This window comes from Trichosurus vulpecula, chromosome 3 (assembly GCF_011100635.1).
Source record: "Trichosurus vulpecula isolate mTriVul1 chromosome 3, mTriVul1.pri, whole genome shotgun sequence".
NCBI classification, from domain to species: domain Eukaryota; kingdom Metazoa; phylum Chordata; class Mammalia; order Diprotodontia; family Phalangeridae; genus Trichosurus; species Trichosurus vulpecula.
Window position 1 is genome coordinate 2,852,162 of NC_050575.1, and position 137,562 is coordinate 2,989,723.

Genomic DNA, 137,562 nt, shown 5'->3' on the forward strand with positions numbered 1-137,562 from the left:
ACTCCTCCTCTGTGAACGTCGCTGAACTCCCAAGCCACTCATTTGGGCGATCGATCTCCCTCGCTTCTCAAGCCTGCAACACTTACATCATAATAACACCTTTTAGATTTTAATGTTCTCATTCGCAATTGTCCACACCATGTTGTTGATCCTCCCTTTTCTGTCCTCGTCTCTGGCTCGTGGATTGGTGGGTTTCTAACATTTCCAAGAAGCAAAAGAAGCATTATGTGTTTTTAAAAGGGAATAAGAAAGTCCCCCTTTGTTGGGTCTTATAGTAATATAATTTAGTGTTACTGCTTGTTAGCAAACACCTGGTAGGTGGATCGCAGCCCTCCAAGTGTTGGGGGCAGGGGGTGGGGCGGGCACAGAATGGGCAGGCGTGAGAACTGGCTGTCTATGCTAGGCTTTTGATTATCTTTCTAGTGGGGAAGAAAGGATTTGTTTTTCTGCTCAGCCTCTACTGCTTTTTCTCATATGCTGAAGAATGAAACTATGGGAAGTCACACAACCAGAGTGATTGTATCCATTACAAATTTTATACTATCAAATCTCAGCACGGAAATCCTTTTACTCCCTTCCACTTCTTCTATCCTACCTCCCACAGCTGCTGTTCCAAATCTCCTCTTTTCTCCTCAAACCTCCTATACAACCACTTCCACTTTACCTTTTCAGCTGAGGGTCTCACCTTAGACTTTCCTTCAGAATTGCAAAATCTAGTCCAACCCATTCTTCAAAGAAAACGCCTCTGTAGCATACTCAACAAGAGGTCATCCAGTCTTGGCTCGAAGATCTCCAATGAAGGGGAACCCATTACGCCTCAAGGAAACCTGTTTTACTTTTGGATATCTCTAAGGGTTAGGGACTTTTTCCTGTCATCAATATGTCTAAATGTGCCTCTTTCTAACTTTTATCTAGTTCTTCCCAATCAGTGTGACAGGCCTTCATATCTTTAAAGTTAGCTAAGATATCCCTCCCTGATCTTTTCTTCTCCAGACTAAACATTCCCAGATCTTTAAACCAATCCTCCTGTGACATGGACTCAAGGCTCTCCACTTTGTTATCCTTCTTTGGATCTTATCAATGTCCTTTCTGAACTGTGACACCCAGAACAAGCACAATAATCTAAATGTAGCCTCATTAGGGTGGAGTACAGAAGGACTTCCATCTCTTTATCCCTGGAAGCTCTGCCTTTTTAAAATGTGCCCCATATGGCATTAGTCTTCTTCCGCTGCCTTATCACTCTGCTAACTTCTTGAGTTTACAACCCACTAACACCCCCAGATCTTTTTGAGATGCACAGATGTCTCACTATGCCTCCTCTATCTTGTACTTGTGAAGTTGATATTTTGAACCCAAGTATGAAACTTTATATTTATCCCTGTTGAATATCGTTTTATTAGAACCAGTCTAGCCCTGAAACTGTTACTTTTGGATCCTGAAACTGTTATTAACATAGTAAGCTAGCCTTCTGTGTTTTGTGTCATCTGGAAATTTGGCAAGCATGCAATCTGTGCCTTTATCCAAGTAATTAATAAAAATGTTAAACAGCACAGGGCCAAGCACAGGCACCTGGGATGTTCCTCTAGAGACCTCTTTCCAAGCTTACATTGAACCATTAAAGACTACTCCTGGGTCTATCCAATCAAGCGGTTCTGCATGCGTCATTCAACAAATATTTGTAATTCTTAAGTGCAAGCATGCCATGCCAGTATTTCTTTCACCAATTGTTTCATGTTTATAATGCTTGTCTTTCCAACTAGATTGTTTCTTGCGGGCTTAGGCGGAGGTCATTGCTCTGCTCTGCCTCATAGAAGATGCTCTATCAAAGATCCAAAGGCTGTCAGAGTGGGAAGGAACCTTCAAAACCACTTGACCCACCTGTCTTGAATGAGTAACCTGAATGGATGGTACTCTGAATGCACTTATCATGTGTTACTGTATACTGCAGTTAACTAGGTTGTATTCATGTCTTGTCTCTCTACTAGATGGTAAGACCCATGAGGACTATGCTTTATATAAACAGTTTATTATCTCTGTTCCCCTTCCCACTGACTGGGTACTGTCTGTGCAGTGAACAATGGTATCTGTTGTTAAGCACTTACCTGTCTCGCAGAATTGTTTGTATCAAATGAGGTAATGGCAGTTAAAATGCTTTTAAAAGCATGAAGCCCCACAGAAACATAAAGGGTTATTGTTACTGGGGCAGCTGGGGGGCGCAGGGAGTAGAGCCCCGGCCCTGGAGTCAGGAGGACCTGAGTTCAAATCCGACCTCAGACACTTGACACATGTACTAGCGGTGTGACCTTGGGCAAGTCACTTAACCTCAATTGCCCTGCCTTCCCTCCTCCAAAAAAAAAAAAAAAGAATTATTGTTACCAACTTTCAACTAGAGAGGCAGAAGTTGAGGGAGAGGTCAGAAGGACAAGTAATCAGTCCCAAGACTCACAGCTAAGAGTGTTCAGGGAAAAGAGCTCAGGAGTACTGCTGCCCATTCCTTAGCTCAGACTACAAATTCATCCCTATACTACATGACCACAGAGATTAAAACACCAGCGCATGTTTCTGGGCACCTAATCCTCCTCTTATCATGGTACTACCACACTTTAGGCCTTCCTGACCAGATATTTCTTCTCCCCTCCTAACACTTCCTTCCCCACCTCCAAGTCATCTGGATGCCCCCTACAATGAACGGTTGGACTCTGGACGAAGTGTCCTGCAGCTCTGATCACTAATGTCTCCATTCCCCCTTCCCAATAACGGCTAAAAAGAGAGGTCTGTCCTAGAAAATGTCCCACTGACTCCTTCCTATTCCCTAGGCTCACACCCTCAGTAACAGCTCATCTGTGATGGGTTAATCAGTCATAGGGAGTGCTAAGGGAAAAGGCACATGGCGGGAAAGGCAATCACATCTTTTTATAAGAAGATTCTCTGATGAAATCAGCTCCATGCTCAAGGGTGATGGGCCAGAGGGATGACAGCCAGGGCAAATGTGTCAGACTGAGGTTATGAAATGGAACCCAGTTAGAGATCTTGAAGATAAGATTTAGCAAGATTCTTTGCAGCTAAACTTTTAACTTTCCCTCCCTCCCTCCTTTCCTTCCTTTCTTCCTTCTTTCCATCCTTCCTTCCTTCCTTCCTTCCTTCTTTCTCTCCTTTCCTTCTTCCTATTGTTGTCCTGGCAGGATGGTGCAATGGAAAGATATTGTTTCGGAAGTTGTCCAGAGTTCAGATACCACCTGTGTGATCTTGGGGAAAACCACTTAATCTCCTTAGACCTCAGTTTCTTCATCTGCAGAAACAAGAGTGAACTACATTGTCTTTGAACAGTTGTCATTGTCTTCCAGCTCTAGGTCTATGATCCCATGATCTGCCTTTCCCCTCTTTCTCATCACAAACAGGGGTTGCTCTCAACGTCAGAAGGACTTGTGTTTCTGTTTTGCTACTTAACTTTGAATTTGACCCCACATGTTTACTTGAGAACCTGCCGTGGGCCCACTCCTCTTGACTCCCATGCTCCTCTGGCCATCACCAGTCATCCTGCCCTATTCTTACCATTGGACTCCGATGAGTCTGGAGGAGAGAGCGAGGCTGGTGACTTTGCACAGCTCTGCCCCACTTAAATCCAATTTACTCGTAAGTCAAGACGTCACCCTCCTGATGTCATCGGTCCTCTTTGAGAATGAAGGACGAACACCAAGAACAATGCTTCCACACACTATGATACTCCTACCTTTATTACTTGTATTTTAAGTGTGGCATTGATGTGAGCTGCTTGTGCGCTTCGTGGGTGTCCCAGGTCACATTTCAAGCGCTACAGCAGCGATTGCAGCCCATTTTCTGCCAGAAAAGCAAGCTGTCACCTTATTAATTAATCAGCAAAAGAGTATAGTAAATAATTTGGCCACCAAGTAGCATTAAGCAAGCGACCATGGGTGACAACTGTTTTCCCCAGAGGGTATATACACGGTGTGCCTGTTGGGAACTGTCACAAAGGCTGAAATATTCCCATTGTCATCAGAGGATGATCAGTCTACATACTGTCTAGACTAATTCCCTTCCACGGTCCAAAATCTGCAGTATCTTAGGAAGGACTGGGAAGATTGGGCAGGGGGTCAGGCTTTAATTCAATATCGACTTGGAGGCATGAAAACAAAATGGAAAGCATTCTGAAATATGAAAAATTATGCAACCTCAATATGGCTCCAGCCTCCACCCTTCCTTTTCTGGGAAGTCTCCTTTTGTCAACCAACATCATTTATAATATTCAGACAACTGACTTTTTAGTGGCACACATCTTATTAAAATGTAGTAAAGTAAAACTTTAATGGGCTCATCAAGCCCGACTGTTTGTTGCATACTTTCATCCAGATCATGGGAAAGACTTAGAGAGAAGGAATTACATATACTCTGTCAAGATCAGTGTGGCAAGAAACAGAGAAATAGGAAAAATTATAGTGATTGGGAATCAGTCTCCTGGCCTGCTTCCACCATCTTCTGAGATCTCATAGCAGCTGATGGTCCAGTCCTGCTCTGTCTCTGTCTCTGTCTCTAACATCTGGGCCTTGTGTCCTCAGGGTTTCCCTATCAGTGAAGCTCCCTAAGACCTGTACCAGGATCTGCAAAGGTCTGCCTTTGCCACGCAGACGTCCAGCAGCCACAAACTACAAGCAATTATTTGTCACTCTGATAGCTTTTGAATTCCATTTTCTGCTCCCAGACATACAAAAAGACTGACAGAAAGGTGTACTAACATTCTTTCCAATAGCAAAAACCACCAGAAAAAGAGGAGGAAGGAGTGAATCAAATCTTATCCTGTCTTCCAAGCTGTCTTGTAGTTTTATCCCTGTCCAGAGCCCCAAGGAGCAATCCTGCTTTTGATTTTCTGCAAACTCAGTTTCCCCTGTGGCATCTTTCAAAATGCATTTGGTTCCTACAGAGATGAAATATTGAAGACTCTGGCACAATTGTTCATTGATGCCTTTTGCTTTTTTACATCAAGGTCATTCTCATGGTCATTTCCCACACTCCTCTATTCAATTTTTGCTTTATAACAAAAGAGAAAAAACAAAGCAGTTAAATAAGACTGAATGACACAAAGATCCTATCTGACAACACATAGAGCATTCCACACCTGTAGCCTCCCACCTGTCCACTGAAAGGAAGGAAGTGGATTTCATCATCTATTGTCCAGGACCAGCTTTGGTCCTGGACAATAGATGACAGCGAATAATCCATGGCAGTTCATCTAAGTTCAGCTGCCTTCTTGTATCGTTTTTATCCATAGTATTGCGGTCATTGGGCGTATTGTTCTCCTGGTTCTGTTTTCTTTGTTCTACATCAGTTCATACAAGTCTTCCTATATTTATCTGAGCCTTACACTCATATACCGTATATGTCATTTCCCAAATAATGGACACTTTGTTTAGTTTTTTTTTTAATTGCTGCTTTGTTTATAACCTCCTTGGGCTATATGCCCCAGTAGTAAGATTGCCAAGTCAAAGAATGTGAGTGAGTAGTTTAGTGACTTTTCTTACAAAGAACTCAACTTGTTTTTCAGAAAGGGAAAAAGGAATAATTAGCTGGCCACTGCTCCAGACCCACAAAGCCATCACTAGTGATATGAACCCACGGACGGAGAACACCAAAGAAACAGAAGATGGAAGGTGGAGGAGACACAGCCCTTACCTTATGAAAGCAGTCAAGAAAATTTTTTTTAAAATTACTGATAAATAAAGGAATAATATTTCTTAACTAATTAGTATCCATCAGTTAATTACCATTCAGTTAATTAAAGTATCCTAATAAATAATAATCAATTCCATTAAATAATACCCTATATTAGTACCTGTCATAACCTGAGGCCTAGAACCGATTTTATGTTTGTCATAGACTGGGTTCAATATTAGGGGTTTCCCACAAATCACTCTTTAGTCTGTGTTGCCCCCTAGGTTTTCTCCCCAAGAACATCAGACTATAGATCACATCTAGTTCTCTACAGAAAAGATAAAAGGACCGTTAGCTCTCATGCAAACATCCAGGATAACAAATAAAACAGGCTTTATTTAACTTGAGAGAAAAACACAAAAGACTTACATCCCAGCCCCTGAATAGACAAAACAACTTTTATTCTCTCTCCAATGAGCTTCCATTTTCTCGAGGGCCTACACAGGGTTGAGGTTTCCCAGAAAGTGAAAGCATTTAGATCTCATCACATCACAAACACCAGGTTCTCAGTGACTACTCCAGGGGACCTCAAGCTCTGGCTGGCCATAGCAAGATTAAAGGCCTTGAAGTACCTGCCAGGGGTGGCAGGAAAGGGGGATAGATTTGGTATGTGTTGAGGTGATCTCAATTAAAGAATTCAGAAAGGCTCATTACCAGAGGGTTGGCCATCGGGTTGTTTTGGGTTATAATCTGCCTTGGTACCTGCAATGATGAAATAGATCTTTTGAAGTGCTGAAGAATAATTCCATAGTAGAATTAAGAGATTAAGCATCTGTATGAACACAGTGCTGACTATGGAGTGAGGAAATGAACAGAGGAGGAGGCATGGGAAGGCTGTTCTTTCCCATCCTCCCTTTAAGGGGATCCAGCTAATGGGGGACAGAGGATGTCAGGCTTCCTGGTTTCCCCAGAATTAATGAGGTCAGGACAGACCATGACAGTGTCTTTCTAATATTGGACCGATCCTGGTTACTCTGCAGGCCAACAGGTCCAGCAGGGGAGGGGAAAGAGAGTTTCTCCTTCCTGACCCCAAACCACACCTTCCTCCTTTCTCTTTACATTATAGCTTGTGGTTTATGTATTAATTAGGAACCACTCCTAGCTCCCCACTAACCTTAGGGTAACTTTTATCCTCTAATTTATAAAGCCTAAATCATTATACAAATGTGAGTCATCGCCATTGTTTTCCTCCAGTGGCAGGAACTGAAATACTCTGAACTATCTTACATATTATCTTACTGTTCTTAAAGTGAATTCCCACGAAGTAGACGAGAGCAGATTGGTGTCATGTACCACTGATCTCCGGTCAAGTCACTAAGGTCATGAATTCTGGGCTTGGAATTAGGGGAGTATGTTTGAATCCCACCTCAGATACTTAAAAGACACATAAATCTGGACAGGTTAATTAATCTGTCTGAGCCTCATCTATAAACGGGTCTGATGATGCTGACGTCATATAGCTTAAACGACAGTTGTGAGGAAAGCCTTTTGCAAACCTTAAATCCCTAAACAAATGCGAGTGATTCTGACTGTCTTGGGAGGGTGATTATAAATACACGTGTATACAAAAGTATGCTTATATACACGAGCCACTTTTATATCCATTATCTTATTTAAGCTTATTTAAGTGACCCTGCACATTAGTACAGAGAATATTATCCCCATTTTGAGGGCTATCCCTAGGTCAGAACAAGCCAAATGATTTACTCAGTCCTGTAACTAGTAAGCATGTCTGTCAGATGGGCTAACGCGACTTCCAGGTATGAATTAGAGTAGGGGAAGATGCTGCAACACTCACCAGTATCAGGTCAAAGGAGGCTTTTTAATTGAGTAAAGGATCCATGTAGGAATGTATTACATCTGTTGTAGTCCATATTTCAGGATTTCCAGCCTCTGGGGCTACGTAGAGACACAACTGTCATAGAACCACCCACTAACTAGGAGCCAACAGCCCGCTCTAGACCCCGCTCTCCAAGTGACCTCGAGTGGATACAGGTATTGGCTTTTCTACAATAAGCACCAGGAGTGGGCATAAATATGTCCATCAGTTCCCAGCACTAAGGAGTGATTTAAGGGAGTTCAAGTCCTCAAGGGTCACCAATCAGAGGGAAATTTGGACTCTCAACCATTCAGATAATTTAAATTAGTGCAGAGTGCAATGTTTGAGTTAGCCGCCAGGTGGCACTCTATGTAAACTATTTGTCGGTGTTTGCTGTTCACCACCCCTAGCTAGTCACCTTCTACTGAAGAAGGCTTAATCCCACCCGGTGTCTGTCTCCACTCTCAAAGCGGCCACTTTCGTGCACTTGGCTTAGAAGTGACTTTTTAAAACTCCCTGTTGGCTGGGCTCCAGTTGAGTCTGGGAGATGAAATGAAATATTTTTATTGTTGGCGTTCGGTCACTTCGGTCATCTCTAACTCTTCTTGACCCCATTTGGGGGTTCTTGGCAAAGATACTGGAGTGGTTTTCCAGCTCATTTTACAGATAAGGAAACTGAGGCAAACAGGGCTAAGTGACTTGCCCAGCTAGTAATTGTCTGAGGCTGAATTTGAACTCAGGTCTTCCTGACTACCGGGTGCCAAGCTCTATTCACTGTGCCACCTACTTGCCCAGTGAAATATTAAAATATAAAATCTACTATTTATAGCTTACTTATAGTCTCTCATCCCTTAGAGGGTTATTATTTTCCTCGTTCTATTCTCCTAAGTCACTTGCCACGGTACTCATAAGTAACACATAAGTAACATTGGATTTGTGTGTTCTAGCGTATTGTTGTCAGCGGTCTAAATATGCTCGGTTCTTAAGTCTGCTGGAAGACACAACATCACTGCATGAATTACCTAATTTTAGAGAATAATGTCTCTGTCACCCACGAAATAGAGCTCTACTTGAATAAACAGATCTGTGGTTCTGCCAGTTTCTTTCTGGCTCCTGTGAGAGAGGCAGCATTGGCCCTTATGGCTAGTAGAGAGCGTTCAGACCTCAGAAATCTAAGCGGCTCCTGAATCGCCATGGCCACAGCTTTAGTGTTGGAGCTGAGCAGTTTGGTTCAAGCTCTTTTGGCCAGTTCTAAAATTAACCTAGACGATGAAATAGAAGATCACTCAAAATATAAAATCCATGGTCATGATCTTAATACCAACCATAAAAACCATCTAGGTTCATCTATCTAGTCATGAACCTCTACCCCATTCACGTACTGAAGTACTTAATACGCTTATGCCCATGTGGTTTATTGAACATAGCGTACAGTGAAAGGATAGAGGTTTTCTTCGTCTTGTTCTCCAATCCCTCCATCCCTCAGTGCTTTCCCAGGATATCACCTGCAGAGAGAAGGCCCGAAATATAGAGAGGCCCCACATGTGGCAAGGGCTGTCTCCCACACCTATAGCATGGGGGTGTTGCTATGTAGCTCAGAGGGAGACTGTATAGACATCTCTAGCCTCTTCTCTCCTCCAAGGGATACTTTAATTCCTGCCAGAAGGGGAAGCAGGAATTTGAGGCCAGAGGCTACCATTTTGCTGTCTTCAGAGAGAGGGGATACTGGGCTAGAATTATAGCTATCTGCTCCCTTAGATATTGTTAGTATAGGGCAGGGGTGGGGAACCTGTAGCCTCAAGGTCACATGTGACTCTCTAGGTGCTCAAGTGCAGCCTTTTGACTGAATCCAAACTTCACAGAACATATCCCCTTAATAAAAGGATTTGTTCTGTAAAACTTGGACTCAGTTAAAAGGCTGTACCCAAGGATCTAGAAGGTCACATGTGGCCTCAAGGCCATAGGTTCCCCACCCCTGGTCTAGGGGATATGATTGGAGTTAATCTAACTTCTGATCACTGTGGCATTATTGGGGGAGAAGGAGAATCCCAAGCTTTATATCCAAGGTTTGATCCTTTCCCACCAAATACCAGTTCTATAATGAATATACATAGAAATGAAAGAAAAGAGATCCATTTACCCAAATCATAGAAAACAGAAATCAGAGAAGGGATATATAGGGGAATGTATACCGGACAAAACAGGGTGAAGAAGCTCTCCCATTGGGAGCACGATACTTCTCTCCTGAACCACAACCTCCTATCACTAACTGCTTTGTACTTCTTGAATTATATGACACACTGGCAACTTAAATGCAAGAAGTGTAGAACAGAATTCATCTTCCTCCCTCCCTGCCTGCAAATCTTCCCTTCTTCTGAACTGCCCGATTACTGTCCAGACCACCACTATACGCACAGCCATGCAGCTGAAGGCCTTGGGGTCTTCCTCAATTTCCCTCTTGCCCTCACTCCACATATCAGATAGCCTGCCCAGTCTTGTCATGTATATCGTCCCAACATCTCTCTCCGCTCACACAGACCCTAGTCTGGTATAAGCTCTCATCGCCTTGTGCCTGAACCATCCAAATGGTGCCCCTGGCTCAAGTCTCTCTCCCATATTCTCCACTCAGCCGCCAAAGTAACGTTCCTGCAGTGCAAGTCTGATCACACCGCCCCCACTTCAGTAAAGTCCAGTCACTCCCTATCACCTTCAGGATCCAATAGAAAATTCTCTCTTTGCCATTTAAAACCCTTCACTGCCTGGTTCCTTCCTACTTCTCTAGGCTTCTTACACCGTAATTCCCTCCACATACTTCCCGATCTGGTAACACCTGCCTTCTTGGTGTTCCTCATACATGACACTTCATCTCTCAAGTCAGCATCTTTTCTCCAGCAGTCCCCTGTGATTGCGATGCTCTCCCTCCTTATCTCTGCTCCATCGCTTCCTTAAAGGCTCAGAGGCAATCTCACCTGGTGCCAGAAGCCTTACCTGGTTCTCTTCCCCCCAGTACCTTCCCACGGAGGTCACCTTACGTTTCCTTTATAGACATACTGTCTTAGAGGTACCTCTCCCATTAGGAGTCGCTCTTCTTTGTGTTGCCAGTTCTCGGCACCTGTACCTTGTACATAGTAAGCACTTTAAAAACATTATTTTTGACTGATCAAGGACTGCCGTATACCCCGACTTCCCAATTATAATTTATATCCTATTGCTTGCCCTCTCAATGAGTGGGAGGAGGGGGATGGAAAGAATTTAGACCTCAACATTTTCAAAAATGAATGTTAAAAATTTTTACCCGTCATTGGGAAATAGTTAACAAAACCAGCATATTTACAAAAAGAAAATGATTTTACTTCCCCCTTCCTCTCGCAGCTCCCTCCCAAACCCCCTTCTCCTTTGCCATTCCAGTTCTGTCGGGGTGGCCGGGAGAAATTCCTGGCACATGTAGCTTCTGGAAAAGCCTAAGCAGAGGAGAGGCGCGCGTGCCCTCTCTGGATCACAGGCTAGAAACGAGGAAAAGCCGAGGAAGTGGCTCAACATCTAGCGGTCTCATCAGCTCAGGATCTTTTTTCTCCTTAATTGAGGCGCCTGCCTTTCATTTCTACCCCAGGATTAGTCTCTCCCTCAGCGCTGGTTTTTACTTATCTAACTTGTTGGCTCCCACTATCTCCGGCTATAACAGCAGCAGCCGCCGTAGCCACAGACCTCGAAGCTCGCAAGCCTGAACTGCATCGAAGAGAGGGCGGGCTGTGCAAAGGCGCCAGCCTCACCTTCTCCTCCGGAGCCATCTGGGTCCAGCCGCAAGGCAGAGATCGGGACAGCTGAAGATGGCCCCCGGGAGGCGCTTAATGTTTTTGATTGAATTGAGTGGTGGTCATCCTCTTTGGAGAACATGTTATAGCCATAACTACGAATGCGGTCTGACATAAGCACAAGAAGCGAGAATTTTCCTCTTCAGAGTCAGGAGGGTTAGCAGGTGGGGGCCGCACACCCTACTCAGTTAAATTGGCAGGATTGTAGCTCCGCCACTAATTCTGACCACGCCCCTCGTCGCCATAGCAATAGACCAAGCCTCCAGGGTCCCACCCAGCTCTACACAAGCTCCGCCCACTGGCCTCGCCCAGCGTCCAATCATCGTCTCCGGCTCGCATCTACCATCACTCCTATTTGGGAGGGGCCGGCCTCTCTCCTCCTTTTCCCCCCCGCCCAGGTGTCCGGGCTCTTTTGACTTTTTAGTTCTGACTTTCCCGCCTCAACGACACCCAGCCAATCAGAGGTCCCAACCTCTGTGCCTACCTAGACCACTCTGGACCGGATGAAAAGCCCTAGTTCCGATTGGTCTTTCGGCCGCAGGAGGTGGCCTATAGCCACGGGGCTCCTTGCTAGGTGATCGCCAGCCAGTATCGCCTCCCGTGATTGGCCAGGGTGGGGGGACGGAGCCAGGAAGATGGCTGCTCTGGTCTCCGTTGCTGCGGCATCTCTGCCTTCCGCGGTGGCTCCGGGGACCTGCAGCGACTTCTCAGATCTGCGGGAAATCAAGAAGCAGCTCCTCCGGATCGCGGGGCTGAGCCGGGAACGGGGTTTGCAGCACAGCGGGAAATGGTAGGGCCTCGGGGTGTGCGGCGGGGAGCCGGGCCTGGGCCCTCCGCCTCCGCCGCCCCTCTCCCTCACCGGCTCGGCCTTTCTGTGTTTCAGGGCTTCGGAGCTGGCCTTCTCCCTGGCCCCCCTGCCCCTGTCTGAGCTGCCGCCGCCCCCACCCATCACCGAGGTAATGACCTTTCCCATCCCCTCTCCGGGCCCGGGAATTTACACGGCATTCCCCCGACTCTTTGCGTGCGGCGCTCCGCCGGCTCGTCACGTGTTCTTGTTAAGAAAAAAGGGATCTACAAAGGAGTAAACGGAGTTAGCAGCGCGGGGCGTGCGGGTGCAAGGGCCTTGGGGAGCGAGGCCGCGCCGCCGGTGAGCGCTGGAGCCCTCGGCTCATTCCGCCCGGGCCCCGGGCTCACCGTCCGCCGCGGCGGGCCAGACTTCCGCTTGACACGGGGGCCGGTCAGCAGCGCGGTTGCCTTTGGGACACTTACGGTCTTTGCCTTGCCCTCGGCCCTCGGCGGAGTAAATCTAGTCCTAGCCTTGAGTCAGTCAGCAAACACCGATGAAGTGCCTCGCACGTGGCATTTGGGGTAGTTGGGCGGCGGGGCCGGAGTCAGATGTGACCGTGGGCGAGTCGCCCACACTGGAGAAGGACTCGTACCAAGAAGGCCCCGTGGGCGAGAGTGCGGACGCGACTGAACACGAGTACGGCGTGCCCGCTGCTGCGCGGTGTGGACACACAGGAAGAAACTTCCTACTGTGTGCGCGGGTGTGCACCAAGTGGGTCCAGGAGCCTTAGTAGCTTGGGGGAGTCTGGGAGAAGACGAGGGAGGTGGGGGTGACGGGCCTTGCCAGGGCTGCTGCCGGGCATCGGAGAGGGGGCAGTGTGTGGCTGTGGAGGGAGACCCAGGAGGACCCTGGCGGCACGCCCCCGTGGAGGTGAGGAGGGCGGCTCTGGGCATGCGTGAGAGTTGCCCAGACTCCTCTGGGGGCATGAGAAGGGAGGATGAGGGTCTTCGTGGTACTGTCAGCGTAGACACCTCCAAGGGTGACGGGGCCTTTCGTAGAAGTAGACGAGACGTGTCGAGTTTAAATGTCCATAAAACATTCATTTGGAAATGTCAACTAGGACCTGTCCACGCAGCTGTCACACTGGTGTGTTAAAGCATTACGGTACAAAGGCTTGTTTTTTGATAAGTGTCTGTTCCCCTTAGCAGTTTCGGATGCGGAGGCCCCTCCTAGATGAAATGTCTGAATTTTAACTGTCACTCCCCATGACACACCCACACTCACCCACAACTCCTTAATAAATGTTGATTAATTGATTCCCCATAGCACCCTGGAAAGGGAGATGCGCTTAATTACCTTCTCATGAAATGGAAGGGGATGGTTGGTTTAGACTCCAATTAGGAATTTGGATTAGAAATCTGAAAAGGGGAGTTTTGTTGAATTAGGTCTGAAGTAGGTATCCTATATTAAATCTAGGCAGTCTACGCGGAAACCTGAAAAGAGAACGTCCAAACGTTAAAATTAAGGAAGTCTAGGTTCTGGAATCTAGCCTAAAGCCAGAATTGGAGAAATTAGAGATTTTCGGTATATAATGAGCTATTTGTAAATTGATTCTTCTTTCCTAAAATAAAGCCTTAATTTTAAGTGCTTTCCCCCTACTTCTGGTCACCTGACCACCAAGTTGTGGCAAGTGATATTGTTCAGCTAATATTTGTTAGGTATGGAGCCAGCATTACGTGTTTTACTGTGCTGATACAGCTTCAGTCTCCCAGGAGGTATATTAATCTAGGGTGTTCTTTGAAACACCATGTTGTATCTGTTTTTCCAAGATAGTTCTATATTTGCTTTCTGAAAACTTCTTATGATTAAAATAACTCATATGGTGATTTCAGGTTTACAAATGTTCCTCATGACTATGAGGTAGGCTGTGAAGATATTTATATTGTCACATTACAGAGAAGGAAACCGAGGCCCTTGGAGGGACTTGCCCATGGTGACCCAATTAGCCAGTGTGTGACGTGGGTCTGGGCTGAGGAGCCTATGCTCTTAACTCCAGTACTCAGCACCATTCGATGGAATGTTTCCTTAACTTCTTTTTAAGACTGAAAACTACTCTTTCTTTGATCTTGTGAATTTAAACCAGTGAGTCTTAAAACTTTACCGTTATTTCTCCAGCTCTTGATAGTTTTTGCTTAGGCTTTTCAGATGCATTATTGGGAATAGAGACAAAAAAACCCTTTTGTGGGAAATTTGGTTTAAAAAAATTATAAACTTAACCATCTGCCGGCGTATTCAAATATGAAAGAAAAGGTTGCATATGAAACCGTAAACTTCCAATCATTTTTTTGAGGGTATATTAGTTTTACCAAAGTAGAAATAAAATCCTCCTCATTGTGTCTGTCCCCTTCTGTGTGTTTTTGGTTAGTTATTCATTGCCTTCCAAATGGCTCCTTATCGCCCTTCTGATCAGATACAGACTCTTCTGTTTGGCATTGATAGCCTTCACAGTCTTGGTGCAGCCTCTCTTTCCAGGCCTGTTAAGATCATTTCCCTTCACCCACTTTATATCCCAGACAAACTGGTCTCCTTACTGTTGCTGGCACGCAGTGTTCCATCTCCTTTCCTCCTGTATCTGTGCCTTGGCTCAGATCTCCCCACAGCCCACGTTGCCCTGTACCTCTGCCTTTTAGAATTTCTTCCTTCCTTCCAAGCTGAGCTAAAGTACCATTTTCCTGTATTAGGCTTCTTCTGATCCTTGGCCAACTATGGCTTCCCCTGCCTGGTTGTAGTCAGTGCCTCTGTTTGTTTACCTCTTCTGTCATCTCTACATCATTTCTTATATCTTTCCATATTTATTGGTATTGTTTATACTTGTCATTTCTTATGACACAGTAGCGATTCTCGATGATCATATATCAGAATTTGTTTGACCATTCTTCAGTTGTTGTGCACATGGTTTCCCCCCCTCCATTTTTGTGCTCTTTTTGTAGAGGCAGACCTTTTCTTGCCCTTGTAAATAATGTCTTCAAGGTGTAGTCTTTATAGTGGAATCCTTTACTTATACTTATTCTCTTAATTGCTTAGTTAACATTTCTGAAACTCTTCTGTGTAGTACTATTAAAAGTGGAAATTACCTTTGTGGGAAAGGTCATTACCTACATTTAGATGGTGCTAGCTTTTAATTTAAAAATTTTAAGATCATATTAAGGTGGAAATGTTTTCTGTGACTGTGTATGTATAAGCTATATCAAATTGCTTGCCTACTCAAAGAGGGGGTGAATATTAAAAATTGTTCTCACATGTAAGTGGAAAAATAAAATAAGTAACCGTCAAAAAATCACATTAAGGATAATTTCATTCTTGTATTTCTTGTTGGAAGAGCATTGAAACATTGTGCCTTAATTGTAAAGTTAAACAATGACTCTCTCAGAGGTTGATAGTTGGAAGGGAAAACTTAGACATCTTCTAGGATCTTATCCGGTCCAGTTCTCTCATTTTACAGATGAGGGACTGAGGTCCAGAAAAGTTAAGCAACTTGCCCGTGGTCACAAACGTTTATTGACTAATGGTGACTTAAATGACTAAGGATTTGAACCCAAGTCCTTGGACTGCAAATACAGCATATTTTCTACTATAAACTATATACACCACTGGTGGTTGTTTTTTGTTTCTTTATTTTTCTTTTCGCTGGGGGTGGGGAGGAAGAGTGAAAGTTTGCTTTTTGTATTTTCGTTTTCTAATTTTTTAAAACTGTAAACGACTCATTAGTTCTCTTTTTTTTTTCTTGTAGATAAAAACATTCAGGGATATAAATTTGCCTTTGAGTATGGCTTTGACTGAATCCCAAAAATTTGAATAGGGTTAGTCGATTAACAAGCATTTAGTATATTCCTACTATACACTAGGCACTAGAAATACAAATATAAAATCGGAGCAGATCCTGCCCCTCACATAGCTTGTATTCTGTTGGGGGGACATAATATATTCAGAGATAAGTAAATTTAGAGTGTATCTAGATAAATACAAAGAGATTTGAGGGAAGTCAGGAAATGCCTCTTCAGGATTGGGTATGGAATTCGAAGACGCCGAGGTGCAGAAGGAAATATTGTAGGCGTGGATAATAAAAAGTGCAGAGACACGGAGATGGAAGGTCTAATGTCATGTATAATAAGTACTTATGTTGTATTTATAATACCATCTGTAATGTGTTTATCATCTTTGTAATTTGATCTTTAACTCAGACATTAGTCAACAAGTTTTTTTTTTTAGTTTCCATCTATGTAGGCCTTCATATTTTTGTTATCTTCTGGGTTAGTTACTGTTTTTATTGTAATACATAGAGGGATTAGATCTGTGATTTCAGTGACATGGAGAACTCTTGGATGAGGTAACTAACTCCTCTGCCAGTGCAGGTCAGCCTTGTCTGCAACTTAAAATCTTAGATAGTTGCCCAGAGCACTGAGAGATAAAGGAGCTAGCTCAGGGTTACACGTCCATTATGTGTCATATTGCAGTATTTCTAAATGTAGTGTTTATAATTTCTAACTTTTTCTTTGAGTTCTAGAACATTCTGTTTTTGTTGATGTTTCTGTCATTTGCGAAAAAGAGCCATATTCCCTACGTTAGCTATTCAGTGTTCTCTATATGTGTTAAATTCAGTTTCTTTATCATGCAATAAATGTTAGTTTTTCTTCTTTGTTTTGTTTGTAATACTCTGTTAGTGGGGCACTTTGAAATCCCTAGCTAGCAGCTGTTTTTCTCTAATTATCTTAGTAATCTAGCTAAGTTTTCCTTTATAATTTTCCTATGCCATTAGGTATGTAGATGTTTAATTTTTCTGTTCTCTGATTGTCAGTGATATGTTGTAAGCATAATTTTCTTGTTTATTTCTTAAGATTTCTAATATGAAATCAACTTTTTTCCACTAGCAATACTACAATTTTAGATTTTTAGAGTAAATTCAAGCATAGTGGATTTTAGTCCATCCATTTGTCTTAAATTTTTGTGTGTCTCACCACATTAGGTTTGTTTCCTGTGGTCATATATTGTTAAATGATGTTTTTAATTTCTATTTTTATTTTTTTTATTTCTGTAATGGAATTCATTGAAGGTTATAATTTTTTAATTTAATTTGTTCTCCTTGAGACTTTATTTTATTCATTTTTATCAGAAAGGAATACCATCTTTCTTGTTTTACTTGTAACAATCCTCAGAATTTTAATACACACTTGCACAATACTAAATACAATTACGATACCTATTAATTTTATAACTCTTTAAACTAATTCCACTTTTGTATCCCCTCCTCTGTGATGGAAGTTTGGCTCTAGGATTGTCTTCCTTGTTTTTCCTTTCTCTCTCTCTCCTTTATTAGTAAATGTGATACCCATAATCATCTTATTCTTCTCTTTGCCTTTTTTCTCCTTAAACCCATTTGCCAATCAAAACAACTATCCTTTTGATTATCCTTACATAATTTCTCATTGTTTACATAGTTTTTAAAAATTATTGCTATTTTTCATTTTTACATACCTACCTAATTATCCTTTCCCTTCCCCTTCCCACTGTAACATTCCTAGTAAGAAGAGGAAAATAGCAATTCATCAAAACTAAGCAATGTATTGAAAAAAGTCAAACATGTTTTTGCAATGTTGCACACCCATAGTCCACTTGGGGAGCAGTTTTTATTGGTGCAGAGTTTTTCTTTACATCAAGGTTAGTTTCGCCTCCATGAAGCTTTTTATTTGTCGTGCCCAGTTTTTTCCTCTGAGCCTAATAGAACTTGTTTCATCCTATTTCCTTCAAATACTTGAAGATATCTATCATAGAACCCAGTTCTCTTTTCTCTAGGTTAAACATTTCTTCCTTCGGGTAGTAAGAAGAGTTATGAATATATTTATAATCAATTAGTAGAAAGAGTGATGACTTGGACTCAGGAGAACAGAATTTGAATATCAGCTCTAATCTTAGCTGGGTGTTCCAGGGTCTTTTTAATGGGGATTAAATAGTACTGTACTTACACCACCTATGTTGTAGAAGTATGGTGAAGAAAGTGCTTTGTAAGCCTTAAAATGCTTATAGAAATGTCAAGTATTAATATTTTTAGATTATTTGCTTATACTTGGATAGCCTTTGCAGTCTACTAAGAATAAACCAAGTATCTTCACATTGATGTGTTTGCTATTCCCGAGAGTTGTGATTTTTGAATTTCTCTTCAGATTTTATTTTTTTGTTTTGGTTTTGTTGACTATTTATCAGCATCAACCGGTTCCCTTACATTAAAAATATATAGTTGATATGGGAAGGGAGAAACAAAGAATCATGAGAAGAGTGAGGTAGGAGCAGAAATTATACGTCAGTGAACACTTTTAACGGACAAAACCTTGAAGTTTATATAGATGAATTGGGTGGCAGAAATTTTCCCCCTTCTACCCACCTTTGAGGAATGTTCTTTATGAGTATGCACTTTCAGCTTATATGCCTCAGTTTCCTTCATTAAAAATGGAAATATCATGCTTGTACCCTGGACTTTCAGCAGTACCACTGTATTCTGAAACTATCTTGAAATAGTGTAAATATAATACATTGTTAGTGGAACTTTGAACTGATCCAGCCATTTTGGAGAGCGGTCTGGAATTATGCGCTAAGACTTGTAGAACTGTGTATACCCTTTGACCCAGCAAGACCACTGTTAGGTCTGCTTCCCAAGGTGATGAGGGAAAAAGGAAAAGAACTTACACGCTCTAAAATATTTATAGCCACTCCCTTTGTGGTGGCCCGCAACTGGAAATTGAGAGGATGCCCATCGGTCGGGGAATGGCTAAACAAGTTGTGGTTTGTGATTGTGCTGGAATACGGCTGTGCTGTAAGAAATGATGAGGTGGTTGATTTTAGAAAAACATGGAAAGACTTCATGAAATAGCGAAGAGTGAAATGAGCAGGGTCAAGAGAATGTTGTGCTTAGTAACAGCAACATTGTTTGGGGAACAACTGTGAACAACTAAGTTATTTTGAGTATTGTAAATACTCAGATCAGCAGCAAAGGACCTGTGAAGAAATATGCTATCTACCTCCAGAGAAAGAATTGATAAATAGAAGTATGTGTAGTATTTTTTTACATACATACATATCTGTGTCTAAGGGTTACTTTCTCTAGTGCACGGTGGGGAGGGAGGGAGAAAAAAAACGTACAGCAGAGAACAAAAGAAAACTCCACAAAAAAGCAGGATGGCTTTGAAAATAATGTGTAGTATTTATTACATAGTTTTTCAAAAAAAAATAAACAGTGGGAAATGGAAATTCATGGTTTCGTGTTGAATCTTCTTTTTATGTTGTATTGTGTACATGGAAGGTTTTTTTTTGTATTTAGATTAAAATGAATTAATTTTTAAAAAAAGATAGTATAAATAAAAATAATTAGCAATTATTTTGCATTTATATGGGACTTTAATTTCAAATATTATATAAGATGTATCATATCCTTAAATATATAATATCCTTCATGAGGTAGTATAGATTCTTGTACTTATTTTTTTAAAGTATAAGTTGTTTTATTCATAAAATGTTGGGAGACTTTCTCTTTTTTAAAGTGGGTCTGAGAATTTTTAAAACAGGTGAACTGTTATCTAATATTATGGTTCCTGGTTTCTCTTAGTAGCCCTTGGAACTCTCTGGTTGCCTTTCATCTTTCAGAATTATTCTTTCCCACATCTTTATGAGAGGCAAGTTTAGGGAATTGGGTTATAATAGTATTGGATGAAGTTAGAAATGTCTTATTTGAAACTTGGTTGCTGTTTTAAAAGTGAATCTTTCTCTGTATGTTAATTTCCTCATTTGAAAATACAAAAATAAATTAATATGTGCCTCCTTCAGTAATTAATTCCTGCCTTAGCTGTTTATTAATAGCTAGATGAAAATCGACAACTTCAGTCATTGGGATATTGCCAAATACCTGTGTGTTTGTGATTGGATAAATACAGCCTTATGTTTTAACCTTCCATCATATTGTTATTCCTGAATTAATATAATTTAACCATGAACAGTGACTTTTGGGGTGATTGTTTTAACACTCTTTCTTTATTAAACAACTATGGATAATTAAATAGTTTTTCTAAGACCTTCATATCAGTCAGCAGCAGAGCCAAGATCTGGGAGTTCAATGAGATATTGCCTGTATTCAAATTTTCAGTCTTTTCTAGGTGCATATTTCTGAATTTATGTCAGCATAAATGATGACTATGACATTAAATTATATAGGAGATTTTTCAGGAATTTTATTGTTCTCTTATTGTAAATTTTCATCATGAATAAAGAAGTGTGGTAGGTGGAAGATTCATGATCAGTGTTGGTAATAGGAAAAAAAATCAACAAGAAGGAAAATAGGTATTTCTCCAGTTTTGAAATTCATGAATGCGTTTCCTAGAGTCTCATTGCTTGCTCCCTACTGCCTGTGTTTTTCTTCTCCCTCCTTTTTCTTTTTCCCCTTAGGAAAAAAAAAATCTCTCCAAATTTTCTTTTCTAGGAGGATGCACAAGATTTGGATGCTTACACTTTGGCCAAGGCCTATTTTGATGTGAAAGAATATGATCGGGCAGCTCATTTCCTTCGGGGCTGCAAGAGCCAGAAAGCCTACTTCCTGTATATGTATTCCAGATACCTGGTGAGAACCATTTCCAGATATGAATGAAGCATTTATTAATTGCTTACTATGTGCAAAGCTGTAAGTGCGGGGGATATGAACAGAAAAGCAAGACAGTCCATACTCTCAAGGATCTCACGTTCTAATTGAGTAAATAACACATAGGAAAGATTTCACTTGCAAGTCAGATGGAAGAGTACCATGATCCTTAGGGTGCAGCAGTAAAACAGATATCATTGCCTCTTCTTTAATGACAGTTCTGCCACAAAAAATCATATCAGCTTCTTCTGCTGACTCATTTGACATTGCCAAGGACTTTGGTAGCAAGAACTTTTCTGGATCTTTAGTAGCTATGGCTGTAGCACCTGTAGGAGCAGATAAAACTTCCAAGACCTTAATGCAGCTTTCTTATTGGGCACCAAAAAGAAAAGTGTTTTCCTTTGCTTATGTAGCAGGATCTGGGGTGAGTTATATTCACTTGTAGGTCAATTCATCCTGCTAATGATTCATTCCCATATTTAATTTTATCATCTTGAACTTTAAAGTAACCCAGAGATATGTTTGGATATTTTCTTGCTAATAAAATTACAACATATTTCTCATTAATTTATCAGTTAACTCAAGCCCCTATCCCAATTCACTAAATGTTATTTATTTAATAAACTGGAGGAATCTCCTTTCCCAATAGTAGTTACTTATAGCTCTTTATACTACATCCTTTAATTTCTTAGGATTGAATGAATATGAAAGTAAATATGAAAGGGAATATATAATTTATTAATGGTAAAATCTCTAATAAAACGGACAATTATTTACAATATTTTAGTTGTGAGCACAGCCAGAATAATCTTCACTTAGTTTGATGGCAAATGATTTGTTTTCCCTTCTGGGAACACAATTCTACTGTTTGATTGACTCAAGATACTAATTAATGTCTCTCAAGAATTCTCTTCATATTTCTTCTCAAGATAATAGTTAAATTCAGTCTCTCAGGAAAAAGTTACTTTAGTTCTTTTTAGTTGTTTTCAGCCATCATAGGTAACAGTCTGCAGAATGCACTATAATCTCTTGAGTTCCTTACAGACTGTCCACAAAACTATTTTTTACAGTGCCTTTTCATAAATTAACAGTTAATTCAGTTCTAATAAGAAAGAAATTGCTCTTTGCTTTCTTTTTGTATTTCTCCTCCAGAACTCCTTATAGGTCAAAATTGAAACCAAACTGTCCTTTACTCCATATGGAGAAACACCTCATAGAATAACAGTTATGATACAACTGTAACTTCAAACTGCCCTTTCCTCAACATCCCATTTGGCTCTTAAAGATATAGTAACAATATAGTCTTTATGGGAGAGTCTAGGAAACTAGGTGTTACTCTTAAATTGTGGTATCAATAGATATTGCAAAGGGCACCTTATTGGACTAGCTTCCTAAATACCCCAGTAGAGTGTTGAAAGAAACTTAGAAATATTTCTATTGGGGTACAGCTTCTGTGTCATATATTTCAAGTTGTGGAAGATGCTTAATGCTCAAGAGTTGGCTGGCCTATCTTGATCTAAAATCTCAGTTGGTGCATTTTGTTTCAAAGCTGTTAAAATTGGTTAAGGGCACTTTGCCCATGTTTCTTGGATGTCTGGAGCTGTAGTGGGACCCTATCAGTGCTCAGTTTAATGTTTTTCCTGTGATACAATGTGCCCTCAGAACTACCTGATGTGTATCAATAAAGATGTGAGCCGTGAAAGAGTATCTTTTGGCCAGCTCGCCAAAATTGTGAGCTTTTAGTATTATTAAAAAACAAATTTCAAAAATTACACTTCACTTATAGACTTTATAGTTTTCTTTCTAGATAGTGTTTTAGACAAGCAGCTATATAAAGAGAAGCAACATTTGCTGAAATATGGAAGACGTAGTCTTTGGAGGGCAAATAACATCAAAATTTTAGAGAGTGATAAAGTGAGACAAATATATGTATTGACCAGTTGTAGATACTGTTTTGTGTGGACTAAGGTTCTTAGGAAAAGTTTTAAAAGTATAGACTATTTTTTGTATTGTTATAAACAGATTTTAGAATGAATAATGAAAAACCTACTTTTTGATTTTCCTTTACAGTCTGGAGAAAAGAAGAAGGATGATGAAACAGTTGACAGTTTGGGTATGAAGTTCTTTGTCTTACCTTTGGAAAAAAATAGCTAGCAAACTGGTGTGTGTTTGTGAGGTGTGATTGATGGGCTGCGTTGGAGTGGAATGACTAACAGCCTCTTTTTTCAACCAAATTAAGATAACTCGAAGGTTGACTGGCTCCTTGTAGCCATCGTGTCTTAGAAGTACTAAGCAAGTGTGAGTTCTTCGCTTCATGCCATAGGGAGTAGTTAGTTAAACCTAAGAGAATAAAGCAAAACTAGTTTGATCCTCAGAGATTTTATTTTGTTCATAGGCCCCTTGGAGAAAGGACAGGTGAAGAATGAAGCCCTTAGAGAGCTAAGAGTTGAACTCAGCAAAAAGCACCAGGCACGAGAGCTTGATGGATTTGGCCTTTATCTGTAAGTCTGGATAGTCATTGGAGGTTTTTGTTTTTTTCCTGAGGTGAAGAGGCACACTGTAGCAAGGCACCAGAGCACGGCAGAAAGAACATTGGGCCAGAAACCGGAAGACTTGGGGTTGAGTCCGTGTTCTTTCTCTCGTCGGCTAGGTGATATTTAGCAAGTAATTTAATTTCCAGCAGCCTCAGTTTCTACATCTGTCTAATGCATTGGTGATCGTGAGTGAAAGCTCTTTGTAAAACGTGAAGAGCTGCCTGATCGTTGCTGGTGCTTGTGTCGTACTCTAAGATTTGCACAGCACTGTACCAGTATTATCTCATTTTTTATCCTCACAACAACTTTAGGAAGTAGATGCTATTAATTATCCCCATTTTACAGACGAGGTGAAGTGCCCTGCCCAGAGTCGCAGCTGGGGTGTGTCCGAGGCTGGATTTGAACTAGCATCTTTCTGACTCTGGCTCCTACACTCTCTCCCTTGAGGATAGTTGTTGTATGAGGTCTCGATTTCTGCCTTGTGCTCCCTGATGATTTTCTCAACATCCTAGGTATGGGGTGGTGCTTCGGAAGCTTGACTTGGTGAAAGAGGCCATTGACGTTTTTGTGGAAGCCACCCACATTTTACCTTTACACTGGGGAGCCTGGCTGGAACTGTGTAACCTGATCACAGACAAAGAGATGGTAAGTTGAGGAAGGGCGTTTTGCTGGTTCGTGTAGCTGGCTCTTACATATTTTTTGAGTTGTTTTGCTAACATGGAAATTTGATCTTGAAGTTGAAGCTGGTTGCTGGTTAGAGGTTAGTTAGTGATTGATCCTTTGTGGCTACTCTTGTTTCATGGTTAATATTGGCTTGGTATCAAAATTTGATTGGAAAATTCTTTCTTCACATGGAGTTTTACTGCATCTAAACTTTGTCACTTTCCAGTAGCACTGTCTAGTTTTCAACATAATCTAGTAGTTCCATTGCTGCCCCTATAAATTTAGGAATATTTTTTTCCGACCTTAAGAATTGAATTAAATTAGTATAGTTGTTTCTCCAGGGTTTCTTTTGTCAGTTCTGTGAAAATTTGACAGTTTCTGGGATGTTGATATCTTTAGCGCTTTGGGGCTGGATTGTCTTTAGAGTTTGTTTTTATTTTTTCAGGTATTATTAATATCCATTAAAGGATATTAAAAACAAATGTCTCCTTTTTGGCATATTTAAAGAGCCAAGAGTTGTCTTGTCTTCTTTCCTCCTCTGGTCTCTCCTTCCGCATTCCCCCAATGAAGATGCTCACTGATAACTTCTAAGTCTGCATCTTTTCTTCTGTCCTCTCACTCAAGATTCACCTGGCTCTGTCTGCTGAGCATTTCCATGTAGATATTTTGTGGTTATCTCAAACTCAACATTTCCAAAACTAAACTTCCTCTTTACTGGCAAATAATCTTCCCCTTCCAACTTCCCTTTGTCTGGCAGTGGTACCATCATACTTTGACCTCTCTTTCTCCTCTTTTCCCTTTTTTAAGAAAATTCTAAATGTTTCTGCAGAGCTTGTGGAGTACCTCCCTCTCCCTCCCTCCCTCTCCCCACACACACTATGTATCCATATATATGTGTGCTATGTACACAGAGACTTATTTCTCCCTCTTCCGTGCATGAACCCTCTAGTCCATTCAGCTTCATTTCTTCACTCTCCTCTTCACACTCTAGATTCATTTTCTCATCTCTGTTTTTTTACTTGTGATAACCTTTTCTTCTCTCTTCTCTTCTCTTGATGCTAGCCATTCTTCAAAGCCCTTCTCAAGTTCTACCTCCTTCTTGAAGCCTTCCCTAACTTGCTCTTCTCTGAATTCCTTACTGTAAAACTTCTAGTCTAAATGTTACAATGTAGCACTTAATTATGCTGTCTTGTGTTGATCTTTATTGTTCTCTGTTTTGATTTTGTTTCTTAGAGTTTAAAAATATTGAAGTCAGGGATCTTGTCTTTTATTTTGCTTAGTACAAAGCTGAGCCCTCAGTAGATACCAAGTAAACTGCTGCTTAGTTGGTTGATGTTTGGGACATAAATTAGCCAATGTGTAAATATATCCTTTCTTTGGATCTTAATCGCTGCCAGCTGAAGTTCCTGTCCTTGCCAGACACCTGGATGAAGGAGTTTTTTTTGGCTCATATATATACAGAGTTGCAGCTGATAGAGGAGGCCCTACAGAAGTATCAGTCCCTCATTGATGCAGGCTTTTCCAAGAGCACCTACATCATTTCCCAAATTGCAGTGGCCTATCACAACATCAGAGGTGAGTGAGCCAGGGTGTCGAAATGCTCTCGAGTCACCAAAGAAGTATCTGTAATACTTACTGAACTCTCTTTATTGTGCAGATATTGACAAAGCCCTCTCTATTTTCAATGAATTAAGGAAGCAAGACCCCTACAGGATTGAAAACATGGACACATTCTCCAATTTACTCTATGTTAGGGTGAGCCGTTTTTCCTTTTTGCCTTGACGTTATTAAATAGCACTGATTCATTCATCTGTTAGGTGTGGGTATCATCCGGCCGAATTAATCATTTTTCTTCCAGTTAACTTTTTTTTTTGCATGATGTGATTTATTTTTTCTCTTCCTTCAGAGCATGAAACCTGAACTGAGCTATCTGGCTCACAATCTATGTGAAATTGACAAATACCGGGTGGAAACCTGCTGTGTAATAGGTAAGACTCGTTTTGAGGAAAAGTGTTAAAGAAGGCAGTCCATGGGTCGAGATGTTAAAGCAGAAAGTTAGTGCACAGGATGGGTCGGATTGCTGTCTCTTTTTTCCTGGCTGGCAACACTATTAACATCCGTATGAATGGGTGTTCTTCTTAAAGCCTAGATTTCACAATGGTAAGAGAACCTCCTATTCCTTTGAGACCATTCTTAAAAGTATGAAATTCATTTCTGAATCTCTTAGCATCAGGACAGTATAAATAGACTGAAGAGCATTCACAAAATGGAGTAGTCCTAGGAATAAGGGTAGGGCTTATAAAGTAATGTGGGGGTGGGGCACAACTTTGACCAGATTCCTAAGAGGAATGGTCACAAGAGAATGGACCTGAGATATCTTTGTTCCTTTTTCTTAACCTTTGGAAAAATTAGATGTGAAGCTTACAGTTAAATTGTTTTTTTTTTTTTTTGTTAAGAGAGAAACATTTAAAACATACAAGGTGAAGTTGAGAGAGCTGGCTTCATTCAGGTCAGAAAGACCTGAGTTCAAGTCCCATATCTAACAACTGCCAGCTGTGTAGCCTACTGAAAGTTACTTACTAACCTCTTAGTGCCCCAGGCAATTCTTCAGGGCAACCCCTGCTGATCTGCACTGGTTGAAAATGTTTTCTCACGTGAAATTCCCTATACCAATGAAATCATGGGTGGTGACCAGAATACAAATATGGTCTTCAACTTAGCCATTTAAACAATTCAGCACAGGCAGAAAAAACTTTTTCAATAAATATAACATAAGAAAAATATTTTATTTTTCTAATATAACTAGATAACGGAAAGAGTGTGATAGGGAGACAGGGAAAAAAGGGGCTGAGATTCTAAAGAGAAAAGAGATGAAGAGAGACTTGGGGAGAGAGAAACTGACCTCCATTTGCCTGACCCCACTTCCCACAGCACTCCCTTCCCTGCTGGCATCTGTTTCCCAGGGCAGCCTTAGCTTTCTGCTGCCACTCTCTGGCTCTCCAGCTTGGCTTACCCACAGTTGCTATTCCCACTATCCATTTTCTCCCCTGACCAGACATCTGGGGCTCTGTCGCTAGTCCTTCCTATGTCACCACCAGAGCCCCTACATCTTTAAATACCGTCTCAGGATATTTTTCTCATAGGACACCAGACCCTGTGTCTCGCTATAGGAACTCCTAGATTTGCGTAAAATTGTTCTTGTTGATATTAACTTCATAACATAGAGGTAGTTTGGCAGATACTTAATTTTAGGAAACTTGCCCTGAGCCAGATGAAACAGACAGAGTGCTGGTTTTGTCTCTAACTAGACTCTTTCTACCCCAGGGAATTTCTTTTGTGACTGTCTAGTTTTTCCTGTCTTCTTGTTCTCAGGTAATTATTATAGCTTACGTTCCCAGCATGAGAAAGCAGCCCTTTATTTCCAGAGAGCCCTAAAATTAAATCCCCGATATCTTGGGGCCTGGACCCTCATGGGACATGAATACATGGAAATGAAGAATACATCTGCAGCTATCCAAGCTTACAGGTGTGTATGTGTGCTGGGGTGAGGCCCGGTTGCATTGGGCAAACGAGTATTTTGTGGATATCGACATTGTGTTGGCCTACCCTCACATGCATAACAATACATTTCCATTCCTCAGACATGCTATTGAGGTAAACAAGAGAGACTACAGAGCCTGGTATGGCCTTGGACAGACCTATGAAATTCTTAAGATGCCATTTTACTGCCTTTATTACTACCGACGGGCCCACCAGCTGCGGTAAGTCTGACCACTTTGGTGTGGGACAACTTGATGCTAATCGGGGCTGATCAGTGTCCGCTGATTAGTTGTTCAAGGAATCAGAATGAATAGACTTGGTAAAATCTTTGAAACTGCTTTGGAGTCATTTAGAGTTTTCCCTTTGGGGGACTCCCTTAATAAGTTTAGTAGTGTAATTGTATAGGACATTGAAGAGCAGTGGGATAGTCCATAACATTGATTTGGGATGGTGGCGGTGGTTGGACAGAAGAAGTTACAAATATCTGCTGACAGCGGCTCCTTTATCTCATAGGCCCAACGATTCCCGTATGCTGGTGGCCCTAGGAGAATGTTACGAGAAACTCAATCAGCTCGTGGAAGCCAAAAAGGTGCCTGGGGTTGGGTGCTGGGGCATTGCATGACATTTTTGCCATTTAATAAAGGTTGGTCGATCTGTTTCTGACTTCATTTGGTGTTGATCTAATGCATACGCTAGTCTCAAGCAGGGTGTGTGCTGGGCTATGTACCTTGTCTGCTCATGTGCAGTTCCCTGTATGGTGTCTATCAGGCAAGGCAGGGCCAGAAGCCGCACTCTATGGAAGGCTGTCTGTGGCCAGGTATCTGGCATCTGAGCTTTGTTGGCACAAGCAAGTGTTCTTCTGTACTCTGAGCACCAGCCTGAGCTCCTGCAGGGTTTGCTGAAGCCTGAGCCTCGAGGTAATTGTCTGCTTGTTGGTAGGCGTGGGGTGGCTCCAGTAACCACTTTATCCCTTTGGCAGTGTTACTGGAGAGCTTACGCTGTGGGAGATGTGGAGAAAATGGCTCTCGTGAAACTAGCAAAGTGAGTAAAAAAAAGACCAAACATTCTTAAGTGTTTCAGCCCATACGCTCTGGGAGTGTCTGGGAACAATCCTTAAAGGGAATTAAAGATGTAGGACTTGCAAGAAGTCAAGAAATGTGATTTTCCCTTAGGTAAATTAGGGCACCTCAGTGAATCCTGAAGAAATTCTCCACTAGGTGAGGCGCTAAGAATGAACTAAAGGAAATTTACGAGCAGTGCGTTGGCGCGGTGGAAGGAGGAAATCAATCACATACCCAGCAAGGCAAAGACAGGAAAGCTCTAGTCCCACACTGGGTCATTTTTGTTCTTGGCCATGGCCAGGACAACTCAGAAACCCACATAAGTTGTGACCAGTTGATGATGTGATTCCTGGACTCCTGGAAAAAATAAAAGTTGTTTAATTTCCTCCAGAACTGACCCTCCCAGCAAAGGAATGATACTTTTAATGGCGGTGACCAGTTAAATAGAGAGGTCACTGCTAATACCATGGGTTGTTTATTTTTAATTTTTTACTTTCACGTAGTCCAGTTTTAGACTCTGGGCCTGTATTGATTGTATGTTGCCTTGGTTCAGAGGTCTGTTTATGCTTACAGTCCATTTCTTTCAGACTCCATGAACAGTTGACTGAATCAGAACAAGCAGCTCAGTGCTACATCAAATACATCCAGGATATCTATTCATGTGGGGTATGTGTCAGAGGCAAGGGAGTTAAGTCAGTGCATATGTCACTGTCACTTCGGTCATTTCTGTTCTTTTCCTTTTTAGGAAATCGTGGAACACTTGGAGGTGAGCACTGCTTTCCGATATCTGGCTCAGTACTACTTTAAGTGCAAGCTCTGGGATGAAGCCTCAGCCTGTGCACAGAAATGTTGTTCGTTCAATGATGTGAGTGTCAGTATTCAGTCAAGATTTCTAATTTGAACATAAAATATCTTTCAAGGGAGGGGGTTGCCAGGCTGAGGAATATCTTTGCCTAACATTTTTGTAACTTGGGCTACATTATTTGTTTCAGACTCGAGAGGAAGGCAAAGCCCTTCTTCGACAGATCTTACAGCTTCGGAATCAAGGAGAGACTTCTACCACTGAGATATCTGCTCCCTTTTTTCTGCCTGCATCACTGTCTGCTAACAACACTCCTACACGCAGGGTGTCTCCACTCAACCTCTCTTCTGTCACACCATAGACTACCGCTTTCCATGCTGCATTGTCAGTCCCCAATTAAGTCCTGACTCATAGACAGAAGCTGGATCTGTTCTTCGGGGACCTCATCTCTTTGTTTCTGCATTTGGAGACCACTGATTGAGTCCTGTCTGAAGAAGACATTCTCTGTTTGCTACAGTTAGAGCAGCTGGACTCTAGGAAGCACTTTTCTCTCCCTCCTGTCTCAGAGGCTAGCTGCAGTTTTTAGTCTTTTCCCAACCAAAATCTTTTTAAGAACAACCCCTTTATGGCTCTTTAGCAGGTGATGCTGTAAGAGCCTTGTTTCTTTGCTGCTTGGTGGGATCATCCTTCTGAAGCTGAGGAAGGCAGGCAGCTCTCCTAGTAAGAGCTCTGCTTTCTGCACCTATGGGATGCTGTTGGAATGAGCCAAGTTTTTGCAGCTAAATACTCAGAAGCAAAATTGCTAGTAGCTTGCTGAAACTGCTTTCAGGCTAGGAGAGCAAAGAGCAAGCTCTGTTGATGCTGTGTAAAGGGAGATGAAGCCTGGACAGGCCCTTGGTTTCCGCTCTGAGGCGTGGGGAAGAAAGATCAAGCTGTCTTACTCAACGAACAGTATTCATTATGTTCCTGTCTAGAACAGTTGTAACTCACAAGTGGCTCTCTAACTTGTCATGGAGGAGAGGGAGAGCCTGGGCAGAAGACTCGTATCTTAAGAGCCAGTCTGTTTTAATAAAAATATTTTTTTAATCCAATTTCCTGCATTTATTTTCCCAAAATTGGATCAGGGTCATGGGACCTTCCCTGTGAACAAGTATTTCAGTACATTTTATATTAACCACAGCTTTCCCATCCCCATTGAAGAAACCTTGCCATGGTGACCTAATATAAGGCTGCTTAAGAGTATTTGTTTGCTACGGCTAAGCATATTTATTATAATGTACATACATACATACATGTTGAGTGCATAGGAACCATTAAAAGTGAAAACAGATAACAAACATAATTATTACATATGAGGAAAAAAGCAGCCACTGTAGTAAACCATCTTAGGTAAAGCCCTTGGTGTACATTAAAGCTTATAAAGAGCATCGCAACTTCATGCATACAGCAACTCGCCCCACTTTAGCTCAAGTGCTAGTTTTATAATTATGTTCTCTCAGTACTTCTTCCCAAAAGGCCCAGATTTGAGTAAAGGAGAGCGCCGGGAACGCAGAATGCGGCTGTAGGGACTGTTCTCTGCTGGGCCTTGGCAAGTGGGGGTTCGAGGAAGCAAGTTTCGAAGGAAGGGTTTCTTTCCTGGGGGTTGCTGGGTGGGCTGCTGGTTCTCCTGGTTGGGACCTTGCCGCTTTTTTAAGGAAACAGAGGAGGAAGGGCCCTGCAGCTTCATGACTGTATGATACTGCTCAGCGATGCAGGCAGCTTTCTTCCGAAGATCCAGTTTTACCAGCATCATGTTATTTTGTAGCTCAGTGAGGGTCTGGTCCTATGTTGAAAGTAGAGAGATGTTTAAGCCAACAGAAGAGCTAAATCTCAGAATTCATCTCTTAAGTCCTATTCCACCCCACTCCTCAGCACTGTCCCAAAGAGCAAGGAAAGGGAGGAGGATCATGTACACAGTACTAAGTGCTGTGGGTTGAGAAACTAATCATGGAAATAAAACCACTGGGATGAGATCACTAGATTATTTACTGTTGTTCCCCTACATTAAAGGAGGCATTCCTTTCTCTATAATGAGATCTATAAATAAGGAACTCAGATCTTTGCTAAATTCACCCGATCCTGTTGGTTTGTCTTTGTGGGTAAATGTTTCTCGAAGCCAAAGCTCAGTTGATTGCAGGGGATTACCCAGTCATTAGGTAGCAGCCAAAAGAACTCACTTCCTACCGTGTAATATATATCCTCATGACTGCCTTTGTTTTATGCAACTCTAGGTTCTGCTTATCTCATAATAGCATTAGTTGTTGATCTCTATTTCAGAGTGTTATGAAGAAAGTGCTTTTACAAAGCACTACAGAAAATGTCAGTTACTTAGCAGCCAGTCTTTTCATTATAAAGATCAATAATAAATCTAAAAAACAGTCTAGAGTAGTGTCAGGTGTCAACAGAAAAGTTTCACCCCAGATTTTGGCTTTCTCCCTCACCATCCTCTGCTTCCTACGGTAGGGGCAGTCTGGGGCCAGGCAAGGACCGGTAGGCCAGACTACCTGTTTGATCAGGATGTCATCACAGACGGTCAGGGCCTGGCGGAGTTTTCCTGCTCCAGTGCTATGACAACAGGCCCTCTCGGCTGATTGGAGGGACTCCCCAAGTTTCTGTAGTTCAGTCTTCAGTAGCCTGACGTTCTGAAAGAAGGAACTGTCACTGTACTGTGGCCACAACTAGCTGAAAGATGAAATGTCAGTGGCTCACCAACCCCAAAGGATACAGTTCAGTCTTCACATGGATCTGGGGCAGTGCAGAATGGTTACTAATGGAGAGAGTTGTGGTAGCAAAGAGACAAGTAGTGAGGCTGAAAAAGATGCATAACACAAAGTGATTTCTGATGAGATATACCCTCTCCTCCCTTCTGTTCATTCTGATTACCTTTTGCCCCTCCTCTAACTTCTTGTCCACATCTACAGTGAATGGTTTGGCTGAAGGAGGTGGATCTAACATTCTCTGATATTTCTGCAGTTCTGAGAAAAGAAAGGAGCCAGCCTGGTCAATGGACATTCCTGTCTGGGTCTCCTCTCCAGAGCATTTTGGAGTTGGAATCAGATAGACTAGGACTTGACATCCTCCCCTTTCCCTCCAGTTTAGATCCTCCCTCCCTCTTCCTTGCCTTCAGTGGTAGAAGCCAGCTCTGCCTTGCACTGTTCCAGTTTGGCTTTGGTCTCCTGAAGCTGTTTGTTAGAAATAGAGGAAGCCACCCGCTCAGATCTACGCAAGGACTGCTCAGGATCCAGGCCTATCTGGAGGGGTGCAGACTGCTTCTTAGCCTCTTGCAGGGCTTCCTCCAACTCCTTAATCTTTTCATCCCGCTCCTGAAGGAAGAGCAGAATGCTATGTGATAACCTGATTTTCCCAATGCCTGTTTGGTGACAGCCCACCGAGACTAAGGCCACAGTGAATCCCATTCCATTTCCTAGAGGCCTCGGTCTTAGAGGAGCTTGGTGATAGGCACCCTAGCATCTGACTGGGGAGACAAGGCAGGGTGGTCCCGTTGACTTTCTCTACTATTTACCTGCAGCTCTTCCTGGTAGTAACTCTGCAGGGACTCCTTCAGGATCTTTAGTTTATCCTCGTACATTTCCTCCAACAACTCTTTCTGAGTGTCTAAGTGTTCACTGTGACGCAAAAGACAAAAGAAAATGGAGCAAATTTTCTTTGGGGCTAAGTCAGGTATGTGGAAGAAAAGAGACTCAGGCAGAGTTCCATTCCGTGCCCAAAGGCCTGATTCTCTAGGAGAATCGTCTACCTGCACCACTGCTCCCGCTGCTGCATCTGCTCTATCATTTCAGTACAGATCTCGTCACGGAGCTGCACCTCCAATTTCAACTTCTCCTGCCGCTCTTGGAGCAGAAGCTCTTTCATGGCTTCCACCACTTGTAGTATCTCCTAGGAAAGTCAGGGAAGCCAGATAATTCCTATGTCCTGAATTGCAGTCAGTATCTTAGTATCCCATCTCACCTAAGAAATTCTATTACTCAGAAATAACAGGCCATTTGCTTCCTCACCTCTTTGTCATACATGGAGATGTCAACTTCATCACCACTGTTTTCGTCAGGCCCTGCTTCCTGCTTAGCCCCTGTCTCCAGAGTGGGAGAGGCTCGGAGACTGTGCTCTTTAATGAATGATTGTAGGGATGGAAGCCCTAGTTTCACAGGTGGGGCGTGAACAAGCTAGAGAGAAAAAGAAACCTCTTAAGTTTGTGCCCATGTGGATTTATTTCAAACAGGTATGAACGCAAGATGAACCCAGACATTATACCTGCTAAGTTACAAGGACTCACCTGACTAGCAATGGCTGAAAACTTGGCCACGTGAAGGGTTTCATCATAGGTAGAGGCACAAGGATTCACGTTGACAATCATGCAGGAGCGGCCACGACCCGTGAAGAAGCCCTGGAACACCCGGGTCAGCTTGCTGTCACGGAAAGGGACTAGGTTTTGCTTGAGCCTGGCAAGGGAGGAGAGAAAAGTAAGTTTTGGGAAGGACCCTAACCATTATGAGATCTCAAAGTACCACTCTCAAGAGTGATCAGTATCAGTAACAGGCCTTTCCATCTGGCCACAAGCAAAATTCAGAGTCCCCACTGTCCTTCCTGTGGTTGGCTGGGTACTTAACCGTTGCTGGTTCTGCCGTATGGCAGTGATACAGCGGCCCAGGGTATGAAGGGAGGTGTTGATGTTTCCTGCCTCCTTCATCCGCTCACTCATCTTCTGTTCCTTGCAGCGCTCTGAGCCAGCCAGATCACACAGGGACAACCTGGATGGAGGAGTTGAGTCTGAACCTTTATCCCCTCCTACCATCCCAACCCTCATGCATCTCCTAGGAGAGAACTTCATTCTAATGCTTCAACAATTCCCTGGGATGTCCGGCACCCAAAGAGAACTGCCCAGGGCCAGAGTCAGATTCCTGCAACATAAAACTCACTCGCTGATCTTAGACACCATGTTGCCTTCTCCCTGCAGGTGCAGGATCCGGATGGAGAAGATACTGTGGCTAAAGGACACAAGGGAGAAGCAGGAATGAGCACAGTGGCCATTTTCCCCTGACGGGGCCCAAAGTTCACTATTTTGCAGCAATGGCTTTCTTACCTGCGACTGGAGTTCTGGTTCAGGTGAGTACTGGCAAAGCTCTGATTTTTACGACCTAGTTTCAGGAGCTTCCAGGCCTCATCGGCATCCTGGATGTTAATCCAGTTCAGATCTGAGGAAAACAGGGAGAAAGGAGAAAGTTAAAAACATCTAATTTTTCCTTCCCTTCTTTCTCTCTCCCTTTTCTAGTTACTTTCCTTCACCTCCAACCCTCACTACCTTTCACATAGGGATTGCCATTTTGGTCTTCACATAGCCGGAGCGTCTGCCTCTTTCGCTGCTGGCTGGGGGGCTCCAACAAGTCAAAGATCATCTCGTTATAGATCTCAAAGAAGGAGATCCAGATAGAGAACCGGACATCAGCTGGGACACAGAACGGGGCAGTGTCTGGCTCAGCCCATCTACACGTGTCTGTGGAAGGTACAACAAACAGTCAGCCACAAGCCTAGCCCTGGTCATCATGCTTGCCATCTCAGTAGCAAAGAGCCATCCTGGGCCTTCACTCCTAACAGCAGCAATGGGTCTCTGGATTTCCAGCAGAAGAAACTGCACTTGCAAGTTAAGTTTAAAAACATGCCCGTCACAAGCCCAATTTGGGAATTTGTTTTGCTTGACTATGCATACTTCTTTACAAAGGTCTGGTCTTTCTTTTTCAGTAAGGAGGGGTGCAGATGAGATGAGGTGGGAAGGAGAAAAAAATTGATTGTGCTCATTGACATTACACCAAATTCTTAAAAATTAAAAAAAAAATACCCTCCATTTGGTTGAGGCTGACACTGCTTTGGCTAGTAGAAGAAAGTCCGGCAATGCCACTATCAAAACTGGCACTGGTCCCCAGCTGTAGTGATTCAGTGTTGTGGCTTTTCTTCAATGAGTTTATCACTTCCTCCTAGAGAAATCCCAGGAGAAAATAAATACCAAGCTTGTCCGGGAGTGCTCTTGCCCTTCATTAATACAATTCTGGGACCTGGACACTTACCTCCCGAGAGCTGCCATTCAGCAGGGCTGCCTTCTTCATCTCTTCCTGCCTGGCCTGCTTGCTATCTAGCCAGATCACTTCGTTAGCAAATGAAGGCTTCAGATCAGAGGCTGGGTAGAGCTGGTTCTGAATGCTATTGAAGATCACAGCCAGAGAGCGAGGTAAGATCCCCCCGTCCTTGTTGCTCCCTAGAAATATAAAACAGGAGAGCTGAGTGCCAGCACTTGGAACGCTAAGAGATCCTTCTAAAAACTCACCAGGACGTCATGGTGCCGAGGTTCACTCACCCTGGACAGTATGGGTCTTTCCGGAGTTAGTCACTCCGTAGGTATAAATGAGCCAGTTGTAGCCTTTGAGCACGTCTCGGATCATTTCTTTCACTGTCAGGTTGAAGAAAGATGCCTGTCCTACTTCTGGTCCAAAGATCTAGAAAGGATACAGCTCCTTGAAGTCTCTTTTGTCTTGACCGGAGGCTCATTTCCACTCATTCCAGCCTAACCTGCTTCCTCCCCAGACCACCGCGGACTTGGCCACCTTGGGGCTCTTCCTGCTGGCAAGCATTCCCCCACTCATTCTCCATCTCAGCGGCGAACTTCCAGCTCCATACCTGGGAAAAGGTGAACCTGTGTGTGGCTTGGCCCACACCCCTCTCGGTGCTTTTCATGGCAAAGGAGTCCTTGGGCGCCTGCAGAACGAGGGTCTCGGGGGTCTCGATCCGGACGCAGCCCTGGCGAAGGGAGCAGGCATCAAACAGGTCAGGAGAAGGAAGCTGCCTCCTCACCTCTCACACCGCAGCACACCTGGCTTCCGGGCGCTCACCTGTTCTTCGTGTCTCTCCACCTCTGAAGGCAGCAGGGGCCGGATCCTCAGGTACACCTTCACCTTCTCCGTGCCGTCCTCGGGTACGACCTGGCACCGACGACATTAAACGGCTACCTCTGAGCCGGGGATCCGCCAGGGACCTGGTCTAGTGCATCCCCCTCTACCCTCTACCGCTGCGGTCCGAAGGGACCCAAGAAAAGCCCCTGAAGACCCAGCCTGCGGCAAGACCAGGGTGGGGAGCGGGTGAATGGGTGGGCGGGGGTCCTCTCCCGGGACTTTACCTGCTCTTTGTCCTCCCTCGGGGGAGGGGAGATGGCCGAGAATTCCGACAACAGATCTTTCTGGATCCCGGCCCCCAGATCGGCGGCCGTGGACTCGAACATGGGCGACACGATGACGTCCTCGTCCGAGAGGAGCCCCGCCGGCGGGGTCAGGATGCCCCGGGACATGACGGTGACAGGTTCCAGCTTTGGGTGGAAGGTATGGGGGTGGAGGCGGGGCGTGAGCGCCCTCCGCACCTGGAGCGGTAACCCGTCCCGCCGCCGCCCCAGGCGCTGCCCGGATCTGCTGGGACTGGGCGGGGGCCTCAGCCTGGGGGACCCGGAGGCCGAAGGCTGCGGGGTCAAGTTCACCCGGGTGAGGGGCGCCGGCCAAGGACCGAGCCCCGGGGCCTGCACACGCTTACCGGTGGGCGCGAAGACTTTCCCGGCTCGGTCTCCGCTGAGGGGAGCTCGCTCTGGGTTCCTCCGCGGCCTGGGCCTCCGCTCTCCCGGGGGAAGACGCCGCCGCCGCCGCCGCCCGCCGCTCCGGTCCTCCGGCCCCAGGCAGTCCCGCAGCTCCGGCCCAGGTCCGCTCCACCCACGAGGGGCAGCTTTGTTTCGGGTGCGGGCTTTCAAACTACGCGCTCCGCCCTCTCAGCCAATCCGGCGGCGACATCGCATCCGCCAATCCGGCGGCGACATCGCATCCGCCAATCATGGCGCTCAGGAGGCGGGGCGGGTTACCAACCGTCGCGGCGTGGGCCTGCGGGCTTCTGGCTCCGGTCCCCGGCTGGGGGCCCCCGCCCACCCCTAAGGACCCTCGACAGCCTGTTCCCGCCATAAAATGTGCACGGAAACCCAGAGCTGAGGCCACCAGCCCCCGCCCTCCCGTTTTCTTATTCAGAAGCTTGCCCGAGAACTAGAGGCTCCTCCCCCACTCTCCCCCACCCACCCCAAATAAACTCCATTTCCCAGAAGCCATCTGGCTGTGTGTCGACTTGGGGGCGGCACTCCATTTCCCAGAGTCCCTCGGGGCGCAGCCCGATAAGGACCTGCCCCTTCCCTGGTGGGGAAGAGTCGGGGCCAAGATGGCGACAGGGACGGGCAGTGAGTGTCTGCGCTGCTCGGGGACGGGCCGCTGCGGCGGTTGTGGCAGAACCCCTCCGCCCGCCCTCCCTCCCCGCTTCCGGCTCGGGGGTTGGGATTCGCGGCGCCTTCGGCCCGGGGGCCCTGTGAGATCGCGCTAGGCGAGACTCGAGCCTTCCGAAGGGGCCGCCGCCGAGGGCTTGTTTGGGAAGGGTTGTGATGGAGGGCCCCGGGCCAGTGCGGAGACCGGGGGGGTGGGGGAGGAGCGGGGCGGGGCGGGGCCGCTAGGCCTCGAGACGTAGGAGAGACCCGAGGATGGAGGCCCCCTCCGGCCCCCGCCCCTCCCCCTCCCTCGTCCGATGGCTGCGTTCCCGGCCGCGGGGGAGGGGCGAGGCCTTCTGCGGCCTGGCCTGCGGGGAGCGGCTCGGATTTCCGAGCCAAGCGTGTGGCCTGAAGCGCGTCTGCGGGGGCCGAGCTCTCCCTCGCGAGTGGCGCAGAGGTTTTAGAGGGGGGGGCGGGGCCCTTAGGCGTTAGGCGGCCCACCCCTCCTCTTTTTTTTTTTTTCGCCTTTTGAAAAACAACCATAACGTTCTCCGCTGTGGAAGGATTGTGGGGTCGGGAGCGGGGAGGCCTGGGCTGCAGCCCGAGCTTAATTGCAGGCGCGTTTAAGACCTGTAGCTCGCGATCTTTAGGCCTCAGTTTCCCAAACTGTAAGCTGGGAGGAAAAGGAGGGGTTGGACCGTTCGCGGGGCGGCACACGTGAAGGAGCCCGGCTGTGGAGGTGGAAGGGCCGGGTTCAGACCCCAGCGCTGCCCCTTAGCGAGTGTGGGAGAGAGAACGGGCAGGGGGTCTAGAAAATCAGGGCATCGGGCTAGCCCGGGGGTGCGGCCTACGATAGATGCAGGAATTTGGATGGAAAAAATAGGAGGGGTTTGAAATCCTAGAAGGGGGGCCGTGACCCACGGTTAGAGCCCCGAGCCGGATGATTTGCGAGGCCTCCCTCAGGCTTCTGCCCCTTGCCCTCAGGTGGGTCGTTGAGATTGGGACTGCCGCCAAGGGGCTGCCACGGAACCGGTTGGATCCGGTTGGATCCGGAGCGTTCTGGCCTAGTTCCGGTGACCGGTGCGCCGCTGGGCCCTGGCTGCTCACCGGCCTCTGTTTGCCCTTTCCGCAGAACACAAACTGCTGAGCACCGGCCCCACGGAGCCCTGGTCCATCCGGGAGAAGCTGTGTCTGGCCTCCTCCGTCATGAGGAGCGGCGATCAGAACTGGTAAGACACTCGGGACGGGAGTCACACGTGGGGTGGGCGGCGGCTGGGGAGCCGGGGCGAGGCCCTTCGGGTCATCGCCGTCACTCGTTAAATAGGAGATCCCGGCCTCCGCAGGACGCCTCCTGGTGCTCACCCGGGCCCGTAATGAACAAGGGTAACATCGGGAGGGGCCGCCGTGTGGCCTTGGGCGAGTCACTTAACCCCGATGGCCCTGGCGCCCCCCCCCCCAAACCAAAGAGAGGACCATCAGGCACCCTGCCCCCTAAGCAGCAACGATGCAGGAGCTGCCCCGTTGCTTCCTAACATAAGGGAGAAGGTAGTGGCCTTGAAGTCCAGAGCCCGGGCCTGATTTCCTGCTGACCCCGGACTTAGTCCACAACCCCTGCTCTAGTGCTGCCCTGCTTGTGAACAGCGTGAAGTCATTCCAACATGTCTAAATGCGGATGTGTAAAAAGCGCTGTCTTTACAGCCTTTGGTTCCAACAGCTCCTGTGTGATGGTTGTGAATGAGGGGTGTTTCAAGCATATCCAGATGCTTTGGGGATTAATAAAATGCAAATTTTTTAAAATGTTACTGATTTCTTAGTATTTTTCAGTCATTAAGTAAACTCTCAGTCGTTGGATGTTAACGTTAAAATTCAAAGAGGTGGATTTATTTTACATTCAAAAGGGGTCTTCATGTGCAAAGCCTGGTAATGACTTCCTAAGTCTTCAGAAGGGATAATAGTACTTGCCACTCCCTGTGTTAGAAGAGTATTGGGAGACAATTGCTTTGGAAACCTAAAAGCACTATATAAATGTAAGTTATTACACGTAGGAGATGTGATAGTGACGTTGTCGATCTGCATCATTTTGAGAACGCGGCTTTGGGGTTTTTGGTTGTTTTTGATCAGCTCAGAGGCTGAATCCTAGTTCTGTTGCTGTTCTATAATCCTGGGCAAACCCTACTCTGAGCTTTAGTTTTCTCATCGTCAGAACGAGCTTGATAATACTTGTATTATTTGCCTCACATGGTTATTGTAAGGAAATTTCCTTGTAAACCCTCAAGTGATAACATAACCAAAGACCAGAATAAATAATAAAATAGGCCAATTTGTTAAACGCAGCAAACGCAAATATTTAATTTTATTGTAGCATAAAATCAAACCCAGCATTTGACAAAACACCTAGTGAAGTAGTTTGAACTGGCGCTATACTTTATTTTTTAAGGCATTTCAGCCATAACAAAATAAAAATGCTGACGTATTCCCCAAACTGAGATAGCATTAGGTACTACTTCTTGCTCTTTCTCATCTAGAAGTTCTACTTAGGAATTTTCTTTTCATTCTAAATGACTTTTATGTTGTTTATTCACTTCCATATTCAAAGTCTGTTCCTTCACTGCTCAGAACAAAACTCCTTTTGGTTTTAAAAGTGTGGCTCCTAACCTGTGGACCTGAAATTCCCAACATATCTTTTGTCCTCTCATGATGGAGTTTTATAGTATGTTGTGGTCCGAGACTGATGCTTTGAAGGTCCTTATTTTTTTCTTTTTTTGTAGGGTGTCAGTTAGCAGAGCAATCAAGCCCTTTGCTGAACCTGGCCGACCTCCTGACTGGTTCTCTCAGAAAGTAAGCTCCAGGGATAGTGTCCTTCTATAGCAGTCTTTCCCACCCAGCCCCATTCATTTAACCAGAAGACCTTTGCCATGTTGAGAGGATTGAAAGTTACGCAGTTTTACTGTAGGAGATCAGTGACCTTGGCCTTGTATTTCCTCGTTACCCCCTCCTTCAAATTTACCTGTTTACGTTGAGGGCACCACTATCCTTCCATTTACCCAGTTTTACAATCTTGGGTTCTTTTTTTTTAATTAAACTTTTTTTTTCAACTGACTAACATCTCTCCTTCCCACCACCAACCATTTCCCATTGAAAAAGAAGGAAGAATGAAGTCCTTTTAACAAACCTGTTCAATCTAAACAAATCCCACACCGACCATCTCAAAAAAATCTAGGTGTCTGTTTCCACTCTTACGTCCTCACTTCTGTCAGGAGGTAGCATCCCACTCGGTCATAAGCGCTCGGATTGTTGTTTCAGAGTTGTCTTTTTTTTTACGTTGTTGCCATCTTTTCCTAGTTCTTGCATCATTCTTGCCTCTTCCTCTCCCTCACCCAGATCTTGTGGACTTTGTCTCTACAGCCTCTCTCAAATCCATCCTCTTCTCTATTCCTAGGTCAGGCCCTTATCACCTCTTACTTGGACTATAGTTAGGGTTGTTTCCAGTCTCCTCAAAGCTGTTACTGATCTTTCTAAAGCACAGATCTGATTATGTTATTTGCCTTTTCAAGAACCTTTGGTAGCCCTCTATTGACTCTAGAATAAAATAATAGCTAGTGTTTATATAGCACCTAGCATGTTCCGGGCACTCTGTTAAGTGCTTTACAATTAGTATCTCATTTCTTCGTCACAACAACTCTGGGATGTAAGTGACAAGTTAAGTGACTTGTCCAAGGTCACAGAGTTAGTGACAGAGGCCAGATTTGAACTCTGGTCTTTCCAATTCCAGGCCCAGTGCTCTAGCTACCTTCCAAACTAAGCTTGGCATTTAAAACAACTTACAGATTGGATCCTGCTTATTTTTTTCCATGTTTACCGTTTATTACTACCCGTCATGCATTCTGCATCCAGGCTATTCCCTTCTCATCTCTACCTCTTAGGATCCCTAACTTCCCCCAAGCACCAGTCAATTCACGAACTGTCTTCTATGGCATTGGTCTCCAAAATTTTGATTGTACATTGCTGTCAGTAAAACTTTTTGCCTCCAGTATATGTATGTTTACTTAGAAGTTATCTTTGTGCAGTATCGTATTAGCGATAATTATAAAATTTAGACACAGAAAAGACATTGAAAAAAGATGTGATAAAGATTAAATATTTGACCCTGGTGTTCATAAGGAGCTATACAGGAGTGATGGAGTTAGACGTGTACTTCAGAAAAATCTCTCTTGCAGCTCTATGGAAAAATCAGGCTTGAGCCAGGCAGAGACATTAGAAGGCTACTGTAGGTGATGAGGCCCTGGGTACCGGGGTAGTTGTATGAATAAAACAGAGGGGACAGATAGAAGAGTTTTTGTGAAGGTAGAAAGGACATGATAAGGGAGGGTGAGGAATGGAAAAATGACATCATGATTTTGAACATGGGTGACTGAAGGGATGGGGGTGCCCTTGATAAGAAGTAGCGACTTTCAGAAGAGGAGTGGTCTGGGGTGGGGGGTAGGGTGTAGGAGGAGTGGAGGATGTACATAGAGCACACTTTTAAGTTTTAATCTACATTATTAGCATTTCCTCTACTTTCTTAACTTGAGATAATCAGACAGTCAATCAAGCCCTGATTTGTACAGTTTGATTTCAAAGGTAGAAATGCTCAGAATATTAACAGTTCTCTTTAGAGAGCCAGTCCAAGCTGACTCCAGTACGTGGCTGGTGTGGTGGGAAAGATGTAATGACATCTGTGGTGCAGATTGCACCTATCCATGCCTGCTTGTCCTGTACTGTTCCTACTGTCCCAGAGGAAGCAAAAAGGGGATGGAGATGCGGAGGGCATATCTAGGTGTGGAGGATGCTGGGGAGAGAGAAGGCAGGACATCGTGCCTCTGCGTTTGCTGCAGGTGTTCGGATCACGGTTACAGCTACAGCTCTTCTTTCCCTCTACCTCCCCAGTTGGTGAAGTAGGAGAGCACATGCTAGTGATGAACAGAGTCATAGAGTTGTATTGGAAGAAGTACCTGCTTGGCTCTTGTGGGGATCCCTAGGATTTAACCCATCTTCCTGTTCTCCAGTTGGTTGATGGCGTGTCCTTGCTATCATACCGTGGTTGCTTGGGGGTGGATAGCCCCCATTTTAGAGACTAGTTTATCATGAGAATGCTTTAAGAAACCTTTCTCGGCTTCCTTAGTCATTAGTATTCCCTCTCCTACCCACCTGTAGGTTATATCTTCCTAGGAGAATATAAGCTCCTCGTAGGCAGGGAGTGTTTTGCAGTGTCTTCAGTTCTTAGCACAAAGTACGGAGATTTAATTGGATTTGATCCTTCTTCTGATCAAATAGGCCTGTGTTTCTGTTCCACTTCTTCTCCCTTCCAGCCCCCCTTCTAAATTCTTTCCTTCATTTATCTTTTCAAAGACACATGCTCTAGGCTAGGCTTGGACAGGTGCTAATAAGCTGACTTGGTTACAAAGAAGTCTGTCTTTTAGAAGCTACTTCCTCCCCCCCCCCCATTTGATCTCAGTTCACCGAAAACCAGATATTTCCTTGAGCTGTTGAGATATTGTTTATTAATGATAAGAATAGCTAACATTTATATAGTGCTTACTGTGTGCCAGGCACTGTGCCAGGCACTTTATGGTTATTATCTCTCTGGATTTCATTAGATTCTTGATTCTTTGTTTCCATAGCATTGTGCTTCCCAGTATTCGGAGCTCCTAGAGACCACTGAGACCCCAAAGTGAGTGACAAGCCAAGGGATTTGCCAAGTGTTTCTAGGCATATTTATGAGGTAGAGGGAAGTTATTAGGAAAGTCTGGTTTTAGAACGATGGGAGGTTGAATTAGAGCAGAAAGTACTTGCGATTGAGTGGTGGGGAAACTGAGGGATATTAGTTGAATATGGGAGAGAGATTCTTGTGCTACTTTGTGGATTGTCCTTTTGCAGGAGGAAACGTGGTGAAAAGGGGGAAGTGGTAGAAACAGTAGAAGATGTTATTGTTCGGAAATTGACTGCTGAAAGAGTTGAGGAGCTGAAAAAAGTCATTAAGGAGACACAGGAAAAATACAGGTATGTATCACAAAGGGTGCGGGGAGTTAAGAAATGGTGACTTTTAGTACTGGGCCAGAGTAGAAGGTAGGTGTTGAAAATTGGATAAAAGCCAAAAGATCTTTTTCTCTCCCTGAAGACAACTGAAGAAAGACGCAGAACTTATCCAAGCTGGACACATGGACAACCGACTCGATGAACTGTACAATGACATTGCAATGTGGGTAGTATTAGTCTCATCTCTGTGCATCTTTCTCCCTTTTCCCTACAGAAAATCTGGTCTACATAGTCTGCTTGCTATGCCTGTAGACTTTAAAGACAGTCTTAAAGGGGAAAGCCGCCAGGTAGCTTATATAGACACAATGACCTGTGTGGAGCTGGTTCTAGAAGGTGATTTCCAGTACCACTGCCATACTGTCATAGTAACCCGGCTTTTATCCCCAGTGCCAAATTTAGCATTTTACACTGAGTGGGCACTTAATAAATCTTGGTGTGATTGGATTTGTTCTCATTGGAAAATGATAGTTTGTGCTCTGTCTGAGTCTAGAACTCATAGATGAGCTTGATCTCCTTCCTTCCTGGCCTCACTGAAGAGGCTAGCTCATCCTAGCAGAGCATTCCTAGAACCACCACAGAATTTGGAGGAATACCGCTAACTGTCAGTTAATACCTAACGTCCTCTGCCCAGGAAAAAGAAATTGGAGGAAGAAGAGGCTGAAGTGAAGAGGAAGGCTACAGATGCTGCATATCAGGGTGAGCGGAGACACAAGGTATTCTTTTCAGAGTTAGAAGATACAGCGTTGTAGGTTATGTTACGGAAAGATAATGCATGTTACTTCACAATTTTTCTTCTCCCCTTTCTCGTGTCTATTGACCTAATCCCCCAAATACAGCTAGAAGGCCCAGATAATCTTTTGGGAAATGAGAACAGGGACTTCTGAGTTCTGCTTGATCCTGATCTGACCCTAGATGGGAATGATTGGAAGACAGCACAGGATTGTCAGGACATCAGGCTTTAGAAATTAAATACTTCTTAAATTAAGGCACATTCAGGGTGGATTTGAATAAACAGTTTTAAAAGAGGAAACACAGATTTTGAATAATTACTTAAAATGCCCAAGTTCATTAATCAAAAAGATGTAAATTAAAACAACTTAGCAACATTACCTCTCATCAGATTGGCAAAAATAATCAAACAGTGGAATTTGGTGCTGACAGAAAAAAAATGATACTCTTAGTCTAAATTGTGTTGTGGGGACAATACCCTGAAAAAGTTAAACAAAAAACACTGCCTGTTCAAAAGATTTTCACAGGGGCACAGTTGGTAGTTGTAAAAAGGACTAGAAACAATCTAAATGTTCAACAAAAGGGAAATGGTTAAATAAATTTAGGTATATTAATAAATTTAGGTAATGTAATTAAGGTCAAACATGAATAATATAAATATATCTGGAAAGACCTTTTTGTAAAATAGTGTAGGACTGGGGACTAGGCCTGTGATTTAATCAGGTTAGCAAACACCCTCTACCAATGCAAGTTGGCACCTTCTTGGCAATTTGCAAGCTTAGAGAGTTGCATAGAGGTTAAATGATTTGCCCAGGATCACTCGAGCCAATACATTTTCAGAGGCTGGGCTTCAACTCCAATCTTCTGATTTCTAGACTTCTCAATTTACTTCACAGTTACGGTCTCCAAATAATGTAAGTGGCTACAAGCATCTTTATTAATGTTTAATGCTAAGTTTGCAGTAAATATTTTTTTAAAAATAACTTCATTCACGTGGATGCAAGGGAGCCTAGTCATTAACAATTCTACGTGTGACCACTAAATCATAGAGATCCTTCCTTCTCAAAAACAGTAAGTATAAATAAGCTGCCTCTGAAGGTGACAGGATAATGAACACCATCTGGCACCATGGACCATTAGGATTATGAAATGAGTTTGCTGAGTAATTGAAAACGAAATTGAGTTTAAGGAAGAAACTGAGCTGAAAGAAGCTGCTTTTCCATATTTGGTAAAAGAAAACAAAGGGCACTGGTTTTCTTGCCCCAAGTTTATAGTAATGCCACAATGTGGCTTTTTAGCATATACAAACTAGTGTCTTTATTCTGTCTTGAAGCTTTGGGTGGTATCCTTTTGTTTGTTCCAGCTCGACAGGCAGTGAAAACACCTCCTCGGAGGTTACCGAGTGTGATGGTCCGATCCCCGGCAGGCTCTGCTTCTCCAGGAGGTGACTATCCACTGGGCGACTTGGCTCCATCAACTATTGAAGAGGCCAGTCCTGGCGTAAGTACGCTATTAACTTTGGAAGGATAAGCCAGCAGAGGGCTGGGAAATAAGGGGATCAGTTAAATCCTAGAAGCAATGTCCAGGTTCCTCCAGATATATCTTGTTAAAAATTGAAGGGCCGCTAGGTGGCGCAGTGGATAGAATGCCAGGCCTGGAATCGGGAAGACTCGTCTTCCTGAGTATTAATCTGGCCTTGTGACACTTAACTATGTGACCCTGGGCAAGTTACTTCACCCTGTTTGCCTCAGTTTCCTCATCTATAAAATGAGCTGGAGAAGGAAATGACAAACCACTTAGTGTCTTTGCCAAGAAAACCCAAAAAGGGGATCGTGAGTCGGATATGACTGAAAAATGACTGAACAGTAAAAATCAAAGTCCTAATTTTCTGTGCCCCCTGCACTGAGCTGGAGGAGGGCCTAATGATTGAGTCTTATGTTGGGGCATGGAAAAACTGGATAAGAAAATGTTAATTGTTAGAGCTTTGCAAAGGTCTCTAGGCTTTTGAGGGTTGGAGACAGGTTGTTTGCTCTCTAGATTGAGAAATAAAATGGACAAAAAATTTGACATACCTCATCTAATTCATCGTTAGCAAAGTGGGAGTGAGGAGTTTCTACTGAGGGGAGTGGAGGGAATATACTGTTGGTTTGGGTGGCCGAAGCAGTTCCGAGGAGATGCAGTGTTGGTCTTATGAATAGGTGCTATTTAGGAGGTATTTCTAGGCGTTCTGCTTGGGACTTAGTTTGGAGGGGATGGGGGTGAGGAGCACCATATAGATAAGAGAGACTAACCCTTCCAGATTAGTAGAAACCAAGAGTGTGAGAAGTCAGATACAGGTTCTCTGTTGTCTCTTAGGTAACCCCTGGGACACTGCCGAGTACCCCAGTTACCTCGTTTCCTGGGATTCCTGATACCCCTCCTCCAGGCTCTGCACCCTTAGAAGCCCCCATGACCCCAGTCACAGATGACTCACCCCAGAAAAAGATGCTTGGACAGAAAGCAACTCCACCCCCCTCCCCTCTGCTGTCAGAGCTTTTGAAGAAGGGCAGCCTCCTGCCTACTAGCCCCAGACTGGTATGGAGACTTCTGTGGGTGTTTGAGAGCTTAGTTCTTGGAAGGGAGTGTCTGGGGCTAAAAATGTTTGGTTTTTTTCCTTAGAAAGGTCTAAAAGTGGGAGTAGTGGTCTAGCTCTTACAGGGTGCTTTAAGTCTGACGCATCTGAACCACAACTTTCTGAGGTCTCTTCCCTGGAGAACCTATCTCTAATATATGAGATAATATATGTGTTCTGTGGGTCTGGGATTTTTTTCTTATCAGATGGAATATAGGCTTAGTTTTATAAAGTTTAATCTATTGCCCGAATGTCTTTGGGTAGATTGGGGGAATCTCAGATGTAGCCTTCACACCTCTTCTTGTCTGATAGGTCAGTGAGAGTGAGATGACTGTGGCTTCTGGCCACCTGAACAGTGCAGGTGTTCTCCTCGAGGTAGGCGGGGTCCTTCCTATGATGCATGGAGGGGAAGTGCAGTCAACAGCCAGCACTGTTGCAGCCTCTCCTGCTGCCTCAGGTAAGTCTGTGCTGCTCTTTCCTTCTGTTTCTTCTTTCAGGGTTAAGCTTGGTGTAGTTACTGGTGCCTTTTTAGTGGTTTGTTGAAATGTAGCTAATATCACTCACAGAAGGGTAGCGCTTTGGGGTTGGTTTGGCTTTTTTTTGACACTTCAGCCTTTCCTCAAACTGTTTTGTTCACCAACATCATAAAGCTTCAGAATTTGAAAGCCCTCACTCCACTCTGTCCCTGAAGAAAGGAGTAGCACAGACTGGTATAAAGAGATGAGAGGGGAGGGGGCGGGGTGACCTGGACAGTGAGGGAAGCGTTCCTATTGTCAGTAGTGCTCAGATGAAGTTGTGTTTGGGCAGTTAGGACCTATCGCTATAGCTGAGAAAAAGAAGATGATTGTGCTGATTTCACCAGAATTGGTGGCTTTATTTGTGTACATTTTTGTTGTTCTATCAGACGCCACGCGACGAGCGTCCTGATGGCTCACTTCTAGCGTAGATGACGACTAAAGGTTTTTGAGTGACGTATGTGTAGGGCCTATTCAACACAAAAGTTTCTTTTATCCTCTGATTTCTAGAGAACGATTGTTAATTGAGTTTTAGAGAAGCTATTGCTTTCTGTTCATGTGCTTTTCTGCCAATTCCGTTTTGTGTACCTCTTTGTCTGTTAGGTGCTCCTACTCTTTCCCGGCTTTTAGAAGCTGGTCCTACACAGTTCACCACACCTCTCACTTCCTTCTCTGCTGTTGCCAGTGAGTCTCCAGCTAAACTTCTACCACCCCCTGTAGAGTCCGTACCCCAGGCTACCATTGTCATGATGCCTGCCCTGCCAGCACCATCCTCTGCTACAGCGGCCGCCACATCAGAAAGTGTAGTTCCAGGTGCGTCCCTGACCCAGACACTCAAGCCACTTGCTCCAAGATTGCAGAGTTCCCACGTGGGCTTCAGGGAGGAAAAGTATGACTAAGAACATCAGCCCCAGTTCAGAACTTTTATTTTCTTTATCCACTGACTGATGCTCTTAGAAAAACTGGTATGAGAAGGAGGGTGGGTGGACTTTGTGTCATGGAAAGGCAGGTGGGGGGATATTAGGGGCCAGGTTCTTGCTTTGCCTCCTGGATGAAACTGGGGAAGGGCAAAACAGTCATGAAAGTTCTTATTCTTGGTCTAAATGGATAAGTACTTAACATTTGTCTCTCCTAGGTATGGTATCTTTGGTGGTCAGTTTGTACCTAATAAGCTCCTGAGGTGTTTTATTCTTTCTATCGTTCAGTGAGTCAGCCTGACACTCGTGTACCTATGGAGGCTGTGAGTGATCAGCATACCGTGACTGTTTCCATGGACAGCAGTGAAATCTCCATGATCATCAATTCTATCAAAGAGGAATGTTTCCGATCTGGGGCAGCCGAGGCCTCTGGAGGATCGAAAGCTCCCAGCATCGATGGGAAAGAAGATTTGGACCTGGCAGAGAAAATGGACATTGCTGTGTCTTATACAGGAGAAGAGCTAGACTTTGAGACCGTGGGAGATATCATTGCCATCATTGAGGACAAGGTAAGTGCCCAGCTGAGGCTGAGAGTTTTCCGTAAGCCTTGTTCAAGATTCCTCTCCCCAGCCTTTCCTTACTCTGTGAATGAGAATTGCTAGAAATTTCTCCTGCTTCTGTCCCTATCTTTTGTGGCCCAAAGGAAAGGTGCTGACCCCTTGGTTGCTGCTGTCAGAGAGAGGAGGGAGAGAGAGAGACTTAAGATTCAGGCCACCTCCTAATGAAAGTGATGGGCTGAGGCTTCCCTGGATGGCCTCATTAGTCTCTCTATTATGGAACAGGTGGATGACCATCCAGAAGTCCTAGATGTGGCAGCTGTGGAAGCTGCCCTGTCATTCTGTGAAGAAAATGATGACCCCCAGTCTCTGCCTGGCCCTTGGGAGCATTCTCTTCAACCGGAGCAGGAGAAGTCAATCCCTCCTACCCCCGCAGACATGACAGTCAAGCAGGAGAGGCTTGACTTTGAGGAACAAGAGACCAAGGGAATCCGTGATCTGGTGGACATTGTGGAACCAAGTGCTGAGGTCAAGGTTGAACCAGCAGAGCCGGAGCCCAGTCATCCCAGCCCTGAAGTACCAGCTGGAGTTGTTATAACAGCAAATGCAGAGCCACCTGAGCTTAGAAGTCAAGATGTAGAAGAAGAACCCAGAGGTGCCGCTGCTGCCACCACTGCTGCCGCCGCCGCCGCCGCCGCTGCTGCAGAGATTCCTGAAGTGGAGACCTTGATTGGGAAAGTTGATGAGACAGCACATCCTGCAGTGAAGATAGAGGTATGAGAAGAGTGGGTCGTAGAGAAGTGACAGCGGGCACACCTTTCCTTTTCCCAGTGGCATGTACCATAGCACTGATTTGAGCTTTTCTTCGTTAATGCTATGTTGAGTACTACCTGAACCCCATAAACCATGATAAGGACAATTCTGTCTGGTTCTAGCTAGCCAGATCTGTGGTTGAGTACATAGGTGGGACTTGATATTTCTCTTCTTGGTGCCCTTGTCAGTCAGGTTTTTGGATACTGATTATTACGTGTTTTTTTTTCTTTAGGCCTCTCCTGAAAATATGATGTCTCTCCCACATGGTCAAAATCCCCGTGAAGACCCTTCAGAGACAGATAATCAGCACAAGTTTGAGTTGTCAGGTAAATCAAGAAAGTTATGCTCTCCAGACAATCAACTCAGTGGAATCAATTCTTATTCTTGACATATTTTGAGGTATGGGTAGGCAGCAGGGGAGCACAGGTCATTGAAGAGAAAGAAGTTTGTGAGAAAGACTTGAAGATGTCTCTTTTCTCTGCAGATTCGTTGAAAGAAGAATCAGGAACTATTTTTGGAAGCCAGCTAAAGGTTATTTAGTATTTTCTTTCTTCCTACCATGTGACTCGATTTTACATAGCAGTGCCTCTAAATGTCAATATTTTTCTCCCAAATTTTTCTGGGACTTGAATGCTTGGAAGGAAATGTGATAATTGATTCTAGAGATTGAGCAAGATTGATAATCTCTAGTATCACTGTGTTCTTTTCTTGTCTAGAGCAACATAAAGCTCCTCTTAGTGCTTTTTACAGATGGCACTGCTTTTGATAAGCCTTGGCAATACTAAAGAGTGATGCCGGAGTAAAGATGAGTAGAGGCAAGAAAAAAGATTTCATTTCAAAAAAGGCAAATTATCTATCCAAAGTGAAAATAAAATCTTAAGTTTTTTTCTGCCTTTCAGTCCCTGCAACTTTCCAGATTTCAGAAAGTAATTAAAGGTGGACTTGCACAATGACACATAGCATTAAAACCATTTCATTTCTGTGCTTAAGAAAGCCAAGGATGGGATGGGAGCCTCATAGTTTAGATTTAATTACGTTCCCAGGTGTGTTAAGCTTTTATAAAAACAAAATTCCTTGACATCAGTTCAAGTGATGTTTGAACGTACATGTAGTTCAGGTAGATGAAAGACAGTCAATAGATGTGAGTATTAGGCTGTTCCTATAATTAATCTAACTTGATTCCCAGACCAGAAATTTGCTGATTGTAACTCTTATGTCCCAGGATGCCCCAGGTGAGGATGATGATGAAGATGGGGCCAGCGAAGCAGCCAGCCTAGAAGAACCCAAGGAGGAAGACCAGGGAGAGGGTTATCTGTCTGAAATGGACAATGAGCCTCCTGTGAGCGAGAGTGATGATGGCTTTAGTATTCACAACGCTGCTCTCCAGTCCCACACTTTAGCAGACTCCATCCCCAGTAGCCCTGCATCGTCACAGTTGTGAGTGTCCAATGCTCTTAAGAGCTCCCAAAGGTTAGGGAGGGTGGGAAATAAGAGTTCTCTCTTCACTTTGTCATTCTCTTTGGTCTTTTGACCTGGATTAAAGGGTAAGCTCAGAGTTGCCTGAGAGCCCTGGAAGTATATTCTGTTAGACCTGTGCCTAATTGTGGGCCTGCTTTATCTCACAGGTCCTTTTTATTTCAGTTCTGTTTGCAGTGAGGATCAGGAAGCGATTCAGGCCCAGAAGATATGGAAGAAGGCCATCATGCTGGTATGGAGGGCTGCGGCCAATCACAGGCAAGTAAGGTTTTCATGAAGTCAGAGGCAGGATTCTCTGCTCATCCAAGAAATGGAACCACAAAGGTTATTACTAATATCTGTATTAGTAAAATGAATTAATAATGACTTCTGTTTTGAATAGGTATGCCAATGTCTTCTTGCAGCCTGTCACAGATGACATAGCACCTGGCTACCATAGCATTGTACAGAGGTAAGCAGTGGTCTTGGCTTGGAGAAAACCTAGCAAATTTTACATTCACTTAAACACCTATTACAATACTGCCATATAAAGAAATTGCTGAAAAAATGTTCCCTGCCTTGGTTAATTTAAAAAATAATACATAATGAATGCTTTAAAAAGATGGAAAACAAAATGAACTCCACAGGGCAAAAGATGGAAATCAGCTGGGAATCATCTGGGATAGGGAAAAGTACAGGGGACAATAATAAGCGTTCGTTAAGTGCCCACACTGTACCAGATGCTGGTTTGATAAAAAACGTTCTGCAGAACTGTTCACGTGGTAGCATTTGAGTTGAGCTTTAATTGATAGGTAGGAATTTTAGCAGGTAAAGCGTGAGTGAGGATACAGAGGCAGGAAAGCCTGTTATATTCAGAGGAAAGAAGAGTCCTTTTGGAGGGAAAGCAAAGTGTGGAGTAGAGAATAGTATGGGGTGAAGGTAGAAAGGCAGAGTGCTGCCAGATTGTGGAGGACCTTGAATGCCAGGTGAAGAAGATGGAATTCTGCTTACTAGTACGCAACAGAGTCACTGAGGATATTTTTAAAGTACGATTGAAACTTGAGAAAAATTAGTCCAGCCATGAGAAGAAGCGGAGAGGAAATGGTGTATTAGGAGGCTATTTCAGTAGTTTGGGCATGTGGCAATGAGGACGTCCACTAGAGTAGTGATGGGGAGACCATGACTCAAATGAAAGAAAACTGATAGCTCAGCAGCATTGGTAATGGTACGCACCGTTGTGCAGGACAGGCAGAAGGTACGGTTGCTGGTTTTTCAGCGTCTGGTGTCCATCTCCCAAGTTCTCTGTACGATATTTATTTGCATCTTGGTTAATAGTCAATTAATATTGATCATTTTGCAGGTGGGGGCTGTAGTCATGACAGTTGTGGTCCTAATACAGCCTAGAAACAGTAGAGAGAGTTGCTGTCTCCCAGAAATGGGGCAGCAGCCCCTTCTTCATAACTCTTTACCCTGTGCTCCCTTTCTAGGCCGATGGATTTGTCGACCATCAAGAAGAACATTGAGAATGGGCTAATAAGGACAACAGCTGAGTTCCAGCGAGACATCATGCTGATGTTCCAGAATGCCGTGATGTACAATAGCTCGGATCATGATGTCTACCACATGGCCGTGGAGATGCAGAGGGACGTTCTGGAGCAAATCCAGGTGACAGCAGAATCCTTGTTGCATAGTGCGAGTGTCAAAACGCAGACAGGAAGGGATCTTTACCAGCCACATAGCGACTTAAAAACAAAGGGATGTTGTGTTGTATTTTTATTTATTTTGTTAAACATTTCCCAGTTACAGTTCAGTCTGTCTCTGAATTTGACAAGTCTAGTGACTACAGGACCAGTCTCGGAGTCAGGCTAACTTGGTTTCCTATCCCAGCTCTGCCACATCTTGGCTTGGTGACACTTAGCAAGTTTCTCCACCTCTTGACACCCCAGTCAGCGCTCTATGACTGCAAGATGCAGAACAGTTGTCAGTCTGTCTGCATTGGTAGAGGGAGTTTCCTTACCAGGGAGCTCCCTACCCCAAAGAAATCACCAAAAAATAAAATTAAGCATGGTGTGGGGTAATGTAATTTTACAGCCCTTGGGCTCCCAACTAGAAACACAAGGTGGTTCAGCCACTTTTGAGAGTCAGTAGAAAAGCTCTGCAAATAATAAGCATCTTCTTTTCTCTACCTCTGTCCTATTGCTTCATTGCCAGGTACCCATGTACTTGTAGAAGTGCTATATGATCTAGATTGTACATTTATTCAGCTAGTATCTTTCTTTCCTAAAGCTCATGCTGTTAACTCTACCAGCTTACTACTGTACTGAATGATAATGGAGTACATACAAGACGATCCATACTTAACAACCCCATGCTTTGCCCACTGGAATTGTCCTTGCTGCCGTTGCCAGTCTTTTAGTGGCCTCTGCAAACCCTCTGTCTTCTCCCTACAGCAATTCCTGGCCACACAGCTGATCATGCAGACATCTGAGTCTGGAATCAGTGCCAAAAGCCTTCGAGGGAGGGATTCTACCCGCAAACAGGACGCTTCAGAGAAGGTGAGGGAGCCAGGCTATACCTGTGCCTAGGATAAGGATAAATCTGTTTTACAGAGATCTGGTGGTAGAAAGCCACAGTTCCCATGATAGGTTTTCTAACCCACAAGTACACATAGACCTTTAGGACTTCAGCAGCATTTATAGTCAGGTGGATGTTTGATAATCTGGAAGCTACATTTTTTATCAATAGTCAGACCTCTGGGTGTTGGATAGGCTGCTCCCAAAAGCCCTGATGTTCTTCCGGTAGCATGGTAGATGTTTTCTCCCAAACCAAACGTTGAAGAAGCTGGGAGTGACAGAGAGAGACAGATGCAGTCACTTGGGGGAAACTGTAAGTTGAGAGAGTGATCTTGCTGGGGAGAGCACTTTCAAGGTGGGGGAAGCTACTCAGTTTGCAAGGGTTCAGGTGCCAGTGAATCCCTATGCTAGAGGCTTAATGGCCAGATTGCTTTTAGATCTGTTTCAGTGTCCTTTCCTCTTATTCTTGAGTTTTAAAAATTTGCGTCCATGTCTGTATCTGTGTGTGTGTTTGTGTGCGTGGATATGTGTGTGTTTGTATATGGTGCTTGAGTCTCTGTCCTGAAGCGTGAGTTGCTTGTGGCTGAGAGTTTCCGTGGAACCTGATCAGTGTTTGTTTGTCCTCTAACAGGACAGTGTCCCCATGGGCTCTCCTGCCTTCCTTCTCTCTCTCTTTGTAAGTATTGAATGGCTGCAAGGGATATTGATACCACAAGGTTCTCAGCTCCTGGTAGCGGGGGGTGGTAGAGGGAAACTGACATGCAGACTCTAGCAACGTCTTCAACTTCTGTTTATTCAGGTCATTGAGTAAGAAGTGTTTTTCTCTGCTGTATTCCTGTCTTCTATGCATGCATGTGTGTGTACGTGTGTGCGTGTGTGTGCTGGGTGGGTACTGCCTATGTTGTAAGGGGTCACTGGGCTAGGCTTGTGTAGTCTGTGGGTGGTGGTATGAAGCATCTAGAATGCACATTCCCTTCTTTCCTTCTCCGTCTCTTTTATAGCACCAAACTATGTAAGTTATCCCTTTGCAAATGAAAGGTTATCCAAACAGTTGTTGGCTGGCTTTCTAACAGCTTCCTATTCTTGCAGATTTTCAGTCTGTCATTTCCTCCTCTAAAATGAGTTACAAGACCAAGTATACCAGTGATAATGCAGGGGGGGTGGGGGTGGGGCAGGGCTGAGGGATCCACTGGAGCTGCCAGCCTAAGTTTGATTTTTGGAATCAAGTGGTTTTGACTTTTCTTTCTCCACTTTGTTCATTGTGGGTCAGAGAAGCAGCGTGGTGTGATAAAACGCCAGACCGAGAATTAGGAAAACTGATGACATAATGCTAGCTTTGTCCACTGATTTTCTTTGTGACCTTGGGCAGGTCAGTTTATCTGTGCCTCATATTCTACATTTCTTCTGCATAATAGAGCTAACGATACCTGTGTCACCTACCTCACAGGGATGTTGTGAGGGCAGAATTAAATTAATAGTTGTGAAAATGGTTCGGAAAGAGTTCAGTGCTATACGAATGCAAGACGGTGGTATTTTTATTATTCTTCTAAAGACTTGGCAAATTAGTACCAAAAATTTCCTGGCCCACCAAAGATGTTCACTAGCTCATCTTCTCCCACAGGCTTCCCAGCCTGTACTACTGAAAGAACAAATTAAATACAGTCACCATTCTTTCCTACTGGCCTGCTGCCCATCATCAGTGACTCTGGATCACCCAGGCAGGTGTCTGGCTGCTGCAAGGCTGGTTTATAGGATTGGTCTTCTAACCTTTATCTATTGAAGACAGCAAAATATTGCACAAGAGGAAGGAGCTGGGCTGCAGGGAGAGAGCAGCAGATGGAAAGAAGCCTTCTGATTGTCCTGCCCTCATGGAAAGCAGCTGTCAGGAGGTGCTAGGGAGCTAGTGCCAGGGTCAGTCGGCAGGAAAGGCCTTTCTTGTAGGGACCCCAACAGCTGGACAGGTACGTTAGCCAAGAATCTCACTGTTCACTGCCCTTTCTGACTTTCTGTCTTTTTTTTGACTCTTCCTGTCCCTTTGCACAGGGATCTGGGAACTGTGGGTGGGGTGACTTAAGACTCATTCTGTGGGGACCCCCAAGGTGAATGCTAAAGGCCTCTGTTGGGTTGGAACAGGATTCCCTGTCCTGTTTCTCCCCCGCATCTCCTCTCACACACCACCAGGTGCTCTTCAGCCACTTTGTGGGAAGATGGGAATGCACCACATTTCCTTGGATTCCTCTGCTGATTTGTCTCCTGAGAAACTTGACTCCCAAGCGCGCCGGGTCCCACCTTCCGGTAAATGTTGACTCCCCTCTGACGCTTCCTTTCTTTGTTTGACTGTCATTTAGGATGGGGGCACAAGAGGGCGCCGCTGCGCCATCGAAGCCGACCTGAAGATGAAGAAGTGAGGCTTTAGATCAGCTTCTTTCTGTGTGGAAGCCAGGAGAAAAGAAGAGAGAAGAGGAGGAGCTTGGGCTTGTTGGCCTTGCTCCCAGAGCGGAACAAGAGGCATCTGGGCGATCGTGCACAGGCCAAGGAAACGTCTGGGAGAGGCAGTGCCCTCAGCGGGACTGCCCGTTTTAGGGCAGAAGTGATGACCTGTGTTTGTGTCCCCGTGTGTAGCTAGCGATTGTGGCTAGTTTGTACTGTCATGTGAAGTGTACAGCCTTTTTTAAACCTGTCAAGTGTCTGTGTATACAATAAACTCTAGAAGAACGAAAACCCTAGCCATATTTGTGTGCTCATTTTCAGTCTCGATGGCTTTCTTGATGAGGTCAGCCAGCCTGTATGTGTATTCAATTGTCTCACCATTCTTTTGGTTTGAGCTTGTAAGAGGGGGAAATTGTCCCTAAGTTATCAAGTACATTCCCGTGGTGGGTGATTTGAAAAGGTAAGTAACCCACAATTTAAATTCATGTTTAGCTAGTTGCATTGTGGGATAGAGGCCAACATTTAGACAAGGCTTCTCAGAATTCTCCTCAGAGTAGAGTTTAGCTAATGCATAGACATATAGCCTTCATTTCAGTGGTGGCAGTCACCTTTGCAGATGGCATTTCTAGGAGAAAAGACTACCTGCTATTCCTTTACCTGTTGTGCATTGAAGCCTCAGCTTGACTGATTTTGTGTGTGTGTGTTTTGGAAATGAATTTCCAAGATTTTTATGCGAAGGATGAAAAATGCCTTGTAAGGTTATTCCTTTGATCTGGCCAGCCTTACTCTAGCTCCTTAAATTGATTCCTAGTTTACAAATGAAGAGAGGGATATCTTAGTGATAATCTTGTACTCGTTACAGAGAGAGATTATGGGTAATTAATTATTATATTATAAGGTACTTTGAGATCTTTGGAGAAAGCTATGTTAAAGTGTGAGTGTTACCGTGGTTAAAAATCACAGAGGCTCTAGTCTTAACAAATAGAAGCACTCCCTGAGTGTCACTTTTTGTGCCGTTACTTAGTGTGAAGGGGGATACTAAAATCGTGGTGGCATGAAAGTCTTTTCTAGTCAAGTTGCAAATAGAAGAATTGGAAGTCATTTTCAAGTTGTTTGTGCTGTGATAGAGTGCCAAAGGTTTTAAGAAGTGCGGAGGAAATGAACATTGAAGGTCATATTGGTTATGTAGATTGATGGAGAACTTGGAAGGTGTTTTATGTGAACGTAGAAGTAGCACGAGAAGGCGTAGAGACAGGAGTGAGAGCTTTTATGGTGAGTGAGACGGACTAGTTGGAGCAGAGTTGGTTGGGGTTTGGTTGATGAAGGAATTTGAATGTTAAGAGTTTGGACTTGACCTAATAGGGGATAGGAAATCTTCGTGGGTTCTTGATCAGGGAAGTAATTTAGGTTTTCAGAACAACGTTGGGTGATGCAGGAAGGACCTAAGGGTAAGGAGAGTATTGTGTCACTCTAGGAGTGAATCAGTAAAGGGCCTGAACAGAGGAGATGGGGTGAATGTAATAAATACTATGGGGTGAGATTATTAGTACTAATTCTAGAGCTGGAAGGGACCTTAGAGGTTGTCTGGTCCAACTAAGACTCAGGTTTAAAATGACTTGTCCAAGGTTACACAGGTAGTAACTGTTAGAGCTGGGATTTATACAGAGGTCTTTTGACTCCAAGTCCAGCAGATGGATGTAGGGGTAATACTCAGAGGTTGTGAGCTCAGCAACCTAGAAGAAAGTTACTGATATTGGTGGGAGGATTGGGAAGGAGAAGCACCTTTTTAAACTGAGAAGTTGAATTTTGGACATGAGTTCACGACATCAGGGCACACAAGGAGTATTGTCTTTTGGGTAAATGAAGAGTTGAATGGTCTGGACTGGAAATGATGTATGTTTAGGAGTCATTATAATAGATGAAAATTGAAGTCTAACAAACTATAAGGTGAGCAGAGGGCCAGGGACTGAGCCCTGGTTGATGCTGTTTGCTAAGGGAGCAAGATTAGTCCAGCGAAAGATGGGAAGAAAAGTCAGAGGGCTAGGAAAATTGGACAGTATGACTTAGAACCGGTAGAGGTTTATCATTTTGCAAGATTTGGCTAGGAGAACATTGGCAGATTCAGAACAGTGTCACAGGAATGACAAAGATGAAGCCAAATAGCAAGGACTGTGGTTAGTGGGCATATTTATTTCCTCAGGTTTACCTTACTACATTTCGTAACATGTGCCTCTTCTCCAGGGGAAGAGTATTTTTTGGGTTTGCCTGCATTATTAGGTCTATCCTCTCTGCTTTGGGCTGAACACTTGGGAAATCTAAAACAAAACTTTTGAGATGGGGAGGAATAGCTGCTTTATTTTGCTGATTGCAGTACTTTCTCTTCACTCTTTATTTCCCCTTCAGCTGCAATTAGGAGAAAAACTAAAAATCAACTTGGGAACTTAGATAATATTCCCCTTCTTAAATATTCGATAGAGAGCTTCCTGTCCACTCGACTGTTCGGAAGTATGGAGGAGAGGTGGATGTTGGGGTTGGTTTTGGAATGTTGAATCAGTCTAATCCTTCTTTCTGTGTATTTGCAGATGGGGCATGACTGGGTTTGGTTGGATTCTGAACAAGATTATCCTAATGACTCTGAGCTGAGCAACGACTACAGGTCCGTCTTCAGCTCATGGGACTCCAGTCTGGATCTTGAAGTGGGCAGCTGGAGGGAAACAGAAGAGCCAGGAGGAGAGGAGCTAGAGGAGAGCGACTTAGGCAGAGAGTCCAGTGACCCCCTTATGGGGGATGGAGGCAGTGAGGAATCCCAGGAAGAGACAGAACAATTCAACCACCAGAACCTCCTTCATTTCCTCTCTGAGGTAATCGTGTTTGCTCAGAGTGGGCAGGTCCAGAATGAGGGCAAGTTTTCACTCTCTTAGAGAACTTTCCTTTGTACTTTACCCTCATGTTTTCCTAAGACACTAACTGGAGGGAGCTGAGATGATCCCCACTCATCCAGCACTGTCAGAGTGAAGTGTGCTATGATACCGAGGGCCAATTAGAAAGTCGGGAAGACCTCGATTCAATCTTGCCTTTTCCACATTTGGCCTCCTTAGCTGTGCGACTCTGGGCAAGGCACTTAACCTCTCAGTGCCCGAGGCAGCTCTTTAAGATTTTGTTACAGATGAGTGGCCACTCTGTATCACTGGAGAAGGTTTCTATACTGGGAGTTTAGGAAATTACAGGAAGAGATTTTTTTTTAAAAAAAGCAGCACAGGACCATCTGTAGTACGCTGCATTTCTTCGAGGGAGGTCAGTAGTTACCTAATAGGAATGAGGATAATGAGGGTACAGTATTCTGTGACTTCAAGCTGAAACGTAACTCTGGGCTTTAAGGGTGGTGGTGGATAGAAGGGTTTTGGATGGCAGTTGGGATAAAGCCATCTCCAGAATGACCAGGACCACACCTGGTCCCTAGCACAATTGTGGGTCTAGTTCATGATTCCCGTTGGCATCCTTATAAATATGGAAATAAACTGTTATTGCAGGTAGCCTACTTGATGGAGCCACTGTGCATCAGCAGCAAGGGGCCAAGTGAGGGCTGCAGGTCTCAGCCTGGCTCTAGGAAGCAAGAAGGAAGGGAAACTCCAGATGTTGAGGGAGAGGCAGGGGAGCCGTGCAGGGAGATCGAGGAGTTTCCAGCCAAGGGAAACGGCTCAGTAGCACAGAAGGAGCTGGAGGGAAAAAATGAGAGGCCAGAGATGGCCCCAGTTTCCTCAGATATGTATGAAGTTCAGGGGCCACCCCCAGAGAGTGAAGAGGTAAGTGAAGAGCTAAACCAGCTATCTAACTAGGATATGTTTCTCATTGACTGTTTGCTCTGGTCTAACCTAGGAAGACTGCCCTGACAATAGGGATTGAAGATATAGCCTTCCAAGCTTTTCATAGCAGGGCTTGCTGATGTCAAGGGTGTGGTGTTTCCTTATTTGTTTTGGAGGAAAAAAGGGAAAGTTCTGTTGTACTCTGCTAAAGCAATTTAGTCCTAAAACTGCTGTTTATTCAGTACTTAATGTGATTAGCTCTTAAGTCACCTTAGCCAGGAAGAGATGTTGCTCTGATACTGAAGCTTTTTCTAAAGCTTGCTTTGTCTCCTGGCCTCCCCAGGGGGGGACAAAGGAAGAGCCCAAAGAAGAAAAGGGTGAAGGATGTGTCTCTGAGGTAGAGAGCAGACCACCTTTGGGTGAGTGTGATGATGGCCACAACGTTAAGGAGACTCCATTGGTGGATTTAAATTCCAGCAATGCCTCTTCCTCCAAGATGTGAGTAACAGTCATCAGATGTGTCATAATGATCTGGGGTTTTTTGCTTTGTTTTAAACTTTACTCTAACTCCTTATGTATGTGAACCAAAAAGGTGGAAGATGGCATATGATAAATGTGAAACAACAAATGTACTCTGGAATGTTTTCTTTTGATGATTTTTCAGCCTATTTGAATGGCGATTTTCCATCTCTAAACCAAAAGGTAGGTTAAAACTTTCCTCTTTATTAGAAATGCAGTCACTATGAGTAACTGAGTCCTGACTGTATTTCAAACAGATTTGAAAAGTGGGAGTTGTGGGTTTTCCTTCTAGCAAAAAAACATCTCTGAAGGGTAACATTCTTTAGAACTGGATGTCTGTCTCCCAAAAACGTCTTTGCTTATTAGATTGTAAGCTCCTTCAGGGCAGGGACTGTCTTTCTTATTTGTATCCCCAGCACTTAGCACAGTGCCTGGCACACAGTAGGCGTTTAATAAATGTTTATCGACTATTAACTACATCTCAATTTTGGCCCCTTGGCCTGGACTGTCGCCTAGTAGTAGAAAGCCAGGGTTCTGGGAATTCTACTGATTCAGGAACATCTTTATACTATTTTAATTTCTATTTCTACACCTAAAGTAAGTAGAAGCAGAAGCAAACAAGGGATTTTGTTTAAGGGAAATCACAAAGGTGACTAAATGGTTAAAGAATATCCAAATTATCAATGTGCAAACCCTGGTAGGCTACCCCTGTGTTTTCTTAGATTGTTATTGGGAGTCAATCTGGTTGCCAATATTCTGGTGAGGAACCTTTCTGAACTTAGGTAGGACCTTAAAGGAATAGCTATAGAAGTTAAGGTATTTTATCTTTGAGGAGAAAAAGCTAGAGAGAGACCTAAGAACTGTCTTAAATATGAGTGATTATTATCTATAGAATGTAATAACAAGCTTCCACTAAAGTTCTGCCCTAGTATTAGCATCATGACATAGAAATGACTCTGGAGTTCTCGTAGAAACACAGGCTCTGGCAGGTCCTCCAGAGCTGGAAGGGCTTCAAATATCAACCAGTAATGGACTCTCTTTTGTTAAAGGATCAGCCTGCTTCAAGAGGTCCGTTGCCAGGTTGGTCTACTCTGATTTGTTTGGCCATAGACCAAACTTGGCCAAGACCATCTACTAAAGAATGGAAGAGTTGCGATCTTCATTGGGAGAGCTTTAAAAATTGTTTTTAGCTAATATTCCAGTAGAGCAATAAACATTTAAAACTATAGCTAAAGAAAATCATAGCTAAGGGGGAAGAGAAGCATTATAGGAATTTATTACTATGTGCCAGGTACCGTGCTAAGTACTTTTGACAAATATTACTTCTTTTGAAGATACATTTTTGTATCAGAGCGGTCATATTGCCCATAGTGCTCACTTTGTGTTTAGAAAAGTGAAACGAAGCCACAGAACTACCTTGTGAATCGTATTCTCTAGTACCATGGACATAAGACAGTATTATATTGTACTACTAAGAATAATAATAATAGCTGTCATGTTGACTTTAAGGTTGAGAAAATGTATATATATATAGTGTGTGCGTGTGTGAGAGAGAGAGAGAGAGAGAGATACAGTCTCATTTAATCTTCACAATAACCCTGTAAGCTATATGCTGTTGTTATCCCTTTTAACAGATGAGGTAAAGAAGTTTTAGAGAAATTGTAACTTGTCCGTAAGTGTCTGAGGCAGGATTTAAAACTTTAGAGTCCGCCTTAGCCCAAGTTCACACTCTTACTGCCTCTAAAGGATCCCGTGTACCTGCTTATGAAATGTGGTAGTGGCTGTGTTACACCATGGTTATGTTTATAATGACTTTGTTTTAGATGGAATTCTGTTTTTTCTATATGGAAAAGCTGCATCAGGAACAGAATGCTGGCTTGCTGGGCGTGTTTTTTATTTCATTTTTAGTTTTGCTTTTTTGTTTTTAGATTTTTGCTAAGCTTCTTTGTGGGTTTTATTTCTTTTGGAAGCAAAATGAGATGAAAATGAAAGGTGATGAATTTTTTTCAGATGATTTCAGAACCTGAAAAGGCTTTTTGCCTTTTCTATTGATGACGTCTAGCAAATTATAATTGTGTATATATTTTGAAATTTTGGAAAGTTTACCTATGATGCCAACTTTAGAAGAAACATATTCACCTTGTACTATTGAGACATTAGTATTAGGCAGAAATTCACAGCCATGTTAATCTAGAAATATTAAAATCAACTTTCTCTGTTTTCACAGGGCTAATATGTTTTATTAAATTGATAAGATCTCATTTACATGGGTTTAAATACAAAAATAAAAATAATCTCTAAATGTGTGTGGGGGCAGAAGTACACACAATTACGCTGTTTCCACATTCTTTTTTGGTATGAAGGGGAATTTCCTGAAGGTGAACCTTCTTAGACAGTTGGTTAGTGACTTGAGTCACATATCTTTTCTCCTGAAGATACTGAAGAGAATCTCAACATTTGAGTGCCATTCTGGCTGAGGTCAGGGCATGAACTTCATAGGCCAACTGTGTTATGTCAGGATTGCAGAGGAGCAGATTAGCAGGAGTGAAGAAGGCAAAGACCCCCATAGATGTACTGTCAGGATCACAGAAAAGCCTTAAAAAGAAGTAAATCCATCATTGAAATACCATGAAGACTGAGCTTGTTCATAGTTTTGAGTGTCATTTATGAAAGCTTTGGAAGAACATAGTATCTCTCATTCTGTAGTGTTTCAGTTCTTTAATGTTGAATAGACACAAGGAATAAAGTTCCTTCCTTTGGTGAGACCTGATAAAAAGTTAAGTCCTAAACATAGGCAGTACCTTGATTGTCTGCCTAACAGAATGAGAACAGCATTTGGGAAATCACCATGTCCCTTCCCATAGGACTGCTCCAAACCAGGGTGATCTTGTCAAGGAACAGCTGCTATTCAAGAAAACCCTCCTTCCAGTCTGGAAGATGATTGCCAGTCACAGGTAAGAAGCTGATGGTAGAATGGCTGTTGACCATTGAAGCCTACTTCCCATGCTGTGTTGTCAGGAGATGGGTAGGTGAGGCATAGTAGAAGACATGAATGTATGTTGGAAATGGGCCACATGAGACAAAAGCTTAGCCTGTGTTTGGTCCTTTCCGTCAGCACCAGCAATAAACCTGCTTTTGTGGGTGTCTGGAAAAAAAAGTTGCTGTTATTTGAATTTAATTTCTAGTTTTTCTTCAGAAATGGGACTTTAAGAGATAAAAATTGTAATTTTTATTTTCTGAACCTGTTATTTCATTGGAATGAGGAATTTCTGAAAGGAAATTCCCTCTATTGATGCAGAACAGTGCCTGGGAAACTAAGAGGTTCCTTTACGCATGATCATACAGCCACTGTATGTCCGAAGTAGGTCTTGAGCCTAGGTCTTCCAAGCCCATGGTTGTCTTTCTATTCACTACACTATGCCACCTCTGCGATCAAGTTTAGATTTCAAGTAAATGCCTCTTTCTACTAGGACCCTAGCAGACAGGGTCTCAAACAAGTATCTGAGCCCTACATGGTATGTAGCATTAGCATCAAGTGTTCTATATGTCTATATGTCAAGAGGGAATTTCCAGATTTTCCCACTCCCAGATGGTGTTTCCCTGGAGGAGGCTGCCATAGAACAGCACGGGACTTTGTAGTTAACCTGTTCCATCTTCTTCCTGTTTTGATTCGAAGTGACCTGCCCGGGCTCCCCTTATCCTTTCTGGGTTTGTCCCTTACCAGGTTCAGCAGTCCATTTCTGAAACCTGTGTCAGATAGGCAAGCTCCGGGGTACAAGGATGTGGTGAAAAGGTCAGTGAAGAAGGGGGAAGGAACCCTTCATATCCTTGTGCCTGTTCTCTTTTCATTCTGTTGCCCTGTATTTTCAATGATCTCGTGCCTTATTTGCTGTACCTAGAAGTAAGGAAAATAATGTTTGTCAGCAGATGTTGAGAAAGCTATGAAGAGGTCACCATCTTTCTCTTTGGAGGAAAAAGAGGGTGAGAAAAGGCTTTGGCTAGTGCCTTGTAATTTCCTTTTGAACTAAAACTTGCAGAAGGAGAATCTGCACGGTTGTGAGAGCAGGCAGTGTTGGTCACTTCTCACTTAGCTTTTCCCAGCTCACTTGGTATAGTCAACTGTTGTCTGTTAAGCCCAAGAGAAATTTAGGAAGTTCATATGGGTGGGTGTATGAAGGCAAGAAAACCCAACTGGACGCCACATATGAATGAAAGCAGAACTTTGCACTAACGTAGCAATTTTAATAAAAAATCCTTTCTATGTAAGAAATACCCATTTGGGTTATCTTTCCTACTTTAGTCCTTTTTCCTCCTTTGGTTTTCTTCACCTGAGGAAAAAAATCATTCTTCGTAGCATTTGGATTATCCACGAAAGTGGGAATAAATAAATGACAGATGTTTACAGCGCTGTGCACGCTGAGCTCTCAGATACTTTCTCACTAAGCATTTGAATTGCACGATGTGTTATCAGGAGCAGTAGCTCCTATTGAAGGGGGAGGTCAGTTATCTAGAAGAATCAGACCAGTTTATATTCCATATGACTGCGTAATTCCTCCTGGTCTCTCTTGGCCACTTGCAGACCCATGGACTTGACCAGTCTGAAGAGGAGCCTCTCTAAGGGACGTATCCACAACATGGCCCAGTTCCAGCGCGATTTGATGCTGATGTTCCAGAATGCTGTAATGTACAATGACTCTGACCACCATATTTACCACATGGCAATAGAGATGCAAAGAGAGGTCCTAGAGCAGATTCAGGTATTACATTTTAGGGATTTGTAGGAAGAAGAGGCCACTTTTCAGAGCATTCACATAAGTGGTGGTCTAGGAGTAGTGCTCTTTCCCTTAGAGATTGAGGACCGTGAGCGAATGTGGTCCTGAGGTGCTCACAGGTTCACCGTGAAGTTTATGGCCCAGTAAATCCTAAGCCCCAGTTAGTGTTCCCTTGGAGGAGGCTGGCATAGGAGCACGGGACTTTGTAGTTAACCTGTTCCATCTTCTTCCTGTTTTGATTCAAAGTGACCTTCCGGGGCTTCCCTTAGCCTTCCTGGGTTTGTCCTTTACCAGATTCATCAGCCCACTGTTGAACCCTGTGTCAGAGGGCAAGCTGTGGGGTACGAGGGTATGTTGCAGCTCTGTGTAGAGAGGTGGAACGTCATAGGATCTTCTATTTAGGGTTGGGAAGGTACCTTGGAGGTCATCTCCAGGGGTTCTTGACCGTTTTCTTGTGTCATGGACCCCTTTGGCAGTTTGGGGAAGCCTATGAACCCCTTCTCAGAATGTTTTTTTAAATGCATAAAATACATAGAATTACAGAGGAAGTGACGTATTGAAATACAGTTATCAAAATAATAAAACATTTACAGATGCCAGGCTGAGAACCTTGATCTAATCCATCATCCTCATTTTACAGATGAGGAAACTGAGGCCCAGGGAGGTTGTGACTTGCCCAAGGTAACATAGCCTGGGGTTTTAACCCAGGTTCTCTGACTCCAAATCCAGGGCTCTGTCCACTATAGCACAAGTAGTCAGGGGAAAGCAGCAGAGAGCTGGGGGAAGAGGACAGGAAGGAATCCTGAAAGGATGACTTTCTGTGGTGAGATCTTGCAGGTTGCCTGGAGCAACGTCCCAAGCCACAAGCCAACAACCACTGGGAGGAGAAACCGCAGCCAGACTAGTAAAGGAGAAGCTATAGCCATTGAGTATTTTCAGGCGGCTGCCTTTACTCCTAGAAATTTGGCATCGCCTGGTCTTTGCCCATTCCCAAGGTGTGTAGCAGTCAGAGAAAGGCCTGCGTGTGAAGACTGTGCCTTAGCTGCCTTGAACCCTTGAATTAGTGAGGTGGCTAGCTGGAGAAGGGGAGAGGCTATGTAGCTAGCTGCCCTCACCATGTGCAGCCCTCTGGGGGCTTCTGGGATTTACAGCTTTCTCTCCTCTTGCCTGGCACAGGTGCTAAGTATTTGGTTAGACAGAAGAGGAGACTTGAGTCATGTGGACTGATTAACCCCTTGGGCTTCCCAGCCGGCGGCTCCGGCGGCAAGCCTGACCTTAACCCCTGACCTCGGCTGTGCCCGGCCGAGGCCTTTCTGGATTCCGGGGTGGGGGGGCCCTATCTCAGAGATTGTTCGAGTTGAAGAGTTTTCCTTTGTTCCTAAGAGTGAGAGGCCTTAGTCACCCAAGAGAAGCCGGGGTGCTCTTAGTCAGGGACCCCGAGGAGCGGGGCGGCTCGGCCATTTGTGCCTCCGCCCAGAGGCTGCCCCCTTCCACCAGGCTTCTGTGTGACCCACCTTAGAATAAATGTTGTTTAACCATCTCGGAACTGTTTGTTTAATGGGGGAGGGGGTGAGGGAGATGGGCGGGGCGGGCCGGACTGGGGGAGGAGCTGGGGGCGTGGCCTTCGCCGTTGCGTCCTTGGGGTCTCCTAGCAACCGAAGAGGCAGCGCCGCGGGGCGGGGGGGGGGGGGGGGTGGCAGGCCCGGAGGCGGAGGCGAGTGCCGCTCTGCGTGCCCTCTGCATCCTGCGCCGCCCTGCCCTGGAAGCCACTCCAGCGCCGATCAGTGGCAACTGCCACCCTCTCTGGGCTTCTGTGACCTCATCTGCAAGGACCCCGCCCACCGGGGGGGGGGGGATGTGTTAGGGGTGGCCCGGAGGGATTCCGATTGCTACGGAAGTAGGTAGGTAGGAAAGCACGCAGCCCTTGTTAATTTCCACCGCTCTGCGTTGGGCGGAGAAGCTCACACCTGTGGAGAAACCGGGTTTGTCGGAGAAGCCCGGATGGAGGCGCTAATGCCCCCCCCGCAGATTTACGTGGAAAGAACACTGGCCATTATCAAACCGGACGTTGTGGACAAGGAAGAGGAGATCGAAGATATCATCCTCAAGTCCGGGTTCACCATTGTGCAGGTAAATGTTTGCTTCCTTCTTTGCATTTCGGAATGGCCGTTTTATTTCATACTAAATGCGTAGTATTCCTATTATAGGGATTTAAAGATTTGCCAAAATTTGGGTGATGATAATTATTTATCAAATAGAACATAATTGGGTATCCTCGATCCCTTATTTTTTAAAGAGCTAAATATCCCACCATCCTAAAGTTCTCCTGCCATATTGCCTCGTTAGAAAATGTTTTTAAAAGGAAAGAAGTAAGTATTCTCTCTTAAAATGTGAGGTTTTTGAATTTACCTCCATTTCCTCTTTTTTTCCCTTAATCCTAAACCCTTCTGACCTCCTCATTGAGTTGAAACTGCCCTCTCAAAGCCCCCAGTGACCTCTTTCTTGCCATATTTAATGTGCCTCATTCTTTGTAACCTCTCCGCAGCCTTTGCCGCTGGATCACACTGCATCGCAGTGACGGCCGCCTGCTCTAGGTTTCTGTGGCCCTGTTCTCTCCTATTTCTCCTCAGTGGTCTGACCCTTCATTCGTTCCTTCTCTGTCTCCTGTGTCATACCCCCAAACCTTTGTCATAAGCCCCCTTCTCTTCTCGCTCTGGACCAGGAGTTCTTGAGCTTTTTACCTGTTAAGGAAACCTTGAGCAGTCTAAACCCTATGGACCCCTTTGAAGATTAATGAAAAGAAATATGTAATTTTTCCCATCTGATTTCACAGACCCCCATGAAATCTGGCCATGGTGGAGGATCAGTGGATCCTGTATTAGTAAGAGCCCCTACTCATGGCTTCCCCGAGTTCCAGTCCATGTCCCTACTGCCTTTTGCATATTTTATAACTAGGTGTCTCATAGGCATCTCAAACTCAGCGTGTCTAAAATAGAATTCATCATCTTCCCACCAATATAATCCCTTCTTGTGAACTTCCCTCTTACGTCCTCGGCCCTTATGATCTTACTACCATCCTCAGCTCCTCACTTGCATTTTCCCCACATATCCAATCTGTTTCTATTTTCGTAACATCTCTCATATATATATCTCCCCTTCTCTCCATTCATGCGGCCACCTTTCTGTAATGCAGGCCCCCCATTACCTCTTGCCTGGACTACTGGAATAGTTGTGGGTAGGCTCCCTGCTTCATTGCTCCCTGCTCCAATCCATCCTTCATTCAGTGTTTGGGCCCCGCTCACCAACACTGCATATTTCCTAAGACTAGATTTTAGAGCTGAAGGAGTGCGTAGCAGTACCTTGCACCTGGCAGGCACTTAATAAATGTTTGTTCATTTAAAACTTGGAGCTCATCTCCTTTTTTTGTGCCTTGTTTTGCATGAGAGGCAGCTAGATGGCTTCAGTAGATAGACTGCTGGGCCTGGCATCAGAAAAACAGTCCAGAATTCATCTTCATACGCTTCACTTACTGCTCTGTTTACCTTCCTTTTCTCATCTGTAAAATTAAGATAATAATATCACCTTTCTCTCAGAGTTGTTGTGGAAATAAAGTTGAGTAATGTTTTAAAACACTGTGCTTCAGCTTTAAAATGTTACATAGATGCTAGCTGCTATTATGTGGGGAACTGAAGTTCATAGACTTGGGTAGCTCTATTTAGGGAAAAGCATGAGACATTCAGTTCAAGAAGGGGATTGTTTCAATAATGTCCTTTAGCAGATCAGGAAGCTTCTATGATTTTTTTTAAATGGGAGTTAATCCTTGTAGTCTCTCTCTTAGAGAGACTATAATGATTATAAAATGGGGACTCCTGAGAGGAAATGATTTTTCTCTGAGCCCACTAATCAACAAGCCAGGGGGCAGAACTAAAAAAACATGAACCTTTAGAGCCCATTCTCTGAGCCTATTTAGAAAAACCCTCAATTTGCCTTCTGAAACACAGTTATCTCTTTTACATCGCAAGAGTTAGGTGTAGGGCACCCCTGAAATCTGGAAAATCCACATAAAATTTTTTGGCCCTCCTTTCGTACCAAAGAAAAAGTCTGAATTTTTTCTTTTTCTTTTATGGGATGTACCTTATTGTAAAATTTGGGTTGGTATTATAGAATACTATACATATATTTTATTCATTTCTGACTTCCTAAACTTTTTCTGTGTTGTTTACTAATGTTCACACGTTGTCTGTGGCTTCTGCAAAACTTCCAAAAAATCCCCATTTCATTTCTTATGCCAACTGGCGAGATATCAAAACTGCGATGGGGAAAGTTGTGATGTGGAAGAGATAACTATATTCACACATCGGTGGGGGGAAGGTCAGTGTGAATTGGTGAAAGGTCTGAATTACAACTTTTATGAGAAATTCAGTTTATTGCTTTTGAATTACATAGCGTTAAATAAGCTGTTTAATAATTATGAATTGTTATCTAACTTACAACTGTTAAAGCCCTCTAGTTGATATCTTAGTTCTGCTTTACAGATCTTCCTGCAGATGTGCCCACATCAGTGAGTTGTTAGGAGGTCATTTTAGGTGATTGTATAAAAGAACTTTGAAAACTATAATGTTATGTGAATTATATAAACAACAGTACCTTAAACATACTGGACACTTAAATGGTCCTTGAATTGAATATGAGGTGGCATTTTTGTTTAGAATTGGCACATGATAACTTCATCTTGTATACAGATTACTTAGTAGGATAGCATTTCAGAGCAGAAAGGAATCTTAGAAATCAACCAGTCCAGCCCCATCTTAGAGATGGGAAACTGAGGCCCGAAGGGGGTCCTGGCTGGCTGGGGTCAGATCTCCCGACTTGCAAGTTTTGTTCCCTTGAGGTCAAACATTCCGTCTCATAATCTTGGCTTAGGCAAGAGGGGGAAAATTGACCCATATCTGTTCATAGCATCCATGCTGGAAACTGGCTACTGGTCCTGAGCGTTCCTCGCCTGCATCTACGTTTTAGAGTGGCCTGGGGCGCTGAGTTTAGGTGACTCGCCCACCCACGGTCACACAGCTTGTCGCCCAAGGCTTCTTGATTGCGGCTGTCTCTCTTTCCACTCTGCCGGCAGTCCTAATTTTCTAGACAGACTGTTTCTTTGTTAGATTCTAGCTGACAGATCATCTGCCTTTTATGTCTGAATTAATCAGTTTTTCTTGCGTATCTGTTTGTTTCCTTTATAGAGAAGAAAACTTCGTTTTAGCCCTGAACAGTGTAGCAACTTTTATGTGGAACAGTATGGGAAAATGTTTTTCCCTAATCTAACAGCATACATGAGTTCGGGTCCACTCGTTGCCATGATATTAGCCAGACATAATGCAATCTCTCACTGGCTAGATCTTATGGGACCATTCAATAGCTTCAAAGCTAAGGAGACACACCCAGACAGGTAATTTACCTAGGAGAAAATTTAATTTACCTCTGTAACTGGAGTCTGACTCCAGTAATATGAGATATTCCTTTTCTTTTGGAAGTTTCCTTGTTTTCTTTTAATTTTGTTAAGGGCGTGTGTGTGTGTGTGTGTGTGTGTGTGTGTGTGTACATGTGCAAATAACAGGTACCACAAAAAAGGCTTGGACTGTCTCTAGGAAGTATCTGATTTTCTTCTCATACCTATGTAACACGCCAGTCAAGTAAAAATGTTAACAGAACTGGGATGGATGTTAGTGTTTTAAACTGTTGTCAATGCTACCAAATTTGGTTTCTTGATCCTCCTAGTCAAGGTTTTCCTTCCTACTCTCTCAAATTACTGTGTTTATTTTTTTCCTTGCCAGCATATTCATCCCCTTTCCCACCTTTTTGTCCAGTGCCCTTCCTACAAATTTAATTGTGTTGCTTGACCCTCTTTTAGATAGCTTTGAACCCAAGTTCAAAAAAATTAAAGCCTCCGTAAGTGAGAAGTGACAATGTCTTTGTAAATTGGGCTTCATTTGTAAGAGGAATGCATATATGAAAGATTTGGGAAGGGTGTTAGATTGAGTTGACATCAATTCTACCTTCCTTTAGTCTAAGGGCAATCTATGGAACAGATGACCTAAGGAATGCACTTCATGGAAGTAAAAATTTTGCAGCAGCAGAAAGAGAAATTCGATTCATGTTTCCTGAAGGTGAGTTATATGAGTTGTAAATTTAAGTGCATCTTCTTACAATTCTTTTTTATCTGTCTTCTAAAGAAAAGTTAGACTTTTAAAGGCTTTTTGGATCTGAAAGGGTAGAATTTCCAATTGTGGAGTGTAAATACATGAGTGATTCCCACGTGCTTTCTCATTACCAAATAGAGATAAGTGGTTTAAGTCTTCTTTCTGAAGAAAAGTTCTTATGAAGTGCTACAATTGCATCCCTCGGCTAGTTTTTTACTTCCCTTCTAATTGTGAGTTATTGTCATTATGAAAAAGAATTGGACCAGTTTTAATACCTTCTATCTTTTTTTGATTTTTCTCTCGAGTAGTCTCCTGCTATTTTATTGTCAGTTATCTTTTTATGTAAGCAATTGACTTGAAATTTCAAACTATCTGGGTTCTCAGTAGAATACCAGCACTCGCAGTGTTTCTGAAGAAATGCACAAGGACTTTTATATAACTTGTTGCACATATCAGGTTTTTAGCTGTATGATCACATAAGGTTTCTACCCTAGATATGGTTTCATCAGTCGTTCTCTTTCGGTCAGCTAGCCTTTCTTCTAGACTTCAGTACCATCCCCAGCTCTGAGAAGTAGATGAGGATGACATTATCTTCCAAGTAAAAGATGATTGTATTGATTGCTCATGGTTGGGCCATGCTAGTTAACAAAAATGACAATACCATCATAACCAGTTTACAGATTCAGTATCAGACCAGACTACCAGAGGATTCCTTTATAGATAAGGGTAATAACAAAATTTAGATTAAAAGATAATTAGCAACTGTAACAAAAATAAAACTAGTGATTATTTAGGTTAAAGAATTTCTAAAACACATTTCATTTTCTGCTATAAAACTTAGTCATTCATCAGCAGCTATTCTCTTTTGAAGAAGAGATGACTTGAATTGGGGAGTAGGACATGATGTCTGTCTTCAAATATTTGGAGAATAGTTGAGTGGGAAAGAGATTGGACTTTTCTGGTTGGCTCTAGAGGGCAGAATGAAAGGTAGTGGTTGGAAGCTGCAGAATAGCAGATTTAGGCTTGATAAAAAGAACAACTTAACAGCAATGAAGGATTCCCAACAATGGAATGGGCTGCTTCTGGAGGGAGAGCATTCTTCCTTGAAGGAGAATAGAGCTAGTTTAGAGTAGGTTTACAAATTTGGAGAATTTGGAAGCTATTTTCACTATAGGTCTTACGTTCCTATAATGTTAAGGATCAGAGTTGCCTGGGCTACATGTGTACCATCTGAATATGTTTCCAGGCCACATTGGCTCCAGGTGTGTGCTCTAGCACACATTTCGTAGTCGTAGTCATATATGTTCTCTACATATATACCTTCCATATCTGTTACCTATGTAGTGTGTATTGATAACATGGGAATCTGTAGGAGAGGTTCTCATATTTACATGGGTGTGGTTTTTTGGTTTGTTTTTTAAATCACTATTTGCTGTGCTATTTAAGTTTTGAATTAATATGTTTCCTGGCTGGTAAAAGTAAACATATTGTTGGGGGGGGGTTCATGAGCTGTGGTTTTGGGTGGGTGGTAATCCAAAATGTGTTTCAGAATTGTGAAAAGGGTGTCTTAGATGCTACGTTTGTATCTTGCTTGGCACACTGTAGAAGTAATTGGAGGCGGGGAGGGAGCGCTAACAACAGGGCAAGGTTCATGATGTCCATGAAGTTACGTGGCATGGGGGCACTTGGTTCCGTGTTGTTGTTATGTCCGACTCTCAGACTCCCTGTGACTCCATTTGGGGTTTTCTTAGCAAAGACACTGGAGGGGTTTGCAGTTTCCTTCTCCAAGTCATTTTGCAGATGAGGAAACTGAGGCAAACAGGTGAAGTGACTTGCCCAGGGTCACACAGCCAGTAAGTATCTGAGGCCAGATTTGGTTTTAGGAAGACTCCAGTTCTCTATCCATTGTGCCACCTGCCTGCCCACTTGATTCCTAGGAACATTTTCAGTCAGCTATTTGTCATGTGTTATTACATTGGGATGAGCGAGTGGAAAGGAAGACTGCCTATAATACTGCTTTGAAACAACATTGTTTGGGGCAGCCTCATGCAGGGAATGCCTATCATCTGTTTGGTGAGCTACAGAATAAAACTATTGGAAGGGGCCTCAGAGGTGGTCATCTAGTTCAAACTCTACCTGAGACAGACATGGTCCTCCAAAGCTTCCCCTCTATGACCTCCAGTGGCTGGAAACTTCCTGCTCCCTGAGGTGCCGCGTTCCACTTTTGGACAGCTCTGAGTGTTAGAAAGTTCTTCTGCCTGTGTAACTTCTCATTCTGCCGGCGGGGGGGACCAAGCAAAAATAAATCCCTTTTCTACAATGGCTCTTTGAACATTTGAAGACAGCTATCGTGTCCTTCCTTCTTTTCTTCTCTGAGCTCTCTGTTCTCACTTTCTTCAGTTGGTCCTTCTATGTAATGGTTTTGAGGCCGTTCTTGCCACCTTGGTTGCCTTCCCCTGTGTGGATTTCAGCTTGTCAAACTCTCAGAACTGAATATCGTGCTTGGGTGGAGGGGTGGGAAGGGAGGAAGGGAAGACAAGCATTTATATAGCAAACCAAGGTGAAATGACTTGCACGGGGTCAAACTGCTAGTAAGTGTTTGAGCCAAATTTGAACTCAAGTCATTGTGACTCCAGGTGTAGTGCTGTATCCGCTGTGCCACCCGCTGCCCAGGTAGAGAATTTTTGTTTTTCAGTCATTTCAGTCATGTCCAACTCTTTGTGACCCCTACTTGGGGTTTTCTTGGCAAAGACACTGGAGTGGTTTGCCGTTTCCTTCTCCAGCTCATTTTACAAATGAGGAAACTGAGGCAAACAGGTTTAAGTGACTTGCCCAGAGTCACACAGCTAGTATATGTCTAAGATCATATTTGAACTCTGGTCTTCCTACCTCCAGACCCAGGACTCTCTCCACTGTGCCACCTAGGTGCCCAAGTAGAAAATACATTAGGACTTTCTTGTTCCGAAGACTAATTCACCAAGACTGAAGCTGTTACATGAGAGCACCCTTTCCCTCCAGCATTACAGAGACTCTGATGTCATCGTGCTGCTCTTTGCTGTTCTCCAAGGAAAGCATCCTTTAATCTAGCGCTTGAAGCCTTTGACCCCCCACAACTTTGACTGAAGAGTTATATCTGAGGAACATGGGAATTCTGTGGCCTCAAGCCAAAATCCATGACCACCTGCAGCCCCAGCCAGGTGTCTCTCTCATCAGCATGCAAATGGAGTTGAACAAGAACTGAAGCTATCGGGAAAAGACTCAGGGCCCACAGTTCCTGTCCCCTCTTATTTGTAGCCTTTTTGGGGTGCAGTCGGGACAGGACACAAAACTTGTCTCCCAACACAAAATTTAGATAAAGACACGGTGCCTCTCAAAATGCGGCTGGTGTTATAGCTAAGAGAGTAGGACCTTAACAGAGGTAATTATGCTATGCAGATTAGGTGATCAATACATTAGGAAATGATAAAAAAAAAAAAAGCTGGTGCTTTATGAGAACTGAGCGGGTAAATTCATGCCAGTGACACAAGGAAATAGAAGACGTAGTCCTAGGTCGTGCACTGGATACACTGCTGAGCCTGGCCTCAGGAAGCCCTGAGTTCAAATCCAGTCTCAGACACTTACCGGCCATGTGACCTTGGCAAGAGTAACGGCAAGCAAAGCGGGATCTTTTGCTGTTTTTTCTTTTGGAGTTTCTGTAACTCACCAAGTGCTTAATGTTAATGGACCATTAGTAGGCCTCTGTGACCTGCTCTGAGCTCTGGCCCAGCTGACAGCCGTGACATGGAGCCCATCGTGGTAGGAGCTTGTCCCAGGAATGTTAACTGAAATAGAATGTTGGGGCGAGGGGCAGAGGGGCAGAGGGACAGAGGGACAGTGCATGGTGGGAGGCACAGAGCGGGTAGTGAGAGTGGGGAGCTGGTGCGGGGAGGGACTAGTCTAAGGAAACTTATTTGTGGGGAGGCCTAACAAACAAGAACGCTGAAGATGCCTTTGCTCCCTGATGATCAATACCTTGTTGAGTATCACCTCCTGGTATTCTAATCTAAAGAAATACTTTGGTTTTGCGTTGAATGATGAGTTACTTGTATTGTGAATTTACCCAGGAAATACATGGCATTGGCGTTACAGCAAGTCACTTCACCCATGTCTGCCTTAGCTGCCTCGACTGTAGAATCCAGCTAATAGCACCTTCCTCCCAGAGTGAGGATCAATGCTACAATAATTGATGTAATAATATTTATAAAATGATAGACTATAATAATATGATTGCTTAGCACAGCGCCTGGCATAGGATAGGTGCTTTGTAAATGTCGGTTCCCTTCCCCTTTGTAGGATCGGAGACGTAGAGCCGGAAGGGACCTCAGAAGTAGCTAGGGGCCCAAAGGGTAGTGATCACACGGGCAGGAAGTGGAAGAATTGGGATTCAGACTGAATTCTTGGGAGTCCAAGTTCTGCACTCTTTTCCCTGCACCCCCTCCCGCATGCAGGGTGTTTTGCTTTTCCCCTTTCCTTCTCCATACAGATCACTTAGAGTTCAGTTTCTTTATTGATTCTGAGACTCAATCCTAGAACTTTTTCAGAGGAAGGACAATTTATTCAACATTCAGCTTACATTTCCTGAGCACCTACTGTGTGCAAAACACTGTGCTTCTTCTGGACTGATGAAGACATTGTAGTAGGTTCTCTAACCTGAATTTATAGCCTACTAGCTCTGTCTCTCTAGAGGCCTATTAAACATAAAATTTTTCACACAAGTATAGTATGTACTGTTGTCCTTTTGTGTCTTAAGATGGATGCACTTGGGCGTTGCATTCTTCTGTATAGCTGAAAAGACAATTTATCCCAAGTTGAAGTACTCTGTTAAAAATAAGGAAATAAAGGAATATTGTAAATAATGGTTACCATAGTATTAACGGAAAGATCATTAAAGGGTAACACAAACTCCGAGCAGTCAAAAAACCAGTCACGGTCCTGGAGAACAGAGTTGAACAGCATCTACCGCTCTCTCAGGAGAGGCAAAGGAGCTGAGATGCTGGTCACAGTGTCACTATATATATATATAGAGAGAGAGAGAGTGTGTGTGTGTGTGTGTGTGTGTGTGTGTGTGTATGTATATATGTGTATACACATACATACTATTACATATGTAAGTATATATTCAGATGCAGCTTGCTGTTACTGATTTTTGCTTAACTTTCTCTTTTATAAGGGAAGGTTCAGTTTTGAATGGAAGAGTATTTCCAGAAATAACTGATATAAAACCAAAAGGCAACTAAATACTTTTAAATTTAAAAGAAGTAATATGGCAGAGCAGAAATTTGAATATTTCCTTTTTCTTATGCTCTCATACTAGTTTTTTAAAGCATGGTTTATTTTGGGTTTCATTTCTTTTTTTCAACAATATAATATAATAATTTTTAATAATATAATTTTATATGTAAAGACAATTTTTAACAATCTTTTTTTAAGATTTTGAGTTGTGAATTTTCTCTCTTTCCTCACCTCTCCCCTCCCTGAGACAGTAAGAAATGTGTTTTAGGTTATACATGTTCAATGATCTCATAATAATTCTAAATGTACTTGTTTGTTTTAGTGGTTATTGAGCCCATCCAGTCTGGAGACGCTGCTAAAGATTACCTGAATTTGTACGTAAATCCAACTCTGTTGGCCGGTCTCTCAGAGCTTTCTAAGCACAAACCAGCAGATCCCTTTGTAAGAAACATTTCTTTCATACTAAAATAGTGTTGCCTTTTAAAAAAAAAGTCCTTCAAAAAAATGAAGAGGACTGATAATTTTTTTTGGCAAATGAAATTCTATTTGTATTTCAATTTCTTCCTTATGTCTGATTTTCCCAGCTCCATTTTCACTCATTTAAAATATTTTTTTTGGTGCAGTGTCTCTCATTCAATGGCATTTCTATGTATAAATAGCTCATGTTTATAAAATGTTTTCCTCATAGCAACCCTGTAAGGTAAGTACTAATATCCCCAATTTTTTAAACAAATGAAAAAAATGAGGCTTAGCAAGGTTAAATCACTTTTTATAAAGGCAACAGCTGGTTAGGTGGCAGAGCAGGGAGTGGAAGCTGACGCCTTTCATTCCAGGTTCAGTGCTCTTTCTACAGTACCAGCTATATAAGTTTGTATAATTATTCTAGAAGGAAAGAGCAAAGGAATCTTAGTTCTGTGTAGAGCTCCTGGCTCTCAAGTAAGTCCTATTAATTTTTCAAATAGAAAAAACTCTTCCCAAAGCCATCCATGTCATTCAGCTAGGTGCAGGGGCTAGGAGTGGGGTGGGGGATGGTAGAACAAGATGGCTACTTACCCATCGGGGCTAAAGAGCATCCATTAAGGCCAGATGTCCTTATTTTTAGCCATTTTCAGCTGCTCTGAAGAGCTTTCAGCAGACCCAAGAGAAATTATGCCCACCACAGCTCTACCTCATTAACATTCCTGGCCATCTTGGTCCCCTTTCCAAGGGAATATTCAAGCCTCTAGCGACTTTTCCTGGGCGCTCATTCTACCCACTTTTGTTACCAGCAAGTTCAAGTCTCCGTTCCCTAGGAATTCTTCCCTCCCCTTTTCTGGTTTCCGACTTTCATCACATCTAATGATCTAGAACACAGGGGTCCCTCTTCCTGCTCAGTAACAACTCACGAACTTCTCAGGTGACAGAAAAGAAACATGTGATAAAATATCTACGGTGGGCTGGAAAAGGGGACGGAGGTTCTCGGGTGAGATAAACAATTCACAGTTTTCAGTTGTTCTTCTTATTCTGGTCCTCAGCATCAACCACTGGTCAGCTAACCACTCCCCTTAGTGCTCTCCTCCTAGTTTTTGCCCTGATCTTGGTCTGGACATCAACACTGGTTTATTTCCACTTACTGGTTATGAGGATGAAATGAACCTACTTGTCAAACATCTTGCAAACCCTAAAACATTATATTAAGAAACTACTACATAAATGCTAGCTGATATTATTAGATGGCCCAGTATTTGGCTGAGTAGAGCTACCATTCTCAGCAGTAAAGGGTCTTTTTCAGTCCTCAACTTGACTTGGGAATGGAGTGTAGGACCTGTTCAGGGACTGCCTTCCTTCCTTCCTTTCTTCCATCCAACACTCAGCTCAAGTTTTTGAGTTCCAGATTTTCTCCCCCTCCCTCCCCTTCCAAGATGGAATGTAATCCAATATAAGTTCTACATATACCTTCACATTAAACTTATTTACACAACAGTTAAATTGTAAAGAAGAATTATAACCAATGGAATGAACCATGAGAAAGAAGAAAGAAAACCAAAAAAGAGAGCTGATAGTTTGCCTCAACCTTCATTCAGACTCTAATTCTTTCTCTGGATGTGAATCGCTTTTTCCATCATGAGTCTTTTGGAGCTGTCTTAGAACCTTGTATTGCTGAGAAGAGCCAAGTCTATCAAAGTTAGTCCTTACAGATACCGTGTGTCTGTAATCGCGTACAATGTTCTCCTGGTTCTGCTCCCCTCACCCAGCATCAGGTCATGTAAGTCTTTCCAGGTTATTATGAAGTCTGTCTGCTCCTCATTTCTTATAGCACAGTAGTATTCCATTACATTCATATACCACAGCTTGTTTAGCCATTCCCCAATTGAGGAGCATCCCCTTGATTTCCAGTTTTTTGGCACCACAAAAAGAGCGGCTATAGGGACTGGCTTCCTATATGATCCTTCAGTCCAGCCTTGGTCTACTTCACCTTCAGTCCTCTGGCTCATACTTGAGCCTCTGTGGCCTTTCCTGAAACTACCAATAAGAAGAGATCTTCTCTATCTGGGTCCCAAAGCTGCCTTCCCCTGGGTTCAGGCCTTATGCCTTCCCCTCACCCTTATCTAGAGGTCTTCAATCCTTTCACCTCTAGCAGCTCCTCTCTCGTTAGCCTCAACTTGTCTTTCTTTTCTGGCTGGTCTCCTACTACTTGTCAAATATTTGGCTACTTCAGCCCTTGATTGAAAAATCACCTCTACCACCTACATCACACAGGATCGGGGCTTCATGGCCCAAAGTGACAGTCGGCTAGCCTCTCCTAGACCTGAGTACTCAAATTCCTTACAGTCTCTAGGTCTGAAGGGGTATTCACTAGGAGTGCCTGCCTCCAGATCCCCACCCTGGGCTGGTCAGGGCTTACAGACATACCCTAGAATCTGTATGTGATCCTTTGTTTTTTTAGTGAAGCTTCAGATTTCTCTCTCTACCTCAGAGTGATTATATCATTTATTTAGAGTCCCAAAGATTCATGTAGATGCCACACAACATCAATTTCTATTCACCCCACCACCACCGCCTAATGCAGGGTCAAATAACCATGTGACAATTGGCAAGTAAAGAATGTCCAGGCAGGTGAATTTTAATCACATTTTCAAGTTTTCTATAATTTGAGAATCATCCATATGAGAGACACTTGGTGTTTTTAATTAGGATTTTTACTTTCCCAATCCTCACTGTTAACAAGCTCTTCCTGTATATTTTCCAATGTATAGTATACATTGAAGGAAGATTAATTTTTTTTCTTTTTTTCTTTAGATTTGGCTGGCTGATTGGTTGCTTAAAAATAATCCCAACAAACCTAAATTCTATCACCAAGAAATTGTGGAAGAATCTAATGAAAATAAAACATACTGAAGAACTAATCGAGAATTATCCTGTTATTCTAAAGGACTTTTATTCAACTGACCTTTTGTTAACCTGATTTTTTAAGTAGAATATGGGTGATAAGGAACTGTGCATGAAGTACATCTTATTTTAAAATAATGGCTTTAAGAGTATTGTAAGCAGTAGATGGCCTTTACAAAAGAGATATAGAGCTAGTGTTTGATTTTAACCATAGGGAATGACTTAATAGAAATCTTATTTTAGTTTTTGTTTAGTGGAAAAACGACTCATTTTTCCGGGTGCTTGTCCTGCACACACATCTCAGACATCCTAGGTACAGGGCGTGTAATCACTGATAGGACTGAGTACAAGCAACTAAGCTAGATCTAAGATGAGGTTCTTTTCTTTTTATACATCGTTAAGGCCCAACCTAACCTTGGTTGTGTCACCCTCTAGAGCAGGGATTCTTAATGTAGAATCCATAAAGTATGGAAAAAAATTCAGGGGGTAACTAAGTATAATTAATTTCATTTGCAATCCTGTGGATTTTAATTTGCTTTAAATCTTAAAATATATGCCACGTGAAGCTTTTTGTGAGGATCTGACAAAGGAGAAATCACTGGCTCTGAGCCGACTACCATTTCTAGAAGACTCGTGATAAAGTGCATTCCTGTTCTCCTGATACAGACAATGGGCTCAGTGCAGATCGACTCATCTATAATTTTAGGACACGACCAGGGTGGGAATTGGTCTTGCTTAACTATACATACTTGTTGTAAGGGCTTTTTCATTTGGGGGAGCGGGGGGAGATGGGAAGGAAAGTAGCGTTTTGGTTCATTAAAAAACACAATTTAATTTAAAAAAATAATTGCCACTGAAAGATTTTGACTTCCAAACACCCAGAGTTTGAATGTATCAATCCGCGCAACCAGTAAGAAAAGACTTTACTAAATTACAAATAAAAGATCAAAACAACCTCTACCCACTCAAGGAGCTTTATTATTATTCTTTTAACATAATGGGTATATGTCTAATCCTTGTCATGGGCCAAGTAAGCTGTGTTTTTGGATACAGCCCTGCCTAGCATCACAGGTTTTGTTAGAGGTCATCTTGGCTAACCCCTTCATTTACGGATGAGGAAACGCGCTCCTAGAGATCGAGTGGCCCACATCCAGGCCTTTTCACTGCTTCCTGCTGCTTCCCTTAAACTTACCAGGTTAATACGTCCATTTCTGTCTTTGGAGCAGCACCCACCAGAAAACAGAAAAGCAGGTGGTGTGTCTGCAGCAGAAGTCCATGACAGCATTTTCAGGAATCTGTTTCTAGGATTTGATGCTTCTCATGTGGAAAGAGAGTCTTTTTACTTGGCGAGGAGAAGGATTAGAGCTGATGAGAATACTGGTGGCCATCCCCAAGGCCTAGGGGCTAGACCAGAGAGAGCAACGTCAGAGATGCAGGAATTGGGGAGGAAGCCTGGCAACTTCCTGGCCTTGCAGATCACTGACCAGGAAAGGAAAACACTTGCTTTCTCAGGCATAACAAAGTATGGTGGGTTTTTTGGTATAGCCTTAAGTGCCAGCAATGGGAATGGTGACAACTGAGGAGAGGAGCCTAGTTTAGAATGTTAAAAGTGACATCTAGTCCCTTCTGCTAATAGAGCTCAGAAAAATGTAGGTAGCCACAGAAGAAGAAAAGGAAGACTGTAGATCTCTTGAAGCTGAAAGACAGCTAAACAGAGTACTGGCCCTGAAGTCAGGCAGACCTGAGTTCAAGTTTAGCCTCAGACACCAGCTGTGTGACCCTGGGTGAGTTACTTAATCCCAATTGCCACCTCTACCCCCTCTCCCCCAAAAAGGTGATATGGATTCACTAGTATGCCCCTCTACGTTCAGTGTTTCCTAGGGATCTGGGGAAGTGAAAGAACATCGAACTCTCCCTTGTGTCCGAGGAGGTTACCTTTATGCCTCTACAGGGAAGGATGAGTATTTGCAGGTATCTCAGTTTGTGACTCATGTCAGCTAATGTGCTCGATCGAAAGACTTGTTCAAACCTTGTCTTCTTGTTTAGAAAACACTGACAGAGTTTGGAAAATGAGGGGAGTGGAGAGGCCCACGAAGTATAGAACCCTAAGCAAATGCCTTTCCTACTCAAGTACATTTTGTGTGAGACGATAACGCTAGCTAACACTTTGACGCTGCGTGCCAGGCACTGTGCTAAGCGCTTTACAATGATCATATTAGAAACCTGCAGAACACACATGAATCATCACATTCCAATTCCGAAATGGTCCCCACTTAGCCTGGTGCTAATGTGGTGTCAGGACAAAGTATTCTGGTTGAGTTTTCATTTTTGCATGTTACAACCTGCATTTGAAATCTGAGATTTGCTACTTAACCTGTGTGCCATGTGCAATCATCATTTAACCTTTCTGAGCCCAGATTTTCTCATCCGTAAATTGAGGAGGTTGGACATGATGATCTCTCGAGCTCCAAGTATGTGATCTTTCAATGATTTACCCTCTAAGTGCTGATGGTCCAACCACACAGTACCTTGTTTTTGTTAGTTGCCCTAAGAGACTTCCCATCCTACTTTTCATCTTAGATCCCTGACTGCCTTCCAGATGTTAATGAAGCCTCAGTAACTCAGCATCAATGGAGCCTTTTACATAGGCACTTACAGTAAAGGCCAGGGGTTTGAGTGACTTGCCTATAACCACTGAGCTTCCAGAGGGTGCAAATGGTAGAGGTTTCCCCTTATCTTGTCGGAGCTTATCCCACTAAGTCATGGTCCTCTTCAAGAATGGAGGACAAACAGCAAACAACCTCTGTGATCCTGATACCAACACCCTTTGGTGGTTCACCCTAGAAAGATTTTTTTTTTTAAGATGAACATCATTCCCTTTTGTTTCACTCTTAGTCTGACTCAAGAGTTCTCCACTCCAGGTCTGTTTCAGTTCCAATCAAATGTTGATGACACCGTTGTGATGGATTCCTTTTGTTCCCTGACCAAATTGGTTTTTTACAGCCCACCCCTTCTAGCCCCCTGCTAGCATTTGGGAAAGCATCACTGACATCTGCTCAGGAGGGAGTCCCTTCTTGACCAGCAGAAGCATTGTCATGACTGGAAGCAAGAAATAGGAGGGGAAAGCAACTTGCAGACAAATGGGCAGATAATAAGACCAACACCCTCAAACACTAGAACCATAAACAAAATTCCAGTGTTTTTTGTTTTTTCCATTTATGACCCATTTCTTGCCCAGGAGAGAAGGGAAGTGAAGACTTTCTACGTTCCATTAGAGGACCCTCAGAAATATAGAAAAACATAGAAATGTCTCTTCCCAACCCAAGTCTTTTTAGCCTGGGCAGTTATTCTGGGGCCTTCTTGAAATCATTTGGGTTACATCACAGATTGGTTCCCACTTTCAATGCATAGTCATTGGTCTGAAAGCCTAGGGTCCCTTAAATTTGGATGTCCATTTACTTTTTCAAACCCTAGTTATTTGGAGTTGGGAAAGTGGGGCCATTCTGTCTATAGATGCTGCCTATTTGGGGGAGATGGGCAATCAGGGAGCCTTTATCTAAGGGGTTGTCATGCCTTATCTCATTTGTGGTTGTAAAATCCTTCTCCATCTGGGTGGCATTTGCCCTGGGGCCTGAATGACAGTTCTAATGACTCTATCTTGTGTTTCTGGTTCTTGGCAATGTGTGAACATTTCAAGGAATCTTTAGCATATACATGTGGCTACATCCCCATGCTGCCATAAAATGGTTAGCCAAGGACCAATATAAAGTGCTCTGTCTACCATAAAGTCAAAGCTGTTGAAATGAACGCATTGTTTTCAATGGTGCTTTCTTCATTTTATTATGTGTTATTTAGGAAAAAATGAACTGTGAAAAATCAGCCATGACAAGCTCCCCCAAAGTACCATGAGTACACACAGACTAAATGCCACAGATCAGATGGTTTTTAACTTCAAGCTTCGATCTTACTCCTCTAGGAGATGAGGATCCTAGTCCTGGGTTCATTACTTATTTGCTCTGGGACCTTGGGCAAGTTACTTAACCACTAGAATGACACTGTCTGAACATCTAACTGGAGATATTATCATCACCCTTCACCCTTCATTGGGATGTTTGAGGTCCCTCTGAATGCATTCTATTCTCAGAGAAAACGCACAATGTGAACATCAGTTATATCAGCAGTGACAGTGATAGTTTTCTGCCTGATGGGAGTGGCCATGTATCCCTGCCAATCTCTTCCATCATACCAAATGCGTTATTTCCTCAGCAGTGTGAAGGGGTATGTCTTTACTACCAAGGTTTCCTTAGGAGAATGATGAGCAGGACATCAGCACTACTTTCCCATGTGGTTTATCCTCCAGTTATCCATGGATCAGTCTTCTTCCACATACCAACCTCATGGACGATTGAGGATTTTTCCAGGCCAGCTTTTGCTGCTTATTATGAGCTGCTGTTGTTGAGTCATTCCCTCTCCTCCTTAATTATCATAGTTAATTCCATTCTCTTCAAAAGTCTTTCTATTGAAATGTTACTTGCTCAGGGGTAGATCAAGCCAATATAATAAAAATGGTGATACTTCCTAAGTTAGTTTACTTACTCGGTGCTATGCCAACCCAACTACTAAAAGATAATTTTATGGAGCTAGAAAAAATGAAATTCATCTAGAAGAATAAAAGATCAAGAATCCCAAGGAAAACAATGGAAAAAATGGAAAGGAAGGGAACTTAGCAGTACCATATCTCAAATTATATTACAAAGTAGTAATCAGCAAAATGGTTTGGTACTGGTTTAAAAAAAAATAGGTTGGTTAGGTATGTAGCATACAGAAGTGCCTAGCATTTGATAAACCCAAAAGACCCCAGTAAAGACTCAATTTGCCAAAATTTTTTAGAAAAACTAGAAAGCAGATTGCTAGAAATAAAGTTTAGACCAGCATATAATGCTATATACCAAGGTAATCTCCAAATTAATACATGACTTAGATATAAACAAATTAGAAGAGTAAGGAAGAAATTTCCTTTTGGATCTATGGATGGGGAAGAGTTCATGACCAAAGGAAATGGACAGTTTTGATTATATGAAATTTAAAAGGTAAAATGGATAATTTTGATTGTATGAAATTTAAAAGTGTTTGCACAAACAAAAACCATTTACTAGGGGAAAAGTCTTGGTAGCAAGTTTCTTTGATAAAGATCTCATTTCCAAACTATTTAAGGAACCAATTCAAATTTATGATAATAGAAATCATTCTCCAACAGATAAATGGCCAAAGGATACAGGCAGGCAGTTTTCAAGAGAAAAAAAGTCTAAACCAAAGCCATATGAAAAAGTGCTCAAAATCACTAATAACTAAGAGAAATGTGAATTAAAGAACTCCAGTGGTCTAGTTCATAACCATCAGATTAGCAAAGCTGACAAAAAGGGGAAATAACAAATATTGGAGGGACTTTGGAAACCAGATCCATTAACGCCATTCTTGGAAGTAATTTGAAACTATGCCCCCAAGGAGATGTCACTACTATATATGCCCCATCAAAGAACGAGGAAAAGGACCCGAATGAATGAAAATACTTGTAACACCTTTTTTTTTGTAGGGGCAAAGAACTGTAAACTAAAAGGGTCTCCATCAGTTGGGGAATGGGTAAACAAATCATGGCATATGAGTTATGTTGTGGTAATTAGGGTGGGACTTTTTTGCTGTTCTCTTTTGGAATGCTGAGGTAATCAAGTACCTTTGATGAGTCTTGACTTTCAAATGTAATGGCAAGCAAAGTGGATTTTTTGTTGTTTTTTGTTTGAGTGCTTCTCAGCACTGAGGTGATCAAGTAGGTTGGCATTTTTTGTTTTCGGGGCACACTCATTGAAAGAATGTTGGTGACAGGCAGCCGTTGCAGCACCTCCTCCCCAGCTTTGAAAACCCAGATGTTGGTGCTTCTCTCTGGTAACTATATATGTATTGTGATTTGGTCAGACAGATAAAAGCCTGTCCGTTGATCTGTTTGTATTTGCTCCGAAGTTCAGGGTGCTGGCTTTCCCCCCTGAACTAAGTGAATGGTATATGTATGATTAATTAAAGTAAGGTTGTTAACCCCTTAAAGTTGCTTTCCTTAGAAAAGCAGCTCAAAGGCCCTGTGCTGTCAGCCCTCCTGTGTGCTGGTGTTGGTGGTCTTGGTGTTGGGCTTTCACCTCCACAGCAGCTGCAAGCAGCCTTGTTGTTATTGTATAATAAAATATGATTGTGCTATAAGAAATGACGAGAGACAATTTTAGAGAAGACTTGTATGAACTGATGCAGAGCGAAGTGAGCAGAACCAGGGAACAATTTGTAAAATAACATTTGTGAAATGAGCAATTTTGAAGGACTTAAGAAGTCTGATGGTCAATGCAATGACGAACCACAATTCCAGAGGACTGATAATGACGAATGCTGTCCTTTTGACAGAGAGGTGATGGATTAGACATACATTTCTGGACGTGGCTAATATGAGAATTTGTTTTGCTTTAATATGCATACTTATTACAAAGATTTTTTTAAAATTTCTTCCTCAGATTGGGTGGGGGGGAGATAGGAGGGAGAGAAATGCTTATTAATTGGGTAAAAAAAGCTTTAAAAAGTCTCCTTAACCCTCCCTCAACAAAGTCTCCCCCAGCCTTTGTTAATTTTCACCAGTAAATAAGAGATATTCTTTTCCACCCCTCCTAATATTTATTCCATTATAAATTTAGAAAATCACTAAAATCCAAGGGAGTTCAAGATCTGCCATGTCTAATGAAGCTAGAAAGGCATTGAGCACAGCTGTTATCACAGTCTGATCCTAGTTCATTTGAGAAAGACTCATCACCAGAAGATTCACCACTAGCTGATGGGTTTTTTTTAAAGTGTGAGTTGTGATCTGTGTCAGTGTACCAAGTAAATAGGAATTTTTGAATTATGAAATTTAGTCATGGAGTAAAGAAGGTTGTGAAATAATGGTCTAGCCTCACTTGCTGCTCAAGTTCCAAAATGGGTGCAGACTACACCCATTCCAAAAACAAGGTCTTTTTAGACAAACAATTATCCATTTCCATTGGATGGGTAAGTTTAAAATGATTTGAACTGTATCTTTTGAGAATTAATTGACAAATATTTTATGTGCCCCTAAGATATACCTAGCATGATAACAAATATTTTAAATTGCCTTGCCTTATGTCTTGTACGATTTCACATGTATATTGTTATCATATTGCTTGTCTTCTGAAGGGGCAGGAGGGAGGGAAAGAATTTTAAACTCAAAATTTTAAAAAATCAATGTTAAAAATTTTTTACATGTAATTGGGAAATAGTTAACAAAATGAATAAAAATATATTGAAAGTACCCTGCCTGACGTTCAAAGCCCTTCATGCCTTGCTTAACTTCCCAGCCCTATCTTTCACGGCTTACTTGCATACCTCCCAAACTCCAGCCATATCGGTTTATTTGCTGTTTCTTAAATATGCCTTCCCATTCCTCATTCTTCATTGGCTGGTAGGGAAGGCTCTTTTGCAGCTCTTTTCTGCCCATGCGTCAGTCCCAAAGACAACTCCTACCTCTTTCACGACTCCTTGATCATTCCAAAGCACAGCTACGCTTCCTTTTGTGAGCAAACATTTATTATTTATTCTCCTATGTGGTGTTCCAAAAGTCAGTGTCATTTTAAACTTTTAAGTTTCAAAGCTCGTACCTAGGACACAGTAGGTGCTAATTGGTTCATTAATCTGATCTCACACCGCGTTCTCAAGGAATTTCTATTCTATCAACTCTAGATCTATGATACAATACTCCTATCTTATCAGAGAACCGGTACCTGCATAAATGTAACTAATCCTTAGCTCCTGGGCTGCTTCAAACAGAGCCCTGCCATAGAGACATCAGACTCTGGGAATGAAGGTGAGACTTTGTCCAAGAGTTTACCAGTTTGCTGATTTTTTTTTTAGCATGGCTTTGGAGACTTGTTGGGAAGGGGAAAAAAAATGTTTTTCTATACAAACTTTCTTTTTAAAAGAAAGTATAGGGGTGCCTAGATGGCTCAGTGAGTAGAGCACTGGCCCTGGAGTCAGGAGGACCTGAGTTCAAATTCGCCCTCAGACACTTGAACGCACTTACTAGCTGTGTGATCTTGGGCAAACCACTTAACCCTAATTGCCCTGCCTTCCCCCCTCAAAAAAAAAATTATGTCAGTGAAACGAGAGCAAAAGGATATTGAGATGTGGATACAGACTACCATGTTAAATTTAATATATATTTTTCTTAAATAAGCTTTACATTAGTGGTGGCAAACTCAAATAGAAATGGATACCTGGTGGGCCCATATTGATTTAGAAAACTACAAATTAACATTATCTATGTTACATTGGATTTTTATTTATTTTGTTAAACATTTCCTGATTTTTTTTTTTTGCAAGGGGGAAGGCTGGGCAATTGGAGTTAAGTGACTTTGCCCAAGGTCACACAACTGGTAAAGTGTGTCAAGTGTCTGAGGGCGGATTTGAACTCAGGTCCTCCTGACTCCAGGGCCGGTACTCTACTCACTGTGCCACCTAGCTGCCCTTCCTGATTACTTTTTAATCTGGTTCCAAGGTACTGGGGAGTTTTGGGGACCAGAAAGCCTGGAGTTTGAACCCTCTGCATATAATCAAGATTTATAGTTTCACATACAATCAATTTTTTTAAATTTGCATAAGAAAACATTCATTTTTTTAAATATTCTTCGTTTGTAATAAAAAAGGAAAAATTAAAGAAAAGAAAAAGGTAAATTAAACATAATAACCTATTTGACAAGTGTAAAGAGTTAAGTTTTGGGGATGAGAATTCATTATTTGGTAAAAATCGTTGGAAAGCAGTGTGGCAGAAAGTGGGCATAGACCAATATCTTATGCCATTTACCAAGTTCAGGTCAAAATGGGTACAAATACAATAAACACAAACACAATACAGTAGGCATAAAGAGAGATATTACAAGAAAATTAGAAGAACATATTACTTACCAGACTTATGGAAAGGTGAATGATTTATGAATAAGCAAGAGACGGAGAGCAAAGTTAGGTATAAAACGGATAATTTCAATTGCATTAAATTAAAAAGATTTTGTACAAATAAAACAAATGTAACCAAGATCAGAAGGGAAAAAAAGGAAAGTAGAAAATTGGGGGAAAAAGTTTTATAGACAGTTTCTCAGATAAAGGTCTCATATCTCAAATATATAAAGAACTTCAAATCTATAAGAATATGGGTCATTCCCCAATTGATAAATGGTCAAAGGATATGAACAGGCAGTTTTCCAATGACGTAATCAAAGCAATTTATAGTCATATGAAAAAATGCTCTAAACCACTATTGATTAGAAAAATGCAAATTAAAACCACCTTGAGCTATCATTTTACACCTACCACATTAGCTAAAACTATCGAAGGGGAAAGCAACAGATGTTGGGGGGCAGGGTTTGTGGAAAAATTGGGATACTGATTCATTGTAGTGGAATTATGAATCGATCCAACCATTTTGGAGAGCAATCTGTAATTATGCCTATACCCTCTGACCCAGAAATACCACTGTTAGGTCTCTCCAAAGATGATTAGGAAAAAAGGAAAAGAACCTCTGTGTTCGAAAATGTTTACAGCAGTTTTCTTTGTGGTAGCAAAGAACTGGAAATTGCAGGGATGCCCATCAAGTAGGGAATGGCTGAACAAGTTGTGGTATATAACTATGATGGAATACTACTATGCTATAAGAAATGATGAGCATGATGCTCTCAGAGAAACCTGGAAAGACTTACATGAGCTGATGCAAAGTGAAGTGAGCAGAACCAAGAGAACATTGTATACGGTAACAGCAATATTGTTTTAAGAACGACTTTGAGTGAATAAGTCATTTTTACTATTATAAATACCCAAATTAACTATAAAGGACACATGAAGAAAGATGCTATCTGCATCCAGAGAAAGAACGGATAAATAGAAGTACTTGTAGAATAATTTTACAATATATGTGTATGTATACACACACATATATACATATACATATATATACATATATATATTTGTGTCTAACGGTGGCTATCTCTAGGGTGGTGTGGAGGAGGGAAGAAAGCAAGGAAAAATTATGTAATAACTTTGTTGTATATATATATATTATGTAATATCATGTCATGTCGTGTCATGTATCATATGTACTATAATATAAAATTATTTTGTTGTATATTTAAAAGGAATAGCAAGTTGTACATATTTACAGTTTCATATGCATCCATCTTATTATACTATGTTGTGAAAATGCTTGTTTTATTCCATAAGTTAAAATAAAATAATTTTTAAAAAAAAGATAATTGCTTAAAATGCACTGTTTAATGAAAAATAAAAATAATTGTTTCAGATTTTTTGATGTTCCCTAAAAAGAGAAAAAGCTCTGTACGCTCTTTGCCTTTACTTGCTCACCTCTAGCTCCTCAGCTGTTTACAATCTGGCTGCCATCCTTCTCACTCAACTGAAACTGCTTTCTCTAAAGTTACCAGTGATCTCTTAATTTCCATACCTGGTGATCTCGTCTCAGCCTTCATTCTTGAGCTCTCTGCTGTATTTGACACTATTAAGGACCCTCTCCTTCTAGATACTATGTCCTTTCTGCTTTTTTTCATAACACTGCTCTCTCTTAGTTCTCCTCCTACCTACTGACCATCCTCAGCCTTTTTTTTTATTCAAAACATGCCCCCTAAGTATGGATATATTCTGCCCTCTTCTCTTCTCTCTGTGACCTCCTCAGCTTCCATGGGTTCAATGGTCATGTCTAGGCAGAGGACTAAGAGGATTGTTGCTTGTCCCTCATTTTTGAAGATGGTGATGTTTTGACTTGCACATGGATTGGATTTAAGTGAGGCAGAGTTGTACAAAGTTGCCAGCCTCACTCTCTCTTCCAGAGTCATCCAAGTCCAATGGCAAGACAAAAGTCAGGATGACTGGAGATGTCTCAGGATGAAGTAGATGACCTTGGCATCTTTGATGTCTGACCAACCTCTAAGCATTCCACAGGGCCTGCTTTAGTCACCTTCATGGCCTTTGGAACAATTTGTTCTCATCCACCCATTCTGCCAAGGGAAGTCTTCACATGGTTGGGGTAGACATCCCCCTAACTCACCAGTGGGTTTGAGACCTACTGGTTACCTTTAGCCTGGTTGGCCCGTCTGCCTAGTAGGTTCAATCACGGTGTGGTCACTGAATGCTACAGATTCTTGGAGCCCCAGGTGAGAGTTGGGTAAAGGTGGACACCAAAGGTGGAGAAGCAGCTCTGAAGCCTTCATGCCGGAGTATGCAGGAGCCGAATACCAGGACACTCGTTCGGTTCAAGCAGTCAGCTGGTTCTGGATGGCCCACGGGCATTGAGAATCTATAGACAAAAAGGGCCTGTCCCCAAAGCACCAGTCTTCAGGTTTTCAGGCTAAGTACAGGCATCGACAAAATTCCTTTGGACTCAATAGCAGCACTCGTGTATGTATGGTAATCTGTCGCTCAAGCTATGTGTAGCTATACATCCCTGGTCCCACGCTCCCAAAGAGTGTCGGGACCTGATCTAATAAGGCTATATTGCCAATTTATTATTATCAAATGAGATTACACACACACACACACACACACAGCATTTTGAAGATATTAAAAGCAGCATATAAATATTAGCTATTCTTATAATTATTTGAGAGATGAAGGAACTGAGGATTTTGGAGGTCAAGTGGCTTGCCCGGGGCACTAGAGAAGGTCACTGTTTGGGCTGTCTCAAAGGGAGGAGTAATTTCCCTTTCCCTTGAAGGGAAAGCAAAGGCTAGAAGCCCGCTTGTCAGACCCGGCGTCGGTGAGAATCTTGTTTGGTTCCTGAATGAACGAGGTGTTCTCTATGTTCTGTGATGCTGGGTCTGGGTAACTGGAGCAACCATGAATATCATGAATAGCAAAGGTCAGTCAGACGATAAAAAATTGTTAATAAGCACCGACTATGCGCCAGGTACTGGGCTAAGTGCCAAGGATACAGAGAGAGGTAAAAGAGCGTCCCTGTTCCCAAAGGGCTCACCACCTAATGGGACAGACAGCACACAAACAAAAATATTCCAACAAGCTATGTATAGGAAATATAAACAGACTTTCCCCTGCGCCCGGAGGAAAAGGTTCCAGGTCCTTCAGGGGAGAAAAGAGATACAGGGCTGGCTTGTTAATGGAGGTAGGGAAGGGCTTCTGTCTGTCTCACTCCAGAGTCATGGTCCCTTTCTCTGTGGAGGTTTCCTCCACCAGGGCTTCTGCTTTCCCAAATCCATGTGGCTTCCTACAGTTTCCCTTTCTCCAGATCCGCCATATGACGGGCTTCCTGAAGGGCTTCTTTGGATCTCTTGGCGACCTTACTTTTGAAGGTCATCTGGAGGGGAGGCACGGCCGATCAGCCTTCTTCCCACGGCCTTCCTACTAATTCTCACTTCACAAGGATACTGCCCGGCTGGCCAATATTCCTACATCTAGTTTAGCTCTGTTTTATTCGACATCTGTTCTGTGATTAGGTCAGTGAACAGCCAACTCCCTTATGCTTAGAAATCATCTCTCTAGTAATATTTTGTCAATAAATGGAGTCAAACCGATCAATCTGCAGTTAGAAGACTTTTGCCTCTTCCCTCCTATGAAAACTAGAGTATTTACCGTATTTTCCCATGTATAAGATGCACCCAGTTTTTAGACCCCAAATTTTTTGAAAAAGGGTGCATCTTATACATGGGGAAATTCGGTACTCATTTCCATTCCAGTCCCATCTGCCCTGTTTTCCAGGATTTGTCAAAGATAATCAATAGCGATTCATTAATAATATTGTCAATTTAGTTAGTCTGCCTGGGCCTGCTGCTTGAAGGCCGGTGGATTTTTATTACTATCTCCTTATTTATTTATCTTGGGCCTCAGCTTCCTGCTAACTATTAATGTTCTATCCTTCTTAGTTTGAAGATCATCCTCCTTCACAGCAAAAGTTTATGTGTAATACAGTGAGATAGTTTGGCCTTCTTCGTGCCCTCCATTCCTATCAAACCGCTGATTCCGGCCATTTCTCCTATTCCCTTATTCTCCGTAAGAACTCTCTTTTTGTTGTCCTAAACATTCATTCTTAGCCTGTTCATTTTGAGCTTTAGCAATCCCGAAAGTGTTCTTACAGAGCCCTAGCACAAATGCGGGCTTTTGTTCTATCTGGTTCTCGCTCCTATTTTTATCATCGGTATATGTCTTAAAATCTGTGTTGGTCGGTGAATTTTCCATGCATCCACACGGATGTCCTTTGGGATTCTAAAGTTCTGATTTTCCCCTTCATCAGGAATTTCATTCCTGATAGCTTCTTAGCCTTTTTGCGCTGACTCTCTCTGTAGAATTAAAAACAAATTTGAATAGTCAAAAATCTGCTTCTCTTCCTCCTACCCCCACTCTCAGCTGAGGAAGAAGGAAAAACAAAACCCTCTTTAAAACACCTGAAGTCAAGCAAAACAAATTTCTACACTGGCCTAAAATTTCTCATTTTGTATTTTGAGACTTTTTCTCAGGAGGTAGATAGCATGCTTCTAAGTCAGAGCTCTCCAAAACAGAAGCGATTTGGAATGTACACTCACCCTGAGCCATGAAAACTCAAACAATGACCAAGCGAGGCTTGGGCTGCGGCCTACTACTGGCCAATCAGTGAGAACCAGAATGATTTGGATTTAATCTTCAAATAGCTCCACAGTAGGCTTTGTCAAAGCCTGGCTTTCCAGAGCACTGATTCAGGAATCGTAACTGAAACTACATGGGACAAAAGAATTAATTGTCCTAGTTTTTAAAAATGATAGAATAAATAAGTGGGGAAGAGAAAAAGAAAAAAAATCTAGCCCCCAAACCCCAAGATATCTTGCAAGGTTCCAGCAACCAAAATTTATGTTCCTTTAGGAAGAGCACCCACATATAAGGGCATGCTTACCCATGTGGACAGAGGGAGAGGAGGAAGGAAGAAAAAAAGGACTTTCTCTGCTTCTGGGTTTGTTTCTTGAGCATCCTTGTCATTATAATATTATTTTATGATAGGATCTTTGGTTTTTTGCTCATATTCCAGCTTACTCTGTCTTTGGGGTTTACATTAGGGCTAGTCTCCACACACATCTGGTGGGAAAGTCTGGGTTGGTCTTGATGTTGCTTATTTGGGGTATTGAGTGTTGTGTTATTCTGGGATCTCAGAAACAGCTTAGGCTGGGGACGGGCAAGCTTTCAGTGATCCCAGGGCAAAGTCTACACTTTCCACCCTGGTCTGATTTTGTGGGAGGGATTGAGGGGTGGTCTGGAGTGACTAGAGGAAGGGTTTAGGGAGGGTCTTGAGGAGGAGTCTAAGGAAGAGCTTGATGGGGCTGAGATGGGGTCAGACTCCAGGAACCAAGAGAACTGGGATTAAGGGTGGGAAGTAGCTGAAGGCATGGGTATTGATAGTATCAAGGGTGGGAAGTAGCTGGACAATAAAGGGCAAGGCTAGGTAGAGATTTGGGCCAAAAGATAATGTAAGGCTTATGGCCTTAGGGGAAGGCCAGATCAAATGGGAAGATTCAAGGAGAGTTCAAGGAGGTTCCCAGAGACTGTGCCCTCATCAAAACCTTCTATATGTGTTATTTCCCATTAGAATGTGAGCTCCTTGAGAGCCGGGACTATCTTATTTTTCTTTTTCTTTAATTAAATTTTATTTTATTTTCAAGTGAAGACCTACCTTTTCTCGCTTCTATATTTTTCCCCCAACTCATTGAGAAAACACAAAAAACAAAACTTCTGTTACAAAAATGAGTAGTCAAACAAAATAAATTCCAAAATTGGTCATGTCCAAAAAATATGTCTCAGTCTTGTATCATCAATGTGTCTACCAGCTGCTGTGGCTGTGTAAGACCAACAACAACTAGCACACAGAAGGCCTGCTAGCACAGGTTCTTTGATCTGCTTTTCTAAGGAAAGCAACTTTAAGGGGTTAACAATCTCAGTTTAATTAAACACACATACATCATTCACTTAGTTCAGGGGGAAACGATCAGCCCTCTGAACTTTGAGGCGAATACAAACAGAAATTACAAGCATCAACAGACAGACCTTGTCTGATCAAATCACAATACAGAGTTACCAAAGAACCAATGGGTCTGGGTTAGCAAAGCCGGGGGGGACAGGTACAGCTTATCCAGAGTCCCAACACTCCTTCCATGAGTGAGCCCCAAAAGTCAAACACCAAGCTCCCCTCCTTTATATCCAGTTTGGAGCCCTGAGGGCTCTGACCTCACCCAGGCTGGGTGTGTGAAAGCTTCCCATCCCCAGCATCACATTGTATACAAGTCAATGACTCTTCATTGCCTCAGTGCTGAGAAATACTCCTAAACAAAGACAGCAAAAAGGCTTCCCACCCATTCAAACAAAGGGGAGATTTGATAGTCTTAGCATCCCCAAAAGGAAGGAGGGGGAAAAGTCTGCTGGCCTTAACAAGTCTATCACCTGTACCAGGAGGTGGGCAGCATGTTTTATCATGAGTTCTCTGGAATTGTGGCTTATCATTGTATTGATCGGGGCTCTCAAATCTTTCAAAGTTTTCTGTCTTTACAAATTTGTTGTTATTGTATAGCTTGTTCCCCTCTCTCTGCATTAGTTCATCCGCGTCTTCCCAGGTTTCTCTATAACTATCCCTTTCATCATTGCTTATAGCACATGGTATTCCGTCACATTATTATGCCATAACTTGTCTAGTCAGTGATGCAGTAGAAGAAGTGCTGGGCTTGGAGTGGGGAAGACTCATCTTCCTGAGTTCAAATCTGGCCTCAGACCCTTGCTAGCTGAGTGACCCTGGGCAAGTCACTTCACCCTGTTTGCCTCAGTTACTCAATCAGTAAAATGAGCTGGAGAAGGAAATGGCAAACCACTGCAGTATCTTTGCCAAGAAAACCCCAAACAGTTGGTGAACACCCCCTCAGGTTCTGCTTCTTGGCCACCCCAGAAAGAGCTGCTCTAAGTATTTTGGTTCATGTGGGTCTTTTTCCTTTTTCTTTGATCTCTTTCAGTCATGGACAGTGTTGCTGGGTTGAGGTTAATAGCTTTGGGAGTAGAGTTCCAAATTGCTTTCCAAACTGGCTGGGCCAGTCACATTAATGCACCAAGAATGCATTAATGTACCTGCTTTTCCACAGCCCCTCCAACAGTTGTCATTGTCCTTTTTCGTCAACTTACCAACCTGGAGGATGTGAAGCGGTACCTCGGAGTTGTTTTGATGTGTATTTCTCTATTATTGACTTACAATATTTTTCCACTTGGCTATTGATAGCTTGAATTTCTTTCTCTAAAAAACTACTTTCTCACTTCCTTTGACCATTTATCGTTTGGATACTGGCTCTTATTCTTATACATTTTGAATCGGTTCCCTATATAGGTTAGAAAGTGCAGTTTTATGAGGGAAACTTGCTACAATCCCCCTCCCCCCAATTTATCTATTTCTGTTCTAATTTTAGCAGCATTGGTTTTATGCAAACATTTTTACATTTTATATAATTAAAATTTTCCATTTTACCTTCTCTGATCCTCTCTGTCTCTTGTTTGGTCACAGCCTCTTCTCCTATCCACAGATCTGACAGTTAATTTCTTCCTTGCTCCTTTAATTTGTTTATGATGTCACCCCTCATGCACTCATTTGGAATTTATCTTGGTATGTGGTGTGAGATGTTAGTCTAATCTAGTTTCTGCCAGATTGCTTTCCAGTTTTCCCAACGCTTTTTGTTCCAATAGCTGGATCTTTGGGCTTGTTGAACACTAGGTTACTGCTTGTTTGCTTCTATGTATTATGTGCCTCATCTGTTCCTCTCTGTTTCTTAACCAATCTTGTCTTACTTTTCTATTTGTACCCCTAGCACTTCCCCTTCATATGCCAACTTTGTGCATTTTCACCGGCTGTCCCCCATGCCTCCTTAGCTCTGCCTTGAGGTTTCCTTCAAGTCTCAGCTAAAGTTGCATCTTCTTTAAAAAGTTTCTCATAGTCAATCCGATTGACTTAACATTAGTGCTTTCCTCCTAAGGTCACCTCCAATTTATGCTGCTTATGTCTTGTTTACATGCAATCATTTGAATTTGAATGTGAACCTGAAGGAAAGGATTGGTTTTGCCCTTCTTTGTATCCCCAGTGTTTATAGAGTGCCTGGCACATACTAAGCGTTTAATAAATGTTTGCTGATTCATGGGGGCCTTGGATAGCTTTTCCTAGGACCCCATCCCTTCAAGGTTAGGCTACTTTCTCCCTAAAAAAATTAAAACTGCCTCAAAATTTGATTATCTCACAGGACTAAGGATATAAAAAGCTTTGACCATGTGGGGACCGTTTGACTTGGAGAGTCATCATCCTACTGACCAGATGAGGTCCTTCATGGAGATGAGGTGGAGGAAGGTTATATCTACCCAAGCGAAGTGTTATTTCCTTGTTGAGCATCCTATCTGTGCTATGATGAAATAAACCTCCTTTTCTTAACTGTTGGGTTATTTTATTCCAATATCAGACATAAACTCTCAGAGGACTAGTATGCATTGACAACAACTTTCTTACCACACAGGGTGACAGATGGTTAAGGTCCTACTTCAGAACCTGGCTGCTTGATGGTGGGATATCTCCATTCTACCAAGCCAACTCTCTCTTCCTCCCCACCATGCCCAGTTACTTATCAGACCTCATCCTGGAAGTATAAAAATTGAAGCCTTCATGGACTATGGAAGGGCTGACCAAACCTTGGCATAGGGATGGAATAGAATATTATTGTACCACAAGAAATAAAAAAAGTACGAGGAATTCTGAGAAACACGGGGAGACTCTATGAACTGGCTAAGAAAGAATCCTATTCAATGACTTTGAACATAGACAACATACATAATGACTCCAAATGATATACGTGAAAAGAGCCCTAAAAATGAATCAAAACTCTGTGAGCTGAGATGGCTAATCTTAAAGACCAGACAGTAAAACATGACCCCTCCCCCCCATTTCTGTGGAGGACTCTGGGTGTTACATTCTCAGAGAGTCATTATGTCAGTTGATTTTGCTTAAATGCTTTTCTTTGTTAGAAAGGAGGGTTTGGTTGGATGTGTGTGTGAATGTGGAGGATATACAGAAAACAGTGTGATACAAAATGGAAAATACCAGTGAGTTTTGTGGTGGCGGGGAAAGGTTTCTTCACCAGAAGATAACTGGCTTTGATTCCTCCAAACCCTAGCGATGGGTCAGCAGAGGTCCTTTTCAGGGTTGGCCCAGTGACAGATGGACCATGCTTGATAGAAGAGTTGTCAGAGTCTGGGGAAGAAAAATGACCACTTTGGAGAGGCAGCAGCAAGTGTTCTGCATCTCTTAGGATCACCCTGGTCTCCTCCATGTGGAGCCCTTGCTACTCCCCCAACGCCTGGGGAGAAGGGAGAGGAGAAGGGGAAGATGTGGCTTTTGGTGACATCTGGATTCTGCAGTACCAGAGGCAAAGCTCGTCTAGTCTGGTTATGGATCAAATTAAATAAACTTTGCAAAACACTTAGGACAGTGCTTGGTATATACTGGGCGCTTTCCCCTTTCCCTTCTCTTTCTGGCAACTAGTTTCTCCTTGGTCAAAATGAGGTACACTACAGTGGTTTACCTCTTCATCTGCCTTTTAAAGTAATCAAATGACCATCAGGACAAACAAACAATTTATCAACTGCTCTTCTCCCAGCAAATGCAATGTGGGATGTACAGAGCATGAGCAAATATTGCTTGCGTGCTTCTGGTTGACCACATGTGTGACTCAAAATTTGAGCCTTTTGGGGATGACAAACTTCCTGTCTGTTTTTGGCCATGTGGGCGTGGGTTTAGGGCTGAAAGCTCTGGGCTTTGCGAGGAGAATGCAGTCCTCTTGTTGGTGGCTGAGCACCGCATATTTCAAAGGATCGGTGGCGCAGTGGGTAGAACACTGGGTCTGGAGTCAGAAAGACCTCAGAGGTCAAATGCGACCTCAGACACTTACAAGACCCTAGACAAGTCACTTAACACTATTTGCCTCAGTTCCTTATGTGTAAAATGAGCTAGAGAAGGAAATGGCAAACCACTCCAGGATCTCGGCCAAGAAAACCTCAAACGGGGTCACGAAGAGTTGGACACAACTGAAAAAACCACCGACTGACCCCCGCTCTCGACATCTTCCTTCTGTCTGTGGATCTTGTCAGGATTATTTCAAGTAGTCTTCCCATGAGAGATGGGGAGAAGGGAAGCTTAACCTAACCCCGACCCTGGCCACCATGTGGCCACAAGCAAAGGGCAGCTAACAGTTATGTTTTGCCACACGAGCCTGAGCCTGGATTTTGGGTTGCCTTTTTGTGTTTGTCCTTTTCTGATCTCAAGTCAACTGTCCTGAGATGGTATGTGTCCAGGCTTGGAGGCAGCCTCACGAATTCAAGATGTCTGGACATCATGTAGCTCTTCGGTCTAGAGCTGACTGTTGGCAAGAGGAGGAGTCCCTGGCAACTATTTTAGATGACCACTGACAGAATAATGGGCTAGATCATGGCCTGGCTTGCCAGAAGATATAGATGCTGAAGAAAATAATCTTGTTAAAAGTTAAGTTACCCAATCTTGTTTGAAGTCTTTTCGTCACTATACACTTGGTAGCAGTTCTTCTGTGTGTAGAAAACAATTATCAGTCCCATACCTGATTAATATTATACACTGAATACCTTTTTACTCTCATTTTGGGCAGACCTAGACATGAGCCAAAACCTAAGCTTTAAGCAATTTTCTCTAGGGTACCAGAGTGAGGACCTAATGAATTGAAGTGTGAGAAAAAGGGAAACTCTCCCTCCTCTCATTTGGCTAGGCCAAAGGTTAAACCTGATATGGACCATGGGCATGGCTCCTAAGCAGAGGGACCCATAAGAAAAAGATGTAGGACCCCAGCCCCTTGGGCCTAGCAGTGGTTCCTCATTACTACAGAAAGACCTTCAGTAGCATCTGGATGGCTGAAGTCCCCATCATTACTAGATGGTGCCAGCACAGCAGGTTTATGATCTCTTTATAGATTTTTATCATTCATTTCCTCCACCCGGTCAAGTAGCAATATCACTTCTGTTTAGATCCTTATTCAGACGTTCTCCTATAGCACTTTGATCACGTGTAAATTATTCTAAAGTGGGTTCTCTTAAGCAGTTTGAACATCTACTTGAAATCTCTTTTGAAGGGCAGCTAGGTGACTCAGTGAGTAGTGCATGGGGCCCTGGAGTCAGGAGGACCTGAGTTCAAATCTGCCCTCAGACGCTTGACACACTTACCAGCTGTGTGACCTTGGGCAAGTCACTTAACCCCTGACCTGCCTTCCCTCCTCCAAAAAAATTTTCTTTTTTAAGTAGAGAAATCTCTTTTGAGATGGACAGCTGGGTGGCACAGTGGGTCAGGAAGACCTGAATTCAAATCCGGCCTCAGACACTTCCTAGCTGTGTGACCCTGGGCAAGTCACGTCACCCTTTTGCCTCAGTTTCCCCAGGTGTGAAACGGCAGTAATAACAGTCCCTCCCTCTCAGAGTGGCTGTGAGGATCAGACAAGCTAACAAAGGGAGAAGCTGGCGCACAGTAGGCGCTTAATAAAAACTCATTCCCCTCCCCCGCTCTCCTTCTTTGCTAATGATGATTTCCTCAGTGGGTCAGTTGTTGTCCCTCCTTCCCAAATGACCTCGCCGTGCTAAGGGTCACGCTACAGTGTGTGAGCCCAGAATGTCCGGCCACGTGAACGTTTGGGGCGGCTTCTCTAGATTGGTGCATCGGGTTTTGGGGAGTTTTTTTGGAGCTCCCGCAAGTTGCTTTGCTCGTAGAACACAGCACCTTCTCTGACGCCGAGCGGTCCTGCGCCGGGGTCTCCCGTATCATGCAATGATTCCAAAGGTCTTCAAGGAGACCCTGAGAGTGTCCCTGTTAGTGACAGAGCCGGATGATATTCAAATACCTTTTTTAAATAAAGTACTAGAAGTGCTCACCATAAGAAGGCAAGAAAAAAGAGACTGGAACGACTTTAGGGAAAGAGGAAACAGAATTAACACTGTTTGAAGATGAAGTGGTAGCATTCTTAACCTTAAGAATCAACTTAAAATTAATTGAAACAATGATGTAAAAGAGATCCACACAAATTAGCATTTTATATAATAACGAGAAGGCAGGACTCGTTGGAAAAGACCCCGATGTTGAGAAAGATTGAAGGCACAAGGAAAAGGGGATGGCAGCGGATGGCATGGGTAGAGAGCGGCGCCGAAACAGTGAACACAAAGTCCCACAGCCTGCGGGAGGTAGTGGAGGACAGAGACCACCAAGTGTGGGACTGAACAACAGCAAGGGACAACCCCAGATGGGCCTTGGGCAATGCTGTTGTTACGGGTGAGTGGTTTCAGCGGCGTCTGGCTCTTTGTGACCCCACTTCTTGGCAAGGATACCGGAGGGCTTTGCCTTTCCTTCTTCAGCTTGTTTTACAGATGAGGAACTGAGGCCAATAGGATTAAGTGACTTGCCCAGGGTCGCTCAGCTAGGAAGTTTTTGATGTTCAGTCGTTTTCAGTCGTGTCCGACTCTTCACGGCCCTATTTGGGGTTTTCTTGGCAAAGACACTGGAGCGGTTTGCCGTTTACTCACCAAACTGATCACACACTTTGACTAAGCAATTTTATTCTTAGGACTTGATCCTAAACCTACAATGAAAGGTCCCAGGTAGTTCAGAGATGGAAAAAACAAAGGGTCTATAACATACCTTTTGTGTTAGTTAACAAGTGGAAACACAGCGAGTTGACCATGGATCGGGTCATAGCTGAGCAAAGTAGGGAATGTGAACGTAATGAAATAGAATTGTGCAGGAAGAAATTACAAATGGGAGGAATTCCTAGAAGCCTGAGAATGTGTGTATGGAGTGAGACAGAACAAAGTAACCGGAATCGGGGAACTATACACACGATCCTAAAATAGTGTTAAATGAAAGGAATGCTGAGATGGGTGTAAGTCAGCGCCCGTTCCAGAGACAGGGAATGAACGTGCCTCGCTGCTCCTGTGAAAGGTGAGAGACAAAGGGGGCGGAGCGTTGCATACACAATCAGGATGGGTCTTGACATGCTTTCGCTTAACCGTTCCTCTTTGTTTAAAGGAAGGTTCGAGGCTATGGGGTCGCGGATAAGGGAAGAAGATTATCTAGACATAAATGTGATGGAAAACCAAAAGTTATTAATAGATCCTTTAGAAAAAGATTTAATAGAAAGAGGAAAAGGACCCATACATAGCAAAATATTCATAGATGCTTTCTTTATGGCGGAAAAAAAAGGAAAATAACCTCCATGTTCAACAATTGGAGAATAGCTAAGTTACAGGGTATTGAAGTTGTTGACTATTATGACGCTGCAAAAAGGAAGGAAGAAGGCCTTTATGAAGCACCTACTGTATACCAGATACCACACTAAGCACATTACAAATACTATCTCATTTGATTCTCACAACAACCCTGCCAGGTAGATGCTATTATTATCCCATTTTACACATGAGGAAACTGAGGAAGGCAGGGGTGAAGTGATTTTCCCGGTGTCACCCAGCCGTAGGTGCCTAAGGCCAGACTGAACGCCCATCTTCCTGACTCCAGTTCCTCCACCCCCTCCACTGTGCTACTTCATGCCTTGCGAGAACACAAAGCATGTAAGGAAATGCTCATGTATTTGAAGCAATGCAAACTGAGACCAGCAGAACCAGAAAAACACACACATTGACAATACTAAGCCATTTTTTAAAGAAGAAAACAGCTAGCAAGTTGCACATGCTAGAGTTACAGTTTCATATGCAATCATTTTTTATTATACTGCGTTATGGAGATGCTTGTTTTATTCCATAAATTAAAAAAAAAAGAATACGACTAAAGACAAGGGACATTTAGAGAGTGTGAAGGAGACACAGCAAATGTATCTTTTGTTTTTTCATTTGCTTGGTCCTACATGATAAAATGGACAGCAAAATATGCAATATTCCTTTGTGTGTAATTAAATTGATAACTTACTTGTGTGGGTGATTATTATGTTTATGATAAAAGAAGAAAAAGAAATGAGCCTTAGACTTTAGAATAACAGGACAATCCCTTAAGGCAACTAAGGATTATTTTCTTTCCTAATGCTGTAGCCAAACTAAGGGATAGAACACATCAGAACAGAGGCTGACCTTTGTCATCTTGAAAATTCCATCTGGTCAGATCCGGGAAGGTGTGAACAAGTTTTCCATAACTACTCTTAAAAATTTTCCATAGGTCAAGTGCCTATTGAGCCTCACAACTTGGGGATAAATAATGAGCCATAATAGAAAATTATATTCAAATACCACATCCCTCAGTTTCCAATACACATTCACTTCTCTTTTTCCATTCCCTGCCCCCTTTCCTTTCCTAACAGGCTATTAAAAATTACAGGAAGAAATTAGGATTCTAATACTTTTATGTTAAAGTTCCAAATGACCTTAAAGACCATCTAATTCAAGGGTCCTTGATCTTTTTTTGTCTCACAGCCCTCTTTGACAGTCTAGTAAAGCCTTTGGACCCCTTCTCAGAATGCTTTTATGTCTATAGAATAAAATACATGAGGTTACAAAATACAATTACTAATTATATCGAAATAGCTATCAAAATATATATTTTTAAAGTTCATGGCCTCTAGGTTAAGAACCCCCTGATGAAGTTCAGTGCTCTCATTTTACAGAGGGAGCTGAAGTCCACAGAGGAAGAGAGACTTGCCCAAGATCATACAGCTAGAAGCTGTTGGGACCAAAAATCAAGTCTCCCAGCTCCCAGTCCCATGTCTTTTCACCACACCTCACTGCCTAGCCACCTATTCCACACTTAAAAAAAGAAAACAGAATTTTAATACAAAATGGAAAACTGTACCCAAAGTTTTGATCTGGCCTTCTTTTCTAGCTCTGCATCTCCAGCGTCAGCCCCAGACCACTGACAAGTAAGTGTGAGGAGGTGGGAGGGCAGAAGGGGGAGGGCCTTTGAGGGTGGGATATATCAGGTAGAGTTCCCTGCAATGCCAGCCCATCATTAACCTGCCAGAGCGTCCTCACATTCCTGTTTCTCCCAGGGCCTCTCATGTAAATCGATGGAATTGAGCAGCTGAGTTTGACCATGACTGGCTTTGTTTTGCAAAACAAAATTGGTGAGCGGGCCTCCCACTGACCAGCTGAATGGTGCCATCAGCTCAATTCTGGGGGCCCACAAAGGCCAAGGAAATGAAACTTCAATTTCCTCCCTCGCCTTAAATAAATGCTTGCTTATCACCCTGATTAGGACCCTAAGCTTCTCAGAGTCAAAGTATTTTATTGCTGTTTTGTGAGCTGTAATAAAGCCCAGCTCCCCCACCCCCAATCTGGAGAGTGAAAAGACACTGGAACGGGCCAGATTAGATGATATTTTCTGCAAAGGATTACAGACGCTCCAAAGCCACCCTCTCTACCCCAACTGGCCTGTCATGGTTTATCGGCATCCCAGAAAAACACTCAAAGGTTGCTTGTATTATTCTTATAAGCGCTGCCCCTCCCCACTCTGAGTTAGAAGTTTTCTTCCAAGTGTCTGGGGGGAGGAGGAAGGGGCATCTGCTCCTTTCACGGCCTGTATGAGCTTTGAATCCTAGTCTTCTTGGGTTGAAGGACCCCACAGAGGTCACATTCATGCCACCTATCTCCACCCAGCCAAGATAGGAGAGAAGATCCTGATTGCCTCCAGTTGGTGAGGAATCACCATCTTTACCACTGTTTTTTATTTTTTTAATCTTATTTATACCGAGAGATCTCTAATCCCACTGACCCTCAAAAAACTGGGAAGATTGGGAGACCTGCTACCGGCCTATGTACCTACTCACCCATTTATAAACAATTTTTATGACGGTCATTCATACATGAATTGAGGGCACCCTCCTTAGTAGAAAACAAGCAGAATTTCACAAAAAGGACATTCAGCAACGGTCAATATCTCTGCCATTTCACAATCGACCGAAAGGTGAACAGGATATAAGACTCTGCTGCGCTTAGTTGTTGATTATGAATAAAAACAAAACCCTTTGAATTGATAAGACAAAATGAATTTCAGGCTCTTTCACAACATGGTGTCTCCCATTCATCCATCAAGATCATTTAGATTCCTTGGAAGATGTAATTATAACCCCATTCAATGACCCTCTGACGATAAACATCAAGAAAGGCGTAAATGATGGAAATGTGTGCTCACCAAAAGTATTCTCCACTGTGCTGGAAGAGTTCCATGCCATGTCGAGGAGGGATTTTCTATGGGGGATGAGCTCCTCCAGACACTTCTGCTTACGGAGAGATGACATGGTTTTGTTTACATCAGCCCCAAGACCTGGAAGAGCCTTCTGTAAGGAATCTGTGATCACGAAAGGAATTTGACTCGTCCGTCTTCACAGGAAAGACCCCAGGGACAAAAAATGTCCATTTCCCAGATTTCGACCTGCATCTGCATGGACACTATAGAGCTGGTCCAACAGTACATATATCTGGGCCTGATAACACAGATCGACAATGACCTGGGCTTCTTTCAAGATTTAGCTCAAGCGCCACCTCCTCCAAGAAGCCTCTCCTGATTTCCCTCCCCAGGACAGAATTGTCTTGTTTTTATTTTCTACATATCTACATATCGGGATGTTGTTCTTCCGTGTAGAATGTTATATCTCTGAAGATGGAGATTGTTCTACTTTTGACTTAATACCCCCAGTGCTACACAAGGCCTGGCATATAGTGGGTGCTTAATTAATGCTTACTTCATTATTTGAATAATTCCCATCCTCAAGGAGCCTACTGTTAGGTTGGAACTCACTTCAACAAGCTATTATTAAATTCCTACTATGAGTCAGGCACTGCACTAGTCCTGGGAATACAAAGTTGAAAATGAGGCAGTCTCTACCCTGAAGGAGCTTCCATTCCTGCAGGAGGGAACATGTTTATGAATTGAGGGAAGGAACTGTCCTTTGCCTCTTTTTTTATCCCCAGCACTTGACACAGTGCCTGGCACAAGGTAGGCACTTAATAAATGTTTAGTGATTGAGAAGTAAATGCAGAATACATATATAGCACTTAAAAGTTCTTTATCCCAATTCCTGTCCACGCCAAAAGTTTTGTTCCCTAGAGCAAGGCTACATCCATCTTCCCCTCAAAGATCTAGGGGAACCCTGGGCAAGATTGGAGTTCTTTAAGCCTCTTGGCTCAAGCCCCCACTCTGTTGTGTTCTCCCCATTATCAACCACCAGGAATTAACACCCCAGTATCATTTAACATATTATCATCAATTGGCTTTTTAATTTAATTTTGAAAATTTTTATTTTCATTGAGGGGGTGCCCATCAATTGGGGAATGACTGAACAAATTGAGGTATGTGGATGTAATGGAATGCTATTGTTCTGTAAGGAATGATGAGCCGGCAGACTTTAGAAAAACCTGGAAAGACTTAGATGAACTGATGCTGAGTGAAGTGAGCAGAACCAGAACATTGTCCACAGTAACAGCAACACCGTGGGATGGCCGACTTTGATAGACTTAGCGCTTCTCATCGATGCAATGATCTAAGATAATTTCAAAAGACTGATGATGGAAAATGCTATTCACATCCAGAGAAAGAACTATGGAGTCTGACTGCAGATAGAAGCCTACCATTTTCTTTTTTTGTTTGTTTGTCTTTTCTTTCTTGTGGTTTTTCCATTTTGTTCTGATTCTTCTTTCACGATATGACTAATATGGAAATATGTTTTGTATGATTGTACATGTATAGCCTATATCAGATTGCAAGCTGTCTTGGGGAGGAAAGAAGGGAAAATTTAGAACTCAAAATCTTATAAAAATGAATGCTGAAAACTAAAAATAAATAAATAAATATATATTTTTTAAAAAAATTATTTTCAATTCTGAATTCTCTCCCTTCAGCTCTTCCCCCACCCACTGAGAAAGAAGACATATGATACCCATTATACACATGGAGTCATGCAAAAAATATTTTCATGTTAGACATGTTGCAGGGGGTGGGAAAAGCAAAAAAACAAATCAAGAAAGTGAAAGAAAATATGCTTCTATCTGTACTTAGAGTTCATTGCTTCTCTCTCTGGAGGTAAATACAATTTTTCATCATGCAACCTTTTGAATTGTCCTGGATCATTGTAATTAATTGGCTTTTTACAAAGGGATATTTACTGAGAAGACATAGCAAGAACAGACGGACAAACATTTCCCCCTCAACACTCAGGGTCACACTCTTTCCTGTGCCACCTTTGTCCCTGGGGAGAGTGGGCTCAGACTTAAAGGAAGTCCTTACATGGTATTTATCACCACTAAATTCACTTCTAAAGGCAGCATAGCCAGTGGATCAGCAGCAATCTCTGGTCTGCCTTTGACATGTTGTTATGCTGAGCCCAAGCACCACTTAATGGTTATCTTTTGGGCCCTCCTGGCTCTGAGTGAATGTAAACAGTAACTGTTCCTCTTTTGGCCAGCAACCCTGAGGGTCTTCCCCTCCTGGTTTGATTTTTTATTAAAGGGGCCCGTTCTTTGACTCACTTCTTTTAGAGGCCTATTCACTGAATGGGTGTTGCCTCACCCAAAGTGAGAACCTGAAAAGACCTTAGCTTAAAAAGGCTAAGGTCTCCCAATGCATCCAGGGCCATCTCCAGTCATCCCAATCTGTATTTGGCCACTGGACCCAGATGGCCCTGGAGGAGAAAGAGAGGCTGGTGACTTTGCACAGCCTTCCCTCGCTCTAATCCAATTCATTCGTAAGTCATGTTATCATCTCCCTGAAGTCATGGTCCTTTTCAAGAAAGAAGGACAAACCATACAATAGTCCAATAGACTGTTGGAGGCTTCAGTTCTCTTTGACTACCTGCAAACTCTGGCTCTTAATGGATCACTGGTGGCTTCACTTAACTTTTGAAGCTGATCAAGTCACAAATAGTATCTGATAGTCTCTAATACTCCACCTAAGATAAGAAAAAAATAGAACAAAGGTAGAAGTAACTTCACACCAGGGCCCGAGAGTGCTTGTGGCTTTATGTCTGCTTGGGCGGGAGAAGTAGGTCTCTGGGCTCATTCTTTCTCTCCCCACCCAGAGACTTTCAGTAAAAAGGAAGGTTCCCTCTGGCTAGTTAGTGCCTATTGAATGCAAGCCCCATTCCAGCTCAGCTTCCCAGCAGAAGTCCATTTCTTTACCACATGATTAGTGGAGCAGAGTCATTGAATCCTCACGCTTCATTCCACATCCTCAAGGCATTTCTAGAAAAAGCCTCTCTGACTCTCCCCCTGAGATTAAACAGCAGGAAGAGCAAGGGTGGGATTCTTATTGGCCACTCCCCTGTTACACTTTCCCCGCTATTGAAAACCTTCCTAAACTCAGTAAATTGCCCAAAGTGCATTTTGAACACTTTCGTCTCTCTCCCCAATACAGCATAGGTCTTACGTCTCCCCTGGGATACAAGCATCGTCCCTTTACTTGCTTCCCCAGCTGTACACAGGAAAGAGTCCTGGGGCACAGACAGACAGGAGTAACTATCACAAACTCCTCAAACAGAGTTATGCAGACCCACCAAACAAAGGGTGTTTTACAAAGTGTGTCAGAGACTACAGATTGGTTGGTACTTGACAAGCCCTTCCTTGAAGCTTGAAATGGCCTTCCCCAGCTCAAAGACTTCCTTATTGGAAATATGGAACTGTTGAGGTCAGGGATCTCCATGTTGAGGTTTAGGGGTGCTCGGGACCCCAACATATCAACACGCTGGGTCCTGCCGAATGAATTCGACCCAAGCCTTCTTACAGCCAAAGAGAAAAATAAAGTTTATTAAAGATCCGCCATATTGGGTAGAGTCTTAAGAAATCTCTCCATTTGTGAGGCTTGTATTGACAAGCGGCTATATTCAATCTAGTAAACTAAATTGAATCTTAGCACCTTCACGGAGGCAAGAGGGATCTTATATACGAAAAGATCGTGGGAGGGATCTAGGGGTGGTTCTGGGGTGATGGGAAGAGGGGCTCAGGGAGGGTCTTGAGGAGGAGTCTAAGGAGGATCTTGCTGGAGTGACTAAAGGTCAGACTCCAGGAATGGGATTAAGGGTGAGGAAGAGCAATCTGGAGGTAATCAGACAGTGGGGGGCTAGGCCAGTTTAAGAGTAACAGATTTATACTTTGATGGATCAAGGGTGGGAAGTAGCCAACAATGGAGGGCTAAACTAGGTTAAGAGTAACAGAGATTTGGCCTCGGGCAAATTCCTTCAGGAAGTGGGGAGATTCAAGGCGAGATCAAGGGAGCTCCCAGAGCCTATTTCCCATCAGTAGGCTGGGGTTAGAGGAACATGAACCAAAAACTAAGGAATTTGGATTTAGGATCATTTTTGTTATTCATTCGTTTCAGTCATATCTGACTCTTCATGATCCCGCTTAGGGTCTTCTTGGCAAAGGTACTAGAGTGGTTTGCTGTTTCCTTTTCCAGTTCATTTTACAGATAAGGAAACTGAGGCAAACAGGGTGAAGTGACGTGCCCAGGGGCACACAGCTATTAAGTGTTTCAGACCAGACTCAAACTCATGAAGATGAGTTTTCCTGACTCCACAGCACTACCTAACTGCCTTAGGCTAATAGGAACATAGATTTAGAGCTGGAAGACTACCTTGGTGATCACATACCCCTCCCCTGCCCAAGCCCTCCCACCCCCAACCCAATTTTATAGATGAAAAAACTGAGCTCTAAAGAAGTTATAGGATCTGTTCTATTCAGGGTGATACAGGCACAAAGTGGCCAAGGCAGGATTTGAACCTATATCTTCTATTCTTCAGCAAAAGGCTTTGGCCTTTGACAAGAGGAAATAATATGTTGAAAAGTCTTTTTTTTTTTTAATGGAGGCAATCAGGCTTGGATGATTTGGCCAGGGTCACATAGCTACTGAGTGTCTAAGGCCAGATCTGAGCTCAGGTCCTACCAGAGCTGGTGCTCTGTCCACATGCCACCCAGCTACTCCCAAAAGTCTTTCTAAGAAAATAAATCTTTCCCTCCTGGCTGTTTCATACTTCAGAAAGAAAAGGAAACATAGCCTCCTACCTGAGAAGGAAACCTAGTGCCTACAGAGCTTCCCAGACTGGTAGTCTCTCCTAGTAAGGATTAGGGACCTGGGGTGGACTGGAAGTCACCACCATTCCCCCACCCTCAGGTGAGAAGCCAAACTGTCCTAGATGACTCTTCCATGATCCCCTCAGTGTACAACAGGAAGCTGAACAAAATCTTTAAGTGTCCCTCTCTGCACAGGGCACACCAGCATTTCTCCAGTGGTCATTGTACCATGGGCATACAGGCAGAATTTTTCTGTGTCTCTGTACCAAATGACATCTCCCTCAATGTATTCCACCCATTGCAAGGGTGATCCTGATAGAATTCAAAACTCACCAACCATGGGACAAATGGGCTTAGCCGAAGACTAAAGATAACAAGATCAGCTAAACCCCAATAAGATTCCTAAAAAGGATTAAGTATTTAGAATTTGGGGGCAGCTAGATGGTTCGGTGGATAAAGCAGGAGGCCTGGAGTCAGAGAGGCCTGTGTTCAAATGTGACCTTAGACACTTACTGGCTGTTGTGACCTTGGGCAGGTCACTTCACCTCTGTTTGCCTTGATCCGCTGGAGAAGGAAATGACAAACTACTCCGGTATCTTTGCCAAGAAGAGCCCATGGAGAGTGTGATCCATGGGGTTATGAAGAGTCAGATATAACTAAACAACTGAACAACTCAAAATTTAGTTTTTAGGCCAGCAGGCAAACTTCATCCTACGGCTATTCAGGTGGGCACCAGCACTCAAAGGTGCAATTTTGTAAAGGATTCAGTAATATAGCAGGCTATGGGAACTTCGATGTCTAAGTATGCTTGAGTCATCTCAAAAGGGATTGATCTGACTTGTAAAGGAAAAACAATAGAAAAACCAGCTGTCCATTTGTAGCCTAAAGCAACAAAGAGAAAAAGAAATGCTAATTTTTCTCTAGCGGATCCCCAAATCACAGTATCAGGGGGTTCATGTCTACACTGTCCCAGTCTACACTGTCTTCCGAATTGGAAAGTCAAACACGCTGTACCTTTGCCCCAACATCGGGATGTCATTGGTCCTCTTCCTGTAGGAAGGACATTTCTACAAAATGCAAAGGGCCCAATATTTATTCTGGGAACAGGACTCCAAGAACACTAAGGGAGGAGGGATCAGGAAAGACCTCTTGGAGGAGATGAAGCTCAGGCTGAGCTTTGAGAGGGGTTAGGGGTGAAAGAAGACTAGACAGACGCCTCTAAAGGAGGGGCGGGGAACCTGCGGCCTCAAGGCCACGTGTGGCCCTCTAGGTCCTCTAGTGCAGCCCTTTGACTAAATCCAGACTTCACAGAACAAATCCCCTTAATCAAAGGATTTGTTCTGTAAAACTTGGACTCAGTCAAAAGGTGGCACCCAAGGACCTAGAGGGCCACATGTGCCCTTGAGGCCCTCAGTTCCCCACCCCTTTCCCCAAAGCGAAACAGGGCAAGTAAAAGAGGAAGCGGGTCTCTAGCTGGGCTGGGATCAGAGGGCTTTGAATACAATACTAAGGAGTTTGGACTTTTGATCATAGGAACAAAGAAGAAACCTTAGTGATTCCCTCTCCCTCACCCCGCCTTGTTTTGTAGATGAGAAAACCAAGACCCGAAGAGGTTAAATAACCTCTTCAAGGTCATACAGGCACAGAGTGGCCAAGCCAAGATTTGAACCCACTCATCCGATTCTTTACTATATGTCTTTGGCCTTTGACAGGGGGGAATAACATGATGAAAGGAGGCTTTTTAAGGAGATAAATCTTTCCCTTGCTAGCTTCTTCATATTTTTTTCCATTAGGTGGAAATGAACATTCTCCTCCCCTTCCTCAGCTTCTCTCCTTCAGTGGCCTCTGCTTTTCCCTGGGAGTCTGTGAATAAACGTCATATTACAGTTTTCCTGCTAGACCTGATTTAGAGTATCTTAGGATTCCAGATTACATGTTATATCTCTCTATATAGATATATGTAATATATGTGTGTATATATATATATATATACATATATATATATGCACACATACATACGTACACAAGGTATCTTAAAAACATTAGTGCAGTTTTAGGTTGTTGTTCAGTTTTTTCAGACTCTTTGTGACCCCATTTGGGATTTTCTTGGCAAAGGCACTGGAGTGATTTGCCATTTCCTTCTCCAGCTCATTTTACAAATGAGGAAAATGAGGCAAACAGGACTAAGTGACTTGCCCAGGGTCACACAGCTAGTAAGTGTCTTTAGACCAGATTTGAACTCAAGAAGATGAGTCTTTCTGACCCCAGGCCCTGCCTGCACTCTATCCACTACGCCACCTACCTTTACTAAAGTGCACTAAGATTTATGGGACACTCTGTATAATGGAATGGAGAGGCTACAGACAGGGAAATGAATCCCTCGTCTATTCCAATATGAAAAGCCCTGTGGTACAGTGGAAAAAGGATGGCTTGAAAGTCAAGTCACTTGAATTTTGTTCATACCTCTAGAATGAACAAGCTGCCTGACCTTGGGCAAAGCCATCCCTTGCTGGCCAGTTTTAGTTTTCACCTCTGTAAAATGGGAGTCTTGAACTCCATGATAGCTGAAGTCTCTTCCGACTCTAGAGGATACCCCAAATGCCTTCCGGTTCTAGAACTCCATACTTTCCCACTGGGAATCAGATTTTCCTGTTCTTGTCTTCAGTTTGCCATTTTTCACCCCAAGAACTCAGGACAATGATCTTTATTCAGAATCAGGAATTAAGAGTGGTTTGGGTCTGGAGTTGGAAATTTAGCCAGTTCTTAAGATCCCATTCTGTCTTACCTGTTTCCGCTAGCCCCCCAAATTTAAGCACATATGTCCCTTACTTGGGCTTTCATCTGCAAAGCTCTGAGTTCCACGGTAGACCGTAAACCATAAACCACAGCCTCCCCAATAATTCTTCAGAGAATCTGGTCCTTTACTTAATACCTGCTACCCCCACCCCCAACACACACATACACACACACACACACACTCACACTCACACTTACTCTAACACACACTCACACTCACACTTACTCTAACACGGAGTCACACACACTCACTCTCACATTCACACACACACACACACAAACACACACACACACACACCACAAACGGTGGAAAACAGAACTAGAGCATGCACTTTGTCATGCTAAAGGAGGCCTTTGCAAATCAAAAGGCTGATTTTCCTTCTTGGGGTAGAGCTGGGAAATGGGTCTTCCCACCCCTCCTAGCTGGGTGACAGCACCTTTAACTGCATATGAAAAGCGGTTTCAGTGAGCAGGTCAGAGGGGGAAGCCGAAGGCAAAGACTGGATTGGGCCAAACGAACCTAAATCTTCTTAGTTCAAAGAGTTCAATGAAGTCATGAATCTCTTTCCCTGCCTTCTCCACCTATCCCACAAAAGGTCAATGAATAATGGGGAGAAAAATAAAAGCCTCCGTCGCTATCTCCTTGTTCAAAATGGGAGAATTATAAAATCTTATTTCAAATAAATGTAAAAACCGTCTCTGCGTGTAATTGGAAAAAAATAAAATCCCATTAAAAATAAATGGAGGAATTAGTAAAATGTATGAGAAAATAGACTGGACAAATGGAGGGGGTTCTATTTCTGCCTTCTCCACAGGCAGGACCATCCTTTGAAGGATGTTCTTTGTCTTTGTTGTTATGATGTGGTTTGCCGTTTGAACGATGCTTCAGGGGCAGCTCATTCCTTGGCCCCTTGTGAAAGCTCTCCTCCTCCTCCTCAAGTCCAGACAGACTGACCAAGGTGTCCTTCTCTCCAGAGGAAGGGGTGAAGGACTTGCCTCTACTGAGAAGGTGATGAGTCGAGTTCAAAGGAGGTCATTGGGAGGAGAGGAAGATGGGCAGAACTTCCCCCGTGACCTCTTGGTCTCCTTTTCTTTTCTTTTAAAATACGTTTTATTGATGCATTTTGGTTTTTACATCACTGTCATTTTTAGGGGGAGGGAGGAACTCCTCCTCTTTCAGAATCAAACCCTCCCTTGTGGCAAAGAAACTATTAAGCCAAACCATCAGATGCGGTGACTGCCTCTCACAATGTACACAACGTTTTGTCCTGGTAGTTTCCCTTCAATGTTATGGGGAAGGCAGTGTAGACGTCATCACCTGTTTTCTGGGATCTCGATCGGTTTTCCAGTTACTCAGAGTCCACTTCCTTTTAGTGAGATTTTCATTTCCATAACTGCTGTCATTTTCTATGCTGTGGTTTGGGCTCTGTTTATTTGGTTCTGCATCAGTTCAAGCAAGCGATCGTAGTTTCACGAGCCCACAGATTGAGAGCTGGAAGGGAATTTGCAGTGGACAGAGAGTTAAGCCTGGAGTGCACAACCTGAGTTCAAATCCAGCCTCAGACACTTATTAACTGTGTGACGCGGGGCAAACCACTTAACTGTTGCCTGCCTCAGTTTCCTTGTTCATAAGGATATAAGGATAATAATAGCGCCTCCTTACAGGGTTGTTGTGAGGTTCAAGTGAAATATTATTCTAAAGCATTTTCTCTAAGTCCAACCTCCTGAATTTACAGAAGAGGAAGATCGCCATGCACTTCTTATTGCCCGCTGTGTTCCAGATACGGTCACTCTATTAGGTTCTGGGGATTCAAAGAGAAAAAAAAGAAACGATTCTTGCCTTCAAAGAGCTTGTATTCTACCAGCCCCATCTTTTCAATCCACCACTACATTCCCATACCATAGCTCTCTCAGCTCTCTTCCAATCAATGGGCATCTACCTTGTTTTCAGTTCTTCGGTTACAGGAAGAGTTCTGTTGTGAATATTTTTGTTTACCCCTCAGTCTCCTTCTCAACGAGCATTCATTAGGACAAAGAGGTGTGGGGAATGGGGAGGGGGGAGGGCAAGGTGTGAAAATCGCACAGTTTCCACTCAGATTACAGAATGTGATATACAGACATGCTGGAGGTTTATTGTTCTGGGACGTTATAGAGGATCAACTTGTTAAAAACAACCCCACGGGAGAGGGGGGTTAGAGTGGAGTGGGGAGGGGAACCACTAATGAATTTGAATAATGCTGGATGTGAGGGAATGAATCCCTGACACAGGAGTGATGGATGGAGAGAAATCAGAATTTCTTTTGTTGCCTGGCCCAGAGTTAATCTGGAAGAGACCGACTAATGTGATTGATTGCATCCAAGGAACAAGATGGATGGGGAAGAAGAGATATTACCTTGGAAGAAAAGGCAAGGGAACTTTGAATCTTTCTATTTCCTTGGAAGTTTGGCAGCCAATTTAGGGATTTCTCATGGTCTCTGGGGCCATTTTTCTTTTTTTAAAGAGCTGAACTCTCAGAAATAAGCCTTAGGGAGTATTTAGGTTCCCCTCGGATGGCTCTTTGCAGGGTGCTGGAGAGGGTGGTAGTCATGAATAAGCAAACCCGAAACAGCCCCTCGGAAGGAGAAGACCGGGGAGAAATGGTCTGTTTAGAACAAGAGCCTAGTTCTTTGCTCAGTGAAGAGTATTAAAGCACTAGAAGAGAAAGTCCAGCAAGTTTTCATGGAGCCAGTCCCTGTGGGCTCACTGTGGAGCTCAATTATCCAATAAACATTTATTGAGAATTTGGAGCTCAATGTCTGGGGTGATGATAAGGCTTGTCGGACCCCAAGAGCCAGGTTTGCGTATACATCTGGATGGAGTCCTCAGGGGGCCATCTCCAATTGCACAGCTCCCATTCCTTCCAAAAGCATTCCTTTTCTTTGTCAGTCTGGGCCTCAGTTGGCTCATCTGTGAAACGGATGAGGGTACAAGAACTGTCATTTCTGGTTTCCCACTTAACCCTGTGCCTCATTGAGAAGCAAAGCCCAAAGCTGAGAGGTCGGGGAGGAATGCATCCCAACTATGCAATGTTGCTTCGTGGTCCAAGGAGGGCACATACAGAAATATACCACTCCCTTTCCCCCAATCCCTAAGCATTTATTATCATTTAGTTTAATTACACGAACATTGATTCAGTACCTGCGAAACACAAAGCACTTTGCTAGGACTGGGAATATAAAAACAAAAACTCAACAGTCTTCTTCCCCACAAGATTACTTTCCACTAGAGCTAAATGGCATGTACACAACTAATATATTATTAAGGTGTCCTTGCATGTTACTTATGGGCACATTCTGTTTTGTCCTTATATGTTACTTGTATATTATACAAGGAATATTTATTATAAATTATCCTTGTAAGTTACTTATTTACGTACCTGCTGTTTTGTCCTTATTCAGTACTTGTATGAACGAAATTTATTATAAATTGTTCTTGTCTTAGCTTTTCTCAGCAATACAATGATCCAAGACAATGCTGAAGGACTTATGATGAAACATACTCCCCACCTCCAGAGGAAAAACACTGTTGGAGTCTGAATGCAGATGGAAGCATACTTTTCTTTTTTACTTTCTTTATCTTTCTTTCTTTCTTGTTTGTTTGTTTGGTTTTGGTCTGTGTTTTCTTTTACATCTTGACTAATACAGAAATGTTTTGTATGACTGACACTTGTACAGCCTATATAAAATTGCTTGCCTTCTAAATGAGGCGGGGAGGAGAAGGAGGGAGAGAATTTGGAACTTGAAATTTTGAAAAATGAATGTTAAAAAATGTTTTTTACGTGTAATTGGGAAAAAATAAAATATTAAGCAAATAAGTTGTCCTTGTATGTTACTGCTGAATCTTTTGTGTTTATGTTCTCTCATCCCCCCAGCTTCTTTACACCTTTCCCCAGTTAGTAGGAATGAGCATTCTCCTGTTCTCACCCTATGCCCTCCTATTTTACCATGTCTATGGTAAAATAAAATAAATGACATATAGTTTTCCTGCTAGATCTGACCCCCGGAGTAGCTCAGAATCCTCTGCTTTCCCAGGACTCTGGTTTGATACTAAAATGCATCATGCCAATTCTGTGCTGGGCTTTCTTTGGAAAGGGCATCCTGACTAGTTGCTTTTTCCTTCTCCCCTAAGAGGTCAATCTGGATTGATTGTACTCTCACTGTGGGGCACATTCGAGGCATTTCCTAAACATCTTGATAAATCTCTCACTCGTCCATTCAATATTTACTGAGTCCCTGCTGTAAGCTCTGAAGATCCTTGCCTAGACCCTAGGGCCTACCTAGGCAGGGGGGCTACATCACCAGGGACCATTCTTTTCAGGGAAAAAAACAAACCTCTCTCTTCTCTCACCACTGTCCAGTGATCCAAAACTAGATGAAGATGGGGTGCAAAAAAGAGAGATAGCAAATCCCTAGCCATCAGGATCTCCCTACTTGGGACCTGAGTCAGGCTCCTCTGCTGGAGCCCTTGGGAAGTTAAACATGCTTCCGGTCCAAAAGACTTCTGTGTGACCCTGTACAAGTCATTAAACCTCTCTGGGCCTCAGTTTCCCCATCTGTAAAATGAGACAAGGACTTCAGTCACATTTGAGGTCCTTTCCAGTTCTAGATCTGTGATCCTCCCCAATGGGAACCAATCCTACTCTCCTCAGTGGAGCCCTTCTTTCTGCTTCTTGTGATCCAGAGGCATCAGTCTTCACGTCCAGATGAAATGGGCAATGTTACAGAAGTAGAAGAGATTGCTGTCTCCACTTTCCCCCATTATCTGCGTGGATCACAGGAAAACAGGGACAGGGTTGCCTTTGCTCTCTCTGCTCATAAAGCTCTCAAAGGAAGGGGGGAAAAAAGCATCTGACTGAACTGATTTATTTAAAATATTTATTGGAAAACAAGGTCTGACATTTTCATTTGGAGAAAGAACAAAACAGAAAGGGTGCCCAGCACCCCAAGAGACATGCTGATCCTAGGAGGTATCCTAGATGAGAAAGCACATTGTGGCCGCCAATTCTCTACCTGTGGACCAGTGATGCTCACTGCTAAGGTCTGGGATAAGCCAGGTGAGAGATGGATTGGGCTAGGGAAAAGTGGGTCTGGCCCACTTCTGCAATACTAGGCCCCCAAGGGTTGTTTGTGTAGAGGCACCTCTCCCATTATAAAGTACAAGCTCCTATGAGCAAAATAAAATCCCCCAAAGACAGAAAACCTCCCAATATTGTGCTTGGTCTCAGTACTATTATCTGTGACAACTTGGGTGACAAATCCAGCTGGCTTCAGTGATCAGTACTGCACGCCCTCCCCCTTGCAACCCTGAGCTCCGAGGACAGAGGTGAGAGGGGCCCTGGGCCTTGGGAAAGTTACCCCTTTGAAAGTCTGCCTGGATCCCCTCCTTAGCCAGAGCTGCATGAGTAAAGGGGCAGAGACAAGGGGGCAGCCATCATGTGGTACAAGTGGGGAATCTTGTCCAAGGATGCTTAGTCTGACACCAGGGTAGAGTGTGATCTGGATCCAGGTGAGTCTGGATCACTGGAAGGGAATTTGATCCTAGCCTGTGGTCCTAAGAAAGGAAATACCTTAGGCTACACAAAGAGAGAGACCTTTTTACCATTAAAGGCTTCAAGAGTTCAGCAGAAGGTGGTTTCCTTAGCAGGAAGAAGGCCCTTGACTTTAAGTCTCTTCCCTGAACAAACTATCCCTGACTCCTGACCTCTGATCTCTGCCCTGGCTACCATCGCCTCCCTGTCCCCTTTCCCCAAGAGGAGCATTACAACTCCCCTTCTGGCTATCAGCTCCCACCCGGTGGGGGGAGGAGGGTTAGCTGGCACTGGAACTGCCCTTGGCCCGAGCTTGAGAGCTGCCTGGAGCACGGGTGCAGTAGTACTTGGTCACTACTTGCCAGCACTGGTCACACCTGACCGTGCAACACCACTGAAACTTGCAGTTGCAGCTGTTGACAGCTTCCGTCCTCCTCTCTTCCACCCCAAGTCCGCAATCCACGCATAGGCGCCCACAGTTGCGCCGCTCCCACTGGGACAGGTTGCGGCCACTCTGCAGGCACTCACGGCCCTCGGTTCCGTAGATGCCCAGGCTGGAGTTGCGGATACAGTAGTCAGGCGACTCCTCCAGGAAGATCAGCTCGGCCTCCGCACTGGGGTAGAAGGCCTCTGCCGGGGGCCACCGGCTCTCAGCGCTGTTCCCAGCTCGGAACCTGCGTTTGTCCATCTCTATCTTCAAGGCCTGGTTGTACTTGGCCTTCAGGTAATCCCCCATCTCCCGGAAGTCAGCTAACTGCAGCCAACAAGTTTGGATGCTGCAGCTCCCAGAAATGCCGTGGCATTTACAAGTCCTCTTCATGGTGGCTCTTACAGCCTAGTTAGAGAATAGTTCTGGTTAGAGGGAGACCTAGGGAGGGAGCTTAAACTGAAGCAGAGAGACTCTAGAATGAAATGTATTTTGACAGAAGAAAGAAATCTCACCAGAAGTCAAGAAACCTGGGCTGTAGACCTTGGGTAAATCCCTCAACCTTACTGGGACTTGGTTTACCATCTGTTAAATGGACATATGATTATGGGGAGATATAGTGATAGTGCAGGACAGCGATTGTCCTCTTTACTCCCAAGTCTTTCCAATTGATAGGACCCAGTTGGTTATGGTAGGCAGAGCCAAGGAGACCATTCAGAGAACTAAGATTGAGTCATTATATATCCCATTCAAGGTCTCAAGGTTTAGATTGTGGCCTCCCTAATTGCGGGTCTTAGTTCATGAGATCCCAGTTACCTTGGCTCCTCCTACTGTAATCAACTGGTTTCCGTTGATTAAAATTAGTACAGTAGATTGGAATTGGTAAATTGAGGCTGAGGGGTCAGTGTTGCGCTGACAATCTGGGGCATCCTCGTTGGCATTCAGATTTATCGGCATTGCCTTTACTAGCACTTTGCCTCAGAGCCTGCTTTCTATATGGTCCAAGTGGATTTGCCTTGCGATTCTGAGATTGGGCCCCAGAATATCCCTGTCTACTGAAGCAGGTTTTTAAATTTGGGGAAGCTTCTCCATAGTCCACTCCCACTCCTTCCCCTCCCTTCCTCTGGACTAGCTCCAGTCTCAGTTGAGTGCAGGTTTGAGACCGCTCCTATTCCCATCGTTCAAATTCTATCAGTCCCCAGTGCCTATCACTACCCTGCTGCATGAGTTTCATTCTGCCCTCAGGTCCCACCAGAAAACCCTGCCACTAGGCCAGAGAGAAGATGGTGAGCCCCGGAGACTGGTTCAGGTACCCACCAGCCTGCCTGCCTTGTTGTTGTGCAGATTCATCAAAGCTCTGGCATCCTTCCCCTTCTCCAGGCTGTCCACAAAGAGTTTGGAGATTCTCTCCCCAAATTCCACATTGTCACTGCATCCTCCCCAGATCCATCCATGGCCTCCTGTATGCAAGAGGACAAGGAGGAGGGCATTGCCCCCCGAAGATCCACTGTCAGACAAGAAATTAGGGCAAGGACTATTTTCAGTTTTCCCTTTGTATTCCCAGTGCCCAGCACATAAAATGTTCCCTTGTATTGAGTTGAAAATTAGCCATCTCTACAAAATGCAAAATGGATAATTTTGATTATGTTAAATTGAACAGTTTTTGTATAAACAAAGTCAATGCAACCAAGATAAGGAGGGAAGCAGAAAATTGGGAGAAAATCTTTATAACCAGTGTCTCTGATAAAGGCCTCACTTCTAAAAAATACAGGGAACTGAGCCAAATTTATGGGAATACAAGTCATTTCCCAATTGAGAAATGGTCAAAGGATATGAACAGGCTGTTTTCGGAAGAAGAAATTAAAGATATCTATAGTCATATGAAAAAATGCTCTAAATCACTACTGATGAGAGAAATGCAAATCAAAACAACTCTTAGGCACCACATCTCTCCTGTCAGAGTAGCTAACATGACAAAACAGGAAAATGATAAATGCTGGAGAGGATGTGGGAAAATTGGAACACTGTTACATTGTTGGTGGAGTTGTGAACTGATCCAGCCATTCTGGAGAGCAATTTGTAACTATGCCCAAAGGGCCATAAAAATGTGCATACCCTTTGACCCAGCAATACCACTTCTAGGGCTGTATTCCAAAGAGACCATAGAAGTGGGAAAGGGACCCGTGTGTACAAAAATATTTATAGCAGCTCTTTCTGTGGTGGCAAAGAATTGGAAATCAAGGGGATGCCCATCATTTGGGGAATGGCTAAACAAATTGTAGTATATGAATGTAATGGAATACTATAAGAAATGAGGAGCGGACAGACTTCATTATAACCTGAAGTGACGTATATGAACTGATGCTGAGTGAGAGGAGCAGAACGGAGAGATCATTATACACAATTACAGACGCAGTATCTCTAAGGACTAAGTTTGATAGACCTGACTCCTCTCATCAACTCAAGGTTCAAAGACAGCTCCAAAAGACTCATGATGGAAAAAGCCATGCACACCCACAGAAAGAATCATGGAGTTTGAATGCAGATGGAGGCGAACTTTTTGCTCTCTTTTTTTTCCCTTTTTTTTTTTTTTGGTTTCGTTTCTCCTTTCTCATGATTCATTCCATTGGTTATAATTCTTCTTGACAACTGGACTATTATGGAAATAAGTTCAATGTGAAGGTATACGTAGAACCTACATTGGATTACATGCCTTCTTGGGGGGCTGGGGGGAGGAGTGGGAGGGAGAGAACATTTGGAGCCCAAAAGCTTGTGGAATTTAGTGTTGTAAATTAAAAATAAAAAAGAAATTAAAAAAAAAAAAAGAAAATTAGCCATCTCCTTTTAGAATGGAGCAGTACAGTCCGGCTCAGGGGGAGGGGGACAGCCAGAGTCAAAGGAGACAAAGGACAACAGAGAGTGGAAGAAATGACCCTGAGTCTGGAAGGAGGCTGATGACTTTCCTAAAGAGCCACTAGATATATATCTTCTGTCCCTTATGAATGAAAACAGAGGCCATGGACTAGGGGTGAGGGGAAAGTTGGGGATCTGCTCTATTCACAGTCTTGCAAAAGCTCAGAAGAATGGGCACGGATCATGGCTAGATAACCAACGTGGCCCAGAATTCCAAGTCTTCTGGCTTACTTTTAGCCCCATTCATCCCAAACTACCTTGTTCAGTTTTCCAGACTTACCCCTTTCTGCCTGCCCCCCCCCCCAATTCCTTAACCCTGTTTCTCTCTCTCTCTCTCTCTCTCTCTCTCTCTCTCTCTCTCTCTCTCTCTCTCTCTCACACACACACACACACACACACACACACACACTCTGGACTCACCGGTTTTTCCATTGTTGGACTCATCACAGCTGCAGTTCTCAAAATCCCCCATACTGCAGTTCTTGGTGATGGTATACATAACCCCTGCAGAGCTGATGGCATGGATGAAAGACGTCTCCCTAGTAGCTTTGGGACAGGGACGTTAAAAAGGTATGTTACTGAAGCCCCTACCTCATCAAGGTGACCGATGGCCTGGCTTAGGAACACTGGTCCTGCAGACCTGACATCAGATGCCTGGGAGGTGCTTTTCAGCCCCAGGATTCAAAGCATGTTTGCTGCTATTTCATCCAATCCAGGGTATGATGATTACAAAAAGGGAAACTGAGGCTTATAAAAGCGTAATGTGACCCCGGGGGAACAAGAAACCCTGCTGTGCTGAAGTGGTACAGAGGGGGAAAGCACACCCCCAAAAACCACTGGATTTGGACTCAAAGGATACAGATTGAAATTCCCCCTCTGCCATTGACTGCTTCTACGACTTTGGAGACGCCAAATGAGGGGGTGAGACTCGGAGACCTTCCAGCTCAGTATCTGTGAGCCTGTGGCCCCGGGTATGATTGCTGAGGAATATTATTGGTGTAGTAAATAAGAAAGCTGGGCTTCGAGTCAGGAAAACCTGAGCACAAATTTCACCCACAACATTCACCGGCTTTATGACCCTGGACAGGTCACTTAACCGCTTTCAGCCTCAGTTTCCTCACCTGTAAAATGGGGATAGTACCTCCCAGGGTTGCTGTGAGGGTTGAATGAGATACTGCATGTCATGAGTCTAGGTAATCTTACTTGTTCTGTATAAATAGGAGTTATTATGATGCTTAGACATCTGAGAACTCAGGAAATAGAAAGCAGTTCTTTCCGGCACATCTCCCCACTTACTACACACAATTCCACTCTAACCCCTACCCCTTGCCCTCTGCTCTGGGGGGGGCATTCATTCTTCCTTCTCCATTGTACTTACTCCTGAAGACCCCCAAATACATATTTTAATATAAGTCAGCATGATGTAGGACACCATCTATGTAAAAATACATTTGCACACCCATAGTTACACCAGAGGATGGGTAGATGTGTATAGAAGTCACCCACGCAGAAATAAGTGGACGGGCACAATGAAACAAGTGCCCACACCAGCAGGAAAACACTTACCACTCCTCAGTCGATTGTGTGTAGAGATCTGCAGGGCGCTCTCTGGGCAATTCCAGCGCTCCCAGGCAAACTGGAACTTACATTCCTCGATGCCACTCTGGGCACCCAGAGCCACACTGGTTGTATAAGTGAGATAGGCCTGGGAGTGGAGAAGAAGCACTTGGAGCTTCTAAAACTTGCTCTGGGAGTCCCTAGCTCCCAGCTCCTGGGGGTGGGGTAGGGAAGTAGGTGCTGAATCAACCACCTCTAGGGGCAGGGGGCTCAGATCACCATATTCTTTCTTTGGGAATAACCACTGCCCCAGGGGTGGACGCTGCCTCCCTTTCTTTTCTCACAGTCTTCCTTCTCCCTCTCCCCCTTTCAAAACAAAAGCAAAAACCTGGGCAGGGGGCTTGGGGGGAAGGAGTGAACTTCAGTTTACTTCAGGGTATCTCCATTTGCTAAAAACCCTTGCCCCATTCCTCACCCTAAGGGAAGAGGTTGTGGTGGGCATTTTTTTTTGTGATTCCACCCCTTCCCCAAGACCCCCAAACATCGAGCCTTCTCCCCCTATTTGCTTTAGGCAAACATAACATAGGGCACACACATCAGTGTAAAGGTACACACGTGCCCACCGATGTGCACTGTACATTTGCATGCATGGGCATAGACATCGCGACATAGAGATACTGACAAAAAGAGTGTCCTACCTTGGGCCCTGTCATCAGGAAATTGTTCACCGACCTATAGTGAAGGGGGGAAAATAAGCAGCGAAAGTGAATGAATGGAAGAACACATTGTGAGGAGATACCCCTGAGGCAGGAGCTGGGGAGGGGCGACTTACCAGGCAGAGGTCCTGAGGGTGGCATAGCAAATGCCCACAGCCACCAGAAGGATAAGGCGCTCATTCATGGCTCTGCCCTCCTGGGTCCTGTTTGGACCTCAGCCCCCAGGATCGCCAAAGGAGCGCCAGCCCAGAGGGTGAGGGATGGAGGCACTGCCCGCTGGCCCTCAGGGAGTAGGACGAAATGGAGACTTCGGTATTTATAGGGGAAAGTTCTAAACAACCAAGGGGGAGAAGAAAAAAAAAACCACTCCAGCTAGCCCAGTGACCCATCTCATTTGTTCTCCAATGATGCGGTTAGAGGAGACAGTGGCCCAATAGCGCACTCACGGAGCTCGGCACTTCAAAAGGTGAGAGGAGGGAGCAGCCGGTAGCCCCGCCCGCCTGCCTGCCTGGGAGCCTAGTATCCACCCCCTCCAGTTCTTGGGTCTATGAATTTTCTCTGGTCTACGGGGCAGGCTGGCCCGTGACCAGAGCCGGTCCCAAAGTCTGTCCCATGGTCCTGATAGCTTTGGGGTTCCCATATGATGTATTAGGATAAGATTCACATTTGTCTAGTGCCAAGCTCCCTCCAAGGGTGGGCGTGGGGGTGGGGCAGAAACTGGGACTGCTGTTACTCAGAGTTTGGTCTCTTCCCATGGGCTCATCTGCGGTCAACACAAGCAGGATTTCGAGCTTGGGAGACTCCAAACTGAAACTCCTTCAGCCTCAGACACTTAGCTGCACCCCTCCTAGTATCAATGTTCTCATCTATAGGAATAGCACCCACTTAACGGGATTGTCGCGGGTCAAACGAGATAACGTATCTAAGGCTCTTTGCCAACCTTAAGCCACATAGAGCTATTATCTGAATAAGGATCTGGGACGGAGAAAACTGGGTTAAGAATCAGTGTTTGGGCTGGTTTGGAAGGTGCTCTCCCCACTGGGAGGGTCAGGACACTGGGCTCGGTCCCTGATTCTGCATAGCCTTTGAGTGTCCCTTAGTAGCGTTATTAATCCAATTAATAGTCATAAATAATTAATTAAAGTAATCACATTTGCACAGAGACATATGACAGTTAGCAAGGCGGTTCCGCACTCCTTAGCTCCTTTGACTTGTTCAGCCTCGGTTGTGAGATGGACAGAACCGACTGCTAGGATTTGGACCCAGATTTTGTGAATCCCAGTCAGGTGCATTTTATTTTATTTTTTTAATGATGACAAGGTACTTCCAAACTCAGTGCCTCAGTTTCTCTATCTGTCAAATAAAGGATAACAATGCTTGCCCTGCCTCAAAGGACTATTAATAACGGGTCAGTGTTAATTGTAATTGCTACTCTTCTGAGTCAAAGAGGCAACTTATCTTGTAGGAGCCAGGAAAGTCAGGAGGATAAATCTAGGCTCAAGTCCCGCCTCTGAAATTTACTGCCTGTATGACCCTGGGTGAGTCAATTAAATCTCAGCGCTGTAGGCAGCTCTCAAAGACCACAGATTGCAGAAACGGTGCTCAACTTGCTCGACAGAGGGAGTTTTCTCCCCCAGAAGTCCCATAGATCAATCAAGTCCCCATCCCTACCAGTGATTCGGTATCATTGGTTTTATCCTCCACACAGGGGGATATGTGTGAACACAACTCCTCTGCCCCCACCGCTAGATTACTTTGCACTGCGCTTGTCACCGGCACCATATCCAGATTTCCCAACAGCATTCTTTCCACTTTGCTTGAATTCCAGCTGCTCAAACTGCAGCATCGGCCGCCTCCTTTTCCCGGCACAGCCGCAGGTTCCACGGACCATATTCTCAGACGTTCGGGAATGTCTCTGAGATGGAATCTGTGATTTGAATATGGACTAGAATAGACGACTTCTAGGGCCTCTTCCAACCCTGAGATTCTATTATTCCATGAGAGAAAGTAGTAGGCCGCAGAGGTAGTCTGTTGGAGAGTGTTGATGCAAGAGGGGAGACAGCTCCGAGGAGAATCTGGGACTGTCTGAGCACGGATGATCCTGTGAAGCCGCCTAACGTGGCACTGGGAATGGGGTAAAGGTGAGGGAAAGGAGGGATGGCGTTCATTCCAAGCTCAGAAGAATGTGGCCTGATGAAATGCAGAGGTCTTATGGTCACTTCTAGGGCGTAAAGTACCCTTTTTTCTGTTTCTGTGCTTTATTGGATGTGAAATTGGAGGGTGCACATTGATAAAGTTTGGGGAGGAAAGGAGGTTTTCACCTGTTGGCGACATGAACTAGGGCACAGGGTGGGGGAGGGAAAGCTGGAGGACTCTGAGTGAGTCAGGGAGAAGGAGGAACTGGAAGCTGAGGTCCTGACTCATCATCTTCTGACCTACTGTAACAGCCTCCTGGGAGTCAGGAGACCTGGGTTCTAGTCCCCATTCTGAGGAGCTCACTATGATCTCCCAGAGTCCCAAGACTCTGAGGAGTCCTGGGAGCTCATGGGGTGACTATGGGGTCTCTTAAATTCTCAGAAGCTGTTTCCTCCTTTAAAAATGAGAATGATGTGTACCTCAGATTTTTTATGAAGCACACGTAGAGTAAAGGATGGAAGAGTGTTTGGAAAAGTATAAAGTACCCAACAAATGTTTGAGATCATTGTATTCCAGATAATTTGCCTCACCTGGGGAATGGTGTAGACAGTCAAAGCACCCTCAGCCAGTGCCTGGGGTTTCATATCAAATGAGGTAATATTTATCAAAGTACTTGGTATAGTGCCTGGCACATAGTAGACCCTTAATAAATGCTTATTCCCTTCCTTCCTCTTCCCTCCCTTTTCCAATTTTCAAGTCTTTTCAGTGCTCCTTCCAGTGTTGACTACCTCAGGCTTCCCCAAAGGGCAGCATCTCCCTCTTGCCTACTAGTTTATTAGTGAGGCTAGGAGAGTACTTAGCACCCAGGGGCCCAGGGAGGGCTGCTGGAGCCAGGCTCATCAGGTGGGTAAGAATGTCATGAATGCTAAATGTTCCTAATGCACTCAGCCTTGTCTCCCAGCCCCCAGCCCCTGCTGGGAGGAGAGGGTTCACACATTCCTTCAGCTGTCTAGAAAAGGCCCCCTAGGGTGGATGTAGCCTCCCCGCTGCCTCAGGGCAGGGCACTCTTCCTTCCCCCTCCCCACAATCCAGACAGACCCTAGAGGTCCCCAGGGAGAGAGATCAGCTTCAGTCCTAGTCATGCTCCCACTCTGCCCTTTCTGGAAGTTCTATTGGGTATCGAATTTTCAACTCCAAGATTAGCAGGGTGGACTTCGAACCCCTTCTTGCTGGGCTTCTGGACTGGTTCAGATATTAAAATGGCCTCTCCAGGCAGAGTCTGAGGGACTGTCCTTCTCATTCTCCTCCGGGGTTCCTATGTAGAATGATTTGTTGTGTCTTATATTGCCTTCATTGCAATTCAATTACATAAATACACACTGAGCTGGAAACCTGGATCCTATACCATGACCTGCCACACATTGTAGAGCACTTCCTCTCCACAGACTCATTTCCTCAAGTATAAAAGGCGGCACTGAGGGGGAGTTGGGAAGATTAGACCTTATCTCTGAGGTTCTTTAGATTTGTAAAAGTCTATGATTTTCTGAAATATTCATTTGAGCACAGTCCATTTCACCCATCCCCAGAAACCTGCTTTGTGCAAAATAGGCACCCAAGTCAAGGTTTAATGGAAGCTTCTTGAGGACAGGGCAGAAACTGTTTCACTTTTGTCTTGCTATCTCTGGTACCTGGAACAAAGTAGGTGTTTAAGAAAATGTTCCTTTATTGATTGGTTTGATTGTGGTATTGATTCAAGGGTAAATTCCAGGTTATTTCTCCATCTTTTCTTTATGGAAAGAGCCCTGGGTTGGGAATTAAGAGACTTGGGTTCGTATTCTGGTTGTATGACAAAGGAGAGCAGCGCAGGCAGCCTTTTTGGGCTTGGGTTTCCTCACCTGCAAAATTTATGGGTGGGACTACACCATCTAGAAGGTCCTTTCCAATCTTAACAGTCTAGGACTCTAAGGCCTACTTTGCAGAGCAGGCAATTAACTTACAGAAGTCACTAATCCAGGAGACATTACTGATAGTAACATAAATGGGTCCTAATTATGAATTTATGAATGGCAACCATAAATGTCTAATGAGGAAAGTGGATTTCCCGGTGATCTCTTTCTTTTCTGAACCCACAGGAATTCACTTACTATTTGTACTGATTCTTCTGTGCAGATATGCTAGAGTGCTGTATTATTATTTAGATTTTCTCCCTCCCTCTTTCCTTCCTTCCTTCCTTCCTTCCTTCCTTTCTTCCTTCCTTCCTTTCTTCCTTCTTTCTTTCCTTCCTTCTTTTTTCCTTCCTCCCTTTCATCTTTCCTTCCTCCTCCACTTCTCTTCATGCCATCCTTCCTTCTTTAACACACACACTTATGTGCAGGGGTAGCTACTAAGGAGGCAGTGATACAAGGATGAGCTCCTCCCCTCATGGGACTTATCCCACATGTACAAATCTCATCTATAAGGCAGACTATATGCCTTCCAGAGAGGTGTGGACAAAGTGCTATGGAGAGTTGTCAGAAACAGATATTTTTCTGGGGGGTAGGGGGTGGTTAATACCATCAAAGGATGCTTCAGATAGCAATTCCTTGGTCAAAGTCTGTTAGTGAAGATGGCATCTTTTTCAATGCAGACTTCAGGAAGGAAAACCAGATTTCTTAGGCCCCTTTGGGGCTGCTGTTGGAAACAGATCTTCTTTATGGACACTGAATCTCGCTCAATATCATAAATTTGAACTGTGCCAATATTGTGGTTGTAGGGTTTCCCAAGAGTGACCCCCTTGCCAACAAGGCTCACCCGGAAGGAGGTGAGGGCTCTTTAGGGTCTATTTTGGGACTTTGGAGTCTGGAGATGAGGTAGGAAGAGGATCTATGAGTTGCAGGGGTGGGGGTGGGGGTCTGGCTGGGGTCTAGGGAAGTGGTGGACCGGTGGACCAGATGGTGCCTAGACAAGACCACAGCCAAGGCTATGAAAATGCTAGGGACCGGCTCCTGTTTATGAATTTGCGTATTTTCATCTAATGTATACCTCTCATCCCTTACCATGAACTAACCGGCAAATAATGAGGGAAGGTCTTGCTTCCCAGTAAGTGTGGAAAGGAGATGGAGTCAGGGAGGGTAGTATGAGAATGGCGGCGGGTTGAGAGCAGTCAACAGACACCCAGAGGTTCCTTAGAGCCTCTTGACCTTGGGCCTGGACTCCTGTCCCACTGGCAGATAGAAAGAGGAAGAATCAATCAGGGTTGTTTTGTATAGCTCCAGAGGACAGACTAGTGGGTGGAAGCTGCGGAAAAGAAGATTTTCACCCAATATAAGAAAGCCCTTCCTACACTTAGTGCTGTTCCACAAAGGGCCAGGTTGTTTTGTGAGAGGATTGATACTTGTCGCTGGCGATATCGGAGCAGGAATCGATTGACTGACTGCCTCGAGTCGAGACGATGGGGATGGAGGTCGGACGAGTTGGTCTCTCGCTCGAGGCTCCTCTCCCAGCTCCGATGTTCTATTATTCTATGATTCTGCATTCTACGAGCCTAAGATTCTAAGAGACCCCGGGACTTGGCCCAAGACAAACACTGGAGGCTCTAGGCAGGGGGGGAAGGTTCCACAGACCCTGTCTCCAGTCACACTGTGTGAACTCCTGGCTCCAGGAGTTGTAATCATTTGGACCTTCCTATTTGAAGGTAAGACTGAGCGTTCAAGCGCAAATGCGCAAGTGTCCGGGTTCCTCAACCTCCCCCAAATACCTCTCCGCGTCCTCTGGAAGGCTTTGACTCCTCCCGCGGGGGTGCGGACTGAACGCAGCAGGTGCTGGTTAGACAGTAATTGTGAATGTCTTGCGGTCACACCAAAGTGTTGCTGCCTGGGTGTGTTGGGAGCGGGGAGGGAGGGAGACCTGGCTTTTTAACACATCTCTGCTAACTAGATAAAGAAGCTGTGACACTGAGCAGAGGTGTCTCCAGAATTCTCTCTCTCTTTACTCCCCACCCCAAGCCTGCTCACCCTCTCTGGGGAGCGGTGGAAATGGCACAGAAGCCAGGGGCGTCCATCCCTCCCTATCCTAAAGTTTGGGGCAAATCAGGAATCTCTACTCTGAAGAAGATGACTCAATCGTTTAATTATAAGAAAAGAGTCCAGCTTCCTTGTAATCAACTCAAATTTGACACGCATTTAATATCTGTTTTGTGCCAGCTGCTGGCATTCGAGGTGCTGAGATATTTACCAAGGCGAAAAACAGCACAGTCCCTGCCCTCTAAGGAGTTTATAATCTAATGGGAGCAGGACAACTACAATAGGAACCCAAAACAGGAAAATGCAAGGTGTCCCAAAGGTCTTCTTAATAACTTCAGAAGTATAAATGCTACAAACTTACCAAAAAAAAATTGGAAGGTTAATTATCTAATTTTAAAAAGTATTGATGTTGTTTATTAAAATTAACATAACCAGTGTTTTGTGCTATATATATATATATATTTTGCTCTAGTGGACTTTTGAACTTTGTAAAAATTTTCGTCAGCTGCTGCTCGGTCACTGAAAAATTGTGTCTGTAATCCTAAATTTAAATTTAAGATCAACCAAAGACTGAGGTTTTAATGCATATACAGCAGTTTTAACATGCCCCCACAAGAAAAATGTCTAATGGTCCCACATGGCCTAGAAAAAGGACCTCTTCCACCAAAAAGTGTCATCCAGAAACGTTGCACACACAATGCATAATGACAGGTTGCCCTGTCTTATCAAAATTAAAATTTTATTGTTCAAAATTCACAAAGCTAAGTAAGTGAAAAAGAAATGGAAATGGTTAAACTTTCAAATGATATATTTTTATACTTCCAAAGTTAATAAAGCTTAAAACTGCACTAAGATTTTTGGGACACCCAATGCAAAGTAGAATGTGATAGAGACAAAGCAGAGCAGCAGATAAAAAGATCTAGGAAAATGTGAGAAGGGAAGACTCCTGGCTTGAACCCAGTGGTGGCAATGGGAATAGAAAGAAAGGGGGTAGATAGGAGACTTCTTTTAGTGATTTGGCTGATTGAATACGGGGGACAAGGGCAAGAAGGAGGGCAAAGGGCAAAAAAGGACTGGAAATAGAAGTTGTGTGGGGAAGGAGATCTGACCATGGGAGGAGAACAAAATGGTGAATTTGGTTTTGAGCGTGTTAAGTTTGGGATGACTGTAGGTCGTCTGGGTGGAAAAGTGCTTGTCAATAATCTAGTGGTCAGATGATCCTCTGGATAACTCACAGCTGTCCTCTAGGTGTGGTGAAGGTGAGGGTGAGGGTGGGGAACTGAGCAGAGTAGGTCAGTCAACAAGCATTCATTAAGACTTTCCTATATACCAGGGAAGGGAGAGATGATATTCAATCTGGTTCCTCCCGCATCCGGGGGTGGGGCTGTGTCCTAGAAGAGAAAAGGTTTGTCCCAAGGATCCACCCAACACAACACCCCAATTCTGTGCTTCACCTGAAATTGCTGTGTAGCTGACACTGACTGAGTAAGAGTTTCTTTCTTTGGAGAGAGGGACCTCCACAAAAAAAGTGCTGTTTCAGGTCTGGAGATTTTCTCACTAGCTCGTATGATCTCCCATTTCACTCTCTACAATTCCTTAAACACCCTTCATCCCCCAAATTCACTCTAACAAATATTTATAGAAATTCTACTCTGTGTACCTACACTGGTGCAGAGACGTAGGGGTGGAGACACAAAGACAGTGTTGTGCAGTGGCCGCAGCATTTGATTTGGAATAAAAGGACTTCCCTTTGTTATTTATAACCTGTGCAACCATGGGCAAGTCACAACCTCCTTGGGCCATCATTTCCTCATCTGTAAAACAAGGAGATTGCATTTGACACTAAGGTCCCTTCCAACTCTAAATACTTTTAAATTCAATTTTGTCTTTTAATTTACGTTTCTCTAATTTTTGGTGATTTAGAGCATTTCCCTTCTTATGGCTGTTGATAGCTTGAATTTCTTCCTCTGAAAACTGCTTATTCATATTCTTTGACCCTTCCTTAATTGGGAATGGCTCTTATTTTTGTAAATCTGACCCAATTCCTTATATATTTTAGAAATGAGACCTTTACAGAAACTTGCTTCAAAGATTACTCCCCCAGTTTCTTGCTTTTCTTCTAACTTTAGCTGCATTGGTTTTGTTTGTGTAAAAACTTTTAAGTTTTTATAGTCAAAACTATCTGTTTTACTTCCTGTGAACCTCTTCATCACTATTTGATCATGAACTCTTCCCTTATCTATAGATCTGAAGGTAATTTCTTCCATGCCCCCCTCATTTGCTTATGAAAACACCTTTTGTCTAAATCATGTGACCATTTTGAGCTTCTTTTGGTATATGGTGTGAGATATTTGTACATTCTAGTTTCTGCTAGACTACTTTCCAGTTTTCCTAACAGTTTTTGTCAAATAATGACCCAAAGGCTAGGATCTTTGGGTTTATCAAAAGCGAGGTTACTGTGTGCATTTGCTTCTGTATATTATGCACCTAATCTGTTCCACTGCTCAACCTCTCTAGTTCTTGCACAGTATCAAATTATTTAGACAATTGAAGATTGTAAACAGTTTGAGATTTGGTTCTGCTAGACCGTCTTCCTTCCCATGTTTTTTTCATTGATTCCCCTGATATTTCTGACCTTTTGTTCCTCCAGATGAATTTTGTTATGGTTTTATTCTAGTTCTTGAAAGTAATTCTTTTGTAATTTGATTGGTAGGACATTGAATAAGTAAATTAATTTAGGTAGATTGTCATTTTTATTGTATTGGCTTGGCCTACTGATGAGCATTAGATTTCTTCAATTATTTAGATGTCTTTATTTGTATGGAGAGTGTTTGTAATTGTGTTTACATAGGTCCTGTGTGTCTTGACAGGTAGATTTCCAAGTATTTTATACTGTCTGTAGTTATTTTAAATAGGACTTCTCTTTCTATCTCTTTCTACTAGATTTTGTTAGTAACATGTAGAAATGATGATTTGCATGGATTTATTTTATATTCTGCAGCTTTACTGAATTTGTTAATTATTTTGATTAGTCTTTTTAGTTGACTGTCTAGGATTCTCTAAGTAAACTATCATATCATATGCAAAGAGTGATAGTTTTGTTTCCTTATTTCCTATGCTTAATCCTTCAGTATCTTTTTTCTTGTCTTGTTACTACAAAAAAATTGCTACAAATTTTAGTATAATATTGGATAGTAATGGTGATAAGGGACTTCCTTGCTTCACTCCTGATCTTATTGGAAAGGCTTCTAGCTTATTTCCATTACAGATAAAACTTGTTCTTGGTTTTAGATAGATACTACTAATCATTTTAATGAAAGTTCCATTTATTCCTGTGCTTCCAAGTGTTTTTAATAGAGATGGGTATTGTATTTTGTCAAAGACTTTTTTCTGAATCTATTGAAATAATAATATGATTTTTGTTGTTTTCATTATATATATGGTCAATTATGCTTATAGTTTTTCTAATATTGAATCACCCTGCATCCCTGGTATAAATTCAGCTGGCATAGTGTATGATCTTTGTGATAACTCCTTGCTAGTATTTTATTAAATTTTTTTCTATTAATATTCATTAGGGAAATTGGTCTGTAATTTTCTTTTTCTGTTTTGACTCCCCTGGTTTAAATTGCAAAACTATGTTTATGTTTCTTTTTTTTTAATTTTTTGGAGTGGGGAAGGCAAGGCAATTGGGGTCAAGTGACTTGCCCAAGGTCACACAGCTAGTGTGCCCAGTATCTGAGGCCGGATTTGAACTCAGGTCCTCTTGACTTCAGGACCAGTGCTCTACTTGCTGTGCCACCTAGCTGCCCCCAAAACTGTATTTATGGCATAGAAGGAATTTGGTAGGATTCCTTCTTTACCTATTTTTTCAAACAGTTTATGTAATTTTAGAATTAATTGTTCTTTAAATGTTTGATAGAACTTGCTTGTAAATCTATCTGGTCCCACAGTTTCTTCCCTTAGAGAGCTCACTCATGGTTTGTTTGATTTCTTTTTCTAAGATAGAGTTATCTAAGTATTCTGTTTCCTGTTCTGTTAATCTGGGCAATTTATATTTTTGTAAATATTCATTTCATTAAGATTGTTGTTTTTATTGGCATATAGTTGGGCAAAATTGCTTCTAATAATTGCTTTTATTTCATTTTCATTGGTTGTAAATTCACCTTTTTCATTTTTGATAAAGGTAATTTGTCTTCCTCCTTCTCTTCTTCCTCCTTCTCCTCCTCCTCTTCCTCCTCCTCCTCCTCCTTCTTCTAGTTCTTGTTCTTCTTCATTATTTGGTGCCTATATGTTCAGAATTGATATTAGTTCATTATCTATTGTACCTCTTAACAAAATGTGGTTTCCCTGTTTATCTGTTTTAATTGTCTATTTTTCTTTTTATTTGTCTGAGATTATCATGAATACCACTCCTATCTTTTTTTACTTCAACTGAAGCATAACAGGTTTTGCTCTAGACCCTTATTTTGACTCTAATGTGTATCTTTCTGTGTCAAATATGTGTGTCTATGTGTCTCTGTGTGTGAGTTTTATAAATAACCTATTATTGGATTCTGGTTTCTAATCCATTCTACGGATCTCTTCCATTTTATGAGTGAGTTTATCCCATTCCCATTCACAGTTATGATTGCTAACTGTGCATTTCCCTCCATTCTACTCTATTATACTTATTCATTTTTCTTTTACCCTATCCTCTCTTTAAAAGTCTGCCTTTCTTCTGATCATTGCCTGCCTTAATCTACCCTCCTTCTTGTTTCTCCCTCCCTGACTTTTTCTTAACCTTTTTTCTTTCTACTTCCTGTTGGGTAAGATAAATTTCTGTGCCCAACTCATTGTTGTATGTGTATTCTTCCCTCCTTGAACCTGTTCAGATGAGAGTGAGGTTTAAGTGTTTACCACTCCCCTCCTTCACTGCCCTCTCCATTGTATAAACTCTCACTAGTGTGCCCAATTTAAGTGAGATAATTTCCCCCATTCTTCCCATCCCTTCCTCCCTCTCTCAGTGCATTTTTCTTCTTTACACATTTCATTCTTCTTTTGAGATCATCCAAATACAATAGAATCATACCCAGGCTCTCTGTCTAATTAGATTCTCTATATGACCTTTGGTGATAATAAATTTCTGAGGGGTGCATGTATCATCTCCCCAGATAATAATGTTAATAGCACCTTTTTAGTCTCTTATGATTTCTTACTTATCTATACGTTTTTATGCTTCTCTTGAGTCCTGTGTTTGAATGTCAAATTTTCTATTCAACTTTGGTCTTTTCATCAGGAATTGTTGAAAGTCTTCTATTTCTCTAAATATTTACTTTTTCCCATGTAGGTTTATGCTCAATTTTACTGGATAGGTTATTCTTGGTTGTAATTCTAGTTCCTTTGCTTTCCAGAACATATTCCAAGCCCTCTGTTTCTTTTGAGTGGTGGCTACTAAATCTCATCTGATCATGAGTATGGGACCATGGTACTTGCGTGCCTTTTTTTTTTTCCTGGCAACTTGCAGTATTTTCTCCTTGACCCCAGAGTTCTAAATTTTGACTACAATATTCCTGGGAGTTTTTATTTTGAGGTTTCTTTCAGGAGGCGACTGGTGGATTCATTGAATTTCTACTTATCCCTCTGGTTCTAAGACATCTGGGCAGTTTTCCTTCATAATTTCTTAAAATACAATGTCTAGGATCTTTTTTTTTGTTGTTCATGACTTTCAGGTAGATCAATGATTCTTAAATTCTCTCCTCAATCTATTTTCTTTTTTTATATCTTTTTTTTTTTGTTTTGTTTTGGTTTTTTTTGGAGGGGGGAAGGTGGGGCAGTTAGGGTTAGGTGACTTGCCCAAGGTCACACAGCTAGTAAGTGTGTCAAGTGTCTAAGGCTGGATTTGAACTCAGGTCCTCCTGATTCCAGGGCCAATGCTCTACTCACTGTACCATCTAGCTGCCCCCTTAATCTATTTTCTAGGTCAATTTTTTTTCCTATCGGATATTTAATATTTTTAAAAAATTTTTCAGTCTTTTGACCCAGCTCTAAATCTATAATTCTATGCATAGGTCATGGTCCTTACCTTAAGCAGTTTACTACAAAATTCTCTTCTCCCTCTTCTTTCTTCACTTAGTTTTCTTCTTCCCTGACTCCTAAAGACTCATAGGACCACAATAATTTTTAGAATCAAAAGGGTCCTCAGACATCATCTAGTCCAATGGTTTCAAATTTGGATAGAAAAGATTCCACTAAACCATAGATAAGGATCCCTCTGGGCTGCATATTGACTTGGAAAACCACATGTTAACATTATCTATGTTCTATTGTATTTTTGTTTGTTTTTTAATTTTCCCAATTACATTTCAACCTGGTTTGGGCCCATTTGGGACAGTTGTGGCCAGTGTGTTTGACACCTCTACATTCTAGTCCAAGCCCTCCCCCTCATTTTTTTGCAGTTGAGGTAACAGAGAAGGGAAGTGTTTAGCCCAAGGTCACACAGAATTAGCGTGTAGAGTTGTACTAGAACCCAGCATTCCTTACTTCTAGGTTAGTGTCCTTTGCACTATTCCACTCTGTCTCTCCTCAGAACTGGTTGTCCAAGTACTTTCCTGAGTCTAAAAACATGGGATATAGGAGCTATGAGGAGAAGCTAAAGAAACAGATGATTCAAGCTTGAGAAAAGCAGGCTAAGAGAAGACCGAGTGACTAGATCCAAGAATGCAACCATTTCCCATCTTTCCTGGGGACAGAGGCAGAAGATATGGGTTCATACTATGCAACCTCACATCTGATTGTGAGCCCCTTTGTCCTGTTCTCTGGTATGTAACTCTGATATCCCCAACTAGCATATAAGCTCCTAGCACCTGGAGTGCAGAGATCATTCTTAAATGACAAGATGTTAGTGCTGGCAGAGCCCGTAGAGACTATCTAGTTTAACCCCTTTACATTGAGGCTCCTCCTTGGGTTCAGTTA

The 137,562-nt window shown here is 43.3% G+C and overlaps 6 protein-coding genes across 10 annotated transcripts; 4 read left to right on the forward strand and 2 right to left on the reverse strand.

Annotated features, from left to right (window-relative positions):
* Positions 1-11,963: 11,963 nt before the first annotated feature.
* On the forward strand, positions 11,964-30,510 carry CDC23 (cell division cycle 23). Its single transcript, XM_036752728.1, has 16 exons — positions 11,964-12,145; positions 12,239-12,311; positions 20,664-20,801; positions 22,890-22,932; positions 23,215-23,320; positions 23,866-23,998; positions 25,414-25,591; positions 25,674-25,771; positions 25,923-26,004; positions 27,389-27,542; positions 27,658-27,777; positions 28,070-28,145; positions 28,536-28,597; positions 29,205-29,283; positions 29,363-29,482; positions 29,610-30,510. The coding sequence occupies exons 1-16, from the start codon at positions 11,991-11,993 to the stop codon at positions 29,778-29,780; spliced, it is 1,788 nt and encodes a 595-aa protein (XP_036608623.1). The 5' UTR covers positions 11,964-11,990; the 3' UTR covers positions 29,781-30,510.
* A 154-nt stretch (positions 30,511-30,664) lies between these two features.
* KIF20A (kinesin family member 20A) lies at positions 30,665-37,265 on the reverse strand. The gene is made up of 19 exons (XM_036751302.1): positions 37,043-37,265; positions 36,639-36,824; positions 36,355-36,444; positions 36,143-36,262; positions 35,823-35,961; positions 35,536-35,723; positions 35,310-35,445; positions 34,776-34,967; positions 34,557-34,668; positions 34,393-34,461; positions 34,084-34,224; positions 33,750-33,915; positions 33,475-33,639; positions 33,216-33,355; positions 32,982-33,084; positions 32,580-32,781; positions 32,342-32,433; positions 31,963-32,100; positions 30,665-31,241 (listed from the first exon to the last, which is right to left on the reverse strand). The coding sequence occupies exons 2-19, from the start codon at positions 36,804-36,806 to the stop codon at positions 30,915-30,917; spliced, it is 2,688 nt and encodes an 895-aa protein (XP_036607197.1). The 5' UTR covers positions 36,807-36,824; positions 37,043-37,265; the 3' UTR covers positions 30,665-30,914.
* Positions 37,266-37,638: 373 nt separating this feature from the next.
* On the forward strand, positions 37,639-56,716 carry BRD8 (bromodomain containing 8). Of its 5 annotated transcripts, none has more exons than XM_036748868.1 (22): positions 37,691-37,724; positions 38,878-38,974; positions 40,514-40,583; positions 43,406-43,455; positions 43,662-43,784; positions 43,903-43,983; positions 44,452-44,516; positions 45,913-46,049; positions 46,905-47,123; positions 47,473-47,617; positions 48,279-48,488; positions 48,881-49,161; positions 49,435-49,923; positions 50,195-50,288; positions 50,447-50,493; positions 51,185-51,399; positions 51,604-51,696; positions 51,821-51,889; positions 52,905-53,082; positions 53,868-53,972; positions 54,622-54,666; positions 56,339-56,716. In XM_036748868.1, the coding sequence occupies exons 1-22, from the start codon at positions 37,706-37,708 to the stop codon at positions 56,396-56,398; spliced, it is 2,892 nt and encodes a 963-aa protein (XP_036604763.1). In that variant the 5' UTR covers positions 37,691-37,705; the 3' UTR covers positions 56,399-56,716. The 5 variants fall into 5 exon arrangements, with proteins under 5 accessions (XP_036604767.1, XP_036604763.1, XP_036604765.1 ...); XM_036748869.1 differs by lacking the exon at positions 37,691-37,724 and adding an exon at positions 38,183-38,202; XM_036748872.1 differs by lacking the exon at positions 40,514-40,583 and having other exon boundaries at positions 37,639-37,724.
* Positions 56,717-59,002: 2,286 nt separating this feature from the next.
* LOC118841393 (bromodomain-containing protein 8-like) lies at positions 59,003-66,912 on the forward strand. The gene is made up of 8 exons (XM_036748787.1): positions 59,003-59,281; positions 59,951-60,223; positions 60,567-60,721; positions 63,607-63,696; positions 64,467-64,535; positions 65,322-65,499; positions 66,155-66,175; positions 66,763-66,912. The coding sequence occupies exons 1-8, from the start codon at positions 59,003-59,005 to the stop codon at positions 66,910-66,912; spliced, it is 1,215 nt and encodes a 404-aa protein (XP_036604682.1).
* A 478-nt stretch (positions 66,913-67,390) lies between these two features.
* NME5 (NME/NM23 family member 5) lies at positions 67,391-80,419 on the forward strand. The gene is made up of 5 exons (XM_036751893.1): positions 67,391-67,644; positions 70,752-70,957; positions 71,575-71,675; positions 77,302-77,420; positions 80,259-80,419. Exons 1-5 carry the CDS (start codon positions 67,516-67,518, stop codon positions 80,355-80,357), a joined length of 654 nt encoding a protein of 217 aa, XP_036607788.1. The 5' UTR covers positions 67,391-67,515; the 3' UTR covers positions 80,358-80,419.
* A 38,719-nt stretch (positions 80,420-119,138) lies between these two features.
* Positions 119,139-124,655, reverse strand: WNT8A (Wnt family member 8A). The gene is made up of 6 exons (XM_036748790.1): positions 124,588-124,655; positions 124,454-124,487; positions 123,765-123,903; positions 122,619-122,744; positions 120,603-120,745; positions 119,139-119,693 (listed from the first exon to the last, which is right to left on the reverse strand). Exons 1-6 carry the CDS (start codon positions 124,653-124,655, stop codon positions 119,139-119,141), a joined length of 1,065 nt encoding a protein of 354 aa, XP_036604685.1.
* Between the last annotated feature and the right edge of the window lie 12,907 nt (positions 124,656-137,562).

What these genes read in the sequence shown, in the direction of transcription:
- CDC23 (XM_036752728.1), top strand. Translation starts at nt 11,991, where the DNA reads ATGGCTGCTCTGGTCTCCGTTGCTGCGGCATCTCTGCCTTCCGCGGTG. An exon ending in TGAAACAGTTGACAGTTTGG is followed by an intron (nt 22,933 to 23,214) that starts GTATGAAGTTCT and finishes TTTTGTTCATAG; the next exon opens with GCCCCTTGGAGAAAGGACAG. An exon ending in TGATCACAGACAAAGAGATG is followed by an intron (nt 23,999 to 25,413) that starts GTAAGTTGAGGA and finishes AATCGCTGCCAG; the next exon opens with CTGAAGTTCCTGTCCTTGCC.
- KIF20A (XM_036751302.1), bottom strand. Translation starts at nt 36,806, where the DNA reads ATGTCCCGGGGCATCCTGACCCCGCCGGCGGGGCTCCTCTCGGACGAG. An exon ending in TGAATGGCAGCTCTCGGGAG is followed by an intron (nt 35,446 to 35,535) that starts GTAAGTGTCCAG and finishes GGATTTCTCTAG; the next exon opens with GAGGAAGTGATAAACTCATT. An exon ending in TGGCAATCCCTATGTGAAAG is followed by an intron (nt 34,669 to 34,775) that starts GTAGTGAGGGTT and finishes TGTTTTCCTCAG; the next exon opens with ATCTGAACTGGATTAACATC.
- BRD8 (XM_036748868.1), top strand. An exon ending in GAGACCACTGAGACCCCAAA is followed by an intron (nt 43,456 to 43,661) that starts GTGAGTGACAAG and finishes GTCCTTTTGCAG; the next exon opens with GAGGAAACGTGGTGAAAAGG. An exon ending in TTTTTGGAAGCCAGCTAAAG is followed by an intron (nt 50,494 to 51,184) that starts GTTATTTAGTAT and finishes CTTATGTCCCAG; the next exon opens with GATGCCCCAGGTGAGGATGA.
- LOC118841393 (XM_036748787.1), top strand. Translation starts at nt 59,003, where the DNA reads ATGGGGCATGACTGGGTTTGGTTGGATTCTGAACAAGATTATCCTAAT. An exon ending in CACCCCCAGAGAGTGAAGAG is followed by an intron (nt 60,224 to 60,566) that starts GTAAGTGAAGAG and finishes TGGCCTCCCCAG; the next exon opens with GGGGGGACAAAGGAAGAGCC. An exon ending in AGGTCCTAGAGCAGATTCAG is followed by an intron (nt 65,500 to 66,154) that starts GTATTACATTTT and finishes CTCATTTTACAG; the next exon opens with ATGAGGAAACTGAGGCCCAG.
- NME5 (XM_036751893.1), top strand. Translation starts at nt 67,516, where the DNA reads ATGGAGGCGCTAATGCCCCCCCCGCAGATTTACGTGGAAAGAACACTG. An exon ending in CCGGGTTCACCATTGTGCAG is followed by an intron (nt 67,645 to 70,751) that starts GTAAATGTTTGC and finishes TTTCCTTTATAG; the next exon opens with AGAAGAAAACTTCGTTTTAG. An exon ending in AAGGAGACACACCCAGACAG is followed by an intron (nt 70,958 to 71,574) that starts GTAATTTACCTA and finishes ACCTTCCTTTAG; the next exon opens with TCTAAGGGCAATCTATGGAA.
- WNT8A (XM_036748790.1), bottom strand. Translation starts at nt 124,655, where the DNA reads ATGAATGAGCGCCTTATCCTTCTGGTGGCTGTGGGCATTTGCTATGCC. An exon ending in TCCTGATGACAGGGCCCAAG is followed by an intron (nt 123,904 to 124,453) that starts GTAGGACACTCT and finishes CTCCACTCCCAG; the next exon opens with GCCTATCTCACTTATACAAC. An exon ending in ACAACAAGGCAGGCAGGCTG is followed by an intron (nt 119,694 to 120,602) that starts GTGGGTACCTGA and finishes TTCTCTAACTAG; the next exon opens with GCTGTAAGAGCCACCATGAA.